The sequence below is a fragment of the Urocitellus parryii genome, chromosome 5 (assembly GCF_045843805.1).
Source record: "Urocitellus parryii isolate mUroPar1 chromosome 5, mUroPar1.hap1, whole genome shotgun sequence".
Taxonomy (NCBI): Eukaryota; Metazoa; Chordata; class Mammalia; order Rodentia; family Sciuridae; genus Urocitellus; species Urocitellus parryii.
The window spans coordinates 158,304,271-158,424,110 of NC_135535.1; the positions used below are offsets into that span (position 1 = coordinate 158,304,271).

Consider the following 119,840-nt stretch of genomic DNA (forward strand, 5'->3'; position numbering starts at 1 on the left):
ATCCCCAACTCTTTTTACTTTTAATTTTGAGACAGGATCTTGCTAGCTGTCCAGGCTGGCTTCAAAATTGTTATCCTCCTGCCTCAGCCTCCCAAGTCACTGGGATTACTGGTGTGTGCCGCCACACCCGGCACAATGAATAGCTTTTATTTGCAAACTGTGTGTATCCTTCTTTTCCAAAGTTCATGATTATATTGGATGTATTTTTTAAATCTAAAATCACTCAAGCATATTTGTTTTAGATTTTATACCTCGTCAGGCCAACATCTGGATTCTTTGGTGCAGCCACTTCTTTATCGTATTATTTTGGCAGACTTCCCCCATCCATGGCTGGGTTCCCTGAATGTTTTGCTCATATTTTAGATTGTGAGCTCATTCCTGGTTGCCCTTCCGCAGTGCAGGAGAACGTGCAGGTTTGCATCTGCCGTGGTGAGGCGCCGCCCAGCTTTGTCAACACAGACCTATTTATGCTCGAGTTTTGGCTTGGCACGTTGTGACCAATGCAGGTGGTGTAAATTCTAACCTCAGATGAGTGACAAGGCGGCCGTGGGTGTGATGTTTAGGGGACACTGCTTCCCCTCAGATTCGAGACTGAAACAAACAAGTTTCTTTCTTGACTCCCTTTTCCAGTAAACAGGTCCTCTTTAAGGTCTATCCTTTGGTTGACAATATTAGCCCTTTGAGTGTCTATTCAGTTTTATGTGGAATGGTCTTAGCTTCTATTGCCTGTTGTCCCACCCCACAAAGTCCTATTGTTTGGTACTCATTGTCACAGCAGCCTGAAGAGACTAAGAGACCTGCGTTTGTTTTAGGGTTTTTTGTTTTTTTTTTATTGCTGTTGTTTGTACCAGGCATTGAACCCCTGAGCCACACCCCAGCCCTTTTGTGATGTTATTTGGAGACAGGGTCTTGCCAAGTTTCCTAGGGCCTTGAGAAGTTGCTGAGGCTGGCTTTGAACTCCTGATCCTCCTGCCTCTGGGATTACAGGTGTGCGCCGCTGCCCCAGCAACTTTGGTCTGTTTTTAATGAGTGGAAATAGCGAGGAAGACTCTAAAGAAGTCCTGCTGTAGGAACCTCCAGACTGCTGCTGGTACTCAGGCGAGCGAAAGACACCAGGCCACCCTCCTCCTGTCCTTTCCTACTTCTCCTCGAACGTCAGACGTCTGTCTCTTCTTCTTCTCCACCTCAGGTGCATTCGGTTTCTCCACCTACCCATTTGCTGCCCGGTTCCTTCACAGCTGCTTAAAGATGGCAGCCTAGGGCTGGGGTAGAGCTCAGTGGTTCAGCACCTGCCTCCCTTGCATGAGGCCCTGGGTTCAATCCCCAGCACAGAAAGAAAGAAAGAAAGAAAGAAAGAAAGAAAGAAAGAAAGAAAGAAAGAAAGAAAGAAAGAAATGCTTTTTAAAATGGCAGCTTAAGTCAGGGGCCGTGGCGCACAGCTGTAATCTCAGTGCTTTGGGAGGCTGAGGCAGGAGGATTGTGAGTTCAAAGCCAGCCTCAGCAAATGCCAGGTGCTAAGCAACTCAGTGAGGCCCTGTCTCTAAATAAAATACAAAATAGGGCTGGGGATGTGGCTCAGTGGTTGAGTGCCCCTGAGTTCAATTCTAGGTCCAAAAAAAAAAAAAAAAAAAAAAGTAGCCTAGCCAGGTATAGTGGTGCATACCTTAATCCTAACGACTTGGGAGGCTGAGCGGGAAACTCACAAGTTTGAGGCCACCCTCAGCAACTTGGCCAGACTCTAACTCTAAGCAACTTAGACCCTGCTCAAAGACAATATATATATATATATATATATATATATATATATATATAGGGTTGGAGGTGTGGCTAGGTTTAGCGCCCTTGGGTTCAATCTCTTAACACACACACACACACACACACAGGCAGCCTAAGCCTTCCCAGTTGGCTCCCGTGCTTCCTGTCTTGACTTCAGAGCACAGAATTCACATTTTACAAGAGCTTTGCCTACAGTATTTCACCTGTGCTTAACTATGTCGTGACACAGGCAGAATGTCGTTATCCGTAATTTGTTTTGTGGTTGTAGGGATTGAACGCTGCAGGAGCCTCGCACATGCTAGGCAAGTGCTCTGTCCCTGAGCCATACCACCCAGTTATTTTTTTAAAAGTACTTTTTAGATGGACACGGTACCTTTATTTTATTTATTGTCTATTTATTTATTTTAATGTGGTGCTGAAGATGGAACCCGGTGCCTCACACATGCAAGGCACTGAGCCACAGCCCCAGACCCCACCCCCTTCCATTTATTTTTATTTTTTATTTTGAGACAGGGGTCTCTAAGTTGCTAGTCTAGCCTTGAATTTGAGATCCTCCTGCCTCAGCCTCCACATTAGCTGGATTTACAGCCATGTGTCACTGTGCCTGGCTTCTAATTTTTTTTTTTAAATGAAATAACTGAGACTCAGCAAGAGGTACTTGTCCAACATCACACAGCCAGCAAGTAGCAGAGCAGGGACCAAGCTCAGATTTCTGTCTTGGGGCCAGTGTTCACCTCAAAGGCCAGCACACAGAACCATCTAGTAAATCCACATTCAAGGGAAATTTCAATGCCTGGAAAAACTGGATTTCTAACTCATGGCTCAGCTCCCAAGCTTCCCATGTTTTTGTTAGGGCACAGTAGGTCTGTGACTGCTCTGTGACAGTGGCACCTCAGATTGCAGAGTTCAAGACTTTTGTGAATGTTCTGAGGTCTGCCTTGGTCTGGCTGTCCAGCTCTACTTGGCCATGTCTGGGGGTTTTCCTGGTAGATGACTAATGGCCAAGGGCTTGTGAAAACATAAATGTGTCCTTGAACTTGAAACTGAGTGGAAAGAAATTAAAAAGGAAAAAAAAAAAAAAAGAAGAAGTTCTGAGTCAGAGGCTGACTCCTTGGAAGACACGGGGCAGGGCCTGAGAGCTTCCCATGTGCTTTCAGCTGGAGAAGGTTCCCCTGGAGGCTCACAGCTCTGTGTGATTGACCAGCATGGTGCAGTGTGCACGCTGCTCTCTGAGGAAGCTTAATGAACACCTACTACACCCGACTACTGGTGCTGATGGGGAGGGCCACAAAGACACACAGGACAGGGTTCCTGCCTTAAGGGGTGAGCGAATCGGAATGCCTGATCAAAACCCCTGCTGTCCAACTTCCGAATAATCGTCAACCTTGGATGAGTACCTGACCTCTTTAAGCTCCATGTTCTCATCTGTAAAGTGAGACCAGCAGTCGTACCCACCCAACAGTGCCTGTGACGCAGGGTGTGGATGTGGAGATGAGTGAGGCCATGTGTGTGAAGGGCTTGGCACAGAAGGAAGGATCTAAAGGCAAGTCAAGTCCCTGGCATAAGATCATACAGGTTTGGGATGCGAGGCTTTCAGTTAAGGAGACGTTGTGGTCCAGAGAGGGGAGGGGTTGTTTTGAGCTGGGTTAATCCACTGATGTCACCAGAATAAGATGCTCCCGAGGCTTGGCAGGTAGTGGAGACTGTGCAGAGGGTTTTTTGATTGTTTGTTTGGCTTTTTTTTTGGGGGGGGGTGGTACCAGGAGTTGAACTCAGGGACCACTGAGCCGCATCCCAGCCCTAATTGTATTGTATTTAGAGACAGGGTCTTACTGAGTTGCTTAGGGCCTTACTAAGTGGCTGAGGCTGGCTTTGAACTCATGACCCTCCTGCCTCAGCCTCCTGAGCCGCTGGGATCACAGGTGTGTGCCACAGCGCCTGGATGTGCAGAGAGCTGGGAAAGAGCAGAGCACCTTACGAACATGGTGCACACCTGGCGTCCTTGGCTCCTGGGAGGCTGAGGCAGGAGGATCACTGGAGACCAGGAATTCAAGACCACCCTGGGCAACATAGCAGGTCTGGGTCTCAAAAATCAAAACCCCAAGTCAACCAGTTAACCAACAACAAAGCAACAACAACAAAACCCAAGAATACAGCAGGTGCCCGTGAGCAACACTAGCATGGAGGTGCAAATGGGTGGAAATTGGTAATTGTGATTATTATGAGCATCCCATATGAATACTCACTCTTTTCTAGGCATTTGGAGAAGTAACTTAAATTATACAAATTAATGCCATAGTCAGCAAATTAATTCACATAATCTGAATATGGAAATTAATTTCCATAATATAAATTAATCCTTCCAACAACCCATGAAATCATTTTTTTTTTTGTACTAGAGATGTTACCCAGGGGCACTTTCTCACTGAGTCACATCCCCAGCCCTTAATATTTTCCATTTTGAGACAGGGTCTCACTAAGTTGCGAAGGCTGGACTCAAACTTTCGATCCTCCTGCCTCAGCCTCCCAAATTGCTGGGATTATAGGGGTGTGTCGCTGTGCCCGGCTCCTCATAAAATCTTGAATATCCCGTGGAATATCCCTTCTGGGGCAAAGCTCCACACCGAGGAGACATGTCTGGGGGAGGACAGAGACTGCGAAGGGCAGCAGGAGGGTAAGGAGCAGTTCCCCACTCCTCCAGGGCCTCTTCTAAAGACGTTTTCAGAACTCTAGAGGGAGCTCTAGAGTCGTGAATCTGGGCCAAGAAATCCTTGTCCCTTCTCCCCACTGAGGAGTCAGGAAAACTTACCTAGACACAAGTGACAGGTCACCAGGCAATGGAATTCTCTAGAAAGACATGCCTACAATTGAAATTTTAATTTAATATTTCAAAATGAAGTAAAAATATTTTAAAACGACAGAATCTATAAAACTAAGTCAGGATTATAAAAATGGAGAGATGAGACTTGGACAAAAGGAAGATTTGAAAATGTTCACAAGGAACTTGATAAAAAAAGAGAGAAAAAAAGATTTTTCTTTCCTAAAAAGGAAATTCATTTCTTAAGTGAAGGCAAACCAGAGTTGTCACCAATGCTGACCACCCCCGACCCTAAACGGTCCTCTTTCCCTGCTGCAACTGTGGACCAATAAGTGAGACAGAGTTCTGGTTGAACAGAGGAGGAAGGTTTATTTTTGGCCACAGAATGGAAGCAGGAGAGACCAGCTCTCGGATCTGCTGCTGCTGCTGCTTTTTTGGTACCAGGGATTGAACCCAGGGGTGCTTAAACACTGAGCCCCACTCCTAGCACTTTTATATTGTATTTAGAGACAGGGTCTCACTGAGTTGCTGAGGCTGGCTTTGAACTCGCCATCCTCCTGCCTCAGCCTCCTGAGCCCCTGGGATGACAGGCGTGCACCAGGGCGCCTGGTGCAGATCTGGGCAGGTGCAGGCTGGGCAAGTCCTGGAGAAGGAAGGAAGGACCGAGGGGAGGGACAGGCTAATGGAGGGGAGGAACGTTCACGTCTTTTCTGGGACTAGGCAGAGATTTTCCTGGAACTGGGTGCTACTTCTTTTTGCTTCTTTTATGCTTCTTCATGACCATTGCCAACTGTCATGGCCTGAGCGGCATGCCTTCTGGCATGCAAGTGGCATTATGATGAAGTTGGAGGCTAGCTGGTGGTCACTGGTGGCCGTGTCAGATGGTCTAGCACTTCTGCAGAGGGACTTCTGCCCTCAGAGATAAACAAGATCAGGGTGACAGGTCCCTCCTTTCTGATTTTCACTCCTCCCTCCTGAGGGGTGCTGAAGGGCGAAAGTCCATCTTCTGCCACTTTTTCAAGCTGACTTTGGGGGTCATTAGGGGGTCCCTGTGAGGAGTGAAATTTTCCTTAATTGGCCTCAAACAAGTCTGATTACCGTCCGGCCACAGGCTGAGCTGTTCATAACCCTGAAGAACTCTTGTTAGGGTTCTGATGGCCTCCAGACTCTTACTCACAAATGAGACCAAACGGTTGAGGACTAATGAACCAAGGAGCAGGAGGAGCAGCCCAGCTGCCGGGAGACCCCAGGCAGACTCCGGGCGGCGCTGGGCGAGACCCCTCCCATCAGCTTCCAGCATCCTGAGCCCGGTTCCAGCATTCCAGCATCCTCATCCTTCTGGGATCCCACGGGCGTTCACATAAAAACAGACTATGTCGGGTGTCCATCGTTGCTTCTGGGCAATGTTGCCTAAAAAGAAGCCAGACATTTATTTCTGGAATAAGAAGTGTTCTCATAAACTCTAGGCAGAGCACAGGAAGGAACACCCTGACAGGAAGCAAGGGAAGGATCTGGAAAGGGGAAGGGACATGGACCCCAGGGCCAGGGAGAGGCCCCTTTGTGACTTTGTCAACTTTAATATACTTCCACATTCACCTGTTGAGATTGGTGACATGTAGGTCCCTTGGCAGGTGGGTTACTGTGCATATTCCTCCTGTGCTAATAAGCAGTGGAGAGTCCCCTGGTCCCTGAGAAGTACATGGGCAAGGGAGCGTGTTTAAACACAAAAACAAGAATGATATTAGATATTCTGAACAATACTCTTTTTTTTTAAAAAAATTATTTGTTCTTTTTGGATACACGTGACAGTAGCGTGTATTTGGACATATCATACATGCAGGGAGTAGAACTGCCCATTCTTGGGGTTGTACATGGTGTGGCGTCACCCTGGTCGTGTATTCATGTTATAGGAAAGTTCTGTCCGATTTGTTCCACTGTGGTTCCCATTCCCATCCCCTCCCTTCCCTTCTCTCCCCTTTGTCTAATCCAATGAACTTCTGTCTACCCCTCACCTTGGCATCCACACATCAGAGAGAACATCCAGCCTTTGGTTTTGGGGACTGGTTTATGTCACTCAGCATGATGGCCTCCAGCAGAACAATAGCGTCTGTTCACCACGATGAACAACAAAAGTGGCCTCAATCTGAGGTTGGGTGGACGGTTGCCAGGCAGAGGTCCTTTTAGAAGACTTTGTACATAAGGTTAGGGCAGCCTCTGTGCAAATGTCATGTCACCGGGGGGCTGCACTGGGAGGAGAGTTGTTCTAGTGCCCAGAGTTAAGACTAGCCACTGGGTAGGAGAGAGGCTGACCTGAGATCAGGGGAGGAAACAACTGATACGTGAGAACCGTCCTCGCACGAGGGACTTGGCATCTCCTCTCTCACCTGCAGAGCTCTGCACAGTTTACAAAGGGCTTCCCATGCAAGTAGATGCACAACAGGTGCAAGGAGGAGTTTTGTAAAAATACAGATGTTTAAAGAAGAAACAAAAAAAGAAAGAAAAAGAAAAAGACCACAAATAAAAATTTAAACAAACAAACAAACAAACAAACAAACAAAAACTACAGGTGCTAAACTGTACCCTGGACCTGCCAAATCTTTTTACTTGTTAACTTCAGGACACTCTTAGCATATGCTTTGCCTGTTGATGGGATGTTATCTGTCGTCCGTCTCAGAATTGTGTTATATATTAAAATGATTTCCTTTGCATACAGCATGTTCATCCCACTTTATAAATAAGATGTAACCCTTCAGTGACTTCCTTGAAAAAAAAGGCTGAATCACAGTCCTTAAAGAAACTTTACTGCCCATTTTTTGTCTGGCTTTATCATCTTGATTTTCACGCCACATATTAAACCAAAGTTGCGGGTCGGTTGCGTCGTTCTTGTTTTTCTTCTGGGCTGTGAAGTTGGCTACCTCACTGTGTCAGCTGGTCACAGCCACTTTCACCCGGGCTCTTGGCACAGGGACTGTGTCCAGCTCCACCCGCCAATCATCGCAGAAGGTCTTGGCCATATTTGGGACGGCTTCCTCAGGAAAGCAAGATTTAGCTCTGGCTGGAGGTAATGAGGGAGCCCTGGGTGTGCCGGGGGGGAGTGCCAGGGGCAGGTGCTGCCGAGCATCCCACACAGGATATTTTTACAAAGGGTGCAGGTGTCCTGGGGCCTCAGGAACCCAGTGTGTCCACCAAGGAGGTGCTGAGCGGGAGGCTGGTCCCAATTGTACCCTCCCAGCCTGCCACGCACTGGGCCCAGACCTGCAAGCACACAGGCACTGGGGCTGTTGGCTATGAGGCTGGGCCCAGGAGGGATAGCAGCAAGAGGAAACCCAGGAAGAGCAGGTTGGTGGCCAGGAGCTGCAGACAGGGTGTAAGGGGAGTAAGACAGGTCTCCCGGGCGTCTGGACTTCCTTCCCTCCCTTAACACCCAGGACTCAGCCACGCCAGCCCCCTCTCCACACCCCCACTTCCTGTGGGGAATGTGCTCAGCGTAGGTCCTTGACTACCATGGAGGTGGCGTGAGTGCCCAGCAGCTGAGAGTGGCTCATTCAGGACACCCAGGGCCCTTCTGGAAGGAACAGGTTAAGTTCTGGAGCTCGTGGGTCTCAGTCAGGCTGAAAGTCAAGAACGCCCAGCAGAGGGACTTTCAGTGCTGAACTGGGAAATGTCCTGGTAAACCAGGAACAAATCAGTCACCCAGGCATGCACTCAGCTGACACTCATGATGACCTGTGACCTCTAAGACAGAAGCTGTCTAGATCCTGGGGACTGCCCTGGTGCCAGCCCCATTCTGGCCCCTCCATTCCTGAGACCCCCGGGGCCTCTGTGGCATGGACTTCAGTTCTGGCTCTTTCTCTTCCTGTCCGGTGGCTGTGGGCTGAGGTCTCTTTCCAAGTCTGTAAACAGGGGTACAATATCCATCTGCCCAGCAAATCACAGGGGGTTGCTATGGAGGGACCAAGTGGGGACTTTGGTGGGCCTCACTCCAGTGGGAGATGCGTAGAACGTGAAGGTCAGCCCGTGGTCACCAGGGCCCTTAGCTGTGGTGCTAGCCATGGCTGTGCTGTCCGGCTTTCTGATGTTCTCTGTGTGATCCTGGTTGGATCTCCTCTCTCACCAGCAGAGCTTTGGACAGTTTACAAAGGGCTTTCGAACTCATCCAAGATCTCTTGGCAAAATGTCGATTTCTCATTTACTGAGCACAGAATCTACTGAAGCTCCCAGACATGGATGTCCGAGTACTTTGTAACCCTCACTTACAGCCATAGTACCAGCTGCCATCAGAGTAAGAAGAGGTGTGTCTTTGCCGTGTCCAAGGCCCTCTGCTAAGCAATCTGCATATATTTAGCCCTCCCCAATGTCTTACAAACCAGGTCTGTGATTTTCTTTTCTTTGCACTTGGAGAAACTGAGGCTGGGAGGCTTGAGAAACATTCCCTAAGTCCCGGAGCTGCTAAGTGCTGGGACTCAAACTGACCAGACCTTCCTCATCATTGCTCAGGGACAGGGACCTGGGACCGACCTGGGGCAGTGTGGGCCATCTCCCTGCCAGGGTATCTGATGCCTGGGCTGGGGCTGCAAGTTGGCTGGGGTTGGAGAGAAGTTGGAAAAAAGAAATTGGAGTTGGTTAATAGGACACCCCTGGAGGGCGTGGGTACCCTGGACAGGATACTGAGTGCGATAGACACAGCAGGAAGGTTCAGAGGTGAAATGATTAGAGTATAAGAGCTGCAATTTAATCGCTAGATGAATCCATTTGAAAGATTAATAATTGCAATGGGTTCCTGGGTTGTCACTGTAGGCAGGTAGCGATGGCTAGAGGAGGTCAGGTGGTGGCTGGGGGAGGTCAGATGCTGGGATGTGCCCTTGGGGATTATACTTTGTGTCTGGCTCCTCTTTCTCTCCCCGCTTCCTGGCCTCCTTAAGCTGAGTTGCTCTCCTCACCACACCCTGCTGCCACGATGTCCCTCCTCAGTCAGGCCTAGAGCAACGGAGTTGGCGACCATGGGCTGAACCTGTGAGACCGTGAGCCAAAGTAAACTTCTCCTTCTCAAAGTTGTTTCTTGTCGGATGTTTCAGTCACAGTGGCAAAAAGCTGACTAACACGCAGGGGACCTCGGGTTGGAATGTCAGAGCTTGATTCCTCCTGCAGGGTGGCCTTGGCCAGGTCACCACCACGTTCTGTCTTCAGTTTTTCCACCAGAAAAACAAAACAAAACAAAACAAAAAACTGTCTGGATAACAGTAGAAGAAGCCAAGGAGTCCCCAGAGCTGATGGGTCCAGACGGAGCCCAGGTGTCTACAGGACGGCCGGAACCCAGAGCAGGGGCACTGTCCCTCCTGAGTCTCCAGTCCAATTCTCCACGAGTGGTCACCTGGTTTGGGTGTTGCCTGTGGCTTTGTGGACCCTGAGAATGGCGCTGCTTCCTGGGGCTGCATGTCTGACCTGCCTCCGGCCCGCTCAGGTGGCACATTGAGTCACAGAGTGTGGGGCCCCCAGAGAGGGACCGTCTCCTCTCAGTGCTCGCTGGGCAATGGGCTGGGTACTGTGTGGACCTATTTTGGAAACTCAGTGGAGGTCAACGGCTTCCAAGTGGGAGGACACTTCCTCTTGGCCTGTCGGGGTGGACTGTGGGAAGCACAGAGCTCGGAGGCCCTGGTTTTGCCTCTTGCAACATGCAATCTGGAGGCCATTTTTAGCGTGACCGGGTTTGGGTCTTCACACTGTCCTTTAGTTCTCCCTACACCCTGCTCTCTCCATGACCTTGTTCTCCTGCGGCTCTGGGGGCACTCCGCCCAAGGCCTCGGTGCTGGCCCTAACTAGCCATCTGGTGACTGAGTCAGGGGCCTTGGGAGGAATTTCTGACCCGGTTCCCACCCCACCAGCTCCCAGCCTCCAGTGCTGACTTGGCTAATTGATCTGGGGGCCTCGCCAAAAAACGCACCCCCCCCCCCCTTGGAGGGCGGCTGGAGGGCCTGGCTGCTCTCAGCTGCTCGCAGTTATAAAAAGAGCCACCGCACTTATGGTGGGCGGAGATGAGCAGCGGCTGCCGGAGATGTCACGTCTGTCAGCTGCCTGCGGGGTGAGGCCCTGTGTCTCAGCCCCTGTGGGTTCCCAAGCCCATCCTGGGGAGGCGGGACAGCCTGCCTCACCTTCCAGCCAGGCTGCACGGGCTGCTCTGCCTCGGGCACAGGGCTCAGTCGGCAGACGCTGGGTCTCCTGAGTGCTGGCGGGGGCCCAGCCCGTTCCAGGCACCACGCAGGCTTTGCAAAATCGGGAGGAACTGTTCTGAGGCTCACGCTCTGATGAGAAAGGATGGACCGAGTGCAAGCCCAAGCCGCAGGAGCTCGGGGAGTGGGGATTTTGGAGGCTGAAGAGCTGACTCCAAGTCCCAACTCTTGCTACTTGCTAGCTCTGTGACCCCGTGAAGGTCGACTTCTTTGGACCTCAGTTTGTCTTGTCTGTAAGATGGGGACCATGCCTGCCCCACAGAGCCTACGTGAGAAAGATGGTGAATCAGTTTTCACCTGATGCTGGGTCCCAGAGGGAGGAGAGGTCACCCGTGTCTGGGTCACACTCGGCATATCCAGTCCCTCTGGGGGCCACTGTGAGCAGGATGAGCCCAGCCTGTTAACAGCAGCCCTCGCAACCACACCGAGCTCCACAGACCTCATTCTTACCGTGATTAGGTTGGCAGCACAGCCTGCCTCCCCGGAGACCCTTTTCTTTAAGCTTGAGTCCTCTTGGTCACCCTAGTGCTGCCAGGCCACCAGGAACCTCGCCTGCAGGGTCCCACATTACAGCAAATATAGACATTTTAGTCCTGATCTTATTGGTATGCTCTTAGAGGAACCGTTTAGCCCCCTGGAGAGGCTGCTTGCTCATCGGAGAGGATTGAGGCGGGACCACACCTCCATATGGACAGAGTAGCATATGTTAATTGAGCAGCTATTCTGTACCAGGCCCTGGTGAGGCAAAAGGTGAGCAAGGAATGGTCCCAACCCTCAAGAAAAATGTCAGAGAGGCAGCTGGGCGCGTGTAGCTCGGTGACAGAGCACTTGCCTAGCATGTGCAAAGGCCCAGGCTTGATCCCCATGGCTGTAAAATATAAAATAATAATTTACAAAAATGGCTGGGTACAGTGGCACATGCCTGTCATCCCAGCAGCTTGGGAAGATTGTGGGTTCAAAGCCAGTCTCAGCAACGTAGTGAGGCCCCCTGAGCAATTCAGAGAGTCCCCATCTCTAGATGAAATATAAAAAAGAACTGGGGATGTGGCTCAGTGGTTACGTGCCTTTGGGTTCAAAAGAAAGGAAAAAAAATGTAAAAAAACGAAATGTGTAAGAGAGCCAGGCACAGTGATATGTGCCTATAGTCCCACCTACTCAGGAGACTGAGGCAAGAGGGTCCCTTGTTCAGGAGATGACCAGCCTGGGCAACATAGTGAGACCCTGGCTCAAAAGAAGTTGATTCATTTATATTCTTTAAATAAGAAATGCTTCAACAAGAGACAGATCTCTTTCCAGACCCTGTTAGGAATCGCCTAGCACTGCAGTAGCTTTAGAAACCATAAAGAATTAATTTGTGCATTCATTTGTGATGCACAAATATTTACAAAGACTCTGCCTTGATCCAGGCCCTGCGTCAGTCAGTAAGAGTGAACAGAGATCCTCAGTTTGCAGCTACTCAGCCAGTAGATATATCCAGCCAGGGAGCCCGGCTCTAGGTCTATGACTGAGGCACAGGCAGAGGGCAGGAGAGAGAGGACTGAATAACGTGCTGGTGGGGACGGCGCTGGTGCTCCGAGTGGGAGGAAGTGGATTTGAACGAAGCCTCTGCTCACCGGGAGACCATGGAGAACGTCATCCCGGCTGGAGAGACAACCTATGCAGGGGCCTGGGGGTGGGGTGGGGGTAGCCAAGGCTGTCGGGACTGAGAGGCACTCGGGGGTGATCTCATCCACCCACAGCTGCTTCAGATGTGGCTGCACGCAGAGGGTGGAAGGGACAGAGAGGGCTCCCCAGCTGGTTAGCTGCAGACTCGGGACTGGAGCTTCCTCCCAGCTCCCGGCAGGACTTTTCCTGGCTGTTCAAGGGCCAGGCATGATACACAGCACCATTTTGGCCATTTGTGGCTCCCAAGTAGGTTTGTGTTCAAGTCATCAGGATGTGTGTGCAAACGGGAGCCGAGCTGGAAGGTCTGGCATTGGCTGAGGTCTGTGCCGTGCTGCCCACAGTGCCGGCCTTATAAATATATCAATAAATATCTGTGGCTCTCTCCATGAAACGCCATTCCCTGCCGAGCAGATGCAACACCACCCCTCACAAGTCCTGCAGTTCTGTAGGAACCAGAGCAGACGAGGCCCGTGCTGTCTGCATTTCTGCTTCCTCAGATTCTGAGAGCTGAGCTCAGAGGGGGACCCCGACCCAGGTTAAGCTAATTGGAGCGAAGTTGCCTTGGGCCAAAGGGAAAGTCACCACCCCTGTGGTGTGGCTTCAGGGCCTCAATATCATCAACGGCCTGTTCCCATGATGTTAAAAATGGATCATGTGGAAGTACCCGGGCATCACCGGGAAGGCTCTTGAGACAGAGCCTGGAGGCCATCAGGAAGTGGGACTGTGTGACTCCAGCTGCTGCCCGGATGGGAACTTTGGTCACTTCCACCCCTTTGACCACAGTTCTCCGGAACAGCTGGACGATGACACAGTGCCCAGAGGCTCGAGGTGCACATCAAGGGCTGGGTGTGCAGCTTATTAGTGGAGCGCTTGCCTGGCAGGCCGGAGGCCAGGGTTCATCTCCTGCACTGGGATCAATCAATCAATCAATCAGTCAATCAGATAAAAAGAGGTTCTCAAACTCTCACTGGGCCCAGTGGCATGGGCCTGCTGTCCCAGCTACTCAGGAGTGAGACGCATTAAGACAAAGTCACTGGACTTCGGTGGGGTGGATGTTTCTGCTCTGTTTATGCAGCCTTTTCTTGGCCTGCTTTTGGTGACCAGCCCTGTTCCTTCTCCACATTTCAACATAAGTTTCCTATGAAGGAACTTTTACTATACTTGCCTCTATAAATGTACGCTTACATCTCCCTGCTTCTTTGGAGCACTGATTCAGAGTTTCGTGAAACTGTCTCTTTTTATTTTTTTTTAAATACCAGGGATTGAACCCAGGGGTGCTTAACCACGGAGCCACATCCCCAGCCATTTTTGTAATTTTTTTTTTTTTTAAATTTTGAACAGGGTCTCACTAAGTTGCTGAGGCTGGCTTGAACTTGCAATCCTCCTGCCTCAGCCTCCTGACCCTGTGGGATTACAGGAGTGTGCCACTGCACCCAGCTGAAACTGTGTCTTTTGAATCACAATCCCTAAGACCCGAATAAAATCCTTTTTACTTCTGCAGTTTCTGAATTTGGATGGATTGAGAAGGAAAATAGAATAATGTTCAATATTTCTTTCAAAGCCAGGTCTCTGTATAGGGTGTTTCCTTTTTGAAATACGTACATATTAAAACACATATGTCTATATTATATTTTAGATTGATATGTAAAATATTCATACATCTCATTATATATGATAGTAATAGGTTACATTAACTTATGATCATATACGCTAGAGCATACATATATCACTATAATACGTAATATAATCTTTTATCATACATAATAATCAAATCTTAGAGCAAAGTAAACATCATGTATACATCTAAGGTAGAATATGAAGATGCATTTGAAAAAAAATTTTAGCTGTAGATGGACACAATATCTTTATTTTTATTTATTTTTATGAGGATCGTACCCAGTGCCTCACAGGTGCTAGGCAAGCGCTCTGCCACTGAGCCCCAGCCCCAGCCCCAGCTGCATATTTTAAGATGTGCTTTACTTGAGAGGCTTCAGGAAGGCAGAGGACGCTGTCTACAGGCGCCCCTCCTGCTGCCTTACCAGGAAGACACCTGAAGACACCTGAAGACAGCAGTGGCAACCCTACCTGGCAGGGTGCCTCGGGGTGGAGAGGAATTTGAGACCAGGCTGCACATCTCTGTAGCTTCCTAAATCCTGGTGCTGCTCTGGCCCTATTGTGGAACCCTCCAGAGGCCTCGTCCGGGGGTCTGGTCCTCTGTGGCCTCTGGTCTCTTCTTTGTCCCCTTACCAGCCCTGTGGTCCTCTCTGCCTGAGACACCGTCCCTCCTCTCCAGGCCCAGCTCCCGGCCGTCCTTCAGGCCTTGGCTGGAGCGGCTGGCATTTCCTCCGGAATCATCTTCCTGCAGCTCAAACCTGGGTTTGGCTTCTCCCAGGTCCCCACCCAGCTCTGTGCCTACCCCCGCATGTCACCACCAGCAATGCTGACACCCTGTCCTCATGTGACCCTCACCAGATGGTGAGCTCTGACACACGGCTGGCCTGCCGTGGTCATCTCCGCACCCTGGGGGTACTGCAGGGCGCAGGGAGAGGGGACACGCTCAAGTGTTGGTGGAATGTTGAACACAAGTTGCGCCAGAGTGTCGCGGGGCCGAGGGTGCTAACGGTGAAAGCCCGATGAGGAGGGCCCCAGCAGTTTGCAGGTGGCCCCAGGTTTGGAGGATGAAGCATCCTGGGTTTCCTCCCTGGTAACCCTTCACCCCTTTCCTCCCCTCTGACGGAACCCAGTGTGAGAAGCAGCCCTGTGCTTCCCGAGAGCGGGCTCAGCCCTCATCAGGGAGATGCGGATGTCGCAATCCCAGACCTGCAGGGTCAGGAGCGGAAATGGCAGAGCCAGAGCTCAGGAGGGACAGCTGGCCTTTCTGGCCTCCATCCTTACAAGGCTGAGGAGCCCTCCTCTCCTGCACCCCTTGCCACGCAACGATGACACACAGGGCACAAACAGCATTGTTTCTAGCTGATCTCATGGTTCAGCTGGTCTCAGGGGCATCTGCTGTTCTGTGATGCATGACAAGTCACTGTGGTTAGCTTAACCCTCGGGTCTCCTAGATACAGTCGTCAGACACTTGCCAAAAATGTGCAGAGGGAATGCTGGGGAGGAAAAGGAGGAGGCGGCTGCGGAGGCAGGCCACAAGGCATGCTCTCTCTGTGTCCATCTGGACATTCCTGGAGCTCAGATAAGGGTCCATCCATCCCAGGCTTTGGAGGCAAGGATGGGAGATGAGGGTGGAGCCTTAATTAGGAGAAGTCACAGACCGAGCTTACTCTCAGAGTAATTTGACCCCAATTTTCAGGACTTTGCTTCCAATGGTGATTCTTAAACTTGAACATGCATCAGAGTCCCCTGGGGGCTGGTCACAGCACAGATTGCTGTCCACCCCCTTCCCCGGGGTTTCTGTTTGAGAAGCCCTGGAGGAGGACCCCAGAATTTGCATGCCTAACAAACCCCTAAGGGAAGCTGATTCTGCTGGTCACAGGGACCCTGATTTGAGAACTACTGGCTTCAAACTTCTAAAAAACTTTTATTTTTTAGTACTGGGGCTAGAACCCAGAGGGGCTTACCCACTGAGCCACCTCCCCAGCCCTTTTTTTTTTTTTTTTTTGTATTTTATTTTGATGCAGAGTTTCACTGATTTGCTTAGTGCCTCACTGAATTGCTGAGGCTGGCTTTGAACTTGTGATCCTCCTGCCTCAGCCTCCCCAGAGCTGGTCCTAGAGGTATGCACCAGGGGGTCTGGCTGTAGGACTTCTGTGCAGGACTGTGGCTCCCAGGCAGCAGGAGGTAGAGATTCAAACTCTTCCTCTTCCTTCTGGGCTGAGCCCCAAACCAACAATAGGTGACCAAAGGGCCCATGGTCCTGGGCTGGAGGAACCAGTGTCATTGACCCTTTAAGCTCATTGGACTGGAACCAGGAGGTATGGGTTGTCACTGTGTGCCCTCAGTTTGCCCCTCTGTAAGATGGGCAGGTGGCACTTTTCTGGATGTATTATCATTTTCACAGCAAAAAAAAAATATATTAAAAATGAGAAGGAGAAAAAAATGAGCTGGGTGAGGGCTGGGGTGTGGCTCGGTGGTGAGCACTGGCCTGGCAGGCGTGAGGCCCCGGGTTCAGTCCCCGGCCTTACAAATAAAATCAAACGAAACTCCTTTAAAAAAAAATGAGCGAGATGAGCTGGAAGGGGGTGGAGGTGGGGGGTCTCCGGGTGTCGGGGTGAATGACAGCTGACTAGGGTTTGAGAATGACTCTGCTGTTTAGCAGCTGCGGGTGTTGGGGAAACTGCCCGGGCTGGCAGCGCCTTGGCCTCCCCATCTGTAACCATCGGGAGAAATGCCTAAGGCATCTGGACCACAAGTGTCAACCCGGGTGGTTGTTTCTATTTTCAAGACCTTTTCAAGGCTTACGGGAACAGGAAGTCAATTCTTCTCCCCCCTGTGGAGACGGTGACCTTCACGTGGCTCAGAACTGCCAAGCAAGTCTCGCCCTGCAGGGTGGCACAGGCCTGTAATCCCAGGGACTTGGGAGGCTGAGGCAGGAGGATCACAAGTCTGAAGCCCTAACTAACTCAGCGAGACCCTGTCTCTAAATAAAACATGAAAAGTGGGCTGAGGATAGAGCTCAGTGGGTAGAGTGCTGGCCTCGCATGCACAAGGCCCTGGGCTCAATCCCCAGCAACACAAAGAAAAAAAAAAAAAGTACTGGGGACGTGGCTCAGTAGTAAAGCACCCCTGGGTTCAATTCCCAATACCCAAAAATACTGCTCCCCCCAACAAAACAAAACTTCCAAGCTTGCCTCAAATTTCGCCCTGGAATGATGATAGTTCTGGGACATGTTTCATTCCCCCGATTTTCCATGCACTGTTCCTTCTCTCACGCTCACTTACTTGACAATTAACTTAATATTTATTGAGGGCCTATTATGTGCCCCAACATAAGACAGGCGCCAGGCACACAGTGAGGAAAAAGAACCCCTGAGACCTGCTCCCTGCTCCCTGTGGAACTCACAGGCTGGGGGAGAGCGGACACGAATCTGCAGATCACGCACAACAGGCGAAACTCAAGCTCCAGCTGCTGGGAAGGAGACGGAGTCGGTGTAACATCAGGGGGATGAGGTCAGCCGGGGAGGCCGGGAGAGGCTTTAGGAAGGAGGAGGTCTGAAGGTAGCAGCAATTGACTGTGTGAAGAGAGAGGGTGGAGGCTTCAGGCAGAGGGAACAGCCTGTGGAAAGGCCCTGCGGCAGGATAAACGTGGCACCCACAAGGAGCTAGGCTGGAGGGCCCGGGAGGCAACAGGGTGGGCAGAGGGAGTCTAGCCTTTATCCCAAGACCAACAGCGCCAGTGGAGTTCTACCAGCAGACAGGGCCATGCGACATGAGATAGGTCTCAAATGTCTTCTCTGATGTCATTGCAAAGATTCTAGGGGACAAAGAGGACTGGGTCAATCTGTTAGGACAAAAGTATGGCAGTGTCCAGAGAAGGTTGCTGGGGCACAGCTGGGTCAGTGGGGGGCATATGAGATGGAGGAAACCTCGCTGTATTTGGAGGATTCTTTGGGGTGGACTCCGTGGGATGTGGAGGTGATGGCTCTGATGGGTGAGAGGTGACCCAGCTGCTGGCTCCCCGACCGTCTAGGTGCTCAGTGGTGGCTTTCACTGAGCCAGGGGTGGAACTCTCCGGCGTCCTTCAGAGCCCTGTTGGTCACAGGACATGCCAGGGGCAATAAGACAAGGACCCTCTGCCTGGGTTTCGGAGTCCTTACCTCCTTCAGGTGTTGACGAATCACGTAAGGAGCTCAGCAGCTGGTACCCAAAATGACGGCCACCTTCGTGCCCCCACCCCCAGCTGTGACAACACTGTGCCTCCAGGTCACCCACAGCAACCTCTCTGGGAGCTGTTGGCTCTTGCTACAGACACATGTACTCCCCCTAGGGGTGTCGGGGACTCCCTTTGATGTGGGGAGATTTTGTCTTAATCTCCATCCACCTCATTCCGTCAGGGATGAGGAGGCCGGGAGCTGGGAACTGGTGGAGGTGGTGCTCTCCCAGGTGAGAGTGTGGGTGTCCCAGGTCTGTGGTCAGGGGCTCTGGCCCTACTCCAAACCAACTGTGACCAGAGGTGAGTCCCTTTTCCATTCTGGACCTCAGTTTACCTAACTGCAAAATGGAGCCGGGCATTGGATTGGAGACTGATCAGAACCCCCGTAGCTCCAAATCTCTGGGGTTCTGTCTCTGTTCAAAGCACTGTAGGCTGTTGGCCGAGACTGCCTTCCTCCTCAGTGCTGGGGTTTGGCCCTGCCTCAGCCTGCCCGTCTGATCCTTGAACTTGCTGCTAAACACCTCAACCTTCTGGCTTCCTGAATCCACCGGTTCTAGCTGGTCCACTTTTCTTCCCCCTGCCTGGGTCGCTCACTCAACACTGGCCAACTCCTCCCTGGGCTGGGACCATCCATTCCCCAACCAGGACCCTTCCTCCTCTCCCCTCTGCTGTGGAAGCCCTGGCTCAGATCCAGCCTTTCATAATTCCTCCCTTTGGGTCCCTTCCTTTTGGAATCCCCCTACTCCTCCCTGGTGGTCCTGTCATTCACCTGGGGACATTTCTCTAGCCCTGTCTCACCTGGTTTTCAGACTTTCTCTTGCTTGTGCCAGGTCCCCCCATTGGCTGGCTCGATGTAGCACCGACTTCCGGCTTCCCCCTGCCTCAGGGCCTTGGGCTGGGTGTTGGATGAGCGTGGGGAGACCACCAGCCAGAGAAACACCCAAGCCCTTCTCCCCTGCGCCAAGTCCCAAGGCAACCCACAACTTGCCTTCCTAGTGGGGTCCCCGGCCGACGCCAGTGGACTTCTCTGCTTTGGCCCTGTCCATCAACAGAAATGGGCCACCCAGCCATTCCCCCACCTTCTGGCCCAGACTGAGTCGTTCCCCTGTGTCCCCTCTGCCTAACAAAGCGTCCTCAGTGGAGCAGAGCTGGGACGCACAATGTGTGCCAACAAAAGCAGCCATTGTAGCCCCAGGGAAGGGGGTGGGGGAGACGCAGGGTGAGGTTTTGCTTTCTGTTTGCCAACACTGGCTCCAGGGAAGGCCCCAGCCCACGGCTCATGAGTCAGACCTGGGGTCCCAGCTGCAATCTGTCCCTCTTGACTTGCCCTGCTTGAGGCAGGAAGAAGGGGGTGGAGTGGAGCCCCCACATTTTCTCTGGAATGGTCTTTCAGCAGGGAGAAAATGAGTGATCCTTATGACATGTGTCCCTTCAGTCCCCATTCTGCAGCTCGGAAAACTGAGACGGTGCAAAGGAAAGCCATTATCCCACCATGATTAAGTGGGTTTGCAGAGACCCAGCGCAGGACCCTCCCATCTGGGCTCAGTCTTTCCTGCAAGTGCCCCTCATCCCTGCATTCCTTCTCTGGTGGTCCTCACGCACATAGCCCTGTCTGGGTCTTGGCTTCACGGTTTTGCAGGACCAGAAGGAGGAGGAAGAGCAATTCTTTCTTCCAGAACTCCATATAAATCAGTTCGGTGGGTGGCGTTTCTAAACCGGATGCTCTGGTGTTGTTCAGAGATATAACACACTTCAGCCCTCCAAACCTACTTTAGAAATGAGCTGGCCTTGGGGCTGGGGTTGTGGCTCAGCAGTAGAGTGCTGGCCTAGCATTCCAAGGCCCTGGGTTTGATCCTCAGCACCACATTAAAAAAAAAAAAAAAAAAAAAAGGTATTGTGTTCAACTACAACTAAAAAATAAATATTAAAAAAAAAAGCTAGCCCTCCAAAACCTCAGCATCAAAGATTCTTTTTATTCCATTTAACAAACAAATTCCCTTTCTCCAGTTCCCATCTCTGGATCCCACCTTTGAAATATAATTTTTTTTTTCAAATTACCGGAACACATTTACAGAATGAAGCACGAATATGGATTTTCTCTTGGATGTTGGTCTTGACCTGGTCTCAACATCACCACCAGACCAGCACCCACTCGCAGATCTCAGACTCTTGGATCTTTTCACTGTGGGCCACAGCAGATGCGACTGGTGCCAGGGGTGGAAATGGAGGGCACTTATTTATTGGGCATCTACTATGTGCTATGGTTAACACTCATTTTAGAGATGAGGAAAATGAGGGTCAGAGCTGGAATTTCAATCAGGGCTGTCTGACTGCAAAGTCAGGGCTACCTCCTCACTTGGCTCAGTCCTGTTCTTGGCTAGGACACAGGACAGTCCGTGTACCCAGGGACCCAGGGAACTGTGGTCTGTAAAGTGGGTAGATCCAAGGGGTCCATGGTTGGTGGGACATCAAGACCATTATGCAAGAGGGAGATGTCTTCTCCTAAGGGGCCCACCACCTCCCACCGTCCAAACGCAGTCGGACATTCCTTTGGCTCCGTGGTTCTGAGGCGGTCACAGAGAGCCAGCCCTGCAGCCGAGGCCAGGGAAAGCGGATTCGAACCGTCACTCCGGAGAGCTCTGGCTCTGAAGGGACCGTCGCCCCGTGCGCCAGGAGCCCCTGCTCCTGCTCCGCGTGGCACTTCCGATCCCGGCCTCACGCTGCGGCACTCCCCAGTCCCGCGCCCCGCCCCCGGGCGCGCGGCGCCCCCTGCTCCTACCCGCTCCTGGCCCCGCCCCGCCCGGTGTGCCCACCCCTGGCCCGCCCCGCAGCCCCCAGCCCGGCGCCCGCCGCATCCCCGAGCGCGGGCAGACGCACCGGCAGGCAGTTGGCACCCGGGGCGCTGGCGCGTCCGCGACTCCGCTCTCCCGCCGGCCGCCTCGGGCGCCGGGAGCCAGAGATCCAGGCGGCGGCGCCGTGCAGGGGTCGGCAGCGAGCGGGCGAGAGGCTGCGAGGCGAAGGCCGGCCAGCGCTCGGGCAGCCCCAGGCGCGCCCTGACCTTACCCGCACCCTGGGCTTGGGGCTCCACCGCCTGCCTGGCCCGCGACCCGGCACGGCCACATGGCTCCGCTCTGCGCGCTGCTGTCCTGCCTGCTGCCCTTGCACTGCTCGCTCTGCGCCGCCGTGGGCAGCCAGACCCCAGGTGCGTGCGGGTCGGGCGAGCGGGGACGCGTGGGGTCAGGGTGCATGCATTCAGGGTGGCCCAGGGTGCCTGAGCCACCCCAGCAGCCTGTGGGAGGCGGTGCGCACAGTCGAGGTTGAACTGCCGCTCTTTTTCTCTCCAGTAATGTCACTAAAGATAGAGAGACCCCAGAAGGGGATTTAGGAACACTGAGTCTCTCCTTAGGGTGCAGATCTGTCCCTTTGTCTTTGAGGGTGTGCTTGTCTCTCTGCCTCCTCTCTCATCTCTCTCCAGTGAGTCTCTCTTTCTGAATCTGCTCCGTTTCCAACTTGGGTGCGCATGCATGTGAGCGTGCGTCTGGCTCCCCACCCGCTCCCCGCACAGAATCAAGCTAGCAGGTGATTTCCCTCCATCACAGAGAGCTCTGGGCACCCACACTTCTGCACAGAAACACCCCTCTAGTCCTTGGTGTAGCATTCTCAGACTCCACAGAAGCTTTCTCAGGGAAAGGCCCTACATTGTCCTCACCTTGCAGTATGGGATACCTGAGCCTGAGGGGTAGGCTGTGGTCATTTCCACTCAGTGCCAAAGTGGGACTCTTCTTGCAGCCTCTTGGTGACCTCTGCTATCCTGGGGAACGCTGGAAGAGAGGTAGCACTGGCTTGCCTGAAACTGTCTTGGGTGTTGGGGATTTTCAGGATGCCTCATTTTCTGTGTTTTATGGGTGCCGTGAACTGGGGAGGGAGAGGTAGAGCTGTGTAGGAATAGAAACACCTCCCAAAGTTGTACCCCTTGATCACCAGGCCTGGCAGCCAGAGCGCTGTCACTCCTGCTGGGCTCAGAGAGAGTGTAAGGATGGGGCCCTTGGGCACCGGGCCTGGAGCAGGGGACATGACCTCACACTTAATTCAGCCAAGTGGGCAGGTCACCCACTGTGTGTCCTTTTATTTTTGAAGGTCTATATTTATCCTGTTTGGGGCTGGGCCATGCAAAAATCTCAGCAGCCACTGTGTGGCTTTAAAAAGTTTGCTTTCTAACTTTGGAAAAATATAGAACCATGCGTTCCCTCCCCCGCTCCGCAGCTCCCCCTTTCTCCTTGACTCGTCCTGCCATCCCCTGGGTTTCTAGGTGTGTTTGTTTTGCCAGCTGCATTCTTGGGAGCTTGGTGAGGAGGGCCTTGCCCCAGGCTGGGCTGGTGACCTCAGCTCATTGAGAAAGTTTGGGCAGATCTCTTCTTTCCTCTCTTGCCCTGGGGGACTTCGGAGAATTTCAGTCCTTTCCTAGGCCGTGCCCAAGGTTGGGAGCCTTGTTACTAGAGTGACAGAACTGTTTGACATCATTTGTTTTCATCTGCTAAATTTAAAAAGGACCTGAAGGCTTCAGGGAGCATTTCATGTCCACAAAGTGCCTGAGCATCGTTCATCCAAGTGTAAGGATCCAGGAGCTCAGAAAGTGACGGGTGCAGAATGAATGAACTGGGGCTAAGGGATTCATCTCAGGTGACACTCAGGGTTGTCCCTTCGCCTGACCTCTGCCCACTGAAGTGACTCTTTGTTTACCTCTAACAGAGCTGCGCCTCTCTGGGAAGCTCAGTGACTATGGTGTGACGGTGCCCTTCAGCACAGATTTCCGGGGCCGCTTCCTCTCCCACATGGTGTCTGGCCCAGCAGCAGCCTCCAAGGGGAGCGTGCTCATGGACAGGCCACCGTTGCACTCCAGTCACCTCAGGGTGGCTCGCAGCCCCCTGCACCCAGAAGGAGAGACCCTGAAGCCTGGCCAGGTGGGGCGTCACTTTCTCTACTTCAACGTGACTGTTTTTGGGAAGGAGCTGCACCTGTGCCTGCGTCCCAACCGGAGGTTGGTGGTGCCGGGAGCCTCCGTGGAATGGCAAGAGGATTTTCGGGAGCTGTTTCGTCAACCCTTGCAGCAGGAGTGTGTGTACACTGGAGGTGTCACTGGAATGCCCGGGGCAGCTGTTGCCATCAGCAACTGTGATGGATTGGTAAGGGACTCACTCACTCTCCCTCTTCTGGAGCTGCAGGCTCCTCCCCCCCGCCCCTCCCTGGCTGCCCTGGGTTTGGGATTCCTACAGGCCTGTTGCTCAGTGTGGACAGAGTCAGGAGCTGTGCTGCCTCCCAGAGAGGTCACCGCATGCTCTTCCTGGCCACCAGGCTCAGGCTCAGCCAGATGGGAAGCTGCTGAAAGGGCCATGACCTCACACTTCATTCAGCCAAGCGGGCAGGTCACCCCATGTGTGTCCTTGGGTGGCACCTTTATCTTGCTCGTCTCTTCACCATCCATGGACCCCCCCCTGACCCAGGCATGAGCTACCTGGCTGGAACCTCTGGGCCCAGGCAGCACAGAGCTGAGGAAGCAGGCTCTGCAGTGGGAGGGCCAGGCTTGGAATCATGGCCGTGCACTCGCTAGCAGTGGGGATTTGGGTACTAACATCTCTGTGGGTCCCTCCCTTGTGTGTCAAGTGGGAATTGGTTCATTTTGCAGGTATTTACTATGGTACATGTCGGGGTTATGGTAGTGTCCCTGGCAGACATGGTCCCTGGCCTCACGGAGTCGATGGGCTAGTGATATCATGCGTCACGTGGTCGCTGTGTACCTGGCTCATGCTCAGGGCTCAGGACTCAGGGGGAGTCCCTGATATGATTACCACTGTTGTTATGTAACGTCCTTATTCTTGCTCATCTCTTACCTGTCTCTCCTGTTCTGTCTCAGCCAGTCTGTTCTGTCTCTGCAGCCTTCACGGTTCCTGTCTTAGGTCCCTTGCCCCTCCTGGTTGGCTCCACATTGCAAACCAGAAAGCCCTGGGTAGCTTCAAGCTGGTGCTTGTCCCTGCTGCCCACTCCTCAGTGTGTCAAGCCCTCGTGAGCTCGCATGGTGGCCCCAGGGCCCTGGGGGCTGGCTCTCTCCAGAGTCCACACAGTCAGGTAGGAGCTGTCGGATCCTGGAAGGGATCCACGGACCCTCTGTGCTGCCTCCCAGAGAGGTCTTCAGCTTTGAGAGAGGGTGAGGGATGAGGGAGTCCCTCCTCACTAGTGGGGCTGGGGGCTTCATCCTCTCGTCTTGCCATCCTCAGGGGTGTCTCGCTGCCCAGGGTCCTGGCTGCCCGTGTCTAGGCCTGTGCTTCTCAGCCTTGTTCGTTATCAGCCCCATAACAGGCCGCGTGAGATACTTTCCTCGCTGTCCATGCTCCCTTCATGAAATCAGAATACCATAGGTATGTCGATGTACTGTGTGGCCATCTGGGCTTTAGATATAAAAAAGAGTACTGTTTTTGGTCTTCCTTCAAACCCTGAATAAATGTTCACACCACTGCAGGCAGTAGGCCTGCCACGGAGCGCCACGCTCTAGGCAGGGCTGGTTTTCAAAGCTGAGTATGTGCTAGGATCTCCCACAACCCCCTGTCAGCACATCAGCTCTCCAGGGAGGCACCGACACCTTCTATCAGACTCTGCAGGTGATCAGAGGTGAGGATTCTGTAAGACAGACTCTGAGAGACCAGGTTGTAGGGTCAACAGGAGAGACTGCCCTGGTTCTGGGGTCAGCCTTGCTGGCAGCCCACACTCACCCCGAAGTCCTGTGCCACCGGCGTCTTGGGTGCAGCAGCTGCGCCGTGGCCACAGTTGGGTTGACAGTTCTGAATGATGCAGTGTCTGTGCAGATGGAGAGGCAGGAAGCTCTGGTGCACGCTGGCAGCTGGGGCCCATAGAACCCCCTTACCTCTTCCCTTCAGCTCCCACTTCTCTGCCCTCCTGCAGTGAGGCACGGAGGAGTGGTCATCCACACACGCTGCGGACCCCCCAAAGGTGCAAGTGCACCATCATCATCATCACCACCTCCCTGGTTATTGGATGAGCTCCGTGGTCTGTTGATAAGTTGCCGCTGACAGCTGGATGCTGCAGGGACAGAGCCATAAAGGGCTCTACCCAGTGCCCCATGAAGCCCCATCTCGTGGCCATGTGGGGCAGTGTGCTAGATGACACTGTGGTGCCTGGGGCTGGCAGATGCTGGAGGTGGGGCTCTTCGGTGGGCCTGAGGCTGAGCATTCCTGAGGTTATGTAGCTCACCTTTAATGGCCTCTGAGTAAATGTCCTCCTTAGCTGTACGACCTTGGGTGACTTGTTCCCCACCTCCGGACTGGACTCCATGGACCCAAAGAGGGGCTGTACACGATGCCCCCTGGGGTGGGAGTTGACTCTGGGTCCTTTGCAGGAGCTGGGCCAGGTCTCAGAGACTGTCCTTGAGCGGGCTTCCAGGCCCCAGTCCCGCACCTTATACAGAACGGAGGCTCAGGGAGGGGCCTCCCTCCGCCTCCCTGCCTTGGATGGGGGCAAAAATGGACCTTACTGGGCTAAACCTCAGGCTGGGCCACCAGGCCACTGCTATCTCCAGAAGCCTGTCCTGAAGTCCAGTGACTGGACGCCTCCCCTCCAGGCCCAGGGTAGTGCTCCCTGACTGCCTGTCCCCAGGGCCTGTCATCACGTAGCCTAGCCCAGAAGCCTCTCCGTGTGGGGGTTTCCTCACTCCCAGCCCAGGCCAGGGAAGTGCCCAGGTCCTGTGAAAGCAAGGGGCCATCTCACGTGACCCAGCAGAGCTCACCTCCAAGGCCAGCATTTCCAATGATAAGGTTAACTGCACTTGTATGTGGCCTCTGGATTTTAACCCCTTTTCCTCTAACATTTCAAAATGACAAAATGACTTTAAAAATCTGTTCTGAAATTCATTTCTGGAGCACTGGCCACGGACAAGGTCCACAGGGAGATCATGAGGATCATAAGGAAATGACGGAGACCTGCAAAGTTAAAAGTGCCCTACCTCAGCGTTAGGCAGAGTAACTGCCGTGCAGGCTGTGCCCAGTGCCCAGGCAGGAGGAAGGCTGGGGTGGGGCGACGGGTGCTGTCACTACTGTAAGTTCTGGTTGCAAACGAGGGTGCAGTGGCTGGTTCAGACACCGCGCTTCTCACCCGAGCAGTGAACGTGCCACATTGCTGCGTGTCTGTCCAAGAGGGCTTCCTCCAGACCCTTCTACAACTGCAGGCTTATTTGGCTGTGAGGGCCCAGCTCAGAGGCTGGCCTCTGCACCTGCAGCCCTGCCCAGGCCTGGCCCAAAGCTGGCACCTGGAACCAGTCCAGAGGTAGATGACAACCGTGGGGTCACAGGGCCTGGCTTTACACTCCCTGGGCCAGGCCTGTCCCAGCTCATGAAGCACCAGCCCCAGAGCTGCACAGGGCTCCCTGGGGAGTGTTTGAATGTCATAAACGTGAACAAAAGTGCTGGGCCCTGGCCAGCAGAGTCACTCAGAGTGTCTTGGGGATGTTTGGGGCAGGAAGTAAGGAATGTGGGGAGGCTGGTCCTGTTTGCAAAATGCTTCCTCTGGTGTCTGGGGCAGCTAGCCTGGGGTGCTGTCACACCCCAGACTGGGAATGTGTCCAGGTGACAGTGGTGACCAAAAGGGGAGCTCCTCAGAACCACTGTTGCTCCATACCTGGGAGAAGCACAGAGGCCTGGCCTGGAGGCCAGCTCCTTGTGGGTACTGGAGGGTCACAGAGTCCAGGGATGGGGTCAGCAGGTTGGGGTCCCACCTTCTCAGGTCCCTGATGCCCTGTGTTGTGTGGGCTGGGGCCTGACCGGGCTGTGCTTCCCCTTTGCCCTGTGCCTCTGTGAGTCAGGGCCTGGCACCGCAGTGGCCACACGTGTAAGATTTGTCACATCTGGTTCTGCTTTCCACTCCCGCCCCCAGCAGACCCTGTGTATTTGACAGGTTACTCTGAGGAGACCTGGCAGGGTGCAGGAGCGGACGGCGGGGGGTGGGGGTGGGGGGCAGAATCCCAGCCCTGCCCCTTGCCATGGACCAAGTCCCAGAAGCACTCTGAGCTGCACTCCTTTTGTCTTTGAAATGGACTGCATGTGCGGGGTGGGGTGGGCTACTGGCTAAGGGTGAGGTCACGGGAATGCTCTAAAGTGGCTCGCAGCGGTGTTCACGCCACTGTGTGCACACACCACAGACCATTAGGTTGTACATGTCGAGTAGCAAATTGTGTGACGTGTGAACTGTGTCTCAACAAGCTGTTATAGAAAGTGCCTGGCCTACAAAAGGGCCCCAGAAGGGCATAGCCAGTTCTCATTATGAGGAAGTGGTCCAGGGGACTGGGAGGTGCTCGCTCTTCAACTCTGGTGCAGACTGGCTCTGTGACCCCGAGCAAGTGGCAAAGTCCTTCTGGGCTCAGGTTCCTCATCTGTAAGGAGGGGAATTCAGAAGATTCAATGAGGTTATGTAATGTGTCTGATTTATATTGGGGCCTTAAAAAGTGGGGATTCTTCCAGTAACAAAGTTGTTACTTAGTACTTGTGGTAGTAATGATTAATAATGATAAGTACTACCACTATTGCTATATCCTTATATTGCAATGCTATAGACATTTGGCCGTGAGGGCCAAGGGTTATCTTAGGGTTTCTTTTTTGGTACCAGGGGTTGAACCCAGGGGTGGTTAACCATTGAGCCACATCCCCAGCCCATTTTAAAAATTTTTTATTTAGAGACAGGACCACACTGAGTTGCTTAGGGCCTCACTAAGTTGCTGAGGCTGGCTTTGAACTCGAGATCCTCCTGCCTCAGCCTCCTGAGCTGCTGGTATGACAGGTGTGCGTGTACCTGGCCTAGTGTTGTCTTATGTAGGCCTGAGTCCCAGGCCACCTCTGCTTCTGAGGCTGGGCAAGCCTTGAGCCCCACCCTGTTCTGTGCAGAAAGTGCTGAGGGTGCTTGCTCAGGGCTTGGGGATGAGTGTTACCATTGCTCTTAATGACCCAGAGGTGCCCCGTGGGGCATCCTGTTAACAACCAGCGGCCCCCTGCTCAGGATCCTGAGGCTACAGGGATAAAACCCAGCCCACTGTTCCTAGATTCCGGAAGCATGAAAATCACATAATGTCTTAAATTTGTGCTAAGTGTGAGGCTGGGCTGCTGGGGTCAGAGGAACAGGAGGGGAGTTGCAGATGCCCCCAGGAGTAGATGTGGAATGGGCGTGTAGCAGGAGGAACCGCAGAGGCCGGGTGATGGTAGGAGCAGGCGAGATTGTGGCAAATGGGGGAGGACCTGCCCTCTCCAGTCCAGTCTGGTGTTGCTAGAGCTGTGAGTATTTGGGGAAGAAATCAGAAATAAGGATTTTAAAATAAAGTTCTAAGTTTTAAAACAGTTATGAACCACAGCGGGGCAGCTGTTAGCGGCCTTAGATTGCTATCAGCGACTTAGGCCTTGGGTGCTGCTGTCACAAAATACCTGAGACGGGACATTACAGACAGTAGAAAGGATTCCTCAGGGGTCTGGAGGCTGGGAAGCCAAGGCACCAGCAGCTCTGGTGCCTGGTGAGGGCACTTCTCTGCTTCCAAGATGGAGCTTGGCTGCTGCGTCCTCTTGGGGGGAGGAAAGCAGAGGAGATGGAAGGGGGGAAGAACAAAAGAGCCTCGCTAGTTCCCCCTGGCCCGTTTTAGGGTTGCTCATCCTGTTCACGGAAACTCTGCCCTCCTGATTTAGTCACCTAAAGCCCACTTGTCATAACACAACCCTGTTAGTGGTTAAGTTTCAACATGAATTTGGGGGGCCCAATCACACCCTAACAGTGGAGCAGTACATGCTGGGGATACGTGTGTGACCCCTGGAATCAGGCTGCCTGGGTTGACCTGCCTGCTGTCCCACAGGGCCTCCCCTAAACTGTGGGGCCCCAGTTTGCTCCCCGGGAAAGCGTGTCATGGTGTGAAGGTTCTGCGGTGCTCCGGACCGTCAGCCTGGCTACCGGCTTTATTGGTTGAGTCCACTAGGTCTGGGGATGATGGCGGGAAGGAGTGGAAGTGTCGAGCACCCATTTATTTGTCTGACTGCTGCCCAGGGGCTCTCTGAGCCCTCAGCTGAGCAGGTAGGATCCAGCCTCGCCCCAAACTGTGTTTTTCTCAGGGTGCAGCTGGCTCCTATCCCCAGTTGGCATTCTTGCTGTGGCCCTTCCCATTGGTGGTTCCCAAAAAGGCAGGGTGTCAGCGTGGTCATCTGTGTGTCCCTTTGACCCCAGCATGGGGCCATCTACCAGGCACTCTCCAGGTGCATGTCAGGAAAGGAAAGTGGGGGCTTGTTCTCAGAGGTGACGCTGATTCTCTTCTGTGTGCAGGATAGCGCCTCTGTCATCTTCTTCATGCACAGCCGCCCACCTGTCCCTGGGCCAGAGGTGACCAATGTGGCACGCACACCACCCCTTGCCCTCCTCCTCCTCCTCCTCCTCCTCCTCCTCCTCCTCCTCCTCCTCCGCAGCTCCTTGTGTTCCCAGTGGTGATCGGGGCTGTCACTCTTGTGGCCCCGTGGGCCGTGAGGGGATCCTATTTTCCTGTGCTCGGTGCTCCACTGCCCAGGGACTCTCTGTCCCCAGGACTCACACCCTCTGGGCACGGGAGCTGGGTTTTCATATTCGTTGTGTAGATTTGGACAACCCAGCTGGCTCCCTGAGACTCACGGGTCCCCTGTGGAATTAAGTTTGTAGCTTTGCAGACCAGACACGGATACTGGGGAGACACGGAGCTTCCCGTGACCCACCCCACTGTGGTGACCCTGGTCGGTGGCCTGCTTTCTGACTGTGGGCGTGTGAGGGCCTGGGCCACGGGCAGGACAGGACTCACTACGGGGCGACTCCAGCCAGATCCCAGAATATACTGGGGAGGTAGCAGCACAGTGAACCGAGTGACTATGTGACAGAACGGCGAGGGCCGGGGAACTTCGACAGCAGCTGCTGCCCTGGCCTGGTCCTGCAGGCTGGCCGCGGGGCTCCTCTCCTGCTTGCTCCTGGACTCCAGTGTGGCTGCATTCAGCCTGATGGTGGACTGGGCAGCAGGGTCTCAGTGGGCCTCCTCAGTGCCAGTGCATGCTGGATGTTGGTGGGTGGCCTTATTCTGTCACTTCTTGTCCTCCAGCAGGCGACTGGCTTCCTCCACTGCAGTGTGTGAGCAGCAGTCCAAGAGAGGAAGGCCCAAACTAGGGGACCCCTTAGACCCAACCTTGGGAGTTAGTTGCCTGACATGGTTCTGATCATTGTGTTGGTCAAAGTGAGTCTCAAGGCTAGGCTAGAAGTTTTCCAGAATGGGGACATGGACTCCATCTCTTGAGGGGAAGGTAGGCAGAGAGACTCATTGCAGAGGCTATGCACAGGGACCGGAGGGACAGCGGCAACCATCTTCGCAAACATTCCTCCACACTGACGCTAGGGGCAAGTAGCTCGACTTCTCTGAGCCTCCGTTGTGTAAGGTGGTTGGAAATCATGCTGTAGAAGTGTGTTCACAGAGCCAGGTGCGGTGGCACGTGCCTGTAATCCTGAGGCCGAGGCAGGAGGGTCACGAGTTCAAAGCCAGCCTCAGAAATTAGAGAGGCTCTAAGCAATTCAGTGAGACCCTGATTCTAAATGAAACATAGAAAGGGCTGGGGATGTGGCTTAGTGGTTGAGCACCCCTGGGTTTATTCCCTGGTACCAAAAAAAAGTGGGGGGTGTGCAGTGGGGGATGTGCAGTGGGGGGTGCACAGTGGGGGATGTGCAGTGGGGGGGTGCATAGTGGGGGTGCGCAGTGGGGGATGTGCAGTGGGGGATGTGCAGTGGGGGAGTGCATAGTGGGGGTGCGCAGTGGGGGATGTGCAGTGGGGGATGTGCAGTGGGGGATGTGCAGTGGGGGGGTGCATAGTGGGGTGCACAGTGGGGGATGTGCAGTGGGGGGGTGCATAGTGGGGGTGCACAGTGGGGGATGTGCAGTGGGGGATGTGCAGTGGGGGTGCAGGGTGGATTTGCCCCTGGACCCCGGATGCCTATCCCAGGGCTCTTCCTCTTCCTTCCTGGAGGCCCATCCCCCGGGCTGGCCTGTTGAGGGAGGTGATGGGCGCTGTGACTTTCCGGTCCTGAGGCCGTCTGGTCTTGCAGGCTGCCTCCCTGGCCTCCCCGTGACTGGCCTTGCTGTCTGGGATTAATAACTTATTTATGATATGGAGCAAGAGCCAGACATCACCTCACTGCTGCGCCGAGCACCTCCCCTTGCAGCGAGGGCTTGTTTGATTTTTCTTCCTGGACAGCTGTGGTGTTCCCTGGCCCTGGGGGCTGGTGAGCGTGCAGGGGCTGAGCTTGTTCTCCTCCCGTCCTGAGGGCACAGAGGCTGGGTGGGCTGTCAGCGAGTGCCCTCGGGGTTTCCCTGTTTCCCAGGCTTTATAGCGGAAAGTTCTAAAGCCCTTCGCAGGCCCCAGCATTCTATTTACAGCCCCTGGGCCTTGCCCTGCCTTCTGAGCCCTAAGAAACACCACCAACCATGATCCCCGCAGCCCAGAGCTCCCTGTAGCACAGGCTCAGGATGTCTGGCTCAGGGTCTTCTGCCAGCCGCAGGTCATAAAGCCTCCTGGTGGGCTAAGGCCATCATGGTCCCCACCCTCCCCCTGACTCTGACCTAGTTGGAAACAGCTGTGGCTGGAAAAGGCTGGGGGGGCCTCTGTGTCCCTCTTCATTTCCCAGCTGAGAGAGCGGAGGCTCAGGGGACTGGCCCCGGGTCTGGCCCCGGGTCACGCAGAGCAGGTGACCGTTCCATCAGGACTGGTGGGGCCCCACGCTCCTCCCACGGTCCCAGCAGCCCGTCCTGAGTCAGTGGGAGAGGCCTGGTCTACGTGAGCCACGGTACGTCCGGTGACGACACGTGATGAGGGAGATGGGCCCTGGCGTCCCGGGAGCCCCTGGGTGGGACAGGGTACCCAGTGAGGTGTCTAGGAGGCCCCCCTTCGAGGGGCTGCTCAGCTTCCCTGGGACTCGGAGGCCAGCTCAGAAAGCACAGGTGTCCACGGCCCAGTTAGTGGGATCTGAAGCACAAACGGACCCCTCTGGTGTTCCTCCACCCGAGTCACCATGGCTGCTGCTTTAACCATTTTCAAAATGTTGGGGGAGGGGGCAGGTGGCAGGGACTTGTGTGAGGTACATGTCACTTGTCATGGGACCGAAATGTCCTGAAGTGATGTGCTGTCATGCCGCCGAGGGAGCCATAGACAGGTGCCTGGTGGAGAAAGATCTGAAGGTGAGAGCCTTTGTCAGGACTCGGCTGGTCCCCAAGCAGACTTGTCCCCAGCAGCTTGGCTTTGGAGCCAGCCGCATATTTACACCTTCCCTCTGTCCAGAAAAAGCCTGTCCCCTGTCCAGGGCCCCCCACCCCCTTGAGGCTGACGGGAGCCCCCCCACACTGCCCGGGCACCGCCCACGGGAAGTCTGCTGGCCTGGGGGTGTGGGACCTGGGATACCGTGTCACCGTCACCCCTGAATGGGGAGGCTCTGGGTGAAATACGCTGTCCCCCCGACCCACAGCCACCTGGTGGAGGCAGGTGGTGGTCTCTCATAAGGGGCCCATGCCCAAGGGAGTCCATTTTGAAGTCTGGCCCCGAGGGTGCTTGTGGAAGGTGGCTCACCACAAAGCGGGTCGCATGAGGTGAATCAGTTCTCATCCCCCGAGAAGCTGGAGCAGTACAGAGGCCCTGGGCGTGTGGAGGAGGAGCGATGATAGGTGACCAGTGAGACGGCTGGAAGGGCATCCTGGGAACTCGTAGCAGGGACAACGGTGTGAGGACCCTGTGGACACGTGTGATTCCAGGTGTGGAACAGGTCCCGGGGACTCTCCTGTGAACCACCTCCTGTCCCCGGGGTGGTAGCAATGCTCCTTACCAGGCTGTCCTGCGCCTTGCAGTTTGGGCACCGTGGTGAGTGCAGGTCAGTCCTGGGGAGCAGCCAGCCGGGGCCGTCATTGTCCCTCCTTCCCTGTGGGGATCCTGCTCGGCCAGGGCCTGCCTTCAGCCCCCTCTGGCTTTTGCCCACCCCCACTTGACTCCCTTATTTAAAATTCAGCCTCCGTTCCCCACCCGGCCTTTGTGCCCGTTTTCTCCGGAGCTATTTCCACTTGGTGTTGGAACCAGCGGCCGAGCCAGGGAGCCTGCCCAGGTCCTAGCTCGCCCGACTCTAGCACATTCCTTCTTCCTTTCCTATCGAAGGCTTATTTCTTGTGCTGGTGGGTGAGCGGCAGGATCTGGCCAGCTGGGATCCAGGTTCAGCCGCAGGTGACAATGCTACCGTTCCATCGTTTGATGTCCCCTCAGCCCTCAACAGCACGGTGGCTCCATGGGAAGAGGGAGTTTGGGCTGCGTCCCCAGCACCTGGCGGGGCCTGCCCAGCTGTTCTCTGATGAGTGAGTGAAGGAAGGCTCCGGGGGCGTGGCAGGGAGGGTCGGGGAGGCGGAGTGCTGTGCAGGGTGAAGGCAGTGGGACCCCTGGGTACGGCCTGGTGGCTGCGGGCATCTGTGTGCTGTAGCTGACCGCCGTGCTTTGGTGAGGAATCGGAGCTCTGGAAATCAGGAGCGTGTGCTTGAGGCTGGTCCCTGGCAGGATTAGGTGCTTCACCTGCTTTTCCCACCCTTTCCTGAGGTGGTCCAGGGTCGGTGTGTGGTCAGGGCCCTGAAGTGGGGCTAGAGTCAGGGGCATTGGGATTTTGGTGAATAGGCCACACCCCTTTCCCTCTCCTTTGCTTACTTGCCTTCTACAGGACACCTCAGCCACCACCAAGTCCCTTCATCTGCCACTTGCTGCAGATCTGTGTGTGTCGGACTTGGTGACAACCATTACCTGTGTGATCTCACCTGGGGCAGGCGGGGCGGGCAGCCCAGCAGCACCTGTCTGGGCCAGGCTGCTACGGGGCTGGATCAGAGGGGAGGCCTGGCTGGGACAGGGACCTCCTGGGCCCCCCTCTGGCTGGCCCTCCCCTGCTGAGGGGCTGGCTGCTTAGTTTCCTGGTGCTGGCATCGGGGGAGCTGTGGGCTTTGGCTGTGGAGCCTCCATGACAGGAGCCCTCCTCGGCCCAGGCCTGGCAGCCCCGCCGCCTTCTGGCACTCACGGGCTTCTTCCTGTCTCCTCGTCCCGAAGCTACAGCCGCAGCCAGGACTTGGGGCCAAGCAGGGGGCTCGGCAGTGCTCCCGGCCGACATGGTGGGCTATCATGGTGGCGCCTCCAAGCCACGTGGCTCCTGGGCACTGGGAAGTGGAAATTGGGGGTGGCTGCAGGCCCAGCGAGGTCCGCACTCTCCTGGGCTCCGGGGAAGGATTTTCGGCCGAAGGCGAGCTTCTGAGGCCTGCAGGTGAGAGCCCTGCCTCTGCCGGGTGAGGATGGGGGTGGATACAACGTCACACCCCCTTCTTTAAGAACAGTCATGAAGCTTCGATGACCTGAGCCACTTATTTCTAGTTTGCTAGAGAACAGAGTTACTAGTCTCCACCATCATCGTCATTGAAAACCTCAGAGGTGCCACTGATTCTTGTCATTAAAGAGGTACTGCTGATGATTGTCCTTACGCTGTGGGCTTCCCAGCGTGGCTGGCTGTGGCATTGACTTGCCCTTGGCTACCAGGAAATCACAGCCCCTCATCCCTAACTCCTTCTGGGGTCCACCTCCCTTGTCGGGGCAATTTTGGCAAATTATTCTTCACTCACAGAAGAGTGGCACCTTGCAGGGAGGAGATGATTAGGTCCTGAGACGGCACCGGGCACAGGTCCAGTGTGGTCTCAGGGCCTTGGTGGCAGTGGGAGAGGTGTGAGAACCCAGCCTGTCTGGACGCCACCCCTCCCCCTGCCCCATTCAGGGCACACATACGTGGGCCACTCATTTCCCCTCTTTCTTGCCCACTTCCTACCATACAACAGACTCATTCTGGTTGAGCCTCCACCCACCCACCCCATGCTGTCTTCTTTTTCTTTTTGATCTGGGCGATTGAACCCAGGGGCCCTTAAACACTGAACCACATCCCCAGCCCGACTTTTTAAATACTTTATTTAGAGACAGGGTCTTGCTAAGTTGCTGAGGTTGGCTTTGAACTAGTGATCCTCTTGCCTCAGCCTCCTGGGTGCTGGGATTACAAGCCTGTGCCACCATGCCCAGCTTCTTCTTTCTAAGAAGAGACACAGACTGTCCCTTAGACATTCCTTTTAATGTCAGACATTTAATGTCAGAGTTTAGGCGAGAGGCTCTCGGCCCTGGCTGCACATCTGAACCCCTGGGCGTCTCCAAGCACATGCTGATGGCCAAGCCCCACCCACTGAGAGTTGATTCCATGGGTCTGGCCTGGGTGACAGTTCTGCAAATTCCTCAAGTGACTTTGATGAGCATCAAGGTACAAGGACCACTGCTGTAGCCTTCCGGAAAGTAGACTGTGTGCTTGACAGAGAAACCAGGGTCATGATGTGGGGGGCGGGAGAGCCAGGCCCAGGAAGGAGGGAAAGAGAAGACCTCCCACTGCGGCAGGCCAGGCCCAGGAGGGACGTCCCTCAGGCCTTATTTCAGTTCATCCCCCAAAGCTTTGGCCTTGGATGTGGAAACCAAGGCTGGGAGAAGGCCTCAGGTGTGCCACCATCTGGGAAGGGCCCCAGCTGGGGATGGAACCTCAGGTGTGTCACTCCCCAGCCTATGAACTGCTTGGCAGGACAGTGGGGAACAGAAAAGGAGGGTTCTATTGTGTGGGGGCTATGGGGGAATCTGGAGCTTCCTGCAAAGGCCCAAGCTGAAGGCTTGGTGGCCAGCCTGTGGTGCTCTTGGAGCTGGTGGCACCTGGGGAGGTGTGGCCTGTAGAAGGAAGTGAGGTCACTGGGGATATTGGGACTGTGGTCCCTTCCTGTCTCTCTCTTTACTTCCTGCTGCTGTGAGGTGAGCAGCTTTGCTCCACCACATGCTCCCCACCACGGTGTTCTGCTTCGCCACAGGCCCAAGACAATAGAGCCACTAACGAAGCCAGAATAAACCTTTTCTCTTTTTAAGTTCACTATCTCAGGCATTTTGTCACAGGGACAGACATTGAACACGAGTTTGTTTCCTCCCCCCACCACCCCCAAATGGTCTTAGGAAAGGGAAGTTACATAATTATTGCCCGCTCATTTTAGTAGGCAATCATTCTGTGCAGAATCGGCTTTCCTTTTGCAACAAGGAAAATATAGAAAAGTTAGATAATACCTGGAAATTTAAAGAGAAGGAAATTGCATATGATTCTGCCATCCAGAGACAATTCCCTAGCAGGTGGGTATGTCTCCACCCCACCTTTCATCTGACATATTCTTTCTTACCTTTAAAATCACCCTCTTCCAGACTTTTCCCCTAAGCATGCTCAACCACTGGTACCCCCTCCTCCCCCAGGGATATCGTCCCATTTACTAAGCAGGCAAACCCAGGCCACATGCAGCCAGAAGTTAGGGTCGAACCCTCCTGTGGTTCCAGAGTGTTGCTCCCAGCCCTGAGCCCACTGCTCCCTTCTTGAGTGACAGGGGTTCCAAGCGTAGTTCAAATGACGATGATGATGATCATGATGGCAAATGCAAACCCTTACTTGTCCTGGGCGCATGGCCAGGTCCGTGCTAGGTCCCCAGGTACGATCTCTACAAGATGGGTGCTGCTATGATCCCAGAGCACAGGATGTCCAGCAACTTGCCCCAGATTATTTGATTTGGACGGCAGAACTGGAATCTCAACTCTCCTGGCTCTGCCACTCGGCTCCGGGCCCTAGGGTCTGTGTTCACCCACCCACCCACCCACCCACCGTGTTGCCCACCCACCATGTTGCCCACCCACCCACCGTGTTGCCTCTCCTAGAAGGAGGGATTCGTGCCACGCTGGGCTGGGCTCTGCAAGACCTCAGCAGCCTTTCACCCGGTCCCTCCCAGGGCCTGCCGAGGACATGACCCTGGGAACGGAGCCCAGTGGTCACCCCAGATGACCGCCTGCAGCTGCTGCGGCCTCGCTCTTCCCGGTGCTCCCCCGGGTGTTGGCCCCCTCTGGGAATGCTCCTGCCGCCCCTCCGGGGCATGGCAGAACAGGCCAGTGGAGGGCAAGTCTGACTGTTTTGGGCTCCATCCTCCAAGGGCTCCTTGTTCCTGCCTGTCCCCGAGGGCTGCAGCTCGGTCTGAATCAGCTTGTAGACTTTCCTTGGCTGGGGCCACGGTCTTGGCTGCCCCAGCCTCCAGCAGCGCTCCTGTGGTTGGGGCTTCCACATCAGGTTTGAATTATATGGAATCTCCGCGTCTGCGTGCTTTCAACCCAGCCACGCTGACTCACGCTGCACGGTGGCGGGTGACCTACGTGCTGGGTATGTGTCTCCCTGGGTCTCTCTTCTCCCTAATGTGCATTTTTTTTTTCATACCAGAGATTTAACCCAGGGGCATTTGACCATTGAGCCACATCCCCAGCCCTTCTTATGTTTTATGTTGAGACAGGGTCTCACTAAATTGCTTTGGGTCTCACTAAGTTGCTGAGGCTGGCCTTGAACTCATGATCCTCCTTCCTCAGCCTCCTGAGTTGCTGGGATTATAGGCAGGTGCCACTGTCTCTGGCTATTTTTTTTTTTTTAACTACCTTGATGAGATGTAAGTCATGTACCATGTAACTCACCCTGTGTAAAGTGTGCAATTCAATGGATTTTGTTGTATTCCCTGATACATGCAACCATCCTCACAATTTTAGAAGATATTCATCAGCTCAAAAAGAAATATGGGCCCTTTAGCTTCTCCCCGCCACAACTCCTCCTTACCCAGCCCCTGGCAACCACTAACCTATTTCTGACTTCTATACATTTATATAAATGCACTTATATCTGGTCTTTGGTGTCTGGTTCTTTGAGGTGGCATAGTGTTTTCTGAGTTCATTTGTGTTATGGTGTGTATCAGTACTTCATTCCTTTTCACGACTGGGTAATATTCCATGGTGCGATATGCCAGGCTTGGTTGATTTGTTCTTTCATAGATGGGCATAAAGATTTCCACCATTTGGCTGCTGGGAGTAATGCTTCTATAAACACCCACCGGCATGGTTTTGTTGTGGACATATGTTTTTGTTTCTTTGGGCTTATTCCAAGAAGTGAAGTTTCTGGATCAGGCGGCCATTCCATTAAATCACTTGAGGAACTGCCAGACTATTTTCCAAGTGACCACACCATGTTACATTCCCACCAGCAAAGCCTGGGGTTCTGACTTCTCCACATCCTTGCTGTCATGGGACTTGGACTCTAGCCGTTCCAGTGAGCGTAAAGGGTGGTTTTGATTGGCATCACCCTGGTGACTAATGATACTGAACATTTTTTCATGTGCTTATTGGCCATTAAGATATATTCCTTGGAGACATGTCTATTCAGATCCCTTGCCCATTTTTAAATGGGGTTATTTGTCTTTTAATTATCAAGTTTTAAGAGTTTTTAAAATATATTCCAGATCCAAGTCCTCATTAGGAGAGCAGAGGCTGGTGTCTTTTGCACCCGACCCCGTCAGCCCTGGCATGCAGTAGGTGCTCTGTGCAGACGTGAGCACAGGCCGGGAGAAGGGATCTGGGCCATCTGGAAGAGTCCTGGCAGGAGCCGGGTCCCAGGGTGTCAGGTGTGTAGGGTGGGGCTGCCCTCCCTGGTCATGGACCGCAGACAGCAGCCCAGCCTGACCCCTCGGGGGGTCTGCACCCTGCAGTTTACGCTGGGTGCTGTTTTCAGCTGAACCCATTTGCAGGAACCACCAGAGGTTGGGGGATTTGATCCCTGGGCTCACGTTTCCCCCTTGATTTTGGTTTGAGCAAGCAGGAAAAGGGTAGTGCTGTTTGCAGAGTGGGGAAAGACAGGGAGAGGAGTGAGTCTGGGAGTCACACTGGTTTCCAAGGAGACCAGGACTCCACCACGGGCTGTTGGATGATCACCTAAGGACTTCCGTCAGGGCTGCGGATATAATTTGGGAATCACCTGCGAACACCTAGTCTCTTAAGCCAGGATTGCAGAAATGCCCAGGAGAGTGTGTGGTTAGAGGAGGCCAGAAAAATAAGTGATTGCTAGCTTTGGTCACGTAGTGGTCACAGGTGAGGAGCCTCCAGGAAGTAGTGGCTCTAAAAGTCACTTGGGGTGTGCAGAGGGGCACAGAGGGAGTGGGTGTGGAGGCAGGTGGTATACTGGGGTGGCAGCTGGGCAGGGATGGGGGCAGGGACAGAGGGGACAGCATGTGATGCTGGGAAGAGGGGTACTGACTACAGGAGCTGAGCCCTTGAGGAGGCGAGAGGGAGGTGACCCTGGGCACAGGGTGCAGGAGGAGGGCCCAGTGGGGGAGGGCTGTTCGTAGTCAGGTGGTGGGAGCCCTGGAGTTGGGCTGGGGCAGTGCTGGGAGTCTGGCCATTTGGGAGACCTGGAATGGACACGGACCCCAGGAATGCAGCAGGACCCCAGCCAGCATCATGCCCACATGCGATGTGTGGTTGGGTTTCAGGTGAGAGCCGAGGATATCTGCGTGTGTCACCTCCATCAATGTGTGACCATCGAGTAGGGTGGTGTGGTTGGGCTGGACCAGGGCAGAGGAGCTTCTCTGGGAGAGCAGGATGGGTTGGGGGAGAGAGTTATGGGTGTTCGTATGAGAATCTTGGAACTCGAGGTGGGAGGCATGGGGGAGGGGGTGAGGCCTTGGTGGGGGAGGGGGCTAGCTGTGCTGGGTCAAGTGAGCCAGGCGGTGGTGGGAAGCAAGGAGGCACTGCACTCAAGGTGGTGGAGGTTTTAGCGGTTGCAGGAGACGCATGGTCTAGGGAGAGAGTGAGGTGGAGGTGGCTGGGAGAGATGCAGGGTGCTGGGTGGGGGACATCCAGCGCCCCTCGGGAACCCGGTGGAAACCATCTCTGTTCCTCAGCCCACACTCCAGCTTCCTCTCATTTGTTCAGAGGAAGCAGCTTCAAGGCTAGATTTGCTGGAAGCTTAGAACCCGGGACAGCACCGCCAGCCCAGGGTTCCCGGTGGCAATAAGACCCTCGTGATGAAGTTTCTGGACCGAGTTCAGGAGGGATGGCTCTCCTTGGGCATTGGCAGGATGGCGGGCTAGCAGGTAGCTTTTCCAGCTTTTTTCCCTTCTGAGAGGCACGAGATAAGCCAGCCAGGCGAGGAGGAAGAGGAGGAGCCCCAGCCCACCCCGTGATTGGCTCCACGGACTGCTGTCTTGAAATGGGTCCCCTCTCTAGGTATATGGGGAAGGTTGGGGCGCCCCAGGGGACAGCAAGGGGACTCGGGACACCCCTTCCTAGAGGGCCTGTGGCTACCCTTTCAGAGCCATCTGGACCTATCTGGACTGTAGATTGTCCTTCCTCATTGTCTCTGCACCTGATGGCACAGTTAGAGGCCCCCGTGTCTAAGCCTGGACTTCTGGTCCACCCGAGAAGGTTTCCGGTCCCCGTGGATCTCTTCCTCTGGCCTCCCTTGAGGTCTGCTGGTTGGCCCGGTGCACCCTTGCCTCCCGATTGACAAGCATGCACATGCAGCTTTAGAAGCGAACACATCTGCGTGTACGCGTGTGCACGTATGTACAGATCTCAAAATGACTTGGCTTTCACTCTGTGCTACCGGATTTGGGACTTCATTCTGCCAGGAGACATCTACCGACTGGTGACCGACTGAATTTGCTCAGTTGGGCCCAGAGCAGGTCACAAGGGGATGTCTAAGCCAGCCCTCACCTCTCCACTTACCATGTGACAGGTCTTCTTTAGTGCCCTGGAGTTACTCCCTGGACTTGGGGCCTCCCTGAGGGGAGCCTAGAATGGAAAACCTCAGAGAGTGTGGCCCGGAGGCCTCTGGATCAAACGACGAACCAGTTATAACGGAAAATTCAAATAGTCCTCCTCACCCTGGCCCCCAATCAGCCACCCACCTCCCAGGAAAGACACCGAAGAACGACCACATGAAAGGGAGTTTAGATCGAGGCTGGGGTGGCCGGGCCCGCTCATGGAGAGACTGGCTGAGGGCCGTGTGGCATGTGGCTCCGTGGCATGTCATCAGTGATTTTTTTGTTTTGTTTTTATTGCATGAAGAGCCTTTCCAGGGTGTATTTCCTACTTTTGAACTGTTTGCAAAAAGTGGGTGAAAATAGATATGGCTGGCTTCTATTTTCCGGCCTACCAGAGTTTATATTCTCCCTTATTCTTGATTTCTTATCCCAAAATTTGATTTGATTTTAGTGCTTTCAAATTAACCACCACTTTTCAGAAATATAAACATCTCATGAATTGAGAGAAATGGGAGTGATTTAGTGAAGAGGCAGGGAGCCAGAAAGCGCTGCTTGCCAGTCTGTCTGCCCTGAGTGGTGCCTGGCTTCCTGGCCAGGGCAGAGATTCAAGGGAACTTGGGCCAAACCTCTCACTGTGCAGGGGGAGCAGGGTCTGTTGGGGCAGGCTGGGCCCAGGCCGCCCAGGTGGGTCACACCGAGGAGTGCTTGATGAAGTTTAATGACAGCTGGCGCCGGGCGCTAGGGCCGACCTTGCCCTGCCGTCCTCTCCAGGACAAGCATCCCTGAGGCCCGGGGGAGCCGAACCTGGGCAAGGCCCAGGCAGGATGCACAGGCAGGACCAGGACAGTCTCTGGGAAAGGTCTGCCCTTGATCCCTGGAAAGGCTGGTAGGACACACCGTCCCAAAGGAAGTGAGAAACTCATTTCCCAGCTTGCTCGGCTCCTTTGTCCTCCACAGTCCAGGGCAGGCAGAGTCTTCACCCTGGGGTGAGGCCTGGGGACAGGGAGGCTGGACCAGACCCAGGAGCCTATGGAGTCCACCTGTGGAGGGGAAGAGTGAGGGACACCAAGGGGCTTTGTGGGGCTCAGAATCCTTTTAGGCCAAGGCCACCGAGAAGCAGGAAGGGATTGTTCCTTGTGTGCTGTGGGGAGTGGGCCCAGAGCAGGAAGGCGCATCCCTGCCCTGCACTGTCACACAGAGGCCCGGGATCTGTAGGTGGGATTAGGGAAGGCCTGCTTCCTTGTGCCCAGGGGCCCACGAGGGCAGAAGTAGGTCCAGGGGTGACCTGAGGTCATGGAACAGAGTGGTTAAGGCTACACAGAGCTGGTCCTGTCCTGGTGCTGACCCTGGCTGGGTGACTTTGGGCAGATTACTTAATCTTTCTGAACGTGTTTGCTCATCCACGAAATGGGCCTCGCATTAGTGCCTGTGCCACACAACGATGGTGAGATGATCTGTGTAAATGTGAGTGGCGGGCACTACCGTCAGTAATAACGGTGACAATAAGACTGTTTATAGAGGGCGGGATGTAGGGAGTGCTCTTTGGCTCAGTAAAATGTGAGGAGTGACCTCACAGAGTGTGTGGTGGAAGGGAGGCGTCCATGCAAAAGAAGAGCCCCTGCTGGTCTTGTCCTTGGGGCGGGAAGCCTCAGAGGGACAGGCAGGAGGCCCTTGGGGTCCGTGGGGCATTGTGGCAGCTCACAGCTCAGCCCTTCACCCTGCAGGTCATTCTGGAACTCGTTCCACTGAGGAGGCCATGTGGAGTGAGGCAGGGAGTGGCAGGTTTGGAGGGGACCCTTTGTGTGGTTGGTTAACGAAGTCCCAGAACAGAGGAGGGCCTGGGCGAGGCGTCCAGCATGGGCCCCAGAGGTTTGGGGGAGCCTTCTGCCTTCTGGTCTGGAGGGTTCTTCTTGTCAGCCTGCTTCAGAGAGGGCTGAGGCCAGACACCTCAGGCCACCTGCCTGGGCTGACTCTGGGTGGGCCTGGGCAGGGAGGGTCTCTGGCTTTGCCTGTTCCGGGAGCAGGAACGGCCCCCAACCCCCCGTTCAGACAGCGGTGCAGGAGGGCATGGTGGGGGCCTGGCCCAGAGCCTCTTCAGAAGCCCTCATGGCCACAGGCTGCAGCAGTTGGCGTGTGCCCTGGAGACCACCTGCTGACCCTTCTGTCCTCCAGCCCTGGTGTACCCTGAAGACAGGCTTCCCTCGGGAGGTTCTGCAGGTGGCAGAGGCCCTGTATTGTCCCTTATGCCTCCACATGGTGGCCCAGGGGGCCCTCTACGTAGTCTGCCCTTCCGTCCTAGGTGGGCTGCGTTGGAAGCCCCACCAACTTCTCCCATCTTTCCCTGCATTTGTCCCCCTCCTCTGGCTATGGATGTCTAGTGGCTGCCGATCCCAGGGTGACTATGTGACTCAACCTGGACCCCACAGCCCTCCCTTGGAATTTGCTTATGGGACCGTGAGGGGAGGGTCTCGTCTCTGGTGGCAGAAGGTAACGTGTCTGCAAGCAAATCTCTACCTGCCTGAGAGGATGGAGCTGACGCGGGGCAGCCCAGGGCATCTGGTTCCTTTACTTCAGTCCCTGTCCCTGCTGGGGTTTGTCATGGGGCCTACACATTCCCCTTTGGGCCAGAGGGGTTCGAGTTGGATTTTTATTTCTTGCAACCTGGTGCGTACCCATCCTCCAGGACTCCTCTGGGACATCTGGTCCCACCCCACCATAGCACTGGGCAGGACACTTGGTCACTCAGAGAGCAACTCCTAGCCAAAGGCTGCTTCTTCCTCCCTGCCCAGGGCACAGAGTGGTACAAAGTCAAAGTGCTTTGAGTGAATGAAAACGTGCTCGGTGTCAGGCTCGATGCTGACGTTTTAACAGGCACCGGGACCTTTGCACGCCACTGCTTGTCATCTGATCAGATGGTTCCTGGGGAAGCTGCAAACTCATTACAATAATGCTGCCCTTTTCCCTGGAAGATCCTCGGCCTCCTGATGGGGACTGTGATGAGCTCTGGAAGGCTGCCTTCTTGGTTCTGACCCAGAAGCGTGTTTTCATTTTCATCCACTCGTGTGAGAGGGTGTTTAAAAGCTGGGCTGTTGCTGGGGTGGGTGTTCAGTGGACTGGGAGGGACTCCCTGATGCAGCTCCACAACAGGCTGAGCTGGAGAAACGGGTGCAATCAAGTTGCCTAAAGTGGCTGCTTTAAAAAGGGAGTTCAGAGCCAGGTGCGGTGGTGCACACCTGTAGTCCAGCTGGGAGGCCGAGATGGGAGGACGAGGAGGTCAAGGCCAGCCTTGGCAACATGGCAAGCTCCCCCATCTCCACAAAACAAAGCAAAGCAAAGCAAAGCAAGAAGCAGAAAGAAAAAGAAATGCAAATGGCCAGGGTCCAGTTGACTTATGGAAATGGACATGCCCCATGCCCCGAATGCTGTACTCACTCAGTGGATGTTTGTTGAATGAGTGAACAGTTCCCACACGTATTTATTTATTAACACCTAATCTTTTCCACGCACTGTGGTAGGTGGGCTGGTCTTACACAGTCGAGGTGTGTGTGTGCTCCTGTCTCCGCCTTTGCAGGCAAACACACATATGTTAACGCACGTCTATTTCTATGTTTTATTGGCCCCTTTGATTATTGCCTTCCTTGGTGGCTAATATCACATTTGCCTGGCTTGGCCAAGATGATGTTTTTATTTCCAGAGCTGACCCCTGTTTTTTTTTTTTTAAGGGAATATTTTGAAGCGTGCAAAAAATTAGATGGAAAACAGAATGTGTGGTCTTGTGTGAAATCATTTCTCATGGGGGAGCATTAGCTGCCCCCTGCCCTGGCGTAAGTGCACACGTGCTTTACGTCTGAAACAGGGGCCCTTTACTCTGGAGTGGGGGTCACCGCCCACCGTAGGGGCGACCTGCCTTTGTTGCTAGGATTTCCCACTCTGCTCACTGGTAAGGCCAAATCCACGTGATGTCTTTTGATTGGGACGTGGCCCTTGGTGTGTGAGCTCATCCCTTGTGACTTTCACGCTTCTGCCACTTTTAGAGCCACGGACCCTTGGTTCAAATAAAATTTTATCAGAGTCCTTCACAGTCAACGTGGCTCTACTTTGCTCCAGGTAGGGATGGCCCCACCCGCTCCGCTTCCCACCCACTCCCTCCGCTTCCCTGACGTCCGACGTCCTGGATCCCAGGTCAGGAGGCCTGCCAAAGGCCACCCGTTGGCACTGATGGACGCCCGCCCGTCTTGGGCCGTGTCTTCACATCTCTTCTCTTTCTTCCCTCCTGCTGGCCGCACCCCTGCCAGGCGGGCCTCATCCGCACAGACAGCTCCGACTACTTCATCGAGCCTCTGGAGCGAGGGCAGCAGGAGACGGAGGCCAGCGGGAGGACCCATGTGGTGTACCGCCGGGAAGCCGTCCAGCGGGAGTGGGCAGAGCCTCACGGGGACCTTCACAATGAAGGTAGGATGTGGGCAGGGCCCCAAACGCCACCCTGTCTGCACTTCTGGGGTAACTTCTGCCTCCATCTCTCAGTGCCCAGCCACAGTTTTCTCACCTATAAAATGAGCCTGGGCCACACAGACCTGCAGTCCCAGTGGGAAACCGCAGTGGGATGGAGGAGCCTCTCCGACTGCCTGGAATGGGGGCCCCGGGAGCCACTCAGGTCCTGAACTCTGATCCTGGGTCCTCTAGACTCGCTGAGGGGCTGGCCTTCCTCCCCAGGGCTATCTCTGAACCAGGCGGGAGGTGGCGTGGCTCCCCTAACACTGATTCCACCCTGTAGAAGCCGCAGGAAGGAAGCTCTCAAGGAGCTTGGGGAAGCTGCCTGATGTCAGGCCATTGAGATCAGCTTAGCCTCCAGTGGCCCATTTCAAACTCCTGCCTCCAACTCTCTACGCTGTGACCTTTGTCAAGTTCCTGAATGTCTCTGAGCCTCGTTTTCCTAACCAGGGAAGTGGGGACGGTCGGTGTCTACCTGCTAGATATTATTTGTATTGATGAGAGTGACTATAGAAATCCCAGCACGGACATGGCATACAGTAGGTGCTTGATAAATGGTAGCACTCATGCTTGTTCCCGGGGGTAACTACTGGCGTGTCAGGGTGGGCACCCCTGCATCCTGGTGGCCAACAGGGGCCTGCACACGGGCAGCACTCAGGACCCAGGCATGGCTGAGTGAATGAGACCAAGCGTGACGGGTGCTCGTCCCGGGCGCGCAGCCAACTTCAGGTCACACTCAGCTTTCTCGTGAAGCCCCTTTGGCCAAGAGTTGGTGACGAGACCTGGGTGGAATCTGGTCCTGGGAGGGCCACACCCTCACGCCTGGGCCGTGAAGGAAAGCCTGAAAACCAGCTGTCCCCACACGCAGTGCCTCCCTTGAAGCCCCAGCTGCTCCCTGAGTGTCACTCAGAAGAGGAACCGCAGAGGGTTCTGCAGGCCTGGGGTGGGCGAGCTCCGAGGACTGGCATGGAGCTCAGGAGGCAGCTGGCGGTGGGCACTGTCCCCACCATGGCTGGGAAGGGCCATACATCTCCCTTGGATTTTATTCGAGGCCAATTTTGAATCAATAGACCATAAATCCTCCCTCTGGGGAGAGGCCTGAGGGAAGTCCAGCCCCACTGCTGGGAACCGGAGCGAAACTCCTCATCTGCCCACGGGCCTGGCGGTGGGCGGCCAAAGTGCTGAGCTCCAGCGTCGGAGTCCAGGTGCAGGGAAACGGGGATGTGTCTCTTTAACACCTCAGGCTGAAACTCACGTGGGCAGCCCACCTGTGGCCCTTCCTCAGAAACACAGGGGACAATAGAGGACTTTCTTGCACACCTGTGACCTGATTTGAGAGCAGCAATGGGCGTGCACCCTGCATGTGGGGACATGTGCCTGGGCCTGCCTTTCTCCATGTCCCCTGCTGGAGGGAGAGGAAAGGCTTCCTCCGGCTCTGGGTCTGCTTCTCAGCCTGCAGGGAAGAAAATGGCCCAGAGCAGGTCAGCAGCCAGCCCTTGCCTCAGCCTGGGCAGCCCCATCTCTGCCTGTCCCCCTCCTATCAGGTGCCCCTCCCCTAGTCCACCAGGCCCTGGAGAGCTGCCTGCTCCTTCCCCATGCAGGCCGGGAGGTCGCGGAGGACACATGCTCAGGCTCCATGGTCCCGTCATTCTGTGGCTCCTCTCCCCCTGCTGGGGAGCGGGAGGGGAGGCTCAGGGCTCCACTGGACAGGCTTGCTAGCTTAGCTGAGTCCCTGGGGGCTTCCTGCCTCCTGGGCCCCAACTTTAAAGGGGTCTTACGTATGCCCATGAACTGGGGGGCACAGGGCACTATTCCTCTTGCACTCAGGTTATGGCCTAGGCTGCTGCTTCTCTCTCTCTCTCTCTCTCTCACACACACACCACACACACACACACACACACACACAGATGAACTTGTACACACACACTTACACCTACCTCCATGTACACACTGTGTATACCCATTTAACCCCACACTTGCACACACACACACACGTGTTGCACTAGCACACCCACACACTCTCATACCTGCACGCACTAGTGCCTGCACATGCTAACACTCCCCTCTTCAGACTCACGTGCTCTCACACGTCTTTGATAGGCCCCAGAGTAGAGGTAGGCAGTGCTCCCCTGGAGGGCTCAGTGAGAAATCCAGACCCTCCTGAGTCCAGAGTTGGGAGTTCGCTTGGCTGGGCCTCTAGGTGCATAGCTCCTCACTCAGACCCCCGGGACTGCCTGAGGACCCTGCCTTGACCTTGCAGCTGTGCCCTGGACACCCCCTGATCCCAACAGTCTTCCCATCTTCAAGCCGGGCCTGTTCTGTAACCCCGGTGGGGAACTGGGCATGATCAGGGCGTGCAGTCTTGTGGCCCAGGCTCTGGCCCTGCCGCAGGCCTGCTGCCACCATTTGTTTATTTATCTGGGGCCCTGGGGATTGAACCCAGGAACCCAGGGGTGCCCTGGCATGGAGCTACATCCCCAGCTCTTCTTGTTTGTTCATTTTGAGAGAGTCTTGCTGGGTTGCTGAGGCTGGTCTGGAACTTGCAATCCCTCTGCCTTAACCTCCCGAGTAGCTGGGATTACAGGCAGGTCCACTGTGCCCAACTCACTGCTGCTTCTTAAAAATTAAATCACAATTCACTATTTTAACTATCTTAAAGATTCAGTTCATTTTCCCCTGTATTCACAATGTTGTTGGCCATCACCCTCTCTGATTCCAGAACATCTCCATCACCCCATAAAAATCCCCTTTTAGTAGTCCCTTCTGTTCCTCCCCCTCCAGCTCCTGGCAACTTTCTATCTCTGTGGACCTCCTGTTCAGGATGTTCCTGCAAATGGAATCATGTAACCTGTGGCCCGTGGTGACTGGCTTCTTTTATTTAGCATGTTTTCAAGGTCCTTCTCCCTTCTGGTGGGCATTAACTCTTCACTCATTTTTATGACCGAGTGATATTCCATTATATGAATACACCACCTTTCATTTGCCCATTCGTCAGCACAGTTGGATGGCTTCCACGCTCGGCTTTTAGGACGGTGCTTCTCGGAGTGTCTGTGTGCAAGTTTTATGTGAACATATGCTTTCGGTTCTCCTGGGTCTGTACCTAGGAGTGCAATTAATGGGTCATATGGTAAGTCTAGGTTCAAATTTTTGGGGGACGGCCAATCGTTCTTGCAAAGCAACTGCACCACTTTATATTCACTTGGGGCATCTTGGGTGGGCTCATTGGAGCCTCCCAGGTCTGGTGGGCCCCTGGTGTGGCCCTGAGGGCCGGATGGAGGAGGGACACATAGAAGAATGTGGGTGGGACATTTCTAGCATCTATGGCTGATGTCAGCTCCCTTTCCCTTTAATTCCCCACGTGACTGCTGGGAGGGAAGTCTGGGTGGGCCTTGGTACGGCTGGTAATGGAGGAGGGAGAGACATAGGTGTACATCTGGGCTCTTGCCTTTAACTTGCTGTGTGACTGAGGGTGAATCAGGTAACTTCTCTGAGCCTCTGTTGGACAGACCTGGAGGGTCCCAAGGATCAAGTCCAGTATTTCACTTGCAGCATTGAAATTTCCAGACTCTGCTCACATCGTGAGGTGGCCGTTATTTCTCCCCACTCCCCGGAGAGTGTACTTGCCCCTTGTCCTCCCTTCTTAGGGGCTTTCCCTCTTTTTTCCTAGCAATGTGTGTGTGTGTGTGTGTGTGTGTGTGTGTGTGTGTGTGTGAGCTGATGCACTCACTGGTGGGCATAGCCATCAGGAGCCGTCACACTCAATTTTTGGATCCGGGATGCTCGACTGGCAAAGGCTAGACAAATATTCCAAAATCTGAAAAACTCTGGTCCCAAGCCTTCCAGTAAGGGATCATCACCTGGTTTATTGTTCTCGTCTGACTTCTCAGCCACCTCCCCTAGGCCGTGGACTTAAAGGCAGGGCCCCCCCACTCATCACCCACCCCCATCCATCCATCTAGTGAGGGTGGGGCCCTCCTGCAGACTCACCTTGGTGCCTGCTGGGAGGGTAGTGGTGACATGGTGACCTCCCTGCCCTGGCCCCCATCTGTTCTTAGGAATCAGTTCCACGAGCGGCACAGCTTCACTCTCTTCCCATCTCGTTCCAGCCTTCGGCCTGGGCCACCTCCCCAACCTGCTGGGCCTGGCGGGGGCCCGGCTGGGTGACGCGGAGCGGAAGCGGCGCCATGCCAAGCCCGGCAGCTACAGCATCGAGGTGCTGCTGGCGGTGGACGACTCGGTGGTTCGCTTCCACGGCAAGGAGCACGTGCAGAACTACGTGCTCACCCTCATGAACATCGTGAGTGTCCCTGTGCCCCGGGGAGGGCGGGCCGGGCCGTCCTGCTGGCCTCTCAGGCCTGCGGTTTCCCAGGGAGGATGTGGGGGAGTCGCTGCTCGCTCCCCAGCCAGAGGGCACCCCCTCCCAGCCATGTGCTGGGGCCCCCAGGCCATCAGCCAGGAGCCGGTGGACAGGAGGTTCTGGGCTTGGACCCTTCAGGACTTGGCCAAACATGCCTGCTCTGGAGTTGAAGGGACTTCCTCAGGTTCATCCCTTAAAAAAATGTCCAACTGCAGGCCGGGGCTGGGGCTCGGTGGTGGAGCGCTTGCCTAGCATGCGTGAGGCACTGGGTTCCGTCCCTAGAGTCACAGAAAAATAAAAAACAACTAAAATAAAGGTATAAAAAATGCTCAACTCCTACTGGGAGGCAGCAGAGAGCCGTCCATCTGTGGAGGGCTTCCGTCCCCAGGCAGGCTGTGACGTTCACAGGGACCCGCCAGGAAGGAGGGGGAGGCCGGCGGCAGATGGGTGGTGAGACCCTTGCCCTGTCCAAAGGGGGCGGCTGCTGCTCAGTGCCACTCTGGTCCCAGCCCTTTCCAATAAGGGCTCCTCACCCTGCTTATTGTTACCATCTGATTGCTTCTTTGTCACTTCTGTCCTGCAGATGGGGGGCTCTGGTCACAGAAAGGCCAAGTTTTCAAGAAAAGCTAAAAATGTATTTTTTTAAAGGTATTTAAAAAAAGTTGTAATGGAAAGTTTACATCCATGTCTCTAACTGAAAATTTCCAACCTTTAAGTTTTAAAATAAAAAAACCACTGTGAATGCCAAACAGAACACCTCTCCGCGCCCCCTCGGCCTGCAGGCTGCGGAGCAGGGAGCAGGGAGCAGGGAGCAAGGAGGGTCTCGGCGTTGGCGGTCGAGCTTGCGCTGCTTCTCTTCTGGGTGGGCGCCTTCATCTGGGGGCCTGTGGCCATGGCCCTGGGAAGGATGGGGACCAACCTGGTGAAGCCAGACCCCCAGGTGGAAACAGTCCCAGGCAGGGCCCCGTGCTGTGGAGGGTGCAGGACCTCGGCCCTGCTGAACGAGCCCTGGTGCAGAAGCACCAGCCGCAGCCTCTGCCCCTGCGCTTTTAGAGCAGCGTCAGCGGACTTACTACAGGAGGTTTCGGGGCACATTAAATGCTGTTCATGGTGCTTAGCGTGGCCCCTCATGTAGCAGCTCTCTGTAAGTGGCTGTTGATAATGGTGTGACTTCAGGGACATGAGTGGGAAGGGACGACTGAGGAGCATCACCAACTCCACGGTCATACCAGGCCTCCTGGAAACATCTGGAGGTAATAAAACCGCGGGGTGCTGCTGCTGCTGCCTGTGGTCCATAACTTGACTGCACCTTAGGCGAGTTGGCTTCTGGGAGAGTAGCCCCTAATTACCTGTGTGACCTTGAGCAAGGGGACCTGCCTCACTTAGGATTCTGAAGGTTGCAAGTGGTGAAAAGTCAACTAGATCTGTTGGAGCTGGCTGAAGAGTTATTGGAAGTGGAGGCTCCCAGGGACTCTGTTTGTGTGTCTTTGTCTCTCTGTGACATCCTCATTCTCTCTGAGCAACGTTTCTACAAGACAGATTCTGGCCACTAGCAGCAGCTTGAGCCCGACTCCTATCCCCATAGCTCCCTGGCCAGAGATGAAAGAAGATTCTTCCCCAGTTCCCAGGCGAAAATTCCCAGCAGGACTCTGGTCTGACTTGGGTCACGTGCCTGCTCTTTGACCCAAATGCTATTTGTCAGTGAAAGAGACAATTTTCCAGAGGCAGGGAGGGATTGGATTCAGACTCCTCAGTTAGTGCTGTTAACGTCAATCCCTTGACATCTCCACTTTCCATCGTGGTATCTGTTTTGGGGTTCATCATGCAGGTTAAATATGTGTACTTTTTTTTTGGTACCAGGGATTAAACCCAGGGGTGCTTAACCAATGAGCCACCTCCCCAGCCTTCTTTTGTATTTTATTTAGAGACAGGGTCTCACTGAGTTGCTTAGTGTCTCGTTTCTGCTGAGGCTGGTTTTGAACTCACGATCCTCCTGTCTCAGCCTCCAGAGCCTCTGGGATTACAGGCGTGCGCCACTGCTCTGTATATAGTTCTTGACGTTATACCCAGCTCATTGCAAGTGCTCTGGTGATGTTGCCCATCAGTATCGTTAGCTATTCTATTTGTCTTTGTGTCTTCTGTATAAGTTGCTCTTTGCTCGAGTCTCTGAAGGTGAGTCCCTCAAGGGGAGGTACTTCTGGAATCCCAGTGGCACCCAACATGGTATCTGAGACCTGGCAGGTGAGTGATAAATGTGGAAGTGAATAGTGTCCGAGAGGAGCAGGACATGGGAAAAGAAGGCAAATTTCTTTTTCCTTCGATTTAATTTCTTCCCCTCCCTTTCTCCTTTTCTCCCTTCCTTTTTTCCTTCTTCTCTCCCTCTCTCCGTCCCTCCATCCCCCGCCCCCTGCTTTTTCTTTCTCTCATGGTTCTGGGGATCAAACCCAGGACCTCACCCACTGAACCTCACCCCCAGCCCAAGGCAGCAGATGGCTGTCCCTAGCACTGGCATGGATCAAAGGGCGGGGCTTGACATCAGCTCCAGTGACAGGGGCCTGGGGAGGGGCAGGCCCCTGGAATTCTGGCCCTGGACAACTCTGTGTGGACGCTTATCGCGTCTCCTCTGAGCCTGTGTCTGGATGCGCATGTTCGCATCCAGACACAGGCTCCCCACGGACGCCCCACGCCCTACAGATGGTGGGCCCAGCCCGGGACTGCATGGTGGAATCCCATTGGTGGGAGGCCAGCCTGAGAGCCAGATTGGGCCCTGCGTGGAGAACAGGAGAGGCCGTGAGAACAACCTAGGGTGCCTGAGAGGGTCCAGAGCCCAGGCCCTGGGATCCGGAGCTGGGGCCCAAGACCCCAGGGTGTGAGCTGGACCCTGTCTGGGCCCGAGAGCTCTTCCGTTTCTTAGAGGATAATTCCCCAAATAAGATTAAATCATGACTGTCCTACAGAAAGAAGAAATGTGTGCTTAAGGTTTTACTTAACCAACGAGAGAATCGGGCAGATGTTGTAAAAGAAAACCCAAGAGCAGAAACAACGATGGTGATTAGGAATTTTGAAGCAAATACGCAAATGAACCTCACTGTGTTTGGGGTCAGGGGAGGCAGACACCTCACCCCGACTGGCCAAGAAGGGATCTGTGCAGGGAGATGTGAGCTTTGCCTGGTGGCTCTTGGTCACCTGCAAAGCCCTCTGTGTGGAGTGGCTTCCTCAGAACCTGACTCAGAGGTGGGGGTGGCGTGGCGTGAGGTGGACCAGGCCTCGTTTCCACTGAAGCTCAAGTCCTCGTTCCCTGAGTTGGAGGCCGACTAGGTGTGAGGAGCCTGGCTTGCCGTCTGGATTCCATCTCGGGGCGGGGCCTAGAGAGTGCCAGGGCGGGAGGGAGCTCTTTCTTCCTCATCTTCCATGGAGAAGCCCTGGCTTGGCTTCCTCAGGGACTTGGCTGTTCTGGAGAGCTGGACTAGGCTTTCTGGGGCTCCACTCCCCGCCGGCCTCAGGCCTCATCTTGGTTGTCATCCATCCTGAGCCAGGTGCCTTGGTGCCTTGCTGCCTCAGTAGGCCCCCCCCGGCGGCTGGGCAGGGTGGGGTGGGTGTCAGGGGCTCTTGTGATTACCAGGGGGAGACTCAGCTCACACCATCTTCAGCAGAAGAGGGGCCTATTGGAAGGAAGCTGCTCACGTGCCCACAGTTCATGTAAGAGCTGCAGGACGTGCCAGCTCTGGGGACCGGGGGACTGCAGCCTCAGGCATCCTCTCCCCTCTCTGTTCTTGGTGGTGGGAACCAACGCTCTCTCTCGTGATGGAGATGCTCACACCTCCTGCTCCTCGGACTTAGAGGCTAAAGGGACCCTCTGGTCCTCTCAGGGCACATCATGGCCATCCCTGGACTCACTGCTATCAGGACAGGGTTGACTTGAACACACCAGGTCAGAGCCCAACCCTGCAGGTGGGAATGAGGTGGAGTCGGAGCCATTCCCAGGAAGCAAGCAGACAAAAGTAGAGCGTCTCTTGATTCAGTCACTCGTACCACCCCCCAGCACACTCAGATAGCTTGTGGAGCCCCGGCGCTTAGGGGTGGCATTGCCATGTGTCCCTGACAGTGGCCAGTGGATTGCTGCAGTAATCGTTAGAATGGTTTTCTGATAATCGGATTCTTGATAAGCCTGAACTCACTTATTCAAGTCTCCCAAGAACCTCATGAGGGTCTGCGTGTCCTCCTGTTCTTGTAGGAACTGGGCTGCCATGGGCTGTCTGCAACTCGGGGCTCCCGTGGGCCTGGGTTGGGGCTTCTGCTCTGTCCACCTAGAGCTCACCCTTCAGGGACCTCGGCCAGGTGGTGATGTCGTGGCTGACCAGGCATCGGGGGAGGCCTTAGGTTCAGCCCTGGAGGGCCTGCTCAGTGAGTGAAGGGTGGTCTCCATTTGGGGATCCATAACTAACTTAGTAGGGAGAGAAAGAGAGAGAGGAGAAGAGGCCCCCAGCAGGACAAATTGGCTTCTTTAGACCAGGCAAATGGATTTTTAGGACAGAGGAGATGGGGAGGTTGTGGTGACCTTGCTTATGCAGGCTCCAGGGGTCATTCTTTATGGCATGAGGCTCCCCAAGAGGATTTCTGGGGGCCTCACTTCCTAGAACTTGCTGCTGTTAGCCAGGCGGAAGGCTCTGAGGAGACTTCTTTCTGCCTCTACTGAATATCAAGCTTACAGTCACCTCTCTACCACTGAGGGGCTAGGTGGGTCCCCATAGTCCAGGCGCGGCCCCCAAGAAGTGCCCTTGGAGATGCATGGATCCTGGAAGGCCTTGACCCTGTGCTGGTCCCCAAGGTCTCTGCTTGCAGTGGGCTGTATCTGTGGGTTCTGGGCCACTGTGTGCCCTTAGCTGTACCCGCCCCTGGCCACCAGACCCATTGACTGCTCAGGTCTGAGCCCCTCTAGAGGCCCTGAGGGGCTCAGGTGACCTGGTGGGTAGAGGGGTTGTCCTCAGGGGCTATGGCAAAAGGTGAAACCCACCTTGGAGGCGTGGGGCTGAAGGCGGAGCTGCTAGGAAGGCCGTGGGGTGGACAGGAACTTGTTCTCCAGCCGGCGTTTGGGGGCTTCCCTTGGACAAGGGTGAAGGTCTTTGGATGGGTCACAAAAGGAGCTGTTTCTTTCCTCAGGCCAAAGAGCACTTTTGAAGATTGCTCAGACTAAACCACGAGGACTCAGAAGGATCGGAAGATCCTCAGATCTGGAGCTGTGGGGGGCTTGGATAGCCATGGGGAAGGGTGGGAGTCTCCTCTGTCAGTTCTCCAGGCTCATGGTGTGGAGGCCAGCCACCTGTCTGTCCTTCCCTGGGCCCCGCCTCTTGTCCCAGGAACTTCACTGGGAGGAGGGTAACCTGGCTCTATCCAGCTCTCTTGGCCCAATTATCATGTTCTGGCTTTTGACCCTTGACCTCTAGCTCATGACTCACAAGCTTGGCCAGGGAGCAGGGACAGCTTCCCCTAAAGACCGTGCCCTGAGGGCCTGCCCTGGAGACTGCTGTTTGGGTTGTCTGCCTGCAGGAGCAGGGTGCAGAGGAGAGCGGTGGTCTTCCCAGAGCTTCCAGAGGGCTGAAGGCCAGGCTGTGACTGCCCCTGAGAGTGAGGGAACACGGGGCCTGCGATAGGCTGAGCCTGTTGAGCAGCGCTTCCCATGGGCCCCTGATCTTCCAGGGAGAGGCTCAGGCCATCGAGATGGGCATGGCCTTGCAGATCTGCCACTGCCACCTGGCTAAGTGGGTGGTGTGGGGTTGTGGCTTCCCAGGCACAGGGGAGGGACAGCCAAACAGACTTCCCACCCCTGAAGGTGAGCCGATGGACAGCCGACAGCCTCTCCCTCCCAGGGGACCCCTAGCTCATCAGTGTGTGTGGGCTTTATTTGGCTGGAATGTGGTCAGCACCACTCCCCTTGGGACTTCACCAGGCCCATGGAAAGAGTGTCCCTTGGCTGGTGCCTGGCAGCTCCTGTCTGCCCATGACCATGTCTGATCCTGCTTTCGGGGGCCAGGGCTGGCTGGTAGGGTTGGAGAGGAGCTCTGGTTCCCGGGATGGACGGCCCCATTGTGCTGACCTGGAGGAGGGCTGAAGCTGTTGGCAAGGTGCTGGTGATCACTTGACCAGGCCTGGGCACTGCTGTTGTCAGGGGCAGCTCTGAGGACGTGCCAGCGCTGTCCTGCCCTCCTGTTTTCTTTTGCATTAACTTAGAGATGGGCTGTGAATATTCACAGCGGCGCATCCCTCCGTCCATGGGTGGACCTGTCTCTGTGCCTCAGTTTGCCCATTTTACTAGGTCACTTTCCTGAGGGCTTCTAGCAATTAGTGAGTGCCTGTTGACACAGACTTCAGTTGTAGAAGCTTTGGTCTGGCTGCAGATAACCCTCAATCTGGAATAATCAGGGAACCATCGAGGACAGTGCCTAAGGGGCTTAGAGGGGGTGTGGTTCCTGCAGACTTGGAGGGAGGAGGGTCCTCTGGAGGGGAGAGAGCCAAGCCAGCCTTGGGGGAGGCAGAGAATGACTGGGGTGAGAGTGCTTCCTTCTCCCTGACATGGACAGCGGGCAGGGCCTGGAGGCAGCCTGAGCTGCGTGGGACAGGTGGCCAAAGCAAGCAGAGAGCTTTGGAGGTTGGGCTGTGGAGGGACAGTGTGTGAGACAGCACAGGCTCAGGTGTCAAGAGCAGGAGGAAGAGTCCTGATGATGTCCCTTCTCTTGGGGAAGAGAGGGTAGCCAAGGCCAGTGGAGGCTGTGGTGGGCCAGTGGAGGGCCTGCTCCAGCCCGGTGTGGCCTGTGGAGCCCACGCTGACAGATGGAGTCCCCACTTGAGGCCTTATGTGGCCTCATCCTTTTTACCTCCTCTGAGGGTCGGGGAACTGACCAAGCCCTTGCTCAGAATGGGCACAGCTCATGAGTGACAGAGGCAGGCTTTGGGGGCCCATCTCTCTGAATCCAAAGATCATACCCCCTCTATTTTGTCGCCTTGCAGAGCTTGACCTCAAACAGCTCTCAGGATGGGGAGAAGGGAGACCCCAGCTCACAGCTGGGAGGTGGGAAGAGTGTGGTGTCTTTCTAGAAGGAGTGTCTGCCTATGATGGGTCCCCCTGGGGAGTCAGTTCCCAGAGCCTCTCCCCTGGGCAGGTTCCAGTTCCTGGATCCTGGCTGTGCCTGCCAGGTGCTACCAGGACCCTCTCCTTGCCCAGGGGTGCTGCCTTGGATGTGGGGATCCAGGGCCTGGAGCTGGAGCAGAGGGAAAAGGAGAGGAGAGACAAAGAGGCCCCCTCATCCTTCCTCACCCACATAGGCCGCAGCTGGATGCTGCCAGCCTGTTCTCCCGGGGACCCCTCTGGGCAGCCCACCTGTCTCTGCTCCCCGCCGGCCTCACCTGGCTGACAGTACAGTGGTGTTGGGGTCGGTTGCCTGGGAGACGTTGGCTGGTGCCTCTGCCAATCATAGGGAGCTACCAGCTCTGTGGATCTGCTGGGACCCACCCAGGTGCCCGCTCAGAAGAGCTCCACACCCCTCCTAGACCTAGGAGGTTCAGTGCCCATGGCTGTCGGACCAGGGTCTTGGTGGTCTCACCTATTAAGGTGGCATTTTTTTTTTTGGCATGTGACATGTGTCAAATATCATGATAAAAGCTGATTTGGAGTCCCCCAAACACTGCTTCTGTGCTGAGGGAGGGTACATGAGAAACCTTTTCCTTTGGGGTGCAGGTAAACCTGCAAAGGGCCTCCTTATCCCTGACATTGGCAGGATGCAGACTTCAAATCCTCCCCTCCCTGTTTTGGTTCTTTCTGTTTTTTTTTTTTTCTTCAAATACCTTCCACGGCCTTATTAGAGGCAAAAGCACATTCACTTGAAGGCAGTGTGGGGTTTTTCCCCCCTTTTTTGGCAGTGCTCAGAATCAAACTTGGGGCCTCTAGGGTGAGTGCTCTACTTCTGAGCCACACCCCAAACCCAAGGCACTGGTTCTTTTTTTTTTTCCTGTACCAGGAATTGAACCCAGAGGCGCTTAACCACTGAGCCACATCCCCAGCCCCTTTTTTATACTTTATTTAGAGACAGGATGTCACAGAGTAGCTTATCACCGTGCTAAGTTGCTGAGGCTGGCTTTGAATTCGAGATCCTCCTGCCTCAGCCTCCAGAGCCGCTAGGATTATGGGTGTGCACCACCATGCCTGGCTGGAGAGATTTTCATTGCTATTATTGTTGTTACAGCTGGAGGAGGGGATCTACTGGCATCTAGGGAGTAGAGGCCAGGAGTGCTGCTGAACTCCCTATGGTGGACAGGCAGCTCCCCGCTACCAACAATTATCAACCTTGTGGGTGGCGGCAAGTGGAGACCCCTGCCCTATGGTATTCACCGCAGTTGCTGTGTGCAGGTATTTACATCTTCAAAACAGTTGCTTATCCCAGAGAAAGGATGAGCTGCAGTTCTGTCACGAGAGACATTTAATAAGGAGTACTTCCAAGGGAAGCGAGCTTGATGGTCCACCAAGTGCTTCCCGGTCCTGGAGCCCACCTGTTGGAGGTGAGACTTCTGAGACTATTTCTGGGATGATCTAAAGGGCTCCCAAACTGGAAAGCAGAGTCTTAAACTAACAGAGCTTGTTGACTGAGCATGTGCTCTGGGTCAGCTCTTGCTCCAAATGATGACAGCCCTCACCTTCCGTCCTCCATCCTTAGAAAGGTGTGTTTCCCCCACACCCACAGGTGAGTGCCGCTGGGCTCAGGGAGGTGAGCTCCTACAGCTGTGGGGGGTGGCAGGGCTCAGGCGTCCAGGCCCCCAGGCTGCCTGTTTACACACAGGCCAGCTCCGCACAGAAAGGCTGCCGCATTTTACAAATAGGTTGTGGGGGATAAATGCCCAGCATTGTGGACTTGTAAAAGGAACTCTGTTGGGCTGGGTGGTTCCGTCCCTGTGCCTTCTGGAGCCACCCTGCCCAAACAGCCTGGGTGTGAGGTGGACTGAGCATTTGGCTCCCAGGGGAATGGGCCAGGCCAGCCTGTAGGCTCCAGGGAGTCCTGGAGACAGCCACACCTTTCAGAAGTGTGTTGGTTAGAAGGCAGCTGACGCTGTTCGCTGTAGTCCACACCAGCCCTTGGAAATACAGAGCCATGTCATGAACTTGGATGAGGGGACATGTATCAACAGAAACATCTCAGGTGACCCAGCACCCTCCTCCTGTGGCCACGAGAGCAACCGTATTCTCCAAGACCTCAATAGTGACCATGGGGACAGGGCTTGCCAATGCGTCACAACAGGGAGTGTGGTGCCTGGTGAGGTCTGTGCTCAGACCCAGGGGAAACCTGGCCCAGCCTGGCTACAGTGTGGCTCAGCCCAGGGGCCAGTGAGGGCAGGGGTCTCAGGCCACAGACAGCAGCATATTGCTGATGTTTATCCACACCACACACACACACAGAAACACACACACACACACACACATTCATACACACGTGTGACATGTATGCCTGAGCACATGAACATATCTACTTGTCCACACGGGAAAAACACCTTTGGTACCTGTGTATACCATACCAAATAAGAGGTGTGAACACAGACAGGTTCACGCGTGTGTGAACACATATTTAACACATTTCATCAACTGTAAGACACAGTTGTCAGATGCCGCATCATTTTATGCACCTAAGAAAGAAAAAAGTAAGCCGGGCACGGTAGCACATGCCTCCATTCCCAGCAACTCGGGAGATGAAGCCAGGAGGATCTCAAGTTCAAGGTCAGCCTGGGCAACTTAGCAAGTCCCTGTCTCAAAATTTAAAAAATTAAAAGCACTGAGAGTGTAGCTCAGTGGTAGAGCACCTCTGGGTTCAATCCCAAGTACTACAAAGAAAAAGAAAGAAAAATACGTGCTCCTAATTAAACTCTGCTCTCGTGCTTTACCATCCCCTAGCACGTTTCTATCCCCTCAGAGGAGCCTCAGCCTCCCAGGGACTCAGGGTTTTGTCCTGTTATTCTTGGGAGTGTGCAGCGGTGATGGCACGAGGAGCTCAGGGTTTCCGGTTCCTTCTGCACTTTGAGGCCCAGCCCTCCAGCTCCCTCTCAGCGAGCTGTTGGAGCGAGGGCTCCTCCCACAGCACAGTTGGCCGCCATCAGGAACAGGGCAGTGTGACTGCTCCACGGTCATCTCCGCGGGGGCCCACCTGGTCTCCCAGGGAGCTGTCCACGAGGTTTCCAGACGGCCACCAGGACTCGCATCCCTCCTCAGAGGCTGTGGTTGCTGTGCAAAGCCCCCAGACATGGGGAAGAGGTTCCGCCTTGCACAGGTGGTGACTGCCACATTGTAATGGCCACCTGTCACCCGTGATTGTAAAGGCAAGAAAAGAAAGGCGTCTGAGACCAGGTGACATGCAGGGTGTCTCTGGTACCCAGGGCATCTGCAAAGTCCTTGTGTCCTGTGGTCAGGAGGGTCAGGACACAGAGACAAAGGCCTGATCTAAGGGCCTGAACCTCAACGTTGCTGTCATCTTTGTAAGCCTGAAAAAGGGCAGGAGAGATCATTGTGGCCATCCACCTGCCTTCCAGCCATGCTTCCCCCATCTGTCCTGTTCTGAGGCAGCATGTGACCGGGGAAGGTGGGAGTCCAGCCCCTATGGGTCTGGGCTTGGCCTCTGACTGTGCTTGCTGACCTTCAGCAAGCTTCTCCATCACTTGGGGCCACTTGTTTTTCAGCATGAGAATAGAGACTAGGTACCGTTCTCCTTGGAGCCTGGGAAAGGTGGGGGGGGGCTCTAGAAATGGGGTGGGGGATGTACAGGAGGAGCTTGGAGTACTTTGTAGTGCCAGAAAGTCACAAAGACCCCCAAAGCCAAAAACCAAATGCACAAAAAGCCCCCAAACTTTGGAGCGCTTTAAAGGTACACAGGAGTCAATGGAAGGAGCCCCCCGTGGCCAGAACAGGGCAATTTGAACAACGAGAGAAATCATTGAGCATTAAATTATAACCCAAAGTACAAAACAGATATCCCTGAGTCCATGCTGGTAAGTAGACAAATCAGGGAGATGAGATCCTCTGTGCAGAGGGATTCTGGATAGTTCATGTAGCTTCCTCACTGGTGAGGAAGTGACGTTTAATCACTTACTCCTTTAATGTAGGCTGCGCACAGTGACTTTTTCCTAAAGAGTTCAGTATAGAAAGAGGGAAAGAGTAACTTTATAGCAAGGAAAACCTGACCAGCACTGTCATAGGCTGGTGACCATGGTCAAACCTCCACAAGGGTGTCATGCCACAGTCTGTAGCCTCGACCTGGTGTGAGGAGACAGTGCTTTACCTCGGAGATCGTCCGCTCCCAAGTCCAGAAGCCCAGTCTGACCATGAGAAGAACAGGCCCAAATTGAAGCAGAGTCCACGAAAGACCTGGCCAGTCCCCCACAAAACCACTAAGGCCGTCAGAAGCCAGGAAGGTCTAAGAAACCACCACAGAGGAGGAACAGACCCAGGCAACCTTCAGAGACAGATCACAAAATGCAGTGTCATGTCCTGAATGGGACCCCAGAGCAAAAAAGGACATTAGGCTGGGTGTGGTGGCACACACCTGTCATCCCAGTGACTCAGGAGGCTGAGGCAGGCTCGTGTTCAAAACCAGTCTGAGCAACTTAGCGAGGCCCTAAGCAACTCAGTGAGCCCCTGTCTCTAAATAAAATATAAAAAGGGGCTGGGATGTGGCTCAGTGGTTAAATGCCCCTGGGTTCAATCCCTGGTACCTGAGGGATATGGAGGATATTAGGGAATAATTAGGGGGATTTACAGAAAGTTAACAATGTATCAGTATTGGCTCAGTAGTTACAGGTGTTGCTAGTGGTTGCAGAGTGCATGAGCAATCTCTGCACCAACTTTCTACGAATCTAAAGCTACTCTCAAGTTAAGGGTTTATTGCAGGTGGAAATCCTTTATCTAAGTGCTTGGGACCAGGAGTGTTTTGGGTTTTGGAATATCCACATAATGAGCTATCCTGGAGATGAGATGCATGTTTAAACATGAAATTCATTTATGTTTCGGATTCATCTTAGACATGTAACCCCAAGGTAATTTTATACAGCATTTTGAGTGCACCTGCATTTGACTATGACATGTTACAAGAAGCCAGGTGTGGAATTTTCCACTTGGAGCATCAGGCGGGTGCTCAAAAGAGTTTTGGATTTTGGAGCATTTCAGGTTCTGGATTTTCAGGTTAGGGATACTCAATCTGTAATTGAAAAGAGAAGGGTGAGTACGGCGCTCTGGGCAGGTTGTGGGGGTCAGGGGAGGCACCCTGCAGGCTTGCCAGCCCTTGGTGTCAGTTAGTGTCCTTGCTTCTGTGTGAGCACAGGGTCTCGCTTTCTTAGCGTTGTCCCCACCCGCTGTTCCCTTCTTGGTTGAGACCTGCCTTCCCTGGCCACCGCACAGGAGGAGGACAGTCTGCTCTGTAGCTCCTGGGGAGCAATGTTCCCTAGGAGAGAGGGAACTCTGGGTTCTCTGCCAGGCTCCCCCTGCCCCTGCTCTGCCAAGGAGCCCGGCCTTGGTGTAGGAGAGCTGCCCACTGCCTCCCTGGCGCCCCCTGGAGGCCTGGCTGCTTCCCACCACCACAAGTAAAACCCCAGCTTTTTTGCCTTAGAAGTGGCGTCTGACCCTCCCTTTGGAGGAGGACGACAGGACTGAGCTCCTGGCCATGCAGGTTGCGGGGACCGGGGGGTGGGGTGGGGGTGTCCTTGCCGTTTCCCTTGTCTGGTGTGTAGCCTGTTTGCTGAATGGGGAGCACCCCCCCACACACACACATTTGGAAACAAGGAGGCCTTTTTGTGATCCAGAAGTCTGTATGCGAAGTTTTGATAGTGGGAGGAAGTGTTGGGGAGGAGGTTCCAGAAAGCCCCGAGGCAGGGGATCCAGCCTGTCTTCCTGCCTGCCGTGCTGAGTTGTCCCCTGGTCCTGTTTCCCGCCCCTGGGCCGTTCTCTCCCTCCCCATACAGGTCTTGGCATGTCCCCTCCACCTTGGCCTCTGTGTCAGCTGGCCCAAGGTCCCCAGGGCCCGAATCTCACATCCCTCCTCATCAACCCTCCTGTCTAAGCTGGACTGCACAGTTTTGAGGTCGGGATCTTCCTGGGTTTCCACCCTCACAGGGAGCCCCAACTTGTGGAGTAGGGCGGAGGAGACACGGCTCGGGAGCAGTGTGCTGCGGGACAGATCGATTGAACCTATGGAGGCTGCCTCGTGGCCCCAGGCCCCTGAAGGCCTCTTTCTACCTGCTTCCTGCTGGTGCCACCGTTGGCCAAGACCAGGAGATGGGCCTGCTTTCCTCCCAGCTCTGCTCCTCTTCTTTCCCAGGCCAGAGGAAGCCCATACTAGTCGATCTGGCCCAGAACAGCCAGGTTTGGAACATCTACTGAGTATAAATAGGGTCCACAGAACCACAGAGATCTGAGTTCAAATTCTAGCCTTTCCACTTCTCAGCTGGGAGGCCTTGGGCAAGTTACTTCACTTCCCTGAAACTCGGATATCTTGCCTATGAGGTGGGAATAATTCCTCTCTCCACAGGGTTGTTGTGAGGTTGTATTCAAAGCCACTTGGCCCAGTGCTGGCACATAGTAGGTGCTTGGGAAATATCAGCTTGCTCTTCAACCCCATCGCTTTGCTGTTGTTTCTCCGGCCAGAGTCCCGACCTTTGCTTGTTTTTCTAGTGCACACCCAGAGGCTATCTCAGGTTAATATACTGTGTCAAACCCTAACCTGGGAGGTTGGGGGGGTGTCCTAGCAGAGGTGACCTTGAACTTGGCTCAGGGAGGAGAGGCAAGAAAACCAGCAGCATTGTTCTTTCTGCCCTGTGGGGGTGTCTTTTGGCTGATCTCCCCAGAACTGGCTCCCTGGCCTTACCTCTGGCATTGTGGGGCAGCCATGGGAGGCTGTGGCTGACATGGCCAGGCCCTGGGTGCACATCCAGGCTGGAGCCCGTCAGGGAGCCTGTGAGTGTGTTCCAGAGGGGCTGGGGTTCCGGGCGTCCCAGCTAGCCACACCTGGCTGTGGTGCCGTGTGCCAGCTGCCCCCTGCAGTGCCCGCCAACACGGCAGCCCTGGCCGGCCACTTCCTTGGCTTGCACAAACCCCAAAGCAGTTCCAGCGGAGCCAGAGCCAGGGAGATCCCTGCTGCCAGGGTGAGCTGACAGCTGAGTGCAGTTGGGCATGCCAGGGCTCCAGAGAGGGACCCGAGCAGGAAACTCGGAACGGCAAGGCCAACCCCACCAATAGCGGTCCTTGGCTTGAGGTGGTGGCCATTGGAACAAAGGTCACTGAAGTCCTCGATGAGTGGATTTATCCTGCTCAGGGACAGAAATGAATGACAGCCATCCCTCAGAGTTTGGGGAGGGGGACTGGGTCTAAGATCCCTGTGGAAACCAAAATCTGTGGGAGCTCAAGTTCCCTGTGTCTCCTGTGCAGTTTTTCTATGTACTTTGTCATTTCTAGGTTATACAGCCTGATGCAATTTAAATGCTACATAAATAGTTATTACAGTGCACTGTTTAAGCAATAATGGCAAGAAGAAAAAAAAAAACAGGGAACATGTCAATATAGACAGTGTGTTTCAGAGATTTTTCAGTCCACAGTTGATTGAACCTGTGGAGGCGGACAGTGGATACAGGGTGTCTGACAGGTGACAGGGCTCCTGGCAGCTGTCTGCATGGTCCAACCTGCTTGACGGACATGTGCAGGAAGGCAGAGACCCAGCAGATGCCCTAACCCAAGTCCCAATGACAGCTCTCCTCTGCTTCTCTCTCCTCTCTTCTCTTCTGTCCCTGGTTTGTTCAGGACAGCTGGTGGGCTTTCAGGTACTAGTGAGGCATGCACGGGTGCCACAGTCTGGCTGGGCACAATTCACGAGCCACTTATCAAGCAGAAACGAACTTTATTTTTAGAACACACACACCACACCACAGGAGCTCTTCAGGAATTCCCTCAGAGCCCAACTGCCACCACTGGCTTCCCACAAGCCTCTCAACCCCTCTCTCCTCCTGCTCTTGAGGCCGATTGGCTGGGTCGCATGGGCGGAGCCAAAAGAGTTCCCCAATGAGCAGCTCCGTGGTCTGAAAGGGCGGGGAAACAGCCCAATGAGCATCACCGCAGAGGAGCCAATCAGCTGGCAGTTGGAAGTTTGCTGGGGCTCTGTGAGCCAATCAGCTGGAAGTTTGCTGGGGCCCCTTCGGCTGTGGCTCTCAACACCGGGGTTGTTTTGTTAGTGGTGCATCCTGGGTCTGCTAACAGCACATCAGACCAGGGAGGACCACAACACTGACCACACCTCAGTGTTGAAGGAAGGCTAGTCCCAGCCTTGGGGCGCAGGAGAGTTGGGTTTCGTTGAAAGTCACTCCACTGCAGGTGGATTATCATTTCAGCCGGCAGCCAAGCATCCTTGGGTTGGAATTCTGCTGTGTGGCTGGTGGGACCTGCAGGCCCTCCCAGGATACGTCTTGGGAAGGCAGGTCAAGTGGACACCGTCTCTACACATTGTGGCTCTTTGTTCCCATGAGGTCTTCGCTCCTGCTGGGGAGGGCAGGAGGGTGGGAGGAGCCCTGTGCCCATTGGTCTGTCTGTCCTGCCTTGTGGCGGGGAGTTGGCAGGGGCTGCCTGCCCACAAGGGCGCAAGCTTTGGTCTCATTACTCAACTGGATCCAGACATGGGCGCCAGGAAGGTTTGTGAGGAAGCCTGATGCTGGCTGCTGTGGAGTCCGCACGTTGATGAACTGGTCAGGTGCCAGTTCTGGGCACTGGGAGAGTAGGCTGGGCTGGGGCTCCGTGGTGCATGAGCTTCTGCTGCTGCAGCTCTGAGCCCACAGCCTGGCTCCAGCCTTGGCTGGCCCTGGAGGGGTGTGTCCACAGGAGCAGGTCTCCAGGTCCCCTCCAGCCTTCCCCTCCCCCATGGGACTCCCACACACATGTGGTGGGAAGCACTGTTCTTCTGTTTGGGGGACAACAGTCCCTTTGTAAGTGAGGTTTCTTTACTTATGAGTGGAAAAGAATTGATGACTGGATGGCTGGGGGAGATGGAAGTGGTAAGACTAGGACATGAAACTCCATTTCTGCTCCTTGTGAAGCAAGCCATGTGAGCAAGAGTCAGAGGCTGGCCTCCACTTCTGCCTCCATTGCTGATGGCTGACCAAACCTCTGGGCTTATGCCACTCTTTCGTGGTTTCCAGATGTTGAGATAGCCATTATTATCCCCATTCTGCAGAAAAAGAAACAGAGGTTCTAAGGGATTCCCTGTTGTGTCCCAATCAGCCGGCTCACAAAGGGCAGGGCTGGGACTTGAATTGAGGACTCTAGGAGACACTTCATCATTGCTGTGTCTCTTCTTGAGCAAGTCATTTCTCTGTGAGTCTCTGAAGCTCCATCTGGGGAATTATTTACAGAAATGACAGCACACCCCATGCATTTATCATGCTTGTAAAGACACAGAATATTTTCCATGAAACAAGCAAAATGTGATCTCTGCCTGGCAGTAGGGGAAAGCTGCTGCTCCAGGGGCAATTTTAAAGGCCTGGGGGCTCGAGCCAGGGTTCCCAGGCAGGGCCTCTTCAGGGATGTGGAAAGATGAGCGTCTGGTCAGGGGCTTGAGTTGGACACTGTGCCCACTTTCCCTCCCCACACTCGCTTTGGCATCACAGAAAGAGCTCAGCACTGGAATTGAGGGCTCCAGGACTCGACTCCCAGCTCCTGTTAGCTGTGTGTCCCTGGGCAAGTCAGGTGACCTCTCTCAACCTCAGTTTCCTCCCTGGTAAGGTGGGGATAGGAATGCCTGTCTGATGAAGCCATGGTGGGGGGAAGTGGGGGACCCCCGGTGGATACCGGACCCAGGACCTGGCGTGTCGAAAGCTCCTGGTGAATGTGCGCTCTGGTCCTTGCAGGTGGATGAGATTTACCATGACGAGTCCCTGGGGGCCCACGTGAACATCGCCCTCGTCCGTCTGGTCATGGTCGGCTACCGCCAGGTGAGGCCCCGCCTATCAGCAGGTGAGGTTTGGAGCGAGGGTAGGAGCAGCCATGTGGGCCAGCATCCGGGAAACCAGGCTGCAGGTGTCGGGGAACCTGCCATGTCTTCAGGAGGGGAAATGACAGTCCTGGTTCCTCACAGAGGGAGGTCCCTCTTCTCGGGGAACTGAAGGGAAACTGAGGCACTGACCCAGGCAGGCCCTGACAGGCTGAGCCCCGGCTCTACACTCTTAGGCCAGTCACTCATTCTCCATATGGGGTAACAGCTGAACTTCCCTCCACGGGCAGCCGTGAAGACCAGAGGAGGAAGTGAATGGAGTGTCGTGTGACGCTCAGAACAGCTCCGCCTGGACGCTTAGTCGAGGGGTTGGGAATAGCATGTGTCATTCCTCAGGGACACACGCATGGGCACGGCACGGGGGTGGCTGGTGAACACCCCTGAAGCAGGGAAGGCTGTGTGCCAGGGGCAGCCACGTGCAGAGAGCTGGGGATCTCTGGAATGCGCACTGCAGTCCCCTGGGCCTTGGGGCATCCGACATAGTGGAGGGAGAGCGGCCTCCGGCACCCGGGCTCTGACCACTCTGCTGTTGCTGCCCCTCCCCCCGCAGTCTCTGAGCCTGATCGAGCGTGGGAACCCCTCGCGCAGCCTGGAACAGGTGTGTCGCTGGGCGCACTCCCAGCAGCGCCAGGACCCCGGCCACGCGGAGCACCACGATCACGTCATCTTCCTCACCCGGCAGAACTTTGGGCCCTCAGGTATGCAAGGTACCGTGGGCTGGGCCAGCGGGTGGACGGGCTTCCTGTGGGGCCTGCCCCAGGTCAGTGGGAGGGCTCAGGACCTGGGTGGACAGATGGGTGAACTTGGACCAGGGCGAGTCAAAGGGTCCCCGCGCAGGTGCCCATTCTTTTAGTTCAGCCTGCAGGCAGCTGGGAGTGGTCAAGCCCTGGGCCTGGTGCTTAATGTCCCAGAGCCTGGCTTCTTAAAGACCCCCCTGGTGACTTTTAAGATATTTCTGTCCACATCATGTCCTGCTATCCTTGTTGTCGATTGTGAGCACTTGGGGGACAGTCGTGTGGCCTGCAGGAAAGGCAGTCCACCCTGCTCCAAGCATCACTGCCCTGGGATCCAAGATCTCATCATCCTCTGGGTTATTCCAACTCTCAAATGGGGAGAACAGTACTCTATGTCTTCCTTCGTTCCATGGCTGCTCAAAGGGCCGTGGAAGGCATGAAATGTCCATGACAGTGTACCGGCAACTGAGCATCTGCAAATGTGTGACTTTGACCCCTGGGTTTCCCATATGGGGAAACTGAGGCAGAGCATGGAGAAGAGTCTTGCCCATGCCCCACCACAGTTGGGAGACAGGCCTGAGCCCACACTGGCTCTCCAGGCCCTACGTTGAGGGCTTTCTAGTTTTTTCTGGTTTTAATGCTGGAAATAAGTGAGCCCACCCTGCCTATCCAAGGGTTTCTCATATGAATCACTGATGCCCCAAATGTGGCGGACAGACACATGCATGCATGCAGATGCAAGATGCAGCATGCACACGTACAGACACACATGTGGATACCCAGACCCATGTACATACCCACAGATACACACACGTGCACACACACTTACGTATGTAATGACATGGCATGTGGCCAGTCCCAGACCTCCAAGACATCAGGGACTCCAAACCTCCTTCCCACCACGGCTTTTCATTAGGCTCCCCAGACCGTGTCAAATGAGAGAGCGCTTAGCAGCTCTAGGTCAGGGGATGTTCTCTCTGCAGGCCCAGTTCCATCTGCCCTCCCAGCCCATAACCTGGTTAGGAGTTTTTGTTTCTGTTTGGCTTGGTGGTGCTGGGGATGGAACTCAGGGCCTCATGCCTGCTAAGCACCTGCTCTATCACTGAGCCCCAGCTCAGCCCCTGGGCTGGTCTTGAAAGTAGCGCCTTAGCACACAGTGGCGCTTGGTAAGCGTTGCCCATCGCCATCGTTACCCAAGCCAGCCTGCTGCCTTGCCACGGTTCCTGTGTGGCCTGACTGCACCTTAGTCACTATTTTGTGACTTCTAGAGAGTCATCTTTCCTGTCCTCCAGGCCACCTCTGCTGCCCACATGTCATTCCCTGCTCCCCTCAACCCCTGCATTGGAAGCCACTCCTTTCCCCTTCCTTCAGCTCATCCAGGACTGTCCCCACCCCTCGCTCTCTAACTCTAGCACTTCACCACCCCTCCTCCAATCTAATCACCGAGTCCTCCTGAAACCAGACCTCCCTTAATGGTGGGTGCTGGGGTGGGAGCAGGAGCATGGATTTGATTCTTCTCTGATTTCTCCAGGATATCTAGAGAAGTTTTTTTTTTTTTTTTTTCCCTGAGATGGGGTCTTGCTATGTTGCCCAGACTGGTCTCAAACTCCTGAGCTTGGCTGGGCACAGTGGCCCACGCCTCTAATCCTAGTGGCTTGGAAGGCTGAGGCAGAAGGATCGCGAGTTCAAAGCCAGCCCTGGCAACTTAGCGAGGCCCTAAGCAACTCGGAGAGACCTGTCTCTAAATAAAACTTTAAAAAGGGCTGGGGGTGTAGCTCAGTGGTTGAGTGCCCCTGAGTTCCATCCCTGGTACAAACAAAATAAAACAAAAACAACCAAAAAAACCCTCCTGGGCTCAAGCCATCCTCCTGCCTCAGCCTTCCAAACAGCTAGGACCTGAGGCACACACCACGGTGCCTGGCCCCCCATACTGTCTAACACAGTGTCACCCTCTACCTCCGCGCAGAAGGCCTCCCAAGCTTGTCTGCAGACTGACTGACTGACGCCAGGACTGGAGGGAGTCGGTGTGGACTTAGAGTGTGCGCAGGCTCAGATCTGCCTGGAAATCCCGCCTCTGCTTAGAGGAGGAGGCAGCAGGAGCCTCCAGGCCAGGAGGGAGCCACCAAGCCCTAGGGTGTGGGGGCAGCTACCCAGGTCTGCTCTGCTGTGGGTAGGACTTTGGGAGCATCCTTCTTCTCTAGGGACCCTCCAGCACAGGCCAGGCTGTCCCTGAGGTGGCCAGGCTGGGCACCGACCCTGGCCTGTCCTGCCTCATCTGCCTATGACTTCTCTCTCTGCCCTCTCCCCTCTCCCTGGCAGGGTATGCGCCTGTCACTGGCATGTGTCACCCCCTGAGAAGCTGTGCCCTCAACCACGAGGATGGCTTCTCCTCTGCCTTTGTGGTGGCCCACGAGACCGGCCACGTGTAAGTGGCACCAGGAGGGTGGGCGGTGCCGGTGGGTCTGTGCTGGGGGCTGGGCCGTGAACGCCAGGGAATCCTGTGGGGGAAGGCTTTCCCCAGATCTGGTCCCAGCGTCCCAGGTAGACCTGTGAGGCTGGTCTACCCGTGAGGCCTGGGCTCTCAGAGTGCCCAGAGAGGGAGGCCCTGCCCTGAGGGAGAGGGAACAAGGGCCCCACAACAATTCTGGGCCTGGGGACCAGATGTGGCCCTGCCTTTGGGAAGTTCAGTGGCAGTGTCCCTGTCATAGGCTGGGGCTTGTTTTCTGGGTGGTCTCTGTCCCTGGCTTCCCTCCATCTGCCCTCGCCTCCAGGTCCTGGTGAGACCCGATCCAGCTCACACCAGGGCCCTGTGCTCACGGGAGAGCTGGCCTGAGCCCATCACAAACAGGCACACTTAAGCCCAGGCAGCAGGCCAGCAGGGGCTGGCTGTGGGCTCTGCACCGAGGTTGTTTACAGCAGATCCATTCATTCATTCGACCGGTGTTTCTTGCAGGCCCTGTTCTAGGAACAGGGCTGCAGTGGAGAGCCCGAGAGAGACACCCGAAACAGACGGACTGGAAAGAAAGAGCCATGTCCCCTGTGTCAGCTGACAATGTGCACAGGCCACGCGTCTGGGCTTCCATCCACAGAGGCACTGCTAAGGGATGCCCTTGGCTCCGTTTCTCCCACAGCAGTGGTGCCTCCTCTCTCTGGGTCTTAGTGACCTCCACTGTGACATAGGGGCTGGCACCAGCGACACGGAGGTGCCTCCCTGCTGTGGAAGCTGATGGTTGCATCTCTCTGGAGCCAGGAGTTCCTCTTCCTGGAGACGAACAGGGGGCGCCCACTCTTCCTGAGCAGAGGCTCCTCCCTGTGGAGAGACAAGGATGAGCTTAGGGGGCCCATGTGTCTGCCTGGGGGTCCGGGCCAGATGCCGCCACCTGGAATTATTAAAAATACAGGGAGGTTTGGGCTTTGGCATTAAATACTAGCCACAAAGAGCAAAGTTTTAAAACTTAATTATCTTGGGCAGTGCCTACCAAGCACGGAGCTCTGGGGTATGTCTGGGGTCTGGGAGAGTTTAAGGGTGGCACCTGGAGGGCTCAGGGAAGGGTCTAGATCTCCTGACCTAAGTCTGTGCCTTCAGCCTGGTGGGAGACGTGCGTGGCGCTCCAGTTGATGGTGGCAGGACGGGGGGGTGCTGTAGCCGACAGCCCACAGGCAGGTGGCCTGGGCAGGTGGCCTGGGCTGGTGTCCTGGAGCAGCAGTGGGTGGGGCTAGCCATGGAAGGTAGTGATGAGGGTGGGGTGTGAGGAGGGAGACGGGTGCTGGGAGGAGAGAACAGAGGAGCCCCAGGCAGACACAGCTTTGCACCCCGTGGCCTTGGAGAGAGAGGGCTCTGCCTCCCCAGGGCCCGCAGCCTCCTGCCTCCGGCCTGCCTGCCTGCCTGTCTTCCCTGGGGTGGGCACCCAGGCCTCCCCTCTGTGCCCTGCCTTCCAGGCTCGGCATGGAGCACGACGGGCAGGGGAACGGCTGTGCGGACGAGACCAGCCTGGGCAGCGTCATGGCGCCCCTGGTGCAGGCTGCCTTCCACCGCTTCCACTGGTCCCGCTGCAGCAAGCTGGAGCTCAGCCGCTACCTCCCGTAGGTCACCTCTGCCCCGGGGGCTGGGGCTGGGGGGGTGGTGTGCACAAGACGGCTTGCATTTAATTCTTATTAAAAACCCAGACCCCTGCCCCACCCAAGATGCTAATGAGAGTCAGCTGGCAGTCCTCTGGGACTCTGGATTCACCGAGCCTGCAGGCAGTACCCAGGCTGAAGGCTGGGAGCCTCAGGCCCGGGCTGGGGTATCTCTGTCTCCCCAGAGGCCCAGAGAAGGGACAGGCTGAGAGGGCATGTCCAGGGGCAAGGCCAGGGTTGAGATCCAGGCCTGAGAAGGGGCCGGAGTGGACATGGTGGGCAGCTGGAGGCAGGGATGCGGTGTGACCTCTGCAGGGAGCTGGCCAGGCTTCCCGGTGCACTTCCTGCCCAGGGGCTGGGCTTTGCCCCTCCCCTCAGGGCACAGAAAGCCCTCACGTTATCCACCAGTCGAATTTAATCTTGGCCATGGTGTGCCTGTCCCTTTAACATGACTCAAACTGGTCTCCTAAGCCAGCTGTGACTGAGTTCCTAGCCCCAGTCCTGGGTCCCTTGCCCTCCCACACAGTCACTGGGAGAGACCAAGCCCCCGGCCAGGGCTGCTCGGGTCAGCCTTCCTCCCTGGAGGAGCGGCCGGCCATCCCTGCAGGCTGCATGCCTGTTGGAAACCCCAGCTCCGGCAAGGAAGAGCGAGGGACCTCCTGCCCGCGGCCCGGCTCACCCCCTTGTTTCTCTGGCAGCTCCTACGACTGCCTCCTGGATGACCCCTTCGAACCCACCTGGCCGCAGCCCCCGGAGCTGCCCGGGATTGACTACTCAATGGACGAACAGTGCCGCTTTGACTTCGGCACCGGCTACCAGACCTGCTTGGCAGTGAGTATTCCCTGGGCCTCTGCAGGCCAGGGACGCCAGGGCCATGTCCTTCCATGAGCCAAACTAGTCGTTCACAGGGTACCTTCCACCTGGACCGTCAGTCAGCCTGGGTCCAGGGAGGAGCAGGGTGGACAGGACGCAGGCCCTGCCCGGGTCTGCTTGTGGGGACAGGTATGTCAGGGGGCTTGAACAGCCTCTGCCCTGGGAAAGATGGTAGGAGTAGCCCGGGGAGGGAGGCCCTGGCTGGCTGCTCCCTGGGGGTTCACCTGGGGAGCCGTGCAGGTGTTAGATCAGGTTCTGGTCCTTGGGAGCACCCCTGTACCTGCATATCACCTCTCTCCAGGGGGGTCACGTCCTTTCCCCCACCCCCATCCTTATGCCCGAGATTGCAAATACCAGGAGCATAACCCTGGTCCACCCTGCAGGACAGGAAGGGAGGCCCTTAAGCCTAGAGATCAGCTCAAATCCCCCGGGAAAGAACCAAACTGTGCTACCTGTGGCCCTGGCTGAGGCTCTGATAAGGTGACATCAGAGGGCAGGGCACTTTCTGAAGGGGAGGCCTGGGTGATCCAAGTGCTTTGTACCCCCCACGTAGGGTATTCAGAGCCCTCACCTGCATGGGACAGAGGCTCTCTGGTACCACGAGGAGCCCCTGTATGTGGTCACCTTCCCTCCTCTCCAGGCCATGCTGGGACGTGGTCTGACACAGCACAGCTTTGGGATGGAAGGACAGGGTGTGGGATTTCAGTGCCCAAATGCTGTGTTGGTGGGATGCTCGTCTGGCGGGTGGGGATGAGGCCCCTGGGGCTTTCCAGGACAGTCTAGAAGGTATGATCACCCACCTCTGGCCTTGCTGGATGTCCACCTTAGAGGGAGATGGGGGCCTCAACCTCAGCGTTGTCCCTTCAGCATCCCCCATATGCACAGGAATCTGAGAACTCCTCAGAGCCTGAAACTCTTGTCCCAGGTCAGTGACAAGGTAGCTTCTGCAGATTAGGGAAAGGAAGCCAGGAGAGGACCGCTCCTAATGGGGAGAAGAGGAGTCCTGGGAGCCAGTGGCACTTGGGGTGAGAGGAGCTTGAGGGTGTGTGAGCTCTGGTTTCCTGGGCATCCACCACACCTCCCTCTCTCCACCGCCACCCCCTGCCCCTTGGACAACTTGTGAGGGCTGGAGAGTCAGCCTGGTGACCCAATCCTTTTGCCACACAGTTCAGGACCTTTGAGCCCTGCAAACAGCTGTGGTGCAGCCACCCGGACAACCCATACTTCTGCAAGACCAAGAAGGGGCCCCCGCTGGATGGGACCGAGTGTGCACCAGGCAAGGTAGCTGCAGGGTCTGCAGTGGAAGTGCTTCCCCGGGGGTGGGACATCCCTGGCCGGGACAGGTGCAGATCCTGGAGGCCCCAGGCCTGTGTATATGTGAAGGAGGGGCAGTGCCAAAGGACAGGGCAGCAGATCTGCCAGGAGTCTTCTGCAGCCTCCCACGTGCTACGCTTCCCCTCCACCCGGGAGCCCTTCGCCTCCGCAGTTGGCCAGGTGTAGCAGGATCTCATAACCGGTCAGCAGGAATGCTTGCCCCGTTTTACAAATGAGAAAGATGAGGTCCGAGCAGGTCAAGGAATTTGTCAGGGCCACATAAGGAGTGATTAGCCTACGGGGGATGAAGGAAGACTCCAGGCATCCACTCCCAGCCCCAAACTGTCCCTTTCTCCCTCAGTGTTGAGATATTCCTGGTGGGTGTTTGCTCCCTTGTGCATGCCTGGGTGCCAGGGCTGCTTTGGTCAGGGGACCTCGTTCCTGGGTCTGAGGACCCTGAGCTGGGATTCTGCTCTCTTGCTGGCCCTGCCCTGGTGTGTTGGTGACCTTGGGCCATTCATTGAACTTCTCCAGCCCTGCTGAGGCTGCTTATCCCTGACCAAACCTCCTTCCAGTGCCTCAAGATGGAGGTTATAGGGTCAGGTCAAAGCAAGTAAAGGAGCCAAAGAGAAGCAGGACAGTTCAGAGAGGTTTTTGCTGAGCATCAGCCATGAGCCCAGTGCCCTACCCCCAGCTTGCCCTCTGACCTGTAGCCTCTGCCCTAGCCAGGCTCAGCCCTCCTACGGGCCCTGCTGGGCATCTCCCAGGTTTGTGCCTTCACAGATGGATGGGGCTTCCCAAGCCCTGGATATGCCCTGTTGGTTCCCAAACCTGGTTGGTTCCCTTCCTAGACAGCTTTATCTGCTCCAGGTCTTTCTGCTTCTTAAATTTTCCCAGGTGGTTTCAAAGTCCCAGGCCCTCCCCGGTCACAATTTGAAATAATTGTTAATCCGTGGGTCTCAGTTTGGGCTGCATGTTGGAATCACCCAGGGAGCTTTTAAACTCCCCACCCCTAGAACAGGGAGTGACTGCACGTGGACCCAGAGGGTCTTTTGGGGGTGGTGGAAGTGTTCTGAAATTGGATTTTGGTGAAAGTTGCACGACTCCCACAATGAGTGACTTTTCTGGCTTGTAAGCCTTGCCCCACCATAGCTTCTGAGAGCCCTTTCCCCTGGGGATTTCGGCTTAGCTGTCTGCAGGAAGCCCAGGCATCTGGAGTTTTAAGGGCCCCCCACCCCCTACCCTATGACTCCAAGATTAAGAATTGCTGAGCTCATCTCTTGAGAAAGGCCCAGAGAGCTTTGCTTTGGCTCTTTCACATTAGCCTAAAGCAAAAGAGAGGGTGTTTCCCTCCTTGGAGAGCCCAGCTCCGGCTCTGCAGGGGCTGGTGCTACCGCTCTGCAATAGCCCTGGTGAGCAGGTGAGAGCACCCAGGCTCAGCAGGAATAGTGGCCCACCCAGCTGGTCATGGCCGAACTGGGGCTCTAGCCTGGGCCTCTGGGACTCCAGGCTTCTGCTGCCCACACTGCAAGGCAGGCCCCCCTGGCCAGCTTGACTCCAGGGACACATCTGCTTGTGGCCCCAGGAAGGAAAGTCAAGGTGCATAGCCAAGATCAGATCTAGATAGCCTGGGAAGGTTGGTCTCCTCCTCCTTTCATTGCTCCTGGATGATGATTGAACTAATTGCATATTTATTCTCCTCATTAATCTCATTCAATACGCTCTGCTATTTCTGGAGCTGTGTGTGCTCCCTGCACTGAATTCTGTAGTGAGGGGCAGTTATCCCCGTGGTACTGTTGAAGATGAGGCTCAGGAAGGCGAACCCCCTGTCCGAGGTTGCTCAGCTGGTGACAGGGGTGGGACCCTGTCCACCCCCCGGCTCCTCTCTCAATGTCTCTTTTTCTGGGCTCTCCCATGGTGTTGTGTGCCCAGCTGTGCCTTGTGTCCTCTTGAGTACCCTCCCGAGCAGGCTCTGCTGCAGTGGACCAGGGTGACCTCGTGCCCTCTACTTCACCCCAGTGGTGTTTCAAAGGTTACTGCATCTGGAAGTCGCCGGAGCAGATTTATGGCCAGGATGGAGGCTGGAGCTCCTGGACCAAGTTTGGGTCATGTTCTCGGTCCTGTGGGGGTGGAGTGAGATCCCGCAGCCGGAGCTGTGACAACCCCCCGTGAGTGCACTTGGTGGGTGGGCTGAGGGTCTTGGAGGGGAAGGTGGTGGTGGGGGACAGAGAATGGCTCCTGTGTGTTCTATGGATGAGGACCCAAGATTGTCAGGGGTGGGGCAGGTCATTCCCACCAGCATTCCCCAGTGACCCATCATTTCTCACTCTTGTGAGTGTTTCGGAATTGGGATTCTCAAATTCTCATGTATAGAAGATTCTCCAGAAGGTCTGGGTGGACCCAAGACACTGTCAATCAAGACCCCCCTCCCCCGTGAAATGTGTTGCACATGATCCCCAAGTTTATTTTCTACCGCATGGAACAGAACTTCCTTTTTCTTAACTTACCTCTTTCTAACAAGGTCCTTGTGCCCCTACCCAACCTCAGCATTCTGGAGAGACATTGGGCCCTTCTCATCCCCTCTGTGGGATCCCCTCCCCTGCTCCATGGTTTCAGAATTTCCCAGCTCTTCATGGTCCCCATTTCCCAAGCCGAAGCAGCTTGCTTAGGGTAGCCTCATGAGAGATGGGGACTGGCAGAGGCTGCCTGGCGGGTCAGCTGTTCCTAGGGACCTTCACATGCACAGGGCCTGGTCCAGCTTCCTCCTGGCACCAAGTGGTGTGATGAATACTGCCAAAGGGCAGATCACAGGACCACAGTGGCTCTAGTATCCTCCTAGTTAGTGACCCCACACTACACTGCTTCCCCACGGGGACAGAGGCTCACCGCTTACTGAAACAGCCGTGCCTTCATAGACAGCTGTATTGACCTCCTGCAGATGGAGCCGAGGTGGACCTCCTTGTAGTCTTCACCTGTGGGAGATACAAAAGCCAAGATGACGGGAAGGCCCAGTGGCACCCCCGCTCCATCACCTCGCAGTCATGACCTGCAGTTATCCCCTGGATCAAAGCAGCCTTCCATTGTGCTCCTTTGTAATAATAGCTGGTTTTATTTTTTGAGGCTTAAATGAAATAACATGTGCCCTCAGCACCATGCCCAGCAGAGATTAAGCACTTAATAGACGCTAGCGAATATCAAGATAGTTGTTACAATTATTATTAACAAAGTACACTGAGCATTTGGTCGGGGCTAGACAGGATGCTAAAATCGCAGACGCCCCTGTAATTCTCCAGCATCTGTGAGCAGGGTGTGATTAACCTCATGCCCTTGGATTCTTGTATCAGTAGCTTTAATCCTCTTGACTTCATGGAGAAAAGAGTGTAGATCGCCTTCCCACACCCTTTCTTATCATTTTTACAGACACCAGTAGGCAGGTACGATGGGCCCTCTTTTCAAAGGGAAATTCAGGCAAAGCCAAGTGACTTGATCAAGGTGCTTGGACAGGACTTGGGCGCCATGCTCTTCTGATTCCAATCCAAGTCTCCTGGACCACTCTTTAGTGTATTATGAGATTAAATGGATGCGGGTGCAAATAGACAGCATTGAGTATTTATTAAGTGCCTACTGCATGGTCAATCGGTCCTAGTGTCCATCTGCCTGCCCCCTCACCCCGGCACACAGTGGAACAGGTGATGTGTGCCCCAAGGAGGGGGAGGGAGGGTCTGGGAGGCGCAGCTCAGAGGCCATGCTGCGGGTTGCTTGATAAGTTAGTGGAGCCCTTTGATGCTGGCTGAGCTACCCCTGAAAGCCCCCACCTGCCCCATCAACCCGCCAGGTCACCTGGTCTCTCTGTGCCACCCTAGCCCAGCCTACGGAGGCCGCCTGTGCTCAGGGCCCTCCTTCGAGTACCAGGTCTGCAACCCCGAGGAGTGCCCCGGGCCCTACGAGGACTTCCGGGCCCAGCAGTGTGCCAAGCGGAACTCCTACTACACCCACCAGAACACCAAGCACAGCTGGCTCCCCTACGAGTCTGAGGATGGTGAGCGGCCTTGTGCCCACTCCCTGTGTCCTGGTGTCCACCGGGGCTGTGTGTTCCCCGGAAGTTCCTCCCTCAGGTGTTCCCATCCGTGGAGGTGTGGGACATGGAGGTGCTGAAAGGGACATTGCCGTCATGAGTGTGGCCACAGATCTTTGTGCAGGCCTGTGTGTGGTGACCCTGGGGTCCCCATCTGGACCATCCCTTGATGGCATGCTCTGATCACGGTTTCCCTGCAGATACAAGTGGCCTGGGGCGGGGGGGGGGGTGCTTTTCCCAGGGATGCTGTAGAACCCTGCAGGCTGCAGTTGGGGCCGGTGCCTTTCAGACCTCTGTGCTTGCCTGCATGGGTGAGCATCTGTCCTAAGAATGTTCCAGAGAACACAGGAACACTGTGCTCCCTAGAAAAAGTGAGGTTGGAGCTCAGATCACTTCCTGGAATTTGTCCCTGGGGCCTCCCAGCCCTCCCCAGGGCTTCAGGCACCTCTCCCTTCATGTGACCAGTGTCCCCAGAAGCTCAGTTGTATCCCATGCCAGGTTCTTATCTGGTACTGACCAGGTCTCCGTTCCAGCGGTCACTGGAGGTGATTTGAAAGGCAGGCAGAGGGACCCCTCCAGGCTGCCTTGGATGGTCACACGGGCCTCAGCACTCACACAGAGGGTCTGAGTTTGGGGACTGTGCTGGTGTCAGTCTGTGTTGGGTACTCCTGTGGGGCCCCATGTTCCTGGCATCTTAGAGCCTTCAGGCTGGGGGGCCCTTCCCAGCCCTCGGAGCCCATCTCTTGCCCCAAGCTCCTGTGTTTCCCTGTCGGTAGATTCTGCTTGCCGTGCCGCCCTGGGCTCCAGACAGCTCCCATGAGAGTGGCCTCTCATTCCCTGAGCCCAGGGTTGACCCCAGGACCCCATGCTCCCTGGCTCATGTTTAGAATGACAGAATCCTCAGACTGGAAGGGAACTCAGGGGCCTGTCATGGCCACACCCTTTGGAGCACGCTTGCAGGGGATATCTTGGAAGTCGGCTGGCTCCCCTGGACTCCCAGACCCCTCCTGCCTGGTCGCACTGGCCAGGACCCTGCCTGACTCCTGTGCAGAGAAACTGAGGCCGTGTGTGTGTCAGGCTCCAGGCTGGGGGCCTGAATGCTGGTGGCGAGTCACCGAGTGGCCTGGGAGCTCAGGGTCTGGAAGCAGGAGCCAGACAGGTTCCTTAGAAATGGGCTGTGGGAGAGAGAGGCTGGACTTGGAAGGCTTCCAGGTCTGGTCAGTAGCAAAATGGGGCAGGGAGGGGAAGGCTGGGAGGCCCTGGGCAGCTGGACTTTGGGCTTTTCCCAGGACTTCTAGACAAATTCCAGGAAGCTGGTTAAGCCCCCAGTCTCGCTTTTTCTAAGAAGCACAGCAAGTGTTTATGTTTCCTCTGGAACCTCCTTCTTAGGTCATCAGCAGCCCAGACAGAGAAGAGAACATTTTCATAGTTTGAACCAGAAAGGGCCCTCTTCCCTCCCTTTCTGCCGCTCCATTTATAAACCCCAATCCAGCCCACCGCCTGCCTGGCTTGTCCACCACTTTTGAGGTGTATAAATGTGTTCAGTTGCAGGGTCAGACCACGGTGTGCTCGGCTGCTGGGTCAGGTCCTGCTGAATCACCGTGTGGCCTCTTCTCCTCGGTTTCCTCCTCTGTCATTCTAGAACCTACCTCCCTGGGGTGTTGAGAGGGTTAAAGGAGTTAGTTTCACAAAAAGCATTTCAGGTTGTACATCAGGGTGTGCGTAGGCTTTGATACCTAGGAAGCAGCCACTAAGCCTTGGCTTATTTTGGGTATTATTTTGTCACTTGATTTTTCTCAATATCTTGATGTGGCACTCTGCTGACCAGGGATAATGAAATAAGCTGAGAGGCCAAAGCACTCGCCCTGGGAGACGGAGACGTGACTAATTAGCACGCACCAGAGCAGGGATTTTCTGCCCAGGCTCCACACACACACACACACACACACACACACACACACACACTGATCCCCCTGCTGTGCAGAGCCGGTGGGGGGTGGTGTACAGGGTTGTGGGGGGGCTTCTGGGCTGCACCGCAGGCTGATGGCAGGCTGATGTCGTCCTGGGCTTCGTGCTCTCTGCAAGCCCAGTGGGGGGATCACCGTGGCATCTCTCCCCACAGACACCCAGAAGTGTGAGCTCATCTGCCAGTCGGCAGACACGGGAGACGTGGTGTTCATGAACCAGGTGGTCCACGACGGGACGCGCTGCAGCTACCGGGACCCTTACAGCCTCTGTGCCCGTGGCGAGTGTGTGGTGGGTGCCCCCTCCAGGTCACCCACCTCTGCTGGTTCTTGGAGACTGGAGGGGGGCTCCGTCACTGTCCCGTGCTCCTTAGGAAGATAAGCATGCCTGCACCTGCCTCACTCAGGACACCCCCTTGGTCCTTGACACAGCCCTGGGGTGCTAGAAGGGGTCACTTACTGTCTAGCCCATTCAAGGGGAGAGGAGATGTCAAAAATCGTCACCACACGGGGTTCAAGACCAGGTTGCATGGCGGATCTGAGGGCGACCTGTCTTTGGGTACTTTCTGCCTAGGGTTCCTCTCTAGGCCGAGGCCTGGGGACCGGGAGGGAGCAGGGGCTTCAGGGGCCGGGTGCAGGGTTCTTTCTGCTCATCTCACCTCTGGCCGCAGCCCGTTGGCTGTGACAAGGAGGTGGGGTCCATGAAGGCTGATGACAAGTGCGGGGTCTGCGGCGGTGACAACTCCCACTGCAGGACGGTGAAGGGGACTCTGGGCAAAGCTTCCAAGCAGGCAGGTGAGCTGGGCTGGGCCCTCCTCCTTGATCTGTGCCATGGTTCAGTGTGGGGTGGAGGGGCCCCCGAGCCTGTCCCCAGACCTCCCCAGGCTGCCCAGGGCTTGGTGAGCCAGAAGCAGCAGCCCTCACCCCATCTTCCAGGCATGCTGCAGCTGCGCACTGGGCCTGGGATCTCAGAGAAGCACCCTCCTGCTGGGCGGTGTGTCGTGCTGGGAGCCCCGCCGTCTCATTGGCATCAGGGCTGTTGGTGGGGTGAGGGTCAGATAGGTCTGAAGGTGTGGCCAGGGCCACAAGATTGGTCATCTGTCTTCTTCTTCCTCTTTCTCCTCCTCCTCCTCTTTCTCCTCTTCCTCCTTCTCCCCTCTCTCATCTTCTTTAAACCTGTGGTACCTCTTGCTTTGGACTCCTGGTATCTCTGAGTTCCTTGGCTCCCCACCTCCAATCTGATCAAACTCGATGTGGAAAGGGCCAGCTGGTAGTAGTCCTTTACATGTTAGTGTGAACTAGGTCTCCCTCTCTGTGTCCCCGGGGTGGGGATTTTATAGTTTTGCTTTGTCTTTCCTTGTACGTGACGGCAGAAGGTTGGCGACTCTGAGAAAGGCTTGGTTCCAGGCCTTGGAGTGGGAGGGCCACGGGGGCCCAGGACAGCCACCTGGGATCTTGTGGCCTCTTCCACTGAAATCCCCCTAGTATTCTAAGGTGTGGAAAGAAGGGGAGCTGAGGCCAGAGGGGGGAAAGGAGGAGAAAGGAGAGAAGTGAGAGAGCTGGGTCAAGGGAGGGGGACATAATAGCCACACCCCGCCCACGTGTTTATAGGGTGCCCGAAGCTGTGACCTGCCATTGGATCCCCTGGGGGAGCAGGTCCCATCCCTGCTTTGCCGAGGAGGACACAAGTTCAGAGAGGTTCTGGGGTTGAGTAAGATGTTCCTGATTAAGTGAGAGGTTCTGCAAGTGAATAAGGTGGGGTGACAGGCAATGGGCCACCAACTCAGGGCGATTTCTGCTTTTCTGGAACCTTCTGTGCAGGAGCAGCTGCCAAACTGGTGCAGATCCCGGCAGGTGCCAGGCACATCCAGATCGAGGCGCTGGAAAAGGCCCCCCACCGCATTGGTGAGTGCGGGGTGCTGGGAGAGGTGGCAGGCCCCGGGCCCTGCCCACAGGTCCAGGAATTCTGGGAGAACAGAGGACGGGTGGACGTCCACAGACTTGAATGATGACACAGAATCCCTTTTCTTTTATTTCTAAACATCTGCTGCATGGGTGACTTGTCCCTTGGTTCAAATTTTAGAAGGTCTAGAAGGAAATCTAGTTAAGAGTCCCCCTTGCACCCTTGTCACACAGAGATTGTTTTTTTTTCCTCAGGGGAAACCACTGTTTAAACTTCTTGTCCATGTGGATGGCTTTTAAAGGAAAACCATTTTCACAGAGTGTATCTGTCAGCTTTTGCTGCATAACAGACAGCCCTCAAAACAGTAGCTCCAAACAACAGTCATTTCTGAGCTCACAGTTCTATGAGTCAGTCTCAGGGCTGGGCTCAGCTGGGTGGTTCTGCTGCTGCTTAGATGGACCTGTGCAAATCCTGTCAGCTGGTAGGTCTGTTGGGGACTAGTTGGTCTAGGATGTGTGAGGTTGGTGCTGGTTCTCAGCTGGGGTCATCAGGGTGACAGGGCCATATGTGACAACAGGCTAACTGGGATTATTCACAGCATGTTTCCCATGTCCCTTTGGTCCAAGTCACACAGCCAAGCTCAGGTTCAAAGGGAAGAAAATCAGATTGTGGTTGGGAGAAATAGTCAAGTCACAGTACTGGGGGGCCTTGCCTGTAGGAATAGGGGGGACTTGTAGCATTTCTGCATTCCACCTTGGGGACCCTTAAGTTACTCCTGTTATAACGATACTTAAACACAGTCACTATGTGAGGTGTCTACCCTCCATGCTTGTCACGGTCACAGAGCTATGAAGCCAGGACAGATTAAAAATTAGAACCCTGAGAGAAATGAAAAGATTCAAATTAGTTAAAATAATTCAAACTAAGAATATTAACATAATGTAAGAGATATTTTTGTTGATTTATTTTGTTTTAGTTTTGATGAAACCAAATTGGGCAGTCAGAAAAATAAATGCATCCAGACCTTGGGGTGGGGACGTGTAGCTCAGCAGTAAAGTATGTGCTTAGCATGTGCAAGGCCCTGAGTTCCGTCCCCAGCAACACATGAACCAAAAGTAAAATAATAAACCAGCGGATCCACATCCATGTAAAATGGATTTGTGGTGGCCAGGGCCCACGGGGAGGAAATGGGTAATAACTGATGGGTATGGGGTTTCTTTTGGGGGTAATGAAAATGTTCTGGAATTGCAATGGCTGTGCCTAAAGGATCTGACCTTTAGCACAACTGGAGAGGAGGAAAAGTTTATTTGAAGGCTCTCGGTTTCAGAGTTCTTAGTCCATAGAAGCCTGGCTCCGCCAGCTCTTTGGGGTTCAAGGGGAGGCTGACCATCATGGTGGAAGAGTGTGGCCGAGGGAAGCAGCTCACATCATGATCAGAGAGCAGAGGAGACTCCACTTGCCAGATACAAATATATACCCCAAAGCCACGCCCCAGTTCCCACCTCCTGCAGCCACTCCCTGCCACTGCAGGGATTGACTGATGAGGTTAAAGCTGCAACCCAATCATTTCTCCTCCAAACCTTCTTGCATTGTCTCACGTGGGAGCACTCGGGGGTCACCACACCTAAACCCTGACCCACAGTGATGTGGTGAATGTTCTAAAGCATCACGGAATTGCACACTTCCTCAGGGTGAACTGTGCCACTGTGAACTCTACCTGAGATGCAGACGTGTTGCTCCAGGGTTTGGAGCAGGGCCTGGGGGCCACCAGCAGCAGGTAGCAGGGGGGCTCTCCTCTGAACACACGCCTGCGTTCAGAGCCCTTACAGAGGGCCCGAGCACTGCAATGTCACCTTGGTTTGTCACAGAGGCTCCTCTGTTCTATTATGCCCCTAGGTCGCACTGCTTAGCACCTTCTCCATCATAAACACTAACACGAAACATTTCTTGGTGAGCTCAAATATCATGAAAATGCCAACGACCAGATTTCTAGATTATTGTTAATATAATGCTATAAAAATTTCAAAAATTTTCCTGGAGAACTTGTGTTCCCTGGAGAAGATGTTTGCCTCACCTGCTCTGGGAGGCCCCCGAAAGGACGCGGTACACACAGGCCATAGGCATGAATGGACGCTCAGGCCCTCTGTGTGCTCCAGTTAGTCCAGGAGTGGGGGCAGAGCCAGTCTGGGTCTGTGCTATAGCATGAGCTTTGGGGACAGTTCAGAGATCTCCTGCAGGATGTGGGGATGGGGCTGGGTCGGGGGCAGGGGGGAGGCACGTTTTCCCCAGATGCCTCTCCTGCCTCCCTGCAGACGAGGCTGCATTAGCAGTCAGCCCCTCTACCCTCCAGAAATCTAGGACCTTGATCCCCACAGGTGGGGAACAGTCCATGTGGCTGAGCTGTTCTCATGGGACCAGGCGAAGGGTGGGAACATTCTGGGATCCTGGAGCAGGGCGACCTTAGGGATGAGATCTATTTGTGTCACGCATTTATGTGTGTAGGTCCATGGTGGCCCTCAGTAGGTACACGAGTGAGAAGAGGTACGTGTGCGTGTGTGTGTGTGCGCATGCATGCCCATGGCCTGCAGGGCGTGTGCTCTCTGCAGAAGCCCGGGACAGGTAGCAGCCTCTGCACTGAAGGTCAAGGCTCTGTCCAAACTTGAACCCTCTTTCTTCCATTATCTTATGTGAGCCTCACGACAGTCTAGGAAGGCAACTGTGACCCCATTTTTACAGTTGAGGAAATAGGCTCAGAAAGGTCAGGTAGCGGCTGGTGGTGACAAGAAGCTCGGGGCAGAGCTGGGTCTGGGTGGTGGAGTCACGCTGGCCCAACCTCACCCCTGGAATGAGGAATTACGGCCAGGTAACCGTGATAGTGGCCATGAGCTGCAGGAGTGGCCGAGGGCAGTGGGGAACGCGGGCTGAACCTGGCCTGAGGTGCTGCCCAGCACTAGGGCAGGCAGTCTGAGGGCAGAGGGACTGGGCAGCCGTGGAAGAGGCCCTGGAGGGAAGGAGGTGAGGGGCAGCTCCCAGGAAGGGGAGACTCTGCTCCCCTCCCCCTTCCCTATGGTTGCTGCCTCCCCTCCAGCCAGGGCAGACCCCCGCCCCAGGGAGCCTCAGATCCCCTGTGTGGATTGTAGTAGCCTGGCCCTTAGGGTGTCAGCAAGGGGTCACCTGAAGAGCTAGCAGAGTGACCGGCTCCTGGTTAGCTCTGTGGTTGCAACTACCCTCTTATGATTTTTATTATTATTTTTTGGTACTGGGGACTGAACCCCGGGGTACTTAACTCTGATCCACACCCCAGCCCTATTTTGTATTTTATTTAGAGACAGGGTCTCACTGAGTTGCTTAGTGCCTTGCTAAGTTGCTGAGGCTGGCTTTGAACTCGAGATCCCCCTGCCTCAGGCTTGGGAGCCGCTGGGACCTGTGCCACCGTGCCCGGCTTGATCATCCTCGTTTTAATCTAGATGATGGGGCTCTGAAGGGCCTCCCATCTGGACACCCCAGGGCGCCAATCCTTTGCTCCCCTCTCACTCTTCGGCTAAGGGGCTGGGGTCCCATGTTTCTACCCTTCCCCTACCTTGGTTGCTTCTAGGGTGGCCAAGGGAACACCCACGGGCCTTGGCTGGGCCTCTGCTGGGGCACGGCTCCACCCACCTGCCACTCAGCCTCTTTAGTAACAAGTTCCTCACTGACTGGGACACATAGGGATAGAAATTCATGGATATTCTCAAACCTCCTGCTCCCTGTGGCCCTGGGCTGGGCGGGAGCTGGCGCTGTGCCGTCAGGCTGCTGGGTGGGGCGAGGCGTCTGTGATAACCCACGGCCTGTGAAGCCCCCAGTGCCTGGGCACATGCCTCCTCTGCCAGGGCTCCTGCACCTGTGAACCCCTTCCCTGCCCAGCAGCCCCACAGGGGGTGGGGTATGCTAGTATCCGCCTGGGATGGCAGCCCGTGGACTGGGGACGATCACCAGTCCCATCTCACAGGTGGAGAGGCGGAGGCAGCATCCGGACGTGCTGCATGACTTCCCCCTGGTCGGTCTGGCTCCAGAACCTGGGCCCAGCCTCTGCTCTGCTGCAGAAGCTTCAGAGAGGGCCACGTCCCTGAGCCGGGCTATCTGAGGAGGGGGTTATGCTGGGCCTTGGTGGTGGGCAGAGGTGAGTTAGTCAGGAAGCAGGGAAGGCAGCGAAGGGGAGCCATGGTGCAGCAGGGTCCAGAGGCAGGGACAGTGCGTGCAGGGGGCACTGTGTTGACCTGTGTACAGAGGGCTCAGGTGGGAGGCGGGGCAGCTGGACAGGAGCCCCGAGGGCCCCATGGCAAGGCCTTGACTGGCATATGCACTGGCCCCGTAGCAGGGGATAGAAATCTGTGTGACCCTCTCCCCCGGCCAGTGGTGAAGAACCAGGTCACGGGCAGCTTCATCCTCAACCCCAAGGGCAAGGAGGCCACAGGCCGGACCTTCACCGCGCTGGGCCTGGAGTGGGAGCACACGGTGGAGGACGCCAAAGACAGCCTCAAGACCAGTGGGCCTCTGCCCGAAGCCATTGCTGTCCTGGTGAGCCCCACTCCCTGAGGTGGCCCCTGCCCGCTCCTTGTACCCCCTCACCGTCTCCACTCCACCAGTCCCGAGGAAAGAGCCCACTCCTGTGTCTGCAGGAAGCCACCGCACCCTCTGTTCTGGAGACAGCTCCTCATTTGTGCTTAAAAGCTGTCAGGGTGAGCGGGGCCCAGTGGGATATCCCTGTAATCCCAGCTTCTCAGGAGGCTGAGGCAGGAGGATCCAAAGTAAAGACCAGCCTCCACCTCTAACTCTCAAAATAAAAGATAAAAAGAGCGAGGGTTTAGTGGAGTGGGAGAGCACGTACGTGAATATACTCACACACAAGCTGGCAGGATGACAAGTGAGGCGGGAAAAGGAAATGGTTGTCCCCTCAATGTCACACCCCAGGAGGTCACACGCAGGAAGTCTGTTTTTTATAGCGGCATTGGAAAGGGTTCTGGTCAGAGGCGTGTGGTGAGGGCAGGGCTGGCTCCCAGGTCACCTGGCTTCATTGAGGGTCAGTGTGCACACGGCATGGTCAGTACGTGAGTCCTGACATCGCTTTCTCAGGACTTGAAGGCAGCTGACCAGGGGGTGCTATGTGGCAGTGCTGGCCTCCTAAAAAGGGGACATGGGGGCTGGGGCTGTGGCTCAGTGGTAGAGCGCTCGCCTAACATGCATGAGGCACTGGGTTCCATCCTCAGCACCACATAAATGTAAAATAAAGATATTGTGTCCACCTAAAAAAAAAATCTAAAAAATAAATATTAAAAAAAGGGGGGACATGGCCATTGTCCTGGAGGGGGCCCATCTCTGCCCACACATCCTTCCTGGGCCTGGCCAGGGCTTGTGGACCAGGCATTGTTAGGCCAGCAGATTGGCCCACAAGACCTCTGACCACGTGCCCTTGGGTTTCGGGGAGAAACCTTGGGTGGCGGGGAGACCCTGGGTGGGCTTCTTCCTGTGCGGCCCCCTCCTGTCGGGGAAGCCTGGAGGGCAGGCTCGGCCCGTGTCGGTGTCGGCATGGAGATTCCACCCAACACAGTACTTTTCTATTTGTTTTTATGGACCAGCCATTGATCCAGGCCAGCTGGTTTTCAAGGGCACAAAGGCTGTTCAAGGAGAAAAAAAAATAGTCTCTTCAACAAATGGTGGTGAGACCACTGGACATTCACATGCTGAAGGACAGAGTTGTACCTCCACCTCACCCCTCGGGCAGCTATTAGCTCAAAATAGATCCAAATAGATCAAAGACCGAAATGTGAGGCCGAAACCAGACAGCTCTGAGAAGAAAGCAGAGGGGTAAATCTCCATGACCTTGGGTCCTCCTCGACGTCAAAAGCATAAACCACAAAAGAAGACCTAGATGAATTAGACTTCATCAAAATTAAACGCTTATAGTTTATAGCTGGGCGCAGTGGTGCACGCCTGTAATCCCTGTGGCTAGGGAGGCTGAGACAGGAGGACTGAGAGTTCAAAGCCAGCCTCAGCAATGGCGAGGCCCTAAGCAACTCAGCGAGACCCTGTCTCTAAATAAAATACAAAATAGGGCTGGGGATGTGGCTCAGAGGTCGAATGCCCCTGAGTTCAATCCCCAGTACCTACTCCCTCCAAAAAATTAAACACTATGTGCATCAAAGAGCCCTGTCAAGAAAGGAAAAGACCAGCCACGAGATGGGAGAAAGCATTTGCAATCCATTATTTGATAAGGACTTGGTATCGGCTGGCCATCTTCTGGGGTCAGCCAGGGAGCAGGTCCTCCCACTAGAACCCAGGGAGGGAAAAGCACGCAGAGCCCAGCATGGGCTGCTCTAGGGCCTGACACACAGTAGGTGCTTAATTTGGGGGCAGAAGTTTGTCACTTGGCTGCTGGTGTGAATCCTGCCCGTCTGCCGGTCCCAGAGCTGACCCCTCCCAATCCTGACCCTGTCCTTCTCTTTGGCCCCTTCACCCCCTCTACCAGCCCTGCCTCTCTCTCTGGTTCTGTGCCACCTCCTCCTTCTCGTCTCCCTTTAGGTACTGCCCCCCACTGAGGGTGGCCCCCGCGGCAGCCTGGCCTATAAGTATGTCATCCACGAGGACCTGCTGCCGCTCATCGGGAGCAACAACGTCCTTCTAGAGGAGACGGACACCTATGAGTGGGCGCTCAAGAGCTGGGCACCCTGCACCAAAGCCTGCGGAGGAGGTACCAGCCCCTGACCCTCCAGCTCCTTGTGGGGAGGCAGAGTGTGGGGGTGATGTTTCCACTGGACGTTTGACGCGTCCCTTCTCATGCTTCAGTTTCTCTTTAAAGATCTCCAGTGTGTGGAAACGTTCTGGGCAGGGCTTTGGGGCAGAGACCAGGGGCTGCTGGTGCAGTCTGCAGGCCGGGGACCCTGCCCGTAAGAGCTTCCCCTCAGCGGGACAGGTGGCATCCAAAGCCACTTCACCAGCAGCCCTTCTTGGGAGCATGGGAGACCCATCAAGGAGGGTATTTTGCAGAAAGCAGCTCAGGCCGGAGGGGCTGTGGGGCCCAGAGGGAGGTAGGAGGAGTCTCCAGCATCTCCAGAAGGTCCCCTCCTGAGGACTCGGGCAGGCCAGTGGGAACCTGGAGCAGACTCACAGCAGCCTGCCTTCCACAGGCATCCAGTTCACCAAATATGGATGCCGGCGAAGACGCGATCACCACACGGTGCAGAGACACCTGTGTGACCTCAGGAAGCGACCCAAGCCCATCCGCAGGCGCTGCAACCAGCACCCGTGCTCCCAGCCTGTGTGAGTGCTCAGGGACGCTGGGAGCCTGGCCCTGCACTGCCTCCTGGGGACAGCCTGTGGCCAGGTCTCCCAGGGAGAGAGCAGCCCGTGCAGCAGGTTCTGCCCCTCGGTCCTGGCCATGCACTCTGGGCTTTCAGAATCACTGACTTCCCCTCAGTGACAAGTTTTCAGTGCCTCCAGGCCCCTGGCTCTGGTCACGGTGGTGTCCACCATCTCCTCAGTCTGGTCATCAGGAGTTCAGGGACACCTGCCAGCCCCAACATGGCCTAGCCTGATTAAGATTCCCTAGCCTGAGGGCACAGGCCCTTCTGAGCACAAGGTCATGCTCTTGGGGTTATTTGGAAGGACCTTCAGGGGGAGGTTAGTGCAGTGGTTTTTGGAGGACTCAGGCTCAGACCTCGGATCCAGCCTCAGGACCTCCTCAGCTCCACCTCGCGTCCCTTGTGCCCCCACCCAGAGCCAAGGGCAGCTGCCCATAGGGAGGTACAGAGGGCCTTGTCCATCATTCTCCTCTATCCCCCCCACCCGGGACGACTGGGGCAGGGTGGGGGTGCTGGCCGAGGCTCCACACTAGAGCCACTCCTGTGCCCTTGGGCTGGACATGCCATCAGGGGCCAGGGCAGGAGCTGGGTGGCTGGCACTAGAGTCTGCTGTGGCTGTCCTGTGCCAGGGATAGCCTCATCACCAGCCCCTGTGCTTCTCTTCCACTTGTCCCTTTACACTGTCACTCAGACCACTGTCCCACAAATGTGGTGCTCACAGGGCCTGCATGCAGGGTGAACCGACCTGGGGTCCTGGGTGGGCTGTCCCCTCCCCCCAAATCTTGAGTCTTTTTTTTTTTTAAAGAAAGGGGTTAACTTTGAATATGTGCTTTAAAGAGCTCTAGTTGACTAAAAGAGACCTCAGGAAACCCAGGGGAGTAGGTGTCGGGCAGCCCTCCCCCGTCCCCACCCAGCGGTTTGGCTTTTGTCTGTCTCCTCCGATGATGGCCATGGCCGCTTGAGATGCTGGTGGAAGTTGCTTTGCTGCTCTGAGATGTTTGCAGACCACCCGTGGAGCTGCGGGTGCTGCCCCCCTGAGGGTGGTGGTGACCGTACTACACACTTGCTCTTGTGTGGAAGTATGTCTTTGGTCTGTTTTGAGCACCACTCTGTCTCAGGACCCAGAATGGTGCCTCGAATATTTATGGGATATTGAAATATCCTGACGTAAAGATGGTGTGTTCCTGAGGCTTAGTGGCCTTAACAGCTGACCCCAGGACATGCGGGGTGCAGAATTTAAATATGCCTCTTTCTGGTTTTGCCAATGAGGAGACAGAGCGGTGGAGAATAGTGGCCTCCCTGAGGTCACCCAGCCAGGCAGCTGCAGAGCAGGTGGAGGGTCATTTGAAGCTCAAACCCACCCTGCACCCCTTCTGTGTGGCCTTCTTGGGGTGGGAGGTGACACCTGGAGGGAAGCATTCCCTTGGTCCTCTTCCCTCCGCCTCTTGCCCCCTCTCAGGTGGGTGACCGACGAGTGGAGTACCTGCAGCCGGAGCTGCGGGAAGCTGGGGGTGCAGACCCGGGAGGTGCACTGCTTTCTGCCCCTCTCCAATGGCACTCGCAAAGCCCTGCCAGCCAAGGTGTGCCCTGGTGACCGTCCCGAGGCCCGGAGGCCCTGCCTTCGCGTGCCCTGCCCAGCCCAGTGGCGGACAGGAGCCTGGTCCCAGGTGAGTTGGCCTCAGGAGGCTGGCCATGCTTGGGAAGGGGGGAGCCAGAGTGGAGAGGCTCCTAGGGCCTTCCTGGGGCTCCCTGGAGGCAGAGAGCTTCTGTCTGCCCCTCTCCTGGCATCTGATGCTGTTTTTCTCAAAACAAAATGGAACAGCTCCCACACACAGGGACACGGCTCTGTGTGGGACGTGTCCCTTTCCTTTAAGGCTCACACAGCATCAGGAGGCACAGGTCCGTGTCCCCAAGTCCCAGATGAGCAAATGAATGCATATTCTTACATGCAGAGTGCCAACTGCATGCTAGGCATCGTACAAGGAATGCCGGGAACAGAGCACCAGGCAAGATCCTCGCTCTCCTGGAGCTCACCGTCCAGATGGGGGACAGAGTAGACAAAGGTCGAGAGTACAGATCCAGGTGGAGCTGTGCAGGGTGACAGGGAATGTGACCCAGGACAAGGACAGAGGGTGGTCAGGGAGGGCCTACGTGAAAGAGTATTAACCGGGTCTTCTTAAAGAGTCCAATCCCACCAGGCATGGCTGTGCACACCTGTAATCCTAGAAGCTCAGGAGGCTGAGGCAGGAGGATGGCAAGTTCAGAGGCAGCCTCAGTAACTTAGCAAAACCCTAAGCAATTCAGCAAGACCCTGTCTCTAAGTAAAATATAGAAAGGGCTGAGAATATAGCACAGTGGTTAAGCCCCCTAGTTTCAATCCCCGGTACCAAAAGAAAAAGAGAGTCCAACCCCCCCACCCAGGGCTGGGGAGCAGCTCAGTGGAAGAGTACTTGCCCAGCATGTAAGGGCCTCTGAGCGCCAGCCCCAGTACCAATACAAATAAAAAGCAAAAGTAAATAAAAGACAAAAATCCCTACTCGTGCAGATTTTATAGTTATCTCCATAACATATAGCTTCATTCATTTTGATATAAAATAAAGATTGCTAGTCCTCCAAGGCCCCAGAGAGAAAACGGATGGTGATCCTGGTAAACACGCAGGTCTGGAGGCTGCTCTTGGTCATTATTCATCCTGGGGGGAGGAGCCACGCTCGTCCCGTGGTTGTCTGTGGCCCCGGGACCCTTGTGCCTCACCCAGTGGTCACATGCTCCAGGATGAGAAGCAAGCTCTGCAAGCTCTCCCATGCCCTGCTCTAGGAGGATGTGGTCAGTGCCTAAAATGTGACCTGATTGGGCAGCCTTGTTCCCTGGGGGCCTGCCTCTCCACCCCGGAACTCTCCCCACCCCGTGACCCATTTATCAGAGTAGGAAGTGTGTCCGACCCAGAGGTGGCGTGTGTGACAGCCCGAGCCCCTGATACCCGTTACCTCTGCTCCTGGCACTCATGCCTGCGGGGAAGGAGACATTGGGCAGACCTCTGCAAGTGGGGTAAACTGAGTCACAAGATCATGGCATGTCAGAGCTAGAAGGGGCCAGAGAGGCCCTGTCCCTTAGGTCTCTTGATTGACAGAGTTGGGGACTGAACTAATGAGGCTGCTAGTTAAGGCTCCTACGTGTCCTTAACAAGGTGCCATCGAGTGAATCATCCTGCCTGGGTCACACCATGGGGTGGGCCGCAGGGGAGCTTGCTAGGGGGATATGCAAAATATTTAAGAACCCAGGCACAGGGCTGGGGCTGGGCCTCAGGAGTGGAGCGCTTTCCTGGCCCGTGTGAGGCCCTGGGTTCGATCCTCAGCACCACATAAAAATAAATAAATAAAATAAAGGTGTTGTGTCCAACTACAACTAAAAATATTAAAAAAGAAGAAGGAGGCAGTGGAGGAGGAGGAGGAGGAGGAGGAGGAGGAGGAGGAGGAGGAGGAGGAGGAGGAGGAGGAGGAGGAGCATAGACCAGGCTCAATGGACACAGGTGGTAGTAGCTGGAAGGGGGTCCCAGAAGTCCCCTCCTGAGATGAGAATTTACCGTGGAGATTGTGGGAGGGTCTTTGGAGTCCCAAGCTCAGGGCAGTTGCTCTTCATCATTGATTAAGGACAATCTGACAATGGTGTGGTGGCTGGGTGAGGTTCCTTAGAAGCCATCCTTGCAAGTCCCTTTGGTCAGGTGAAGGCATGGCACCCTCCTTTGTACCTTTCTGTCCTTGGGCTTTAGCTGGATTCTGAGCTCACTGGTCCTCCCTCTGTCTCTCCTTCCACCTGTCCTGCCTGGCACTGTCCTGGCCCCCGCCCTTTCCTGGCAGTGCTCGGCCACCTGCGGAGAGGGCATCCAGCAGCGGCAGGTGGTGTGCCGCACCAACACCAACAGCCTTGGCCAGTGTGAGGGGGACAAGCCAGACACTGTCCAGGTCTGCAGCCTGCCAGCCTGTGGAGGTGAGCCGGGGATGGGGAGGCCTGGCCCAGCAAGGCCTTGACCTTGCACTCAGACCTGCCTTGGATTGTGGCCCTTAGGAATCCCAGATATAGGCTAAGCATCCCTAATCCAAAAATATGAAATCAAAAGTGCTGTAAAATCCAAGATATTTTGAGTGCTGGCATGATGCCACTGTAGAAAAGTCCATATCTGACCTCATGGGGCAAGCTATGGTCAAAACTCAGATGCACAGCTTGGCACGGTGGCACACACCTATAACCCCAGCCACTGAGGAGGCTGAGGCAGGAGGATCAAAAATTCAGGGCCAGCCTCAGCAACTTAGTGAGGCCATAAGCAACTTAGCAAGATCCAGCCTCTAAATAAATGAATGAATGAATAAATAAATAAATAAATTTTTAAAGGGGGTTAAGGATGTGGCTCCATGGTTAGGTGCCCGTGGGTTTAATCCCTGGACCAAACAACAAAAAACAACCAAGTTCAGGGCTGAGGTTGTGGCTTGGTGGTAGAGTGCTCGCCTAGCATGTGCGAGGCCCTGGGTTCGATCCTCAGCATCAAGTAGAAATAAATAAATAAAATAAAGATAAAAACCAAACAAACAAAACAACCAAGTTTGAGGCCAGCCTGGGAAACTTGGTGAGACCCTGTCTCAAATAAAAGTTAAAAGGGCTGGGGAGCTGTGGATGTAGCTCAGTGACGGAGTACCTGGGCTCAATCCTCGGTGCTGCAAAAATAAAACATACATACAAATAAAAAATTCCTATGTAGAACATAGCATCCTCAAGGGGAATGTGATACACAAACTTTCGTTCCCCAAATTATCTTTAAAATATCGTGTACAGTTACCCTCTCACCATGTGTACAAGGAGCAAATGAATCTCGTGTTTAGACTTATGTCTTCACCAATATATTTCATTATGTGCATGAAAATATTGAAAAATCTGAAATCATCTACACTGTGAACTATTTCTGGTCTCGAGCATTTTGGATAAGGGGTGCTCACCTGTACTAGAGCTGCTTCTCCTTGCTCCCAGGAAATCTCCAGAACTCCACAGTGAAGGCCCAGGAGCCTGTGACTCCAGAGGGGCAGTGGGTACCACAGTCAGGGCCGTCGCCTGCCACGAACAAGATAGCATCAGGTCAGTGACTGAACGGACTCCTTCCTCCCTCCCCAAACCTTTCAGGGGGCCCAGGCATCTAAGCATGGGCCATGCATGTAGCAAAGCTGACCCAGCCTGACATCTGTCTGTGTGACCTCAGCTTCTTGAGCCTCCACGTCTGCAGCTGGGAAATGGGATGGTCCTGTACTGGTCCATAACCTCCTATCTGGGATTCCAAAATGCTTAGGAACAGCTGGGCACACACCTGCAATCCCAGGGGCTCGGGAGGCTGAGGCAGGAGGATGGTGAATTCAAAGCCAGCCCCGGCAACTTAGTGAGTCCCTAAGCAACTCAGTGAGACCTGTCTCTAGATAAAGCACAAAAAATCACTGGGGATGTGGCTCAGTGGTTAAGCGCTCCTGGGTTCAATCCCCAATACAACACACACACAAACAAACTTAGAAAAGTTTTTAACCTAAATTTTGTGCAAACTCCTTTTGTTGCAAAATCAGACTAGACCTAATGAGGTGACTTAGTCTTTTGCTATTGAAGCTTTGCCATATTTGGTTACAAGGTGATATCTATCAGTATGCTGAGGATGTTCTATAATATGAATACCTAGAGGATTAGTTTTCTGACCACCCCCCCTTTGCCCAAGTCCCAATTCTGAATCATCTGGTTCCACGATTTTTGATGAGCAACTATAGGTCACCCCTCGGTAGGGCTCTTGAGAAAATGAAATGAAGGAACGCCCCCACCCAGCTGTTGGCCAACAAATAGGAGTAGCCATTTCTTTCTACTTTATGTCCGGGAGCCTATCAGTTCATCCTCCCATCTCTCCATTCAGTCCTCCATGAATAAAGATTTGCTGAGCACCTGCTATATGGCAGGATTTATGTTTTTTTGCTCCCTTCTTAGGTTTTCTCTCTTTTTCTCTCCCAAGATCCAGGGTCTGACAGAGTGAGTGGCAGAAAGATCAGACCTCAGCTCTTAGAAAGAGGATCAGATAGCTGTGTGACCTTGGGAAATCCCTGAACTTCTCTGTTTCTCTGCTCCTATGCTAAGGCTCAAGCTGGGCAATTTCCTGGGGTTCCTTCCTCTTCCCAAAAGCCAAGAGGAAGGTCCTGGAACTTGGGCGCCATCTAGAGGCTCCTGGGCTTCCGTTTTCTGTGATCTGTTCCCGTAGCCTACCCACCACCCACGGTGTTCTCTGGCCGAAATCAGTAGCCCTCTCTGCTCTTGTCTTCCTATTCCGCCTAGAGACACCTGCCTGGATTAATCACAGAAACATTCGAGATGCCATTTAAAGCAAAGCAAATTAGGATGGGGAGCGCCCCTCCGTGCCAGGTGTTTATTATAATGCAGTGTTGTCATTCACTGGGACGTGGCAGGTGGAGAACCAGGCTTGGGGAATTTAAGGGATTTTCCCCCAAGGTTTCACCGCTGTTAAGTGGCAGAGCCTGGATTTGAGCCTGGATTTGCCTCACTCCAGAGTCAGTGGTAGAGAGCTTAACGACCCAGCTGTCCCGGATGTGGCCAAATGTCCATCTGCTTGTTCCAGGAGTGAGCTCCCTGGACGTTAGCCTGGCCACGCCTGGAGGGGTCGGAGTCCTCTGGGTTGACTGGCAGGTAGGGGTGTGGAGTCCCACTTCCATCCAGAATGGGGCTCTCACGCTCTGCTGCAGGTTGGAAGCGCCTCTGTGCCCAGGTTTTCTGGGAAGGGCGCAGGCACGGCTGTCTGTGAGGCTCCCCTCGATTCTGCTGGACGGCCTGTGATGAATGGCGCTGAGCACGGCTCTCGGGTTCCCCATCAGAGTCCCTGGAGGGTTCTGTTAAAGCATTGCAGGGGCTCAGAGTTCCTGGTGGGCCTGATGGTTTATCTGGCCACCCAGTGCCAGGGGAGGCCCATGCTGTGTGCAGGGGGCACACAGGTTGAGACCACCATTCCAGCCCACCAAGGAGGGCTCTCTCCTCTCTGGGGACCCATGGTGGCCCCTCTAGGAAAAGCCCTGTAGTGAGTCTGGCAGGGTAGGGGCTGGAGGGCAGGCAGGTGTGGGTGAGCGGGAGGTGGGGCCCTGTGGCAGGGTCGCCTGCTGACGGACACGCCCCGGCCTTGGTCCTTGTGCTGTGTATGCAGTGGAGCCCTGCGCAGGGGACAGGTCCATCTTCTGCCACCTGGAAGTGCTCAGTCGCTACTGCACCATCCCTGGCTACCACCGCCTGTGCTGCGAATCCTGCACCAAGAAGGCCTCGGCCCCCGCCACTAGCCCGGACCCCAGCCTGGCCTCGCCTCCACCGTTCTCCACTCCTGGGACCTCCTTACCAGAACCCAAGGCCACTCCGGAGGCTGTGCAGCCCACCAGGGGGCCAGGAGAGTTGGACGGCCATCAGCAAGGCCGACCCACCCAGCTCCCGGGACCACGGGACAGGGGCTCCTCGGTGGCCCAGCTCCACATGGCCTCCCAGACTCTGAGCCCTAGAGCATTTGGGGGCACCTCCCCTACCACTCCTCAGGGACCACCTTGGGGCTGGACCCAGCCACCTGTGCCAGCCTCTGAGGGCCAAGGGCAGCTCAGGGAGGACCCAGGGCATCCAGGCACGGGCCTTCCTGCCACCTCCCCGGTGACATGAGCCATGCCACGCCCCTCCAGCCAGTCGTGTTTACACTCTGTGTGCTGCCCCGTGTCCCCAGCTCAGGACACCCACTGAGGGACAGGGGTGAGCGCAGGCTTCCTTTTTAAGTTATTTGCCTTTTTGTTCTTGTTTGGGGTCATGAGGCTCTTTCCCCCATGTTGGGGGGTGGGATACCTCGGCCAGCCGGGCCCAGACAGGCCTCTCAGGGCCTCCTGCGGTGGCTCCACCAGGACTGAGGGTTGGTAACGGCCTCCCCACAGCCCTGGGCCCAGACAGGACCGAAGCCGTGCTGCTTTCCTAGGGCTGGGGGGCCCCCGTGCAGGCTCTAGAAAGGCAGAGTGGGGCCGAGGGAAGTTGGGGGGCTCCCCGAGGGCAGGCTGAGGAAGGGGCCAGGGTGGGCCTGGTGGGAGGCTCCCTGCTGCAGGGTGGCAGGCGACAAGTGCGTTGGTCTCAGGTCCAGCTCCCCTCGCAGTTCCCCTGGCTGAGGCCAGGACGGAGGCCCCTCACCTTTGCCAACTGGAGAGCAGCACTTGTGGCCACACTCTGTCCCTGCAGATGTCACCTCTATTTATGGTGACTCCAGGTTAGAAATTGGCCTTGCAATTGCAGACCCAGATGTCCAGAGAAGAGGGCCCAGGGCACCCTGACCCCACGTCCTCGTCAGGAGCCTCCAAACTGGTGCTTGATCCCTGGCGAGACCAGGAATGGCGACTTCAGTCCTTACTCCAGGGTTTGGGGGGCCTGGCTTGGGACACGGGGAGATGTGATTTCCTAGGCCGTGTCCCTCAGTCTGCGCCCTCCGTCAGAGCCCACTCCTGCTGGAGTTGGGGTCTCTCCCACCTGACTGGAGCTCGGCCAGAGGCCTGGTGCTCCAAGGGGCTCCCAGGCGGAGAGAGTCCACCCAGCCAGGCTCTGGGGATGACAGACCAGGATGCCAGCCTCTGTCCCATGCGCGGGTGGGGGGACACATTGACCCATGGTGCTCTAGGGCCTCAGTCAGGTCAGCAGCCTCCTGGCCACCTCCAAGGGGCAGGCACCAGTCCTCGGCCCCTTGGCTCTCAGGTTTTCAGGCTGTTCCTGGGGGTCCTCACTCCAAGGTGCTGGAGGGTCTCTCTCAGACCCTTCACAGGTTAGAGGTGCTTGTGGTTCATGCCTTCCCGGGCTGGTGGGAGGGGAGCCCTGGGCCCTGACCTGGGACCTCCTGGAGAACAGAAGCTCCGGGGGGTCCCCTCCATAGACTGCTGGGCACACACGGAACGTTCCTGTGAGAGCCAGCTGGGCCTGGGCTGGGGAGGCGAGCCCCTGGCCTGGGAGGTCAGTCTTTTCAGTGCCGTGTATTTATTAACATTGCTCTTGGTGTTTGGTTTTAACCTTCCCCAAAGTGCTGGTGTGTGTGTGCTTTTTTTCTGGGTTTTGGAGGAAGGAGACAGTGAAGCCAGCTCTCAGGCTGGGCTGTGGCGAGATCTGGGGGTGGAGACAGTCAGGGAGGGGACCTGATGGAGCTGCGCAGCCCTGGGCAAAGCGCCACTCAGAGGGTGGCGATGCCTGGGAGGTGGTTTGGGGTTCCACAGTGAGAAAAGTATTTAAATGGCCAGAGCTTTCCAAACCTGCATGAGGCGGCTTCCTTGAAAGGTGATGCACACTCTTTCCTTAGGAGGGATCCCGGCAGGACTGGATTCCAGGTGGTAGGAAGGAATTCGGTATGTCTTATTGGACAAGGAGGGCTGATGGGGAGCCCGCTATGCAATTTAAAAGTGCCCATCCCACCTCACCCCCGTCCTGTCCGTGTCAGACATCACTAATCAATCACCACACTGTTTCGCTGCACATACACAGCTCCTTTCCTAACACTTCACCCTAACTCTTGATCCAAAGAGTAGAGAGACCCTTGTTCCCAGAGCACATGCTCCTTCTCTTCCCACCTCCAAGGACTGAACATGTGTGTGGACAACCCAGCCCTCATGGCCAAGTGCCATTTACATCCTTCAGAAGACTGCCCCTCCTTGAGAGCTACCTGTTTGCAAATGGCGGCCACATGAGCCTCAGAGAACGCATGTGGTGACCCAGTCACACCCGAAGGGGGCTGACGGAAGGTGCTGGCATAGGGCCCTGAGGCTGCCTCAGGATGGCTGCGGCAGGAAATTCTGTGGGGCTGCTAAGATGGAAAACATGGATCCGGGATGGGAGTGTCCCTTGGCCCAGTACAATTTCTGCCATAAGAGGTCTTATGGGCGGATGGGGGCCTTCTAAGTGCCCCCGTAGCCCAGCTGTAACAGCAGTGCTGGTCCACTGCATGGGCAGGGACAACACATGGAAACCCAATGCTGATGTGTCTCCCCATCTTGTGCCCAAGGCAGACATTGCCAATCCATCACTGCGCTCTTCCCTCCCGAGCCAGATTCCCCTAAGAATCCTTTTTTCCCATAGTGACCACTGATCTTGCTATTGTAGGGACAAGGAGCAGGGGTGGTGGGTCAGAAATCTATATTTTAGAGCACTGGAAACCCTCACTAATCAGCATCTCCGGCAGAAGCTTAACATCTAGAAGCAGAGCTGCCACATGGGCGTGGAGGAAGAAGGTTCTAGAAGCCATCCTGAGGAACCGCCATGGAGCTCCAGGGCCCACGGAGCCCAGTATGGGGAAGAGACATTGCCTGCAAACTTCAGGACTCTAGCATTTGTCCCATACTCGGGTGGGGGGACACATTGACCCTCTGTTCATCCAAAAGAGAAGAATGAAAGCATTTATTTCCTTGCCTCTCTGTGGTAGAACCAAGATAGAGCGACAGCCAATGCGGGCTATTATGGTGTCGTGGGAGCCTCCTGGGGTGGGATGGATCATTGGGTTTTCCTAAATAGGGATTACGGATCAAATCACCTTGGGGATAGGGGAGCTTGTCCCAGAGCCCCTGACCTCAGCCTGTGGGGTCCTCTCCCTTCTCCAATCTCTCTTTGGTCCCCCTCTCTGCAGCTCCAAGGTGTTGGGCAGGCAGCCTGGGCCTTGGGACCCTGATGGCAGGTTTCCTACACCCTGCCTGAGGGCGGGGGTGTGGCTCAGCTGCTGAGCGTGGACCTAGCATGCACAAGGACCTGTGTGTCCACCCCCAGCACTGAGAAAAAACAAAACAAAACACCAAACAAAAAAACCCCTCACTCCTCACTCTACTTTAATAATGAACAAAACCTGATAACCTACAAAGTTCTCTTTGAGTCCCTCAGAACTGAGGTTGTAAAGCCAGCAAGTGAACTGAATTCCAAAGGGTGACAAGGACACAGGCAGTGTTGCCCTGCCTTACGAGGTCTGCACGCTATTATGGTGTTTCTTACCTGCCTTAAGAACAGGTAAGAAAAGCCACCTGAAATGTTGATAGAGGTTGAATAGTGAACGTGGCCTTTAGAGGCATTGGCAGCCCCCGCCATGAGAGGAGTCTGTGCCCAACCGCGGCTCTCCTCTGCAGGCCTGCACTGATGTGCCTAAGAAAAATGTCAGTCAGGACAGGAGCCCCGGGACAGCCCTGGCCTTCTTGAGACCCTGACCAAGTTTCAGAGGGAAAGTTTAAAAAAAAGCAATATCCATTTCCAGGAGCACCACAAACAGCAGACACTGGTAGACCCAGATCTCTGCAGCATCACGGAGAACACTGAACGTAAGTGTGATTGTCTACATGACAGTAGACCATGTGCGTAAGTCAGCAGCCCTGCCGTTGTTAGGATGCCACGCTTCCCCAGGTGATCTAGGTGCAGAGTGGGCCTCCCTTACCCGGGCCTCCACTAAGGCTGTCTTTGTCCAGCAGGCTTCTTTGGGACTTTGGCCTGTGACTTCATTTGGGTCTCAGCTAACAAGACCTGTGGGCTCTTGGTGGGAGAGGATGGGAGGGGCTGGAGCTCAGCGAGGACTCGCCTTCCCAGGCCTCCAGTGGGGGAAGACGGGCCGCTGAGCCTTGTCCTGTCCCTGGAGAGCAGCCTGGTCTCCACGGGGCAGTTTGGCCTCTGGACTCTTTCTTTTTGCAAACCACTGGGTTTGGTGGCAGGGGAAGCGGGGACAGCACAGAGTCTGCGTCACCTGACCTGGAACTCTGTGGGCTCTTCTTAGAAGCCCCGACTCCCTACCTGGCTTCAGGTGCCTGAGGCTTGGGCAAAGGTGGAGACACCCAGGGTGGAGGGGTGAGGAAGAGAAAGGACAGGTAAGAACATAGCTGGTCAGTACTGTCACTAACTTGATATCTCCTGGGCCTGCCCCCCACTTTCTTCTCTCTTTTAAAAAAATCATGAAAAAAAAATTACATATTTGTGGCTGAACGTGGTGGTGGCATATACCCATAATCCCAGCAGCTCTGGAGGCTGAGGCAGGAGGATTGTAAGTTCAAAACCAGCCTCAGCATCTGAGCAAGGTCCTAAGCAACTTAGCGAGTCCCTGTCTCAAAACAAAAAAAAAAAATTTTAAAGAACTGGAGATGTGGCTCAGTGGTTAAGTACCCCTGGGTTCAATCTCTGGTACCAAAACAACAACAAAAGCCCAGGAAAAAAATTATATGTTTATTATTGACAAAATTTAAAACTTGATGATGAAAAAATCCATTTTTTTAATAGAGCAAAAACCACATTAACAATTTGATCACCCTTCTAGATACATGTGCTTAGGTGTATATTCACACACACACACACACAGACACCAACCAGCTATTAAGGCCATCAGCAACTTGTCCCCACCCCCCACCACTGCACAACAATATAAGGACACATTTTCACCCTGAAACATGTCAAGCTGCATCTGCAATTCTAATGACCACACAGTACCTTACCCTATGGCTAAGTGATCATTTATTTAACCCCATCCCCTAGCACTGTCAATTTTGGTTATGTCTCAATTTTGGTATCATTAACAGCGGGGTAGGGAAAACTTTTATCACACCTAAGGAGAGTTCACCGGGTGCAGAATGCACCAAAACTGCATCTCAAAATTACTCCATACGCGTTTCCAAACTGCCTCCTACAAATTGTTGCAATAACCCCAAACATGGAAGTTTTATTTTTATCTTCTCTCAAAACACCTACAGAAGAAGACCTAGGCATCCGAACAGAAGCTATTTCCAGAACCTTGTGAATTTGCCATCTGCATGGCAAGAATTGGCACTCATGACCATGTCCCCATGAGCTGGGACATTCCTGGGCTTTCTGAATCGTCAGCATCAGCTGAGCTCCCCACGTGTGTTGGGCAGGATGCAGGGGGTGGAGCCCCGTCTGGGTGGGAGGCCGTGGCTGCCTTCAAACCTGCAAGACGGGGGACAACCACCTCAGGCCTGATCTCCAGCCGTGAAGGCTCCGTGGAGGTGGCTGTGACAGCCTTGGTAAACGTCCCCTGTCCCCTGTATAACAAGTTGTCAGGAAGGTGGCGTGGTACTAGTAACGTGGCTTTTGTTCTAGATTAATTCCAGCTGATGTTGTATTCAGCAGAGACTTTATGCCCTTGACCTAATGTTTCACTAGATTCTTACCATAACCCTAGAAGTTAGTATTCTTATTGTCCCCATTTCCCAGATGAAGAAACTGAGGCTCAGAGAGATTGGGTCACTTATCTAAAGTCACACAGCCAGAAGAGCATAGAGCTAATCTCCATATAGGCAGCTGGGGAGAGACCACACAGCTGACAAAATACACACCTGGAACTCTGTACGGAGGACAGCCCCTGCTACCTAGGAAGTGACAGTGTTTGCAAAAAGAGAAAAAAGAACAAGACCTGAGGCTCCCAGGACAGAAGACAGTGCCAAATCTAATGTTCTAGCTGGAAACAGCTCCAAGAAAAGAGGGAGTGGCCGAGCCTGGCTCTGGAGCCATGGGGTCTGCCCTCCTTCCCCTTGGCCAAGGAACTACAGCACTGGCCACTAGACAAAAGCTGAGCCGTCATCAGACACTTTTTGCAATGGCTGAATTGGATCCCCTGCTCATTTCCTGTGACTTACAACGCAATAAAACACAGTTCACAGATCACCCTGCTGTGAGTGCGGGCAAAACCCTTCCCCTGGCCGGGGCCCAGCTGCTTCTATAAAACAGTGATTGACTGGAGGCTCCCTGGGCCACGGGTCCAGCCCGGACAAGGTGGGAAGCACTTGAGCTGCCTGGGTGGGGCCTGGGGGCCAGGGCGTGTGAGGGCAGCCATCAGCGAACGGGGGCAGGGGGCTGGGCACACTGGGGCCTGCTGGGGAGGGCAGGTCGGCCAGCAAGGCTCTCCAACACCAGCGACCTTGTAAATGAGGATGGGGACTGTGGGGTCCACCTCGGCTGAGGCCTTGAGGAGAAAGGACCCAGTGTTTCTGGGGCTTCGTTGGAAGACCCAGCTACTGATTTTCTTCTTCTTTTTTTAATTAACTTTTTAATTTGTTTTGATTAGTCATACATGACAGTAGAATGTATTTATGCACTTTGATGAATCATACATAGATGGGATATGATTTCTCATTTTCTGAGTGTACATGTGGCAGAATCATATGGGTCATGCAGTCACATGTGTACATACAGTTATCATGTCTGTGTCATTCTACTATCTTTCCTATCCCCACATCCCCTCCCCTTCCCTCCCATCACGTCCCTCTACCTAATCTAAGTGCCTCCACCTTATTGTGAATCAGCATCTGCATATTAAAGAGAACATTCAGCCTTTGATTTTGTGGGATTGGCTTATTTCGCTTAGCATGATATTCTCCAACTCCAACCATTTACTGGCAAATGCCATAATTTCACTCTTCTTTAAAGCTGAGTATATGTACCACATTTTCTTTATCCATTCACCTATTGAGGGACATCTAGGTTGGTTCCACAGTTCAGCTATTGTGAATTGAGCTGCTATAAACATTGATGTGGCTGCGTCACTGTAGCGTGCTGATTTTAAGTCCTTTGGGAATAAACTGAGGAGTGGGATAGCTGGGTCAAATGGTGGTTCCATTCCCAGGTTTCTGAGGAATCTCTATACTGCTTTCCAGAGTGGTTGCACCAATTTGCAGTCCCACCAGCAGTGTATGAGTGTGCCTTTCCCCCCACATCCTTGCCAACATTCATTGTTTTGTAAGGGTCCGGCGGAGCGTCGGAGGGAGAGACCACACAAGAGACCAGCTTCATGCAATTGCAGGGGGAAGTTTTATTGAACCAGCATGCTGGGGCTCAAGGCTCACTCAGGAAGGGAGAGCAGCCCAGAGCCCAGAGCAGAGGTCAAGCAGAGCTTAAGTACACGTTTTGGAGAGGGTGGGGGGCTTTGCATACATCAGAACAAATCATCTTGAGGCTCGGGAAAATTGAACAACAACTCTGAGCCATGATTAGTACATTCATTGGCGGGAACAGTCTGGGCAGGGGTGATTGGTCACTACTAAGCGGGGTACACATTTAAACTGATTGGTTTTGTGGCCTGGATGCTTACGTGCTGAGCTATTTAGAGCCCTTAGCTAATAAACAACCAGGGAATCAATGGAAATATTTACTGGGCAGTTCAGGTATTGTCCTAACAGCTACAGAGATTACAGGTTCCGGGGGTAGCAGAGGAATTTTAACAATACCTGGCCTATTATTATTTTTTTTTAGCCCAAGCCTTTCAATTTAGAAACCTTACAATGCCCAGTCTTTTACACTTTAACTCAGACTCTTGCAGCTTAGAAATTTTACCTTTACATTCCCCACTCCTTTTTTCTGACTACTTTTAATCTTAAAAGTACTGAATCATGATTATTGGGGAGTTTTATTTTATTTTTTATTTCTGTCAGTGGAGCATATTGCTGCCTGATTACCATGAGTTGTCCTGCGTTTCCTGGAATCAATTTTAGCATGGCCTCCATTTCAGATTTCACTCGATATTAGACCCTGATTTATCTAACTACACTGACTACCTAACTTTAAATCTGGCTTCATTTTTTCCTCTAATTTGGGAACTCCTTACTGCTGTGAGGAAGGGGGATGAAGAGAATCTTTCTGGCTTCTTCAGGCTGAAAAGGGATGGCGTGGGGCAAGCAGTTTGGAGTCCCCCTTAAAAATATCGGGTCTATCGAGTGGTCCATGCTAACAGTCCAATTGAGAAGTAATAGGCTGGAGGGCCATTCGAGTGATGGGTGGTCTATAAGAGAAACAAGAACTCATTAGTACTGGAACCAGATTGATGCAGCAATAAATGCCACAGCACAGGAATATGCCAATGAGTATAATGGCCAAGACAAAGATTAACAATGTTTTTTTTATCAGGCAGTACCAGGAACTAGGAGCTAAGATATTGTTTCCACGACAAAGTTGCTGAGGACATGGCTTCCATCTGAGCATGTAAATCTTTAAGGATATTTGCCACATTGTCAGAAATGTCAGGGATGTAAACACAACAACTAACATTTAGGGTTACAGATGTCTTTTCCCTTAAGATATAGACTAATAATTTAATGCCATCTGATCCTGTAAAATCCTTTTACTAGTATGACCTCTATGTCTAATAGAGAAATCTTTAATTCTGTTACTTAGGGCTGGATAACCATACTAACAAACATCAAGCCTACCTGCATTGGTTAGAAATAAAGGCCTTAGATTAAAACTGCTCTAGCAGTCCCTTTGACAGTTATCAGGCATTTTTACCTAAGAATTTTTTTTTTGCAGCCTCTAGTTTACCTATTTATGGAAGTTACATTTAACTATCATTATCATTTAAGATGTCCAGGAACATCTGTGCTTTGGCTTTGACTGTCTTTGCTAAGTGTTTAAGATGAAGCAAGTCAAACTGACTTTTATTTCTATAACAGTCAGCTGAGTCTCCTGGGAGTCCTCGGGAACTTTACAGCAGCTTCTCAGTTCTGCTAGTGCCATCTGCGCTAGGATGGGTCCAGGCCTTGCTTGACCATGTGGCTTCCCTCAGAAGCATCAGGGATATCTCCCTTCTCTGATGACCCTCCTCTTTATAGCAAATGCACTGATTGGCCTTCTGCCCTCCACTGGTCTCATTAATCTCCCTGCTCGGGAAGTTATATGGCCTAGAGTTGCAGAGCCCTTTGAAAAAGTTCCCTATTCCCCCGATTCAGACTGACTCAGAGGGCAAGAGCCAAATTTTTAATTTTAAAACTTAATCTTAAACATCCAGCAAATAAGTCAACAGCCTTATATTAAGGGTACTGGGCTTTAGTACCTATCTCTCTATTCTGTAGGTGATAACTCCTTGTAACACATTATCTTAAATTAACCCAGGTCGTGAGCTCTTAAAGCAGTACCTCTTTAAAACATTAACAGGCAATTCTTAGTCCATCTATAAGCAAACTACGAAACAAAACTAACTAGGGTAAAAACATATTTAGTTTATATAATAGCTACCTAGAATTTTGGCAGAGTTATACATTATAATCCCCTGTTTGATATTCTGGCAATCGTGACAAAAACCAACTTTTGGGTACAACTTTAAATGTACTGAAATCTGGCCTATTTTTTTTTCATAGTCGCTCTCACATGTGGTGAGATGGGACATAAAGCCTTATCTCAAGTAAGGCGGGGTTCTTCATAAATCTTAAGTACTATTGATCCTTGCTTTTTAGACATCATTTTACAAAGCCTACATAAATTGTTGCTCAAGTTTGCATGAACATTAGTTAACACAACATAATATCACATCTAAAACATGAATTAAGGGAAGGCTGGAAGCTTTTAACCTCTTGTAGGAAAGTAGCAAAGTATTTCTGTGTTTTACTATAAAACCTTCACCCAGATTAGGCTCTCATTGACTTAAAAATACAGTTAAATTGTATTTCAGTGTAGAAAGCAACATAGAACATATCTTACTGATAACAAGTCCAGTTATAGAACACAAATGATAAAGCTTTTACCTCACAGACTTGTATACCTGGAAGACATGAACACATTAAAATTACCATAATTACATTGATGATTTTATGTTAACCAAGTTTGGCTTTTAAAGAAATGACTAAGGGGGAGATGGCAGGGCTTAGATCCATGTTGGGGGGCTGACAGAAAAGAGGCCAAAGGCCATGAGGAAGCTTAAAAGGACATAAAGACTCATGAATCCAGGATGGCAGATTAAGAGGTTTTCTGAATTTGTTTTTTTCCGCTGTCCGATGTCCGTTGCATTCCATCGTGCCTGGTAGTGAGCTTCAGCACTGAGTGAACTGTTCTCTTGAAGATGTTGGGGGTCCATCGGTCATCAGAGGCTGGTAGTGCCTAAGTAGAAGCTGGTTGGAAGTTTGAGACTTTCTGCAATTGTATTTGAAGGAACTTCATTATGTAGAGGAAGAGAGCACAAGAAAAGTATTGAAAAATAACAGTTGTTGTTTAACCATAGTTGTGTAACTTACTCAAAAACTTATACACATAACCAATTTATACAAACCTCCTTTTGTTCACATTTTGAAACAATACTTGTAAATTTTTGAATTTAAGCAGATTATTTTATAGACATCAACATTTTATTAGGGTCCCTTTGAACACCTAGAAAAATTTATGAGCTTAATTTTAAAGACATCTTTACTTTTATCTGTTTACCCAATCTAAATTGAACCATTTGAATCATGTGAATTAAAGATATTTGGATCCATTTTTAATTTTTTTATGAGCGCTCTTCATCTGTCAATTGTCATATCACTGCAGGATATATGGACATACACACATACAGACATACCAACATACAACACATAACAAGAGTGTGCACACATAACAATAATAAAGGCCTCGTGACTTTTCGCAGATGAAATCTCCATTGCAATGTTTTTAAAAAAACTCCACTGATCAGAAAAACATTAACCTAGGTCTGCAGGATCAGAATCACGAGCTCAAAAAAAATACAGAATCTAAGAAAAAGCAAGAGTCCTAAAAAAAAGATGACTAGCCAGTAGTTAGTAAATACCATACAATTTACTTCTTGGTTTGGTCTAGTTTGAGTTCAGGTAAAAAGACACTTTTACTCTTTTTTTTTTTTCTTGGGCCTGAGCTTCAAGTTGCTTCTGTTTGCATATCAGCCTAAGCCCTGGCCAAGGTCTGGAAGGAGCAGGGAAAACTGGTATTTTGAGCAGACACTTTAGGCCTAAGGCATTTTTTTTTCTTCTGAATCTTACACCCTGGGAGGACATATCAGAATTTACTATTCTTATCCTAGTTAATGCATTGGTACACCTAGTGAATTTTTTTTCAGGCTACCCAGTTCAAAATTGAAACTTTTAAATTTTTTTTTATCCTAAGTATTTAAGTTTTCTAGCATGAACTATCTGAAATCAAACTAAACAATTGCTAAAACCCAACTTTTAAAGTGCAATGCTTTAGAAACCCATTCAGATACCAGATTGTTACAATAAAAAAAATCATCTTTTAGATACACATTCAGCCCAGATCGTTCCCAAGAAACAATCCATAACATCAACACATTATTGCATCCATTGTTCCCTCTTTCTTTTTAACTTTTTAGCAGTCAGCTCCCAAAAAGTTCATCCTCTGCTTGTAGTTGTTTTGAGTGCCAGGCTTCCCCAAGAAAGCAGAGTGTCAAAATTTGTGACTGGAAATTTGGTTCCCATACCCCAAAGCCAATTAACATATCTCCATGTGCACTCAAGCCAACTATGGGAGGGAAAGAAAACATTGTTTTTCTAATTTTACTTAAGAAAGGAGAGCAAAGTTTACCTCCCGCTTTGGGCTGCATTCCCAAGCAACCCAACCCGACTCCAGGAGTTCGCTTCTTCGGCCTGGGATTTGGTGATCACTGTGGCCGGGGAGGGCTGTAACACTTGGGGGGTTTGGGGACCCGGTTCCCCTTACCCCCATAAGGGGGGGGAGAGGGCCAGGTGCCCCCAGCCGCTTTTTCTGCTCACTGGGCGGACAGAGGGGGGGCAGTCCCCTGCCGACTCCTCCTCCGACCCTGCCTTCCCTGCTGTGGTGGAAATATGCCCTGTGGCAGCCAGTTGACAGCAGAGGAGGGGGAGGAGGGGCGGTCCCCTGCAGACCTCACTCCCGATTCCCTCCGCCCGTCCACTGTGCCTGCCGGAGCACCCCCCCCTCCTGGGAGGGGAGATGGCGAGGGGGTGGAGAGGACAGGTGGGTGGAGGGGCCGGGAGGAACAGGGACGGGACAAATCTGCCATACCAGCGGGTGGAATCCTCCAGGTGGACCCCACCCATGCAGGAGGAGATTCTCAGAGGTCCTGAAAGGTTAAAAGCCATGATCTGGATGGCCATGCGGCCCCGGCTGAAAGACAATATCTCTGACTTTGTGGATTAGAGAGAGATGGAGGGACCCTCCTGGGGGCCATTCAACTCCGAGGGTAGGCCATTCTGAAGTGCAGAGAGACAATACAAACGCGACACACACAGAGACACACAGTAAATGTTTAACACAAGTTTAGAAGCAAAGATTAAAGACAGGCAGTAAACTCAACCTGAGAGAAAACAGAATTGCCGGCAAAACCAGACGGGTTGGCAGCACCGATGGGGGCGTTTTCGCCCCCCCCCCCAGATGAGGGACCTTCGTCCCTCCCCTGAGTTCCCCAGGGCGTCCCTCTGGGGAACGTGGCTGGCTAAAGACACGTCTGTCCGCCACAGCCAGCCACAGCCAGGGAAAACTCACGTTTTCCACTGGGAACCACACGCTACCAACCCAAAACCAGAAAGGCTCTGAGAGCTCACGCCCTCTGGGAGCTCACGCCCGCCATTGAGCCAGAAACCGAACCCGAATGCTCTCTGGGAGCTCACGCCCACCATTGAGCAAAAAACCAAACACCTGGAGAGGCTCCGAGAGCTCACACTCTCCACTGAGCCCAAAACCAAGCCCTGATCGATCACAAAAAAAAAAAAAAAGACAAGAGAAGAAGGAGGAGAAAGGGAGAGAAAGAGAGAGAGAGAGAAAGGAAGGAAGGCGCCTTACTACTTACCCCCGAAGCAGTCCGTTGGGGTCTCCCTATCCGGCAATGCGCAGTTCCCGGCCAACGCACCAAATGTAAGGGTCTGGCGGAGCGTCGGAGGGAGAGACCACACAAGAGATCAGCTTCATGCAATTGCAGGGGGAAGTTTTATTGAACCAGCATGCTGGGGCTCAAGGCTCACTCAGGAAGGGAGAGCAGCCCAGAGCCCAGAGCAGAGGTCAAGCAGAGCTTAAGTACACGTTTTGGAGAGGGTGGGGGGCTTTGCATACATCAGAACAAATCATCTTGAGGCTCGGGAAAATTGAACAACAACTCTGAGCCATGATTAGTACATTCATTGGCGGGAACAGTCTGGGCAGGGGTGATTGGTCACTACTAAGCGGGGTACACATTTAAACTGATTGGTTTTGTGGCCTGGATGCTTACGTGCTGAGCTATTTAGAGCCCTTAGCTAATAAACAACCAGGGAATCAATGGAAATATTTACTGGGCAGTTCAGGTATTGTCCTAACAGCTACAGAGATTACAGGTTCCGGGGGTAGCAGAGGAATTTTAACAATACCTGGCCTATTATTATTTTTTTTTAGCCCAAGCCTTTCAATTTAGAAACCTTACAATGCCCAGTCTTTTACACTTTAACTCAGACTCTTACAGCTTAGAAATTTTATCTTTACAGTTTCCTGTATTATTGATGATTGCCATTCTGACAGGAGTGAGATGAAATCCTAGTGCCAACTACTGATTTTCAAATTCTCAAAAACAAATACTCCATCTAGGCACAGTGGCGCACACCTGTAATCCCAGTGGCTCAGGAGGCTGAGGCAGAGGATCATGAGTTCAAAGCCAGCTTTAGCAACTTAGCAAAGCCCTGAGCAACTCAGTGAGACCCTGTCTCTAAATAAAATACAAAAAGGGCTGGGGATGTGGCTCAGGGGTTGAGAGCCCTGGATTCAATCCCTGGTACCATAGATAGATAGATAGTTACCAAAACAACAACTACAAAAACCTCCAAAGGTCACAGCAAACCTATCAATGCTCTGGATTTGGTCTGTGGCTTTGGTAAGCAACCTCTGGGCTGCTGAGCTGCTGAAAAGAAGATGGCCTGCCGGACTGGGTGGGCCTGGTCCCCCAGAGCCTCCAACAAAGGAGCATCTTACCTGGGAGCCCCTCCCCCATCCTCCTTGGCCTTGCCTTGGCTTCCAAGTCCCAAGTGGGCAGGTCCAGGTCAGTCTGTTTTAAAGGGTCAGGCTCTTGGAAGGGATGTTGCTGGCCACTCTAGAAAGAGTGGGAGGCTGAGAGAGGGTATTGGACCAGGAAGCCAAGACACTTGGGTTCTGGTGGTATGGCTGAAGGGAATCACATCTCTCTCTATGCCTTGGTTTCTTTTTGATTTCTCTGTGACACTTAAGGAAGCAGTGAGCTGTGCCAATTAAATGCATAGGTGTCACTTGCTAGCTGCACATCAAATCACTTAACCTCTCTCTGCTTCACCTTCCTTATCAAAAATGAGTGTAATTGTATTAGTCAGCTTTTCATTGGTATAACAAAATACCTGAGGAAAAAAAATGAAATATTGATTTTGGTGCACAGTGTCAGAGTTTTCAGCCCACGGTTGGTTGACTGCACTGCTCTGGGCCTGAGGTGAGCAGAGCATTACGACAGAAGACTGTGGTACAAGAAAGCTGCTCACCTCCTTGCAGCCAGAAAGCAGAGAGAGGCCAGGGACAAGATACAGTCCCCAAGGACACACTCCCAAAGTTCTCTCCCTCCAACGAGGTTCCACCTCTTAGGTTTCCACCACCTCCCATTGGTTGCTCAGAGCCCTCACGATCCAGTCACTTTCCAGCGAAGTACAAAGGTTGACTTTCCCCCTCAGAACACTGGTGCCCTGTGGATCAAGCCTTTGGGGACGTGTCAGACTAAACTGTAACAATAATAAACAACATTTAATCTCTTTGTTATGAGGACTAAGTGGGAAAATTTGTATACAATGCTAAGCCTCGTGGCGGGAACATAGAGAGCATGAAACAAATCCTAGTGATTTTTACTTCTGGGAACCCCACGTGATTCTGGAGTTTGAATTTAGAATCACAGATTTTCCACCTTTTAAGAAGGGGCATGGCTGAGTGGCAGACTAAGGCTCAAAGAGAGAAGATACTTGCTCAGGGACAAACGGGAGGGAATTCAGAGGCAGGGTGAGGTGACCACTGTCCCTGGCGGGGCTTTGGGAGTGTACGCTGTGTACGCTGATCATCAGCCCTTTACCCAAGTGCTGTCCAACGTCCGGGCTGGACAATTGTCCACCATCCTGCATGGGCAACGAAACTGTCAAATGCCAGCATTTTTAGTGGTCCACCCCTATCATGGAAATGACCAGATTGAGAAAGGAGCTCACAGGTGCCATATTTTTCTTTTGCAGCCCCGGGGGAGGGGGGGGATGGGAGGTGCCAGGGATTGAACTCAGGGACTCTCAACCACTGAGCCACACCCCCAGCCCTTATTTTGCATTTTATTTAGAGACAGGGTCTCACTGAGTTGCTTAGTGCCTTGCTTTTTGCTGAGGCTGGTTTTGAACTCACGATCCTCCTGCCTCAGCCTCCTGAGCTGCTGGGATCACAGGTGTGCGCCACCACACCCAGCAACAGGCGTGATTTTTGTCCTGCTTCCTGCTGCAGGAAGACAAGCCTAAGCCATCGCAACCCTGGGTTCATGATCTAACTGCCATCAAATCTTAGCTGGATGGACAAAATGCACCCGCGGCCAAAGAGAGCAGGGCTCCACAGAGGCCATACCAACTATTAAAGTCCAATCAGCCCAGGGCATCGGAGTTCAATCTAATGTGTCGACTTGCTGGACGGCCAAGAGGGAGGCGGGAGTGTGTCTTCCAGGGTCCGTTGAGGCAGGCTGCAGAGGTTCCCAGAGAGGCAGGATCGGCTCCGGGTTGGATGGCCTGGGAGGGAGAGTCAGAGCTGCGGGGATTAACTAGGGGTTGGGAACCACAGAGGGGGCCAAGTCACTGGGAGCCACAGGAACGCCTGGAGATAGTCACGGTGGCTCTGGGGGCCGCACTGGCAAGACCAGTAGTTGCTTGGAGAGAGGGTGATTATGGCATTCGACAGCTGCCAGGAGGGACCACATTTCCTGTTAGCTCTGCAGCTGGCCGTGTCCCTCCCTGTCTGTCCCCAGCTTGGGGAATGGCAGGGCTGCTGTTGTGTTTTCCTGGTCCGTCCGGGTTGATTTCCGTGCTTCCGGTCCTGTTCAGATTTTTCACTCCTTCCCCATCCGGCGGTGACGATGGAAGCGCAACCAGGGCCACGGCGTCTCTGTGGGATCTCACTGCCTTTCGCCTGTGGGATTGACTCCAGGGACAGACACAGAGCACGGCTCCCATCGCTCAGAGTGTCAATCAAAAGCACCTGCTGTGGAAAGAGTCAAGGAGAAGGACCGGCTGAGACCCAGTGGGGCGGGGACTCCAGGGTGCCCCTCCCGGAGACTGGTTCCCCAAATTGGTGCCAGGAGAGAAGTGGGCAGACCCTAGTGGTTTGGTGGAAAAAGAGTGGTGGGCTTGGGGAGCCCAGGGAAAAGATGGGCCCCAGGACTCCTGCCACTCCTCTCCCTCTAGGGACCAAGAGCCTCTCAGAGGGTGACAGAGAAACGGCTCTTGTGCACTATTGTCTTCGCCCCGGCTGGCAGGAAGAAGGTAAGCAGGCAGGAATTACCCTGCATTAATAATCTCCCATTATTGACCTTAGCAGGCTGGAGCCCAAAGCAAACAAAAACACCAGGTCCTCGTACCCACATGTCCAACGGACGAGCTTTCCTTTGAGGGCTAGAAAGTCCCAGCAAAATGGAGCATCCTCATGGGCCACACAGGAGTCTTACTTATAAAAACACGATTATATCTAAATAGCTGTTTCTCCAAAGCAGATCACAAATGGCCACTAAAGTTCATGGAAAGAAACTCAACATCATCATCATTATTATTACTACCAGGTATTTCACCCAGGGGCGCTTCACCACTATGTCACATCCCCAGCCCTTTTTTTTTGGGGGGGGGGTACCAGGAATTGAACTCAGGGGCACTTGACCACTGAGCCACATCCCCAGCCCGATTTTGTATTTTATTTAGAGACAGGGTCTCAGTGAGTTGCTGAGGCTGGCTTTGAACTTGCGATCCTCCTGCCTCAGCCTCCCAAGTTGCTGGGATTGCAGGCGTGCGCCAGCTCAGCATCATCAACCAGGTCAACCTCTTTAACCATCAGGGGAATGCAGATCAGAAGAACAATACTCCACTCTGTGCTCACAGAGTTGTAATTTGAAAGCTAGATAATGACAGGTATTGGCAGGATGTAGATCCAAAACTCATGCCTGCTGATGGGGATTAAAATGGTGTAGTCACTTTGGAAAATGGTCTGGAAGTTCCTCACAAAGTTAAAAGTAGAGTTATCATATGACCCAATAATCTACTCCTAGGTAGATACTTGAGAATCGAAAATGTGTCTTCACATGCACACACACACACACACACACAGAAAAGCTTGTACACAAAATGTTCCTAGCAACATTATTCACAATAGCTGAAAGGTAAAAATAAGCCAAAATCCATTGGCTGATGAACGGATAAACAAACTGTGGTCTGTCCATGCTTGGAATATTACTCAGCCTTAAAAAATGAAGTAGTAATAGCACACTGCGACGTGGATGGACCCTGACAGAATCATGCTGAATGAAGGAAGCCAGACACTAAAGACTGCATGATTCCATTTACAGCCAAAATAGGCAAATTGACAGAGACAAGAAAATATCAGTGGTTTCCAGGACAAAGGGAGCTTGCAGGGAAGAGGGGAGTGACAGCTGAACCAGAATTCTTCTTGGAGCCATGAGAATGTTCTGGAATTGTGAATACTGAAGCCATTGAGTCATACACTTTAAATGGATGAATTTTACAGAGTGTGGATTATGTCTCCATAGAACTATTATATTAAAAATAAAATGGGCAATGGAGTGAGGGAGTAGGAGGGAATTCTCTATTTTCACCAAGCTTCTATCAACCTAAACCTGTTCAAAATTTTAGGTTTTTAAAAAATAAAAAATGAAGAGAGTGGATCCCCCTTCATTTACTGGCTTCCCCGGGCTCAGTCTTCCCCAGCTCCTGTGTCCCAGGCTGCTGAAGTCGAAACACAGAACGGGAGCCAGGAACCCTCGGCCCTGGAGCACGTTTCCGTGGGCCGTCGCGGGAGCCTGGCAGAGTGACTGCAGAAGCCACCCTTCTGCGTCAACGGGCCTGGGCAGCAGTGCTCTGGATCCAGGGTGGGAACGACAGGAGATTGGCCACAGCTCTGCGACCTCCTCAGGACAGGAGCAGCATGCTCTGGTGGGAGTGGGACCCCAGAGGTCACGTGCTGAGGGCCTAGTCCCCGGCACAGCAGTGCTGAGAGGTGGGACCTTGGGGGTGTGGATGTTGGCGAGGGCTGAGCCCTGGGAAATGGGTCAACACGTCATCTCTGCAGCGGGTTCCTGGTGAAAGGAGGTGGGCTCCCTTCCCTTCTCTCTCTCACTTGTGCCTGCGCTTGACCTTCGCCTTCTGCTCTGGAACGGCACAGCAAGAAGCCTGTGCCAGATGTGGGCCCCTCGGCCTCGGGCTGCCGAGCTTCCGAACCCCAGGCAGGAATCTCTACCCTTTCTGAGAGCCGGGCGGTGGCACCCACCTGTGACCCCAGCAGCTTGGATGAGGTGGTGGAACTCACGGTTAAGAGAGAGCGCCCCCTGTGCTGACCCCACATCCTTTCTTTCCCAAGAATCAGTTTACCTGCAGCCCTGCCTGGCCTCAGTGGACAGGACAGTCACATTCCTCAGCAAACGACCTGCTACCTGCAGGAGAAACGCAGGCCCCAAATAATGTCGATATGAGGATCCCAAGTTACCCTCAAGGGCGAGACCTTTCAGACCTGAAACTCTGGGAGATAAGGATAGTCCCCCCAACCATAAAATCTGTAGGGATATATGGGGACTTGGAAGTCTGATGTCACCCTGCTGTCAGCCAACAGCCAAGAGGTGGGTCTGGGCAGAACTCTCCGGAAATTTCTCTGGGGTCCCCAATAAAACTGGAGTGCGGGAGAGGCATAGGGTCCCTCTCTTCTCTGTAAGGACCCACCCTCTCCCTTGAGCGTGTCCCCTTCCCCTTTCCTAACCCTTCAATAAGACTCATGCCTGTTACTCGAGTGACATGTCTGAGATCTTTCTGACTTGATGGCAAGAATCGGGGTTTGAAGCGGGGTCTTCACACTGCCCCAGTTTCTCAGAAGCCCCCAGCTTCGTAACAACAGCAAGTTTAATGCCTTTGAACTGTGACCTTAAAAATGATGGTAAATTCCCTTACACACACACACACACACACATCATGGAATACCTATGTTGCCACAATTTTTTAAACTGGAAGGAAAATGTGGGCTTTCTGGGGACAAACTTGTGGCAGGGGTGAGGATGAAGCCAGGGAGGTGACAAGGGCATAGTAAAAGAGTGACCAAGGACTTTAAAAACAAGGCGGTTAGCTGGTTCAAGGCCAGCCTTGGTAACTCGCCCCTGAACTCCGTCCCCAGGTGGATGGATTAACAGTGTTGGACAGTGAATGTGAAGCTGTTTGCCAGAGTCACTGCAAATCCCCTTCCACCCGCTGATCCTGATGGAAGCCCCCTGCACAGGAAGTCCTGTGGGGTATTTGGGAAGGCTGGGGGTGGGGTGGCAGCAGCATCCCCCTGAGCCTGCGGGGGAGCAGCCCAGCGGCTTGGAAGTCACCAGGAGCACATGAACTTGGCCCAGGAACTAGTGTGTGGAACAGGAGTTCAGAGCCACAGGGGACCGTGACCCTCCTCACCCACCCACCCCAGCTTTCCAGGGAATTTGCAGACACTCCCAGCATCTCCAGACCTCAAAAGGCAGAGACATCCCAGCTACCACCTGGGTGACTTTATATCATGTCCCTTTCCTCCTTGATTTTGCCAACTGCCATGTAGTGAATGCTTATGCTCTTCAGGAGTGTGACCACGGCTTTGGTGACAGTAGAGGGCAGGGGTTCTGAGCTGGGATGCTAGAGTCTGACTTCTAGGGTCCTAGCCTCAGTTTATTCATCTACAAAATGGAGCAATGATATCAATATTCGGCCTCGTGGGGCTTGGGGAGAATCAAATACAGCACTGCATATGAACCAGGTAGGACAGCTCACACGGTGCTATCAGCCATCCTGTCGCTCGCTGCCTCTGTGCCCGGGACATGGTGGAAACTCAACCATGGTAATGGCCCTTCTCAGGGGGCCTGTAGGTTCCCTGACCTCTGGGCTAAGCACCCACAGCACTGTGTGCGCTGGCCCCGGGCAGGACAGAGCCCCTTCCTCAGGCCACCCCAGGTCTCTGCCCTTCAGGTCTCCAGACAGAAGAACCGGGTCAGCCCCATGGAGGCAGCAGCGGTGCCTGGGCTCCAGGTGGGAGGGGGATTTGGCGCAGCCCTCCCCCCTCTGAACCAACCCCCAGCACACAGCACACAGAGTGCACTGCCCTCTGGCAGGGAGGCCAGGGTTTTATTGAGTAGACTGTTTATGGTAGGAAAGCCGGGGCTGCTGTTGAGGTGCAGGGTCTGAACCTGGGGGGCTGCGCTTGAACCGGAAACACAGGGTCTTCTGACTCCGCTGGAGGCCCCTCTGCGCTCTGCCTTCAGCGGGGGCGCCTTCTCTGTGTCCTCTCACGAGTGCACCTGGAGGGCTGGGGCTTTTCCCACGTAATCTGGGGGACAGGGAGAGAGGGCAGCAGGAGAGAACGTGGAGGGCCGGGCCTCCCGAGCAGCTGCCCGAGAGTCCAGGGCAGACCCCTCTTCTGGACAGGGCCTCAGTTAACTGCATGAGCACATGTCGGGAGGGAGGCCGGGATCAGGCCCAGCCTCCGCTCTTGGCTGTGCTGGGACCTGGGACTCTGAGCCTCGCCACCTCCCTCTCTTCTTTAACTCCAGGTAACATTGTCGATTAAGTGCTTGCTGTATGCCACACTATTCCAGGCCCTCAAGGCCAAGGTACATGGAGGTTGAGTGTCCCCCTGCCTCCCCTCTAGCCCACCCATCCCCTCCCCTGGTCTCAGGCACCAGGATGGAGTGGCAGCACCTGCCCTGATTTCCCTCACCCCCTCTCATCTCCCACGGTCCACCCGCCTCAAGGCAGTCAGAGGGACACACCCCACCCTGTCTATAACCCTCCAGAGCACCCCATGCCCTCTTTGTGACACCACACGCCTGTTGTCTGACAGGACAGCCCTGCCTGCCTGGGTCCTATTACCTCTTGCCACTGTCACCCATCCCTAGGCCCCAGCCACCCTGACCTGCTTGCTCCCCACCCAGGCACCAGGTCAGGGCTGGGTTCTGCTAGCGGCTCTTCGTGGAGCTGAGCAGGGCTGGGTCTTACCTGTGGTGCAGCTCAGGGAACCCTCCCATCCCCAGGCCTCCCCACCCACTGCATCCACCCTACAGTGAGCACCCCCCCCCCTCAGGTGTCTGTACTCCTCACTAAGGTGCAAGCCCAGGGTGCAGGAATTCTCCAGTGGCTCCCCAGAGCCCAGCACATAGTAGGTGCTCAATAAATATATATTAAATGAATGGGTGAAGTGAGCAGCTTCCCTGGGCAGGGACCTGTCTCCCCGCTGCCTTGACTGCCCTGAGGAATCCAGCCAGTCTCGGCCTCAGTGAGCCCCCAGAACGCCTTGCTGCATGGAATCTCACCTGGGTTTCCGGTTTTCAGTACCCGTGATGTTCTCATTGCCTTCAGAAGCTGACTATAAACATAAACAGAGGAGAGGCTAGGGAGGCAGGCCCCAGAGGGGGTGGGTGGCGGGGAGGTGGGTGACACAGGTGCACTGAGCCGCATGCTCTGGAGAGAGGGAAACCGCGTCTCCTGGAGGGCTGGAAGTGGACTGTCCGTGGCTGGGCCCAGGCAGCCTGCCTGCCTCCCTCCCCCAAGCAGGACTCAGGTGATGCCATCCCATGCCTGCTATGGCCACTGGGAACCGGGCCCTCCTATCCCTGAAGTTGTGGGATGGTGCCACAGTAGGTGGCCCCTGGCTCAGCCCCTGTTTCATGTGGCTTTACACAGTCCCAACCTCTTGGGCAGACTGTCATTTCCCCACTTCGACTCCAGGGAGGGCAGAGAGAGGGTGAAACAGCCACTCATAGGGGTCGCTCGGCCAAGGTCACAGTGGGCCTCCCTTTCTCACTGTGGTGTTCCTTCCCTGGACGCTCCACAAGGCAAAGCAAACCAAGTTCAGGGCCAGTGACAAAACCCAGGCCCGCGACAAGCCTCAGCCCTCTCTCTAGCGCTGTCTCCTGCCCAAGCCCACAACCCGGGGCTCCAGCCATCCCAAGCTTCACCTCCCGGGAAATCTGTGCATTCCCGGAAGTGCATGCATTCTTGACATCCAGGCCATCACCGGGCTCCTCCCTCTCCCTGAGATGGCCTTTCCCCATCCTTTGATTTGCTCATTCAAATGCCATTAGTGTTCCTAGTCTCTGCCAAAAATACTTGAGTGATTATTAAAAATACAGCTTCCCATTCCTCAGAAAACTAGGAATGGAACCACCATTTGACCCACTTATGCTACTCCTCGACATAAAACAGCATCCTACAGGGACACAGCCATCACTGTTTACAGCAGCTCAATTCACAATAGCTAAGCTATGGAACCAAACTAGGTGCCCTTCAACAGATGAATGGGTGAAGAAATTGTGGCATATATATACAACAAAATATTACTCAGCCTTAAAAAAGAATGAAATCATGGCATTTGCCAGTAAATGGATGGAACTGGAGCCTTCAGAGTTCTAGACTAGAAGGGTCACCTAAATACCTCCTAGATACCCCAACCTTTCCAGCTTCCAATTAACTTATTCTTTCCAAGCCAGCCCCAAGACAATACACATCA

At 54.2% G+C, this 119,840-nt stretch overlaps 1 protein-coding gene across 1 annotated transcript; it reads left to right on the forward strand.

The window, feature by feature from the left end:
• The first annotated feature begins 23,117 nt into the window (after positions 1-23,117).
• Positions 23,118-97,567, forward strand: Adamts14 (ADAM metallopeptidase with thrombospondin type 1 motif 14). Its single transcript, XM_077798692.1, has 21 exons — positions 23,118-23,499; positions 45,380-45,536; positions 49,682-49,872; positions 66,841-66,924; positions 67,534-67,681; positions 70,037-70,142; positions 71,657-71,800; positions 72,535-72,667; positions 73,877-73,990; positions 76,043-76,191; positions 77,887-78,062; positions 80,221-80,354; positions 80,734-80,857; positions 81,884-81,967; positions 86,359-86,522; positions 88,524-88,692; positions 89,129-89,261; positions 90,762-90,969; positions 93,158-93,287; positions 94,320-94,424; positions 96,523-97,567. The coding sequence occupies exons 1-21, from the start codon at positions 23,149-23,151 to the stop codon at positions 97,014-97,016; spliced, it is 3,498 nt and encodes a 1,165-aa protein (XP_077654818.1). The 5' UTR covers positions 23,118-23,148; the 3' UTR covers positions 97,017-97,567.
• The last annotated feature ends 22,273 nt before the right edge of the window (positions 97,568-119,840 follow it).

Coding starts and splice junctions, on each gene's coding strand:
- Adamts14 (XM_077798692.1), top strand. CDS start 23,149: ATGGTGTCTGGCCCAGCAGCAGCCTCCAAGGGGAGCGTGCTCATGGAC. Junction 71,801..72,534: donor GAGCTCAGCCGCTACCTCCC/GTAGGTCACCTC, acceptor TTTCTCTGGCAG/CTCCTACGACTGCCTCCTGG. Junction 86,523..88,523: donor CCGAAGCCATTGCTGTCCTG/GTGAGCCCCACT, acceptor GTCTCCCTTTAG/GTACTGCCCCCCACTGAGGG.